This window comes from Oncorhynchus masou, chromosome 22 (genome assembly GCF_036934945.1).
Source record: "Oncorhynchus masou masou isolate Uvic2021 chromosome 22, UVic_Omas_1.1, whole genome shotgun sequence".
NCBI classification, from domain to species: Eukaryota; Metazoa; Chordata; class Actinopteri; order Salmoniformes; family Salmonidae; genus Oncorhynchus; species Oncorhynchus masou.
Window position 1 is genome coordinate 18211534 of NC_088233.1, and position 120996 is coordinate 18332529.

The window sequence follows — 120996 nt, forward strand, 5'->3', positions numbered from 1 at the left end:
GACCAAATCGATATCTTCTCCTTCCGCCATTGTGGGTTGAAAAAACAGCTTAGTAGTACGCAAATTAATTCGTTGATCAATTTCAGTTTCCTAGTTCTGAGACCTGTCCATATAGGACCTGCCTCTCAATATTGGTAATCCAATCAAAAGACGTGCACGCACTACGCCTGCAAGCTGGCTCCTGTGTAACACTGGAGCCAGCCAGCAGGCGTACAATAGCCAACTCTAAAGCTGATTGGTTGACACTAAATTTTAATTTCCATTCACTTTAAGCTACAAGCCACCCGCACTGTTGATTCTGAAGGCCTGAGGGCAGATTTTAGACCCCTGGCAACACATGATGGCTGAATATGATTGGATAAAAGATCTAACATAAAGACCAGCCCTCCAAATCTCAACCTGGGGTTGGAAGCTGTGCAACCAAGAGGAACGCTATGAAATGAAGAGTGTAACTCTTACTCTAGGGAATAATTTAATACATATTTGTGGGAAAATAATATATTTAAAAAAAATTATATTCTGATGATGTTTAGGCCAGCAGAGAAGGCCTTGCTGGCCCTGACGGCCCACCACTGATATTAATGGTATATATTGTACAGTCGAATTTAGACGGTTTATGTCGAATTTGTGTTGTAATTTACATGTATTAAAATCTGTATATCAGTATTTTGTTTTGGGTTAAATGCTTACATTCCAAAGCTTTTACTCTTACACCCAATGACGTCTGCTCTATCCTATTATCTGTTGGGCCGACCCTGTGGTTATCTAAACTGCCAGTAAGAAGGTGTGACTCAAAGAGTAATGCCATGAAGTAATAGAAACCATCTGTTTCTCTGTCCTCTCTCTATATATTTTAACTGCTCTCCCTTTGATATTGCTCTCAATTCTCTTGTCTCTCTATTTGTCTCTCTTTCTCTAGCTCTCACGCCATCTATCTATCTCTGTTGTATAATTGTAGTCGTGGTGGCGGAGGTTTGGCTACCTGTCTCAAGCCAGCAGACAGATGTCAACCATGCAGTATGGATACCACTGGCAGCCTCCCATTTCTCTCCCTCCAGGTATTGACCTCTTCCTGGTTGCGGTGCATGAGCTAGGCCATGCTCTGGTTCTGGGGCACTCTGATGGCTCCCCTTTACCAGTACATGGACACAAAGATCTTCTCACTCCCAGAGGATGATAGGAATGGAATACAGAAGATATATGGTGAGGAGCCTGCCCTCAGGCCCCCACAGCCATCACACACACACGCATGGATAAACATGCACACACATGCTTATACTACCGTTTAAAAGTTTGAGGTAACTTAGAAATGTCATTGTTTTTAAAAGAAACACACTTTTTTGGTCCATTAAAATAACATAAAATTGATCGAAAATACAGTGTAGACATTGTTAGTGTTGTAAATAGCTATTGTAGCTGGAAATGTCAGATTTTTGATGGAATATCTACATAGGCGTACAGAGGCCTGTTATCAGCAACCATCACTCCTGTGTTCCAATGGCACGTTGTGTTAGCTAATCCAAGTTTATCATTTTAAAAGGCTAATTGATCATTAGAAAACCCTTTTGTAATTATGTTAGCACAGCTGAAAACTGTTGTCCTGATTAAAAGAAGCAATAAAACTGTCCTTCTTTAGACTAGTTGAGTTCAGCATTTGTGGGTTCGACTACAGGCTCAAAATGGCCAGAAACAAATAACTTTCTTCTGAAAGTCATTAGTCTATTCTTGTTCTGAGAATTGAAGGTTATTCCATGTGAGAAATTGCCAAGAAACTGAAGATCTCCCTTCACAGAACAGCGCAAATGGACTCATAACCAGAATAGAAAGAGTGGGAGGCCCCGGTGCACAACTGACCAAGAGGGCATGTACATTCGAGTGTCTAGTTTGAGAAACAGATTGGCAGCTATGTTTTTATTTGATTTTTTTAACCTTTATTTAACTAGGCAAGTAAGTTAAGAACAAATACTTATTTTCAATGGCGGCCTAGGAACAGTGGGATAACTGCCTGTTCAGGGGCCTAGGAACAGTAGGTTAACTGCCTGTTCAGGGGCAGAACGACAGATTTGTACCTTGTCAGCTCGGGGGTTAGTCCAACACGAAAAGAGATTTGGCCCTGAGTGTTGAAAGACCGAGAACTGAAGAAAATGGAGTTTCTTGTGAGTCATTCGTCCTTTGTACCACACGGTTTCATGATCCATTTTGTCACCGTCCTCTCCTGCAGATACTGGCGTTTTGATGAAGAGTTTCGCACCGGTGACAGCGACTACCCGAAACCTGTCTCCAGGTGGGGCAAGGTCCCATCCTCTGCTACCACCGAAATATACTCCTGGGCTACAATATCCGGACCCCTTCAACAGCCGGTATGGGGCATGGAACCCCGCAGATCCCCTACGACTGGAATACCGACATAATCTGCCCGAGGACTACATTTACATTTACATTTAAGTCATTTAGCAGACGCTCTACAGGCCCCTCAGGTGCGACGTCACCGCACGAAGAGGCAAAAACAGTCCTACCCCCCATCGCGACGTCCCCCAAAGGCTAATTTTCTAGCCCCTGCTATTTGCTTACTTGCTAACCCGGTCTGCTAACTGCTAGCTTGCCGGGCCCGGTCTGCTAACTGCTAGCCCTGGCTAACTGCTTGCTTGCTAACCCGGTCTGCTAAATGCTAGCCCCTGCTAACTGCTAGCATGCCCCGGTCTACTAACTGCTAGCTGCCGGCCCCGGCCTGCTAACTGCTAGCTTACCTGCCCGGTATGTAACTGCTAGCCCATGCTAACTGCTTGCTTGCTAACCCGGCCTGCTAACTGCTAGCTTGCCCCGGTCTACTAGCTGCTAGCTTGTTTAGCCCTGGCCTACTAACTGTTAGCTTGTTAGCATCTGCCTGCTAACTGTCTGAATCGCCATGTCCCCATCCAGCCCAACCACTCACTGAACAAATATGTTCACTTGGCTACGCATGCCTCTCTCTAATATCAATATGCCTTGTCCATTACTGTCCTGGTTAGTGATTACTGTCTTATTTCACTGTAGAGCCTCTAGCCCTGCTCAGTATGCCTTAACCAACCATGTTGTTCCACCTCCTACATAAGCGATGACATCACATACAAACTAAGCTTGATGCCCTCAATCTCACACAAATTATCAATGAACCTACCAGGTACAACCCCAAATCAGTAAACACGGGCACCCTCATAGATGTCATCCTAACTAATTCGCCCTCCAAATACACCTCTGCTGTTTTCAATCAAGATATCAGCGATCACTGCCTCATTGCCTGCATCCGTAATGGGTCTGCGACCAAACGACCACCCCTCATCACTGTCAAACGCTCCATGAAACACTTCTGCGAGCAGGCCTTTCTAATCGACCAGCCCGGGGTATCCTGGAATGACATTGACCTCATCCCGTCAGCAGAGGATGCCTGGCTATTCTTTAAAAGTGCCTTCCTCACCATCTTAAATACGCATGCCCCTCTCAAAAAATGTAGAACTAGGAATAGATACAGTCCTTGGTTCACTCCAGACCTGTCTGCCCTTGACCAGTACAAAAGCATCCTGTGGCGTTCTGCATTAGCATCGAATAGCCCCTGTGATATGCAACTTTTCAGGGAAGTTAGTAACAAATATACACAGGCAGTTAGAAAAGCTAAGGCAAGCTTTTTCAAACAGAAATTTGCATCCTGTAGTACTAACTCAAAAAAGTTCTGGGGCACTGTAAAGTCCATGGATAATAAGAGCACCTCCTCCCAGCTGCCCACTGCTCTGAGGCTAGGAAACACTGTCACCACCGATAAATCTACTATAATTGAGAATTTCAATAAGCATTTCTCTACGGCTGGCCATGCTTTCCATATGGCTACCCATACCCCGGTCAACTGCCCGGCAACCCACCATTTCTCCTTTACCCAAATCCAGATAGCTGATGTTCTGAAAGAGCTGCAAAATCTGGGCCCCTACAAATCAGCCGGGCTAGACAATCTGGACCCTCTCTTTCTAAAATGATCTGCCAAAATGGTTGCAACCCCTATTACAAGCCTGTTCAACCTCTCTTTCGTATCGTCTGAGATTCCCAAAGATTGGAAGGCTGAGCGGTCATCCCCCTCTTCAAAGGGGGTGACACTCTAGACCCAAACTGCTACAGACCTATATCTATCCTACCCTGACTTTCTAAGGTCTTCGAAAGCCAAGTTAACAAACAGATTACTGACCATTTAGAATCCCACCATACCTTCTCCGCTATGAAATCTGGTTTCAGAGCTGGTCATGGGTGCACCTCAGCCACGCTCAAGGTTCTAAACGACATCATAACCGCCATCGATAAGAGACATTACTGTGCAGCCGTATTCATCAACCTGGCCAAGGCTTTCGACTCTGTCAATCACAACATTATTGGCAGACTCGACAGCCTTGGTTTCTCAAATGATTGCCTCGCCTGGTTTACCAACTACTTCTCTGATAGAGTTCAGTGTGTCAAATCGGAGGGCCTGTTGTCCGGACCTTTGACAGTCTCTATGGGTGTGCCAAAGGGTTCAATTCTCGGGCCGACTCTCTTTTCTGTATACATCAATGATGTTTCTCTTGCTGCTGGTGATTCTCTGATCCACCTCTACGCAGACGACACCATTCTGTATACTTCTGGCCCCTCCTTGGATACTGTGTTAACTAACCTCCAGATGAGCTTCAATGCCATAAAACTCTCCTTCCATGGCCTCCAACTGCTCTTAAATGCAAGTAAAACTAAATGCATGCTATTCAATCGATCACTGCCCGCACCTGCTCGCCCGTTCAGCATCACTACTCTAGACGGCTGTCACTTAGAATACGTGGACAACTACAAATACCTGGGTGTCTGGTTAGACTGTAAACTCTCCTTCCAGACTCACATTAAGCATCTCCAATCCAAAATTAAATCTAGAATCGGCTTCCTATATCGCAAAAAAGCATCCTTCACTCATGTTGCCAAACATACCCTCGTAAAACTGACCATCCTACCGATCCTCGACTTCGGTGATGTCATCTATAAAATAGCCTCCGACACTCTACTCAACAAACTGGATGCAGTCTATCACAGTGCCATCCGTTTGGTCACCAAAGCCCCATACACTACCCACCATTGCGACCTGTACGCTCTCGTTGGTTGGCCCTCGCTTCATACTCGTCGCCAAACCCACTGGCTACAGGTTATCTACAAGTCTCTGCTAAGTAAAGCCCCGCCTTATCTCAGCTGTCACCATAGCAGCACCCACTCGTAGCGCGCGCTCCAGCAGGTATATTTCACTGGTCACCCCCAAAGCCAATTCCTCCTTTGGTCGTCTTTCCTTCCAGTTCTCTGCTGCCCATGACTGGAACGAATGGCAAAATCTCTGAAGCTGGAGACACATCTCCCTCACTAGCTTTAAGCACCAGCTGTTAGAGCAGCTTACAGATCACTGCACCTGTACATAGCCCATCTGTAAACAGCCCATCTATCTACCTACCTCATCCCCATACTGGTATTTATTTTGCTCATCCCAGTATCTCTACCTGCACATTCATCTTCTGCCGATCTACCATTCCAGTGTTTAATTGCTATTTTGTAATTACTTTGCCACCATGGCCTATTTATTTCCTTAACTTACCTAATTTGCATTCACTGTATATAGACTTTTTGTTTTCTTTTGTTCTGCTGTATTATTGACTATGTTTTGTTTATTCCATGTGTAACTCTGTGTTGTTGAATGTGTCGAATTGCTACGCTTTATCTTGGCCAGGTCGCAGTTGCAAATGGGAACTTGTTCTCAACTAGCCTACCTGGTTAAATAAAGGTGAAATAAATAAAGGAGCCTTCCTCAGCGATGATGGCGGTGAGTGAGTTGTTATAGGGGATAATGGCTGTAAAAAAAATGGAGGGAGGCTATAGATACTGAGCTGAGAGGGGAAAGAGTTTGGACACATGGAATGCCTGGCAAAGGTTGTCTAGCGCAGGTACCTCATAATTCCTCCTCTCCCACCCCAGCTAATGCTTTTCAAAGCTGTTTCCTATAGTGAATAAACAACTATGATGGTCAAATGTCTTCCAGATAAGTAGTTTTTCATTTTTCCATTTTCATCAAAAGGGATAGGTACTTGTGGAGGAGAATTAAAAATAGTCTCTAGTCCAAGTGAAGGCTTCTCCTTCACAGTACTGTAACTATTACTAATGGTGAACAGGACTAGCACAGGTCTGCAATGACAGTATCCTGTGAAGTGTGATGAACTTGTCAAGATTTGGAGCAGAAGATGCATACCCAAAGAAGGTTAACAGACTAATGACTCAAACTTGAAAAAAATGAACAAATAGCATTTCCACAGTAAATTCCCTCGGTGCTTTTCAACATTTGCATCAACAATATTTGTCTTCCCTACCCAGCTTACACATACTTCTACAAGGGCTCCAAGTACTGGAGGTTTGATAACCAGAAGATGAAGGATGACCCAGACTACCCCAGATCCATCCTTAAAGACTTTATGGGCTGTGATGGAGCCCCAGGCGTGGACCCAGATACAGATGACACAGTTACAGGCCGCAAGTGGCCAACAGTGGACCGGCCAAAACCACAACCACCAGTTGGCTCAGTCCCGGATGAGGTGGACAGAGAGACCAATTAGGATTACACCAACGATGTGGATTATGAACCTGATGCGAAGGACAAAGGGGTGGATGTGGTGGTGAGGATGGCTGAGAACGAGGCCAAGGTTATGACCCTGATCATAGTGACCGTGCCCCTGGTCCTGGTGCTGTTCATCCTACTATTGATCTATGCTATTATCAACACCCTGCAGAAGAAAGAGGCGCGCAGACTTTTGGTAAACTGCAAATGATCCCTGCAGGAGTGGGTTTGATCTGCTCCAGAAATGGATTCACACACACGCAAACACATACACAAACCATACATAGGCACATTCCATTTGAACACATATATACACACAAGCATTACATAAAATACAAGCACACAGTTTCCCTATCTTTCCTTCATGGTGCTTTAACCGATCTTGATTTAAGCCTGTTTATAACAGATAATATGCACTTTTAACGTCCCGTGTTTAGATTTTTGTTAGTTGCGGTTGTAGTTTAGCTACAGATTTCCGTGAATGTCCTTATAAAACAGAGTGGTGGTGCGTGAATGTCTAACAGTTGTGTGTGCTGTAAACACAAGACCACCGTCTCCCACTGTGTCTTTCTTCTAGGGGGGGTAGTACCCTAGCAGTGCTATAGCCTATGCAGACGAGTAGGCCTAGGCCATCTCCATTGGAAGACCATAAAAAATTGAGACGTTCTGCAATTGACTGGTGCAATTAGGTTGCTGATAGGCTGGGAAAGATGGGGTGACTTCATTTCTGTGCTTGGCCAATGAGGTTACTCGATGGAAGTTGGGGCGCTCCGAGGGAAATTAAAGTGTGTGACTGGGAGTAGGCTTATTGCTCAGATACAAATAAACAGGTGTTTTACATTCAGGTAATCACCTAGGTCTATGGTAATTACAGCTCCAGGACTTTCGATCTGTTGAGTATATAAGGCTCCGTTTTTTTTTTGTATTCTTCAGACAGGGCTATGTTACTATGACCTTCCAGTAATTCAAGTCAGTACAAAAATAAATATATATTTTGGAAACAGATTGCAAATAACCAATGGCGCTCAAATTCAACTTGAAGGTGTGTAGATACTGTTATGCTTGTATTGAAACGAAAGGACACGTTTAGAAACTACACTGTAGAAAATTAATTAAACCTGTTAAATGTCATGTAGGTTAATTGCTGTGGAATTTACCAGGTATTTGTGGTCCTCGTCATTTTCTGCTGTGACTGTGTCCTTGGTGAGAAACACATTTGTCTGATTTCTATAGCTTGCGAGTATTTACTTGATCATTTCATGAGTGGCCTCCATTGATGTCATGTTTTCTCTCAGGAATATGCACTGTCACACACTGCACTGACACAACCAAGTGTTTGCTATCCTCGACAAAAGCAACTGCAAATGTGCTGTTGGCTACTATGGAGACCTGTGTGACAAAGGTTTAAACATTTTGGTAGACCAGAATAACTACAATAGTTCTATTGGAATTTGTTCTAAAACTGTTTTAATTTATTTTAGTTGCTACCATCAATGTCATGTGTGGCAAAGACTACATTACTATCATGGTGAATGAGGACTTTTTCCAGTACTACAAAGTACCTATGGAATCTCTGCACTTGAAGAATGAGTCTTGTCGTGCCCAAAAGGAGGTTATGTCTAACGTCCCATACTACATTGTGCGGATATCAAAGGATCAGTACATTTCCTGTGGTGGTAAACCACTGGAGGTAAGTATGATTCATCCCACACTTCATATTATCCTTTGATAATCCTGTCTCAGAAAAGGCCTAATCTCAAAGCTCAACACACTGCTCTATAGTTGTCATGCGCCGATTTGAGGGCAGAGGTTTTTACCCTTGTTATCGCAGCAAGTCCAAGTGGTGACTTATTTATGAAGCTGGAAGTTTGTTTTTACTGGCATTGTGCTCTCTCTTTTTACAACAGAAAAACATCACTCACATTGCATACGCCTTAACTCTCATGTCGGCCCCTCAAGTCTATGGAAATATAATAAGAGACCCAATGATAAAAATTGAGTACACGTGTATCTACCCATACATCCGCACTGTCAGTTTGCCGTACCCCATCATCCCCTTCTCTAGGTAAGGCCCACTCTCTAAAAATTGACTTGATCACAACTTAATGTACTTAAAGTTTGTCTTGCTCTATTACTGGCACGACCTAACAAGTAGACTCACTTGAGATGCAATTTGTCACATTGCCTTATTATTTGATACTCGGGTTTCCTCTCCAGGAACAATTCTGGGCTCTAGTTTGAGCCTGTACAATAGGTCCAGGAGTTATTCTTGCTAGTCTGACATTACTGATGTTCCAGCTGTTGATGGTGTTAAGGGTAAATGTTATACTAATCTTGGTTATTATTTCTCAATTCTCTTCGTGAAAGCCACCACTGTCTTGTAACCCCCCATGGCTAGTTGTAGGTGGTTGGTTGGAATTTAGAAAATGCTGTTTATTTCACTTTTGCCATGTGACGCAATCTTGATTTCAATTATTCTCATTGATTGAGACAGGTGGGTGTCCACACAAGTGCTGCATGTCATGAGTGTGACTCAGAAATAAAGCTTTGTGTTGAATGACACTTGTCTGTCTCAATGGGAGAAGATTTGAAATGGGGAAGATGGTGGCATACACCGTTGTTGCATTACTTCCTTGAGGATAATGTATTGACTTTAACTGGGCATTTTCTAAATTCAAACAAACCACCTGCACCTAGCCGTGAACTTTTAGAAGACAGTTGTGGCTTTCAAGTGGGCCATTGAGGAATATTCACTTAGTGAGTGTTGGTAGAATATTTAGCTTACCCTTAATTTTTTACCTTTTTATTAATACTACCTAGGTAGCAACCGCCATCTGGGACAGCGAGTAATGTCGAACTAACCACTGATTTATAAGCAGGAGTTCTTCCGGTTCAGGTAATGTGGATATGACAAGCATTTCTCTCACAGTAATCCTGTGCTGTTTTGGTTCAGTGAGACTGTGATGCGGATGGGTGAGTTGGATGCCAAGGTGGAGATGGCCCTCTTCACAGATCACACCTACACAGAGGCGTTCCAAAGCTCACCGCTGATCCACCTCCGGGACAGGGTGTATGTGGAGATCAAGGTCGTGGAGCTGGAGGACGTCTTCCACTTGAGGGTGAATGAATGCTGGGCCACACAGTCCCCCAAACCCAACCAGTCAGACGGCTCCGTTCACACCCTGCTGCGCAATGGGTGAGTGGACAATCAACATTTATCCCCGGGAACATGTACGCCTACTTCTGCTCTTGAAACATGGCATGAAGAATTAATTTAGCATGCTGTGAGCAATTCAGTTGAGCTGAGGTCAATTTGGCATGTCCGACTAATTGTGGCAGATCAGTGTTAAATTTGATGAAGGTCTTGGATTTATTCAACCCAAGACACTCCCCCTCACAGGTGTGTGAATGACGAAACTGTCACCTTTCTCAATACGACAATGGGCGCCAATGGAGAGGCCTCAACCATCCGGTACAGCTTTGACATGTTCCGCTTTGTTGTGGAGCCTCATGACCTGTACCTGCACTGCACAGTGCGCTTGTGCTCCCTGGATGATGACGAACCCTGCATTCCTGTAAGTTCACTGGCCCTTGGTGCAGCGGGCTAAGGCACTGCATAGCGGTGCTAGCTGTGTCACTACAGATCCTGGTTCGATTCCAGGTTTTGTTGCCGCGAACGGGAGACCCATGAGGCGGCGCACAATTGGCCCAGTGTTGTCTGGGTTAGGGAGGGTTTGGCTGGCCGGGTTGTCCTTGTCCCATCGTGCTCTAGCGACTCCTGTGGCAGGCCAGGCGCAATGCACACTGACACGGTCGCCAGGTGTACGGTGTTTCCTTCGACACGTTGGTGCGGCTGACTTCCGGGTTAAGTAAGCATTGTCAAGAAGCAGTGCGGCTCGGCGGGGTTGTGTTTCGGAGGATGCACAGCTCTCGCCCTTCGCCTCTCCCCAGTCCGTACGGGAGTCGCAGCAATGGGACTAGACTGTAACTACCACTTGAATACAATGAAATTGGGATGACAAAAGGGGTTAAAAAGGCTCAAATATTATTTATATTCATGAAGAAAATGCATTTTCAGGTGGCATGGCATACAAGATTGTCTTTTATTAATGCTTTACTGCTACAGGAGTGCAAATCTATAACCAAGAGGGCTGCAGTGCGTGGAGACCCAACTCAAGGTCTACTGTCATATGGACCAATCAGGATTGACATACCAGACCGACCCCAATCTAGTAAGGATTTGTTTCGTTATCTACGCAAGATTAAAATATATTTTCTTGCCGGGCTCAAATGTTGCCCTTGCTCACTCTACTTGCCTGCATTTTTTTTTTGTATGATTGTGACGTAGACCAGAGGGCTATACTACAAAAGCTCAACATGGGTATATGTTTTTGGTTGAGTCATTCTTTCAATTTTCAAAATAAATGGTTATGTAAGACTGTTACCATTGATCCTGTTACTGTTATCATTGATCCTACATTGTAGTATACCCCTCTGGGCTCATGTTGCAGCTAGAGGCAGGGTGGTGTGAAGTGTTTTCAACAGTCTTGACTTTGTTCCAGATCTGCTGCTGCTGATGATTCCTGTGGCTGGCATCTGGGTCCTGGGCCTCTTCCTCCTCGCCCTAATCACCATCGCTAAGGCAGGAAACCGACGACTGTCACAGCTAGCAAACCGCTGAAATCCAACTTGAATAAAAATAATAATTTCTATGACAATTAAATGAGTCCCTCTCTGCAGAAATGTTGTGCCTTTGACATTTTATAAACATGACTTACCACAGAGCTCTGAGCATTCAGCCCTGTAGTTCAATGTGGCTGTGGGTTACAAACAAGTTCAAACATGAGTTACTGGTTTAAATCATGACTGGGCTCATCAAACACCAACTCCTATTATAGTGTAGTGATTCTTAGCTGTCAGCAGATGGCAGTAGGAGCCAACTGGGTGGTCGGTCTATAATTCATCCCCAGGGGGAGGGGAGTTTATTTTCAAGAAATTGCTTTGTCTAATAGACTTCTTCCCACAGTATGTAGGCTACATTAACTTTCCTCCCGATTTCTCTAGCAGAGTCACTGCTCTGTTTGTCTTCTCAGAAGGCAGTGAGTTTATTGGACTCAATGTAATCCAGGATCGCCTGCAAGAGGAATGCGGTGGTTTAACTCAAAGAAGAAATGCTGTTCTTACCTTTAGCTCATGTGGGCCATTAAGAACTGGGCATGAATGGAAAACTGACTCACGCCTTAAATAACCCATGATCACATATATTGGGATAATTTCTACCAGTTCTAACCCGAACTGTTTCGCAAACGATCCGATTTCAGCGCGCCACGACCCAATGCCCAGTGGTTGAACTGCGGAGAGAACTTGAACACAAACTGGATTTTGAACTCAACCAAAGAGTTTGACTATGCAGTCACATAGCAGATCACTTGACGGCAATTTTCAATCACATCTGAATGACAGTCCATTGCACGGGCGAACGAGGCTGCATAAAAATGGCATCTCTCTGGAGAAGCGCTTCTCCGAGGCTGTGGAAACAAATAATGGCCTTAATCGTCTTGCTCTTGCGCAACAGGCTTGTTACCAATGCGGACGAAGACCATTTCAACGCAGAGGTACAGTATGTTGTATACGTGTGTCCTTTAATGTCAAAATATGGACGTTTTTATGGTGCGTAAATATGTAGAATTGTGGCCAATGAACTTAGTTTCCTTTAACTGAAACGTTGCATGACCATCTCTTATCCTGGTCAGGTAATCTAAACTGATCTTGCATTTTATGTGATCTAATGACTTCTCATGCGCTGATTCATGGACATATTTGATGCACACATGTATGACCCTTGACCTTTCCAATAATGGATATTGGGCAACATTCCCACTTCATGCATGGCAGGCAGATTATTAAGACTAATCGTGTGTTGTGTAAAAGTTTGACCTCTAGGGTTAACCCCTATTTACATGCTTGTAAACCACAATGTGTTCCTCATCTACTGTACTGCTTATCCTGCAGGCATGTTGTGCAAGATATCCAGAATGAGCACCCTGAGTCACCATTTTGGTGGCCTGAAGCTGCTTTTATTTCTCTCTCTCTTGCCCTCTCTCTGTTTGTGTGTGTGTGTATGGGTCTATGTGTGCAGGCGTGCAGTGCATGCTTGTTTACAGAGAAAGTATGAGCTCTCTGGTTGTGCTCAGTGGGCCCATTTGTTTTTAAATTCCCCTGTCAAGGCTTTTGCAAGGCAAGCTCTCTATGCTGTATTGGCTGGGTCTCTTGTTTCCATTGGATTATCAGTGGTATATTAATATTGTACGCCAGACTTTACAGCCAGACACACGTCTGCTTGTGGCTATATTAATCAGTAGCGTGCCGTGGTTCTGGGGCCTGGGCCTTCAGTGAAGTCCTACACAGTCCCACCTGAATTAATCCACCTCTTATTACCATCATTATGATGCCATGGCTCTAGACACTATATATTTAGACAAACGCAGTATAACCAGGCGTTGCGTCACCTTGAAATTGACATTTTTATTCAGAGAATTGCAGGGGAAGAGTACAATACCTTTTCATTGTGCAGCTTCGTTGCCCTGCGCGCTTGTTCGTTGAGCTGTAGATCCACTCGGGTGTCCCCAAAAGTTTTCAAAAGCACCATTGCTTGTAAGTGCCCAGCCGTACTTTGGTGTCTCGTTGCTGCCTTGGTTAGACAACTCAGGTTTGCAAAGCCAGTGTGGCTCCAAACACTAAATCGATCACTTGCAAATAATAGGCATTCCCAGCAGTACAGTTTGCAGTGCTTCTCGGAGCCTGTGAGTCATTGATAGCACCCATAGTTGAAAGTGGCGAACGAACCCCTTTCCCGCCTGTGACAGGCTTTGTAGCGTCGGCATCTACCTCTCCTGACAATGTCCAACTTTTCTTGAAAAGTTTGTCTTGAGAAGGGCGTTATAATTATATCCTCGACCAAATCGATATCTTCTCCTTCCGCCATTGTGGGTTGAAAAAACAGCTTAGTAGTACGCAAATTAATTCGTTGATCAATTTCAGTTTCCTAGTTCTGAGACCTGTCCATATAGGACCTGCCTCTCAATATTGGTAATCCAATCAAAAGACGTGCACGCACTACGCCTGCAAGCTGGCTCCTGTGTAACACTGGAGCCAGCCAGCAGGCGTACAATAGCCAACTCTAAAGCTGATTGGTTGACACTAAATTTTAATTTCCATTCACTTTAAGCTACAAGCCACCCGCACTGTTGATTCTGAAGGCCTGAGGGCAGATTTTAGACCCCTGGCAACACATGATGGCTGAATATGATTGGATAAAAGATCTAACATAAAGACCAGCCCTCCAAATCTCAACCTGGGGTTGGAAGCTGTGCAACCAAGAGGAACGCTATGAAATGAAGAGTGTAACTCTTACTCTAGGGAATAATTTAATACATATTTGTGGGAAAATAATATATTTAAAAAAAATTATATTCTGATGATGTTTAGGCCAGCAGAGAAGGCCTTGCTGGCCCTGACGGCCCACCACTGATATTAATGGTATATATTGTACAGTCGAATTTAGACGGTTTATGTCGAATTTGTGTTGTAATTTACATGTATTAAAATCTGTATATCAGTATTTTGTTTTGGGTTAAATGCTTACATTCCAAAGCTTTTACTCTTACACCCAATGACGTCTGCTCTATCCTATTATCTGTTGGGCCGACCCTGTGGTTATCTAAACTGCCAGTAAGAAGGTGTGACTCAAAGAGTAATGCCATGAAGTAATAGAAACCATCTGTTTCTCTGTCCTCTCTCTATATATTTTAACTGCTCTCCCTTTGATATTGCTCTCAATTCTCTTGTCTCTCTATTTGTCTCTCTTTCTCTAGCTCTCACGCCATCTATCTATCTCTGTTGTATAATTGTAGTCGTGGTGGCGGAGGTTTGGCTACCTGTCTCAAGCCAGCAGACAGATGTCAACCATGCAGTATGGATACCACTGGCAGCCTCCCATTTCTCTCCCTCCAGGTATTGACCTCTTCCTGGTTGCGGTGCATGAGCTAGGCCATGCTCTGGTTCTGGGGCACTCTGATGGCTCCCCTTTACCAGTACATGGACACAAAGATCTTCTCACTCCCAGAGGATGATAGGAATGGAATACAGAAGATATATGGTGAGGAGCCTGCCCTCAGGCCCCCACAGCCATCACACACACACGCATGGATAAACATGCACACACATGCTTATACTACCGTTTAAAAGTTTGAGGTAACTTAGAAATGTCATTGTTTTTAAAAGAAACACACTTTTTTGGTCCATTAAAATAACATAAAATTGATCGAAAATACAGTGTAGACATTGTTAGTGTTGTAAATAGCTATTGTAGCTGGAAATGTCAGATTTTTGATGGAATATCTACATAGGCGTACAGAGGCCTGTTATCAGCAACCATCACTCCTGTGTTCCAATGGCACGTTGTGTTAGCTAATCCAAGTTTATCATTTTAAAAGGCTAATTGATCATTAGAAAACCCTTTTGTAATTATGTTAGCACAGCTGAAAACTGTTGTCCTGATTAAAAGAAGCAATAAAACTGTCCTTCTTTAGACTAGTTGAGTTCAGCATTTGTGGGTTCGACTACAGGCTCAAAATGGCCAGAAACAAATAACTTTCTTCTGAAAGTCATTAGTCTATTCTTGTTCTGAGAATTGAAGGTTATTCCATGTGAGAAATTGCCAAGAAACTGAAGATCTCCCTTCACAGAACAGCGCAAATGGACTCATAACCAGAATAGAAAGAGTGGGAGGCCCCGGTGCACAACTGACCAAGAGGGCATGTACATTCGAGTGTCTAGTTTGAGAAACAGATTGGCAGCTATGTTTTTATTTGATTTTTTTAACCTTTATTTAACTAGGCAAGTAAGTTAAGAACAAATACTTATTTTCAATGGCGGCCTAGGAACAGTGGGATAACTGCCTGTTCAGGGGCCTAGGAACAGTAGGTTAACTGCCTGTTCAGGGGCAGAACGACAGATTTGTACCTTGTCAGCTCGGGGTTAGTCCAACACGAAAAGAGATTTGGCCCTGAGTGTTGAAAGACCGAGAACTGAAGAAAATGGAGTTTCTTGTGAGTCATTCGTCCTTTGTACCACACGGTTTCATGATCCATTTTGTCACCGTCCTCTCCTGCAGATACTGGCGTTTTGATGAAGAGTTTCGCACCGGTGACAGCGACTACCCGAAACCTGTCTCCAGGTGGGGCAAGGTCCCATCCTCTGCTACCACCGAAATATACTCCTGGGCTACAATATCCGGACCCCTTCAACAGCCGGTATGGGGCATGGAACCCCGCAGATCCCCTACGACTGGAATACCGACATAATCTGCCCGAGGACTACATTTACATTTACATTTAAGTCATTTAGCAGACGCTCTACAGGCCCCTCAGGTGCGACGTCACCGCACGAAGAGGCAAAAACAGTCCTACCCCCATCGCGACGTCCCCCAAAGGCTAATTTTCTAGCCCCTGCTATTTGCTTACTTGCTAACCCGGTCTGCTAACTGCTAGCTTGCCGGGCCCGGTCTGCTAACTGCTAGCCCTGGCTAACTGCTTGCTTGCTAACCCGGTCTGCTAAATGCTAGCCCCTGCTAACTGCTAGCATGCCCCGGTCTACTAACTGCTAGCTGCCGGCCCCGGCCTGCTAACTGCTAGCTTACCTGCCCGGTATGTAACTGCTAGCCCATGCTAACTGCTTGCTTGCTAACCCGGCCTGCTAACTGCTAGCTTGCCCCGGTCTACTAGCTGCTAGCTTGTTTAGCCCTGGCCTACTAACTGTTAGCTTGTTAGCATCTGCCTGCTAACTGTCTGAATCGCCATGTCCCCATCCAGCCCAACCACTCACTGAACAAATATGTTCACTTGGCTACGCATGCCTCTCTCTAATATCAATATGCCTTGTCCATTACTGTCCTGGTTAGTGATTACTGTCTTATTTCACTGTAGAGCCTCTAGCCCTGCTCAGTATGCCTTAACCAACCATGTTGTTCCACCTCCTACATAAGCGATGACATCACATACAAACTAAGCTTGATGCCCTCAATCTCACACAAATTATCAATGAACCTACCAGGTACAACCCCAAATCAGTAAACACGGGCACCCTCATAGATGTCATCCTAACTAATTCTCCCTCCAAATACACCTCTGCTGTTTTCAATCAAGATATCAGCGATCACTGCCTCATTGCCTGCATCCGTAATGGGTCTGCGACCAAACGACCACCCCTCATCACTGTCAAACGCTCCATGAAACACTTCTGCGAGCAGGCCTTTCTAATCGACCAGCCCGGGGTATCCTGGAATGACATTGACCTCATCCCGTCAGCAGAGGATGCCTGGCTATTCTTTAAAAGTGCCTTCCTCACCATCTTAAATACGCATGCCCCTCTCAAAAAATGTAGAACTAGGAATAGATACAGTCCTTGGTTCACTCCAGACCTGTCTGCCCTTGACCAGTACAAAAGCATCCTGTGGCGTTCTGCATTAGCATCGAATAGCCCCTGTGATATGCAACTTTTCAGGGAAGTTAGTAACAAATATACACAGGCAGTTAGAAAAGCTAAGGCAAGCTTTTTCAAACAGAAATTTGCATCCTGTAGTACTAACTCAAAAAAGTTCTGGGGCACTGTAAAGTCCATGGATAATAAGAGCACCTCCTCCCAGCTGCCCACTGCTCTGAGGCTAGGAAACACTGTCACCACCGATAAATCTACTATAATTGAGAATTTCAATAAGCATTTCTCTACGGCTGGCCATGCTTTCCATATGGCTACCCATACCCCGGTCAACTGCCCGGCAACCCACCATTTCTCCTTTACCCAAATCCAGATAGCTGATGTTCTGAAAGAGCTGCAAAATCTGGGCCCCTACAAATCAGCCGGGCTAGACAATCTGGACCCTCTCTTTCTAAAATGATCTGCCAAAATGGTTGCAACCCCTATTACAAGCCTGTTCAACCTCTCTTTCGTATCGTCTGAGATTCCCAAAGATTGGAAGGCTGAGCGGTCATCCCCCTCTTCAAAGGGGGTGACACTCTAGACCCAAACTGCTACAGACCTATATCTATCCTACCCTGACTTTCTAAGGTCTTCGAAAGCCAAGTTAACAAACAGATTACTGACCATTTAGAATCCCACCATACCTTCTCCGCTATGAAATCTGGTTTCAGAGCTGGTCATGGGTGCACCTCAGCCACGCTCAAGGTTCTAAACGACATCATAACCGCCATCGATAAGAGACATTACTGTGCAGCCGTATTCATCAACCTGGCCAAGGCTTTCGACTCTGTCAATCACAACATTATTGGCAGACTCGACAGCCTTGGTTTCTCAAATGATTGCCTCGCCTGGTTTACCAACTACTTCTCTGATAGAGTTCAGTGTGTCAAATCGGAGGGCCTGTTGTCCGGACCTTTGACAGTCTCTATGGGTGTGCCAAAGGGTTCAATTCTCGGGCCGACTCTCTTTTCTGTATACATCAATGATGTTTCTCTTGCTGCTGGTGATTCTCTGATCCACCTCTACGCAGACGACACCATTCTGTATACTTCTGGCCCCTCCTTGGATACTGTGTTAACTAACCTCCAGATGAGCTTCAATGCCATAAAACTCTCCTTCCATGGCCTCCAACTGCTCTTAAATGCAAGTAAAACTAAATGCATGCTATTCAATCGATCACTGCCCGCACCTGCTCGCCCGTTCAGCATCACTACTCTAGACGGCTGTCACTTAGAATACGTGGACAACTACAAATACCTGGGTGTCTGGTTAGACTGTAAACTCTCCTTCCAGACTCACATTAAGCATCTCCAATCCAAAATTAAATCTAGAATCGGCTTCCTATATCGCAAAAAAGCATCCTTCACTCATGTTGCCAAACATACCCTCGTAAAACTGACCATCCTACCGATCCTCGACTTCGGTGATGTCATCTATAAAATAGCCTCCGACACTCTACTCAACAAACTGGATGCAGTCTATCACAGTGCCATCCGTTTGGTCACCAAAGCCCCATACACTACCCACCATTGCGACCTGTACGCTCTCGTTGGTTGGCCCTCGCTTCATACTCGTCGCCAAACCCACTGGCTACAGGTTATCTACAAGTCTCTGCTAAGTAAAGCCCCGCCTTATCTCAGCTGTCACCATAGCAGCACCCACTCGTAGCGCGCGCTCCAGCAGGTATATTTCACTGGTCACCCCCAAAGCCAATTCCTCCTTTGGTCGTCTTTCCTTCCAGTTCTCTGCTGCCCATGACTGGAACGAATGGCAAAAATCTCTGAAGCTGGAGACACATCTCCCTCACTAGCTTTAAGCACCAGCTGTTAGAGCAGCTTACAGATCACTGCACCTGTACATAGCCCATCTGTAAACAGCCCATCTATCTACCTACCTCATCCCCATACTGGTATTTATTTTGCTCATCCCAGTATCTCTACCTGCACATTCATCTTCTGCCGATCTACCATTCCAGTGTTTAATTGCTATTTTGTAATTACTTTGCCACCATGGCCTATTTATTTCCTTAACTTACCTAATTTGCATTCACTGTATATAGACTTTTTGTTTTCTTTTGTTCTGCTGTATTATTGACTATGTTTTGTTTATTCCATGTGTAACTCTGTGTTGTTGAATGTGTCGAATTGCTACGCTTTATCTTGGCCAGGTCGCAGTTGCAAATGGGAACTTGTTCTCAACTAGCCTACCTGGTTAAATAAAGGTGAAATAAATAAAGGAGCCTTCCTCAGCGATGATGGCGGTGAGTGAGTTGTTATAGGGGATAATGGCTGTAAAAAAAATGGAGGGAGGCTATAGATACTGAGCTGAGAGGGGAAAGAGTTTGGACACATGGAATGCCTGGCAAAGGTTGTCTAGCGCAGGTACCTCATAATTCCTCCTCTCCCACCCCAGCTAATGCTTTTCAAAGCTGTTTCCTATAGTGAATAAACAACTATGATGGTCAAATGTCTTCCAGATAAGTAGTTTTTCATTTTTCCATTTTCATCAAAAGGGATAGGTACTTGTGGAGGAGAATTAAAAATAGTCTCTAGTCCAAGTGAAGGCTTCTCCTTCACAGTACTGTAACTATTACTAATGGTGAACAGGACTAGCACAGGTCTGCAATGACAGTATCCTGTGAAGTGTGATGAACTTGTCAAGATTTGGAGCAGAAGATGCATACCCAAAGAAGGTTAACAGACTAATGACTCAAACTTGAAAAAAATGAACAAATAGCATTTCCACAGTAAATTCCCTCGGTGCTTTTCAACATTTGCATCAACAATATTTGTCTTCCCTACCCAGCTTACACATACTTCTACAAGGGCTCCAAGTACTGGAGGTTTGATAACCAGAAGATGAAGGATGACCCAGACTACCCCAGATCCATCCTTAAAGACTTTATGGGCTGTGATGGAGCCCCAGGCGTGGACCCAGATACAGATGACACAGTTACAGGCCGCAAGTGGCCAACAGTGGACCGGCCAAAACCACAACCACCAGTTGGCTCAGTCCCGGATGAGGTGGACAGAGAGACCAATTAGGATTACACCAACGATGTGGATTATGAACCTGATGCGAAGGACAAAGGGGTGGATGTGGTGGTGAGGATGGCTGAGAACGAGGCCAAGGTTATGACCCTGATCATAGTGACCGTGCCCCTGGTCCTGGTGCTGTTCATCCTACTATTGATCTATGCTATTATCAACACCCTGCAGAAGAAAGAGGCGCGCAGACTTTTGGTAAACTGCAAATGATCCCTGCAGGAGTGGGTTTGATCTGCTCCAGAAATGGATTCACACACACGCAAACACATACACAAACCATACATAGGCACATTCCATTTGAACACATATATACACACAAGCATTACATAAAATACAAGCACACAGTTTCCCTATCTTTCCTTCATGGTGCTTTAACCGATCTTGATTTAAGCCTGTTTATAACAGATAATATGCACTTTTAACGTCCCGTGTTTAGATTTTTGTTAGTTGCGGTTGTAGTTTAGCTACAGATTTCCGTGAATGTCCTTATAAAACAGAGTGGTGGTGCGTGAATGTCTAACAGTTGTGTGTGCTGTAAACACAAGACCACCGTCTCCCACTGTGTCTTTCTTCTAGGGGGGGTAGTACCCTAGCAGTGCTATAGCCTATGCAGACGAGTAGGCCTAGGCCATCTCCATTGGAAGACCATAAAAAATTGAGACGTTCTGCAATTGACTGGTGCAATTAGGTTGCTGATAGGCTGGGAAAGATGGGGTGACTTCATTTCTGTGCTTGGCCAATGAGGTTACTCGATGGAAGTTGGGGCGCTCCGAGGGAAATTAAAGTGTGTGACTGGGAGTAGGCTTATTGCTCAGATACAAATAAACAGGTGTTTTACATTCAGGTAATCACCTAGGTCTATGGTAATTACAGCTCCAGGACTTTCGATCTGTTGAGTATATAAGGCTCCGTTTTTTTTTGTATTCTTCAGACAGGGCTATGTTACTATGACCTTCCAGTAATTCAAGTCAGTACAAAAATAAATATATATTTTGGAAACAGATTGCAAATAACCAATGGCGCTCAAATTCAACTTGAAGGTGTGTAGATACTGTTATGCTTGTATTGAAACGAAAGGACACGTTTAGAAACTACACTGTAGAAAATTAATTAAACCTGTTAAATGTCATGTAGGTTAATTGCTGTGGAATTTACCAGGTATTTGTGGTCCTCGTCATTTTCTGCTGTGACTGTGTCCTTGGTGAGAAACACATTTGTCTGATTTCTATAGCTTGCGAGTATTTACTTGATCATTTCATGAGTGGCCTCCATTGATGTCATGTTTTCTCTCAGGAATATGCACTGTCACACACTGCACTGACACAACCAAGTGTTTGCTATCCCTCGACAAAAGCAACTGCAAATGTGCTGTTGGCTACTATGGAGACCTGTGTGACAAAGGTTTAAACATTTTGGTAGACCAGAATAACTACAATAGTTCTATTGGAATTTGTTCTAAAACTGTTTTAATTTATTTTAGTTGCTACCATCAATGTCATGTGTGGCAAAGACTACATTACTATCATGGTGAATGAGGACTTTTTCCAGTACTACAAAGTACCTATGGAATCTCTGCACTTGAAGAATGAGTCTTGTCGTGCCCAAAAGGAGGTTATGTCTAACGTCCCATACTACATTGTGCGGATATCAAAGGATCAGTACATTTCCTGTGGTGGTAAACCACTGGAGGTAAGTATGATTCATCCCACACTTCATATTATCCTTTGATAATCCTGTCTCAGAAAAGGCCTAATCTCAAAGCTCAACACACTGCTCTATAGTTGTCATGCGCCGATTTGAGGGCAGAGGTTTTTACCCTTGTTATCGCAGCAAGTCCAAGTGGTGACTTATTTATGAAGCTGGAAGTTTGTTTTTACTGGCATTGTGCTCTCTCTTTTTACAACAGAAAAACATCACTCACATTGCATACGCCTTAACTCTCATGTCGGCCCCTCAAGTCTATGGAAATATAATAAGAGACCCAATGATAAAAATTGAGTACACGTGTATCTACCCATACATCCGCACTGTCAGTTTGCCGTACCCCATCATCCCCTTCTCTAGGTAAGGCCCACTCTCTAAAAATTGACTTGATCACAACTTAATGTACTTAAAGTTTGTCTTGCTCTATTACTGGCACGACCTAACAAGTAGACTCACTTGAGATGCAATTTGTCACATTGCCTTATTATTTGATACTGGGTTTCCTCTCCAGGAACAATTCTGGGCTCTAGTTTGAGCCTGTACAATAGGTCCAGGAGTTATTCTTGCTAGTCTGACATTACTGATGTTCCAGCTGTTGATGGTGTTAAGGGTAAATGTTATACTAATCTTGGTTATTATTTCTCAATTCTCTTCGTGAAAGCCACCACTGTCTTGTAACCCCCATGGCTAGTTGTAGGTGGTTGGTTGGAATTTAGAAAATGCTGTTTATTTCACTTTTGCCATGTGACGCAATCTTGATTTCAATTATTCTCATTGATTGAGACAGGTGGGTGTCCACACAAGTGCTGCATGTCATGAGTGTGACTCAGAAATAAAGCTTTGTGTTGAATGACACTTGTCTGTCTCAATGGGAGAAGATTTGAAATGGGGAAGATGGTGGCATACACCGTTGTTGCATTACTTCCTTGAGGATAATGTATTGACTTTAACTGGGCATTTTCTAAATTCAAACAAACCACCTGCACCTAGCCGTGAACTTTTAGAAGACAGTTGTGGCTTTCAAGTGGGCCATTGAGGAATATTCACTTAGTGAGTGTTGGTAGAATATTTAGCTTACCCTTAATTTTTTACCTTTTTATTAATACTACCTAGGTAGCAACCGCCATCTGGGACAGCGAGTAATGTCGAACTAACCACTGATTTATAAGCAGGAGTTCTTCCGGTTCAGGTAATGTGGATATGACAAGCATTTCTCTCACAGTAATCCTGTGCTGTTTTGGTTCAGTGAGACTGTGATGCGGATGGGTGAGTTGGATGCCAAGGTGGAGATGGCCCTCTTCACAGATCACACCTACACAGAGGCGTTCCAAAGCTCACCGCTGATCCACCTCCGGGACAGGGTGTATGTGGAGATCAAGGTCGTGGAGCTGGAGGACGTCTTCCACTTGAGGGTGAATGAATGCTGGGCCACACAGTCCCCCAAACCCAACCAGTCAGACGGCTCCGTTCACACCCTGCTGCGCAATGGGTGAGTGGACAATCAACATTTATCCCCGGGAACATGTACGCCTACTTCTGCTCTTGAAACATGGCATGAAGAATTAATTTAGCATGCTGTGAGCAATTCAGTTGAGCTGAGGTCAATTTGGCATGTCCGACTAATTGTGGCAGATCAGTGTTAAATTTGATGAAGGTCTTGGATTTATTCAACCCAAGACACTCCCCTCACAGGTGTGTGAATGACGAAACTGTCACCTTTCTCAATACGACAATGGGCGCCAATGGAGAGGCCTCAACCATCCGGTACAGCTTTGACATGTTCCGCTTTGTTGTGGAGCCTCATGACCTGTACCTGCACTGCACAGTGCGCTTGTGCTCCCTGGATGATGACGAACCCTGCATTCCTGTAAGTTCACTGGCCCTTGGTGCAGCGGGCTAAGGCACTGCATAGCGGTGCTAGCTGTGTCACTACAGATCCTGGTTCGATTCCAGGTTTTGTTGCCGCGAACGGGAGACCCATGAGGCGGCGCACAATTGGCCCAGTGTTGTCTGGGTTAGGGGAGGGTTTGGCTGGCCGGGTTGTCCTTGTCCCATCGTGCTCTAGCGACTCCTGTGGCAGGCCAGGCGCAATGCACACTGACACGGTCGCCAGGTGTACGGTGTTTCCTTCGACACGTTGGTGCGGCTGACTTCCGGGTTAAGTAAGCATTGTCAAGAAGCAGTGCGGCTCGGCGGGGTTGTGTTTCGGAGGATGCACAGCTCTCGCCCTTCGCCTCTCCCCAGTCCGTACGGGAGTCGCAGCAATGGGACTAGACTGTAACTACCACTTGAATACAATGAAATTGGGATGACAAAAGGGGTTAAAAAGGCTCAAATATTATTTATATTCATGAAGAAAATGCATTTTCAGGTGGCATGGCATACAAGATTGTCTTTTATTAATGCTTTACTGCTACAGGAGTGCAAATCTATAACCAAGAGGGCTGCAGTGCGTGGAGACCCAACTCAAGGTCTACTGTCATATGGACCAATCAGGATTGACATACCAGACCGACCCCAATCTAGTAAGGATTTGTTTCGTTATCTACGCAAGATTAAAATATATTTTCTTGCCGGGCTCAAATGTTGCCCTTGCTCACTCTACTTGCCTGCATTTTTTTTTTGTATGATTGTGACGTAGACCAGAGGGCTATACTACAAAAGCTCAACATGGGTATATGTTTTTGGTTGAGTCATTCTTTCAATTTTCAAAATAAATGGTTATGTAAGACTGTTACCATTGATCCTGTTACTGTTATCATTGATCCTACATTGTAGTATACCCCTCTGGGCTCATGTTGCAGCTAGAGGCAGGGTGGTGTGAAGTGTTTTCAACAGTCTTGACTTTGTTCCAGATCTGCTGCTGCTGATGATTCCTGTGGCTGGCATCTGGGTCCTGGGCCTCTTCCTCCTCGCCCTAATCACCATCGCTAAGGCAGGAAACCGACGACTGTCACAGCTAGCAAACCGCTGAAATCCAACTTGAATAAAAATAATAATTTCTATGACAATTAAATGAGTCCCTCTCTGCAGAAATGTTGTGCCTTTGACATTTTATAAACATGACTTACCACAGAGCTCTGAGCATTCAGCCCTGTAGTTCAATGTGGCTGTGGGTTACAAACAAGTTCAAACATGAGTTACTGGTTTAAATCATGACTGGGCTCATCAAACACCAACTCCTATTATAGTGTAGTGATTCTTAGCTGTCAGCAGATGGCAGTAGGAGCCAACTGGGTGGTCGGTCTATAATTCATCCCCAGGGGGAGGGGAGTTTATTTTCAAGAAATTGCTTTGTCTAATAGACTTCTTCCCACAGTATGTAGGCTACATTAACTTTCCTCCCGATTTCTCTAGCAGAGTCACTGCTCTGTTTGTCTTCTCAGAAGGCAGTGAGTTTATTGGACTCAATGTAATCCAGGATCGCCTGCAAGAGGAATGCGGTGGTTTAACTCAAAGAAGAAATGCTGTTCTTACCTTTAGCTCATGTGGGCCATTAAGAACTGGGCATGAATGGAAAACTGACTCACGCCTTAAATAACCCATGATCACATATATTGGGATAATTTCTACCAGTTCTAACCCGAACTGTTTCGCAAACGATCCGATTTCAGCGCGCCACGACCCAATGCCCAGTGGTTGAACTGCGGAGAGACTTGAACACAAACTGGATTTTGAACTCAACCAAAGAGTTTGACTATGCAGTCACATAGCAGATCACTTGACGGCAATTTTCAATCACATCTGAATGACAGTCCATTGCACGGGCGAACGAGGCTGCATAAAAATGGCATCTCTCTGGAGAAGCGCTTCTCCGAGGCTGTGGAAACAAATAATGGCCTTAATCGTCTTGCTCTTGCGCAACAGGCTTGTTACCAATGCGGACGAAGACCATTTCAACGCAGAGGTACAGTATGTTGTATACGTGTGTCCTTTAATGTCAAAATATGGACGTTTTTATGGTGCGTAAATATGTAGAATTGTGGCCAATGAACTTAGTTTCCTTTAACTGAAACGTTGCATGACCATCTCTTATCCTGGTCAGGTAATCTAAACTGATCTTGCATTTTATGTGATCTAATGACTTCTCATGCGCTGATTCATGGACATATTTGATGCACACATGTATGACCCTTGACCTTTCCAATAATGGATATTGGGCAACATTCCCACTTCATGCATGGCAGGCAGATTATTAAGACTAATCGTGTGTTGTGTAAAAGTTTGACCTCTAGGGTTAACCCCTATTTACATGCTTGTAAACCACAATGTGTTCCTCATCTACTGTACTGCTTATCCTGCAGGCATGTTGTGCAAGATATCCAGAATGAGCACCCTGAGTCACCATTTTGGTGGCCTGAAGCTGCTTTTATTTCTCTCTCTCTTGCCCTCTCTCTGTTTGTGTGTGTGTGTATGGGTCTATGTGTGCAGGCGTGCAGTGCATGCTTGTTTACAGAGAAAGTATGAGCTCTCTGGTTGTGCTCAGTGGGCCCATTTGTTTTTAAATTCCCCTGTCAAGGCTTTTGCAAGGCAAGCTCTCTATGCTGTATTGGCTGGGTCTCTTGTTTCCATTGGATTATCAGTGGTATATTAATATTGTACGCCAGACTTTACAGCCAGACACACGTCTGCTTGTGGCTATATTAATCAGTAGCGTGCCGTGGTTCTGGGGCCTGGGCCTTCAGTGAAGTCCTACACAGTCCCACCTGAATTAATCCACCTCTTATTACCATCATTATGATGCCATGGCTCTAGACACTATATATTTAGACAAACGCAGTATAACCAGGCGTTGCGTCACCTTGAAATTGACATTTTTATTCAGAGAATTGCAGGGGAAGAGTACAATACCTTTTCATTGTGCAGCTTCGTTGCCCTGCGCGCTTGTTCGTTGAGCTGTAGATCCACTCGGGTGTCCCCAAAAGTTTTCAAAAGCACCATTGCTTGTAAGTGCCCAGCCGTACTTTGGTGTCTCGTTGCTGCCTTGGTTAGACAACTCAGGTTTGCAAAGCCAGTGTGGCTCCAAACACTAAATCGATCACTTGCAAATAATAGGCATTCCCAGCAGTACAGTTTGCAGTGCTTCTCGGAGCCTGTGAGTCATTGATAGCACCCATAGTTGAAAGTGGCGAACGAACCCCTTTCCCGCCTGTGACAGGCTTTGTAGCGTCGGCATCTACCTCTCCTGACAATGTCCAACTTTTCTTGAAAAGTTTGTCTTGAGAAGGGCGTTATAATTATATCCTCGACCAAATCGATATCTTCTCCTTCCGCCATTGTGGGTTGAAAAAACAGCTTAGTAGTACGCAAATTAATTCGTTGATCAATTTCAGTTTCCTAGTTCTGAGACCTGTCCATATAGGACCTGCCTCTCAATATTGGTAATCCAATCAAAAGACGTGCACGCACTACGCCTGCAAGCTGGCTCCTGTGTAACACTGGAGCCAGCCAGCAGGCGTACAATAGCCAACTCTAAAGCTGATTGGTTGACACTAAATTTTAATTTCCATTCACTTTAAGCTACAAGCCACCCGCACTGTTGATTCTGAAGGCCTGAGGGCAGATTTTAGACCCCTGGCAACACATGATGGCTGAATATGATTGGATAAAAGATCTAACATAAAGACCAGCCCTCCAAATCTCAACCTGGGGTTGGAAGCAGTGCAACCAAGAGGAACGCTATGAAATGAAGAGTGTAACTCTTACTCTAGGGAATAATTTAATACATATTTGTGGGAAAATAATATATTTAAAAAAAATTATATTCTGATGATGTTTAGGCCAGCAGAGAAGGCCTTGCTGGCCCTGACGGCCCACCACTGATATTAATGGTATATATTGTACAGTCGAATTTAGACGGTTTATGTCGAATTTGTGTTGTAATTTACATGTATTAAAATCTGTATATCAGTATTTTGTTTTGGGTTAAATGCTTACATTCCAAAGCTTTTACTCTTACACCCAATGACGTCTGCTCTATCCTATTATCTGTTGGGCCGACCCTGTGGTTATCTAAACTGCCAGTAAGAAGGTGTGACTCAAAGAGTAATGCCATGAAGTAATAGAAACCATCTGTTTCTCTGTCCTCTCTCTATATATTTTAACTGCTCTCCCTTTGATATTGCTCTCAATTCTCTTGTCTCTCTATTTGTCTCTCTTTCTCTAGCTCTCACGCCATCTATCTATCTCTGTTGTATAATTGTAGTCGTGGTGGCGGAGGTTTGGCTACCTGTCTCAAGCCAGCAGACAGATGTCAACCATGCAGTATGGATACCACTGGCAGCCTCCCATTTCTCTCCCTCCAGGTATTGACCTCTTCCTGGTTGCGGTGCATGAGCTAGGCCATGCTCTGGTTCTGGGGCACTCTGATGGCTCCCCTTTACCAGTACATGGACACAAAGATCTTCTCACTCCCAGAGGATGATAGGAATGGAATACAGAAGATATATGGTGAGGAGCCTGCCCTCAGGCCCCCACAGCCATCACACACACACGCACGGATAAACATGCACACACATGCTTATACTACCGTTTAAAAGTTTGAGGTAACTTAGAAATGTCATTGTTTTTAAAAGAAACACACTTTTTTGGTCCATTAAAATAACATAAAATTGATCGAAAATACAGTGTAGACATTGTTAGTGTTGTAAATAGCTATTGTAGCTGGAAATGTCAGATTTTTGATGGAATATCTACATAGGCGTACAGAGGCCTGTTATCAGCAACCATCACTCCTGTGTTCCAATGGCACGTTGTGTTAGCTAATCCAAGTTTATCATTTTAAAAGGCTAATTGATCATTAGAAAACCCTTTTGTAATTATGTTAGCACAGCTGAAAACTGTTGTCCTGATTAAAAGAAGCAATAAAACTGTCCTTCTTTAGACTAGTTGAGTTCAGCATTTGTGGGTTCGACTACAGGCTCAAAATGGCCAGAAACAAATAACTTTCTTCTGAAAGTCATTAGTCTATTCTTGTTCTGAGAATTGAAGGTTATTCCATGTGAGAAATTGCCAAGAAACTGAAGATCTCCCTTCACAGAACAGCGCAAATGGACTCATAACCAGAATAGAAAGAGTGGGAGGCCCCGGTGCACAACTGACCAAGAGGGCATGTACATTCGAGTGTCTAGTTTGAGAAACAGATTGGCAGCTATGTTTTTATTTGATTTTTTTAACCTTTATTTAACTAGGCAAGTAAGTTAAGAACAAATACTTATTTTCAATGGCGGCCTAGGAACAGTGGGATAACTGCCTGTTCAGGGGCCTAGGAACAGTGGGTTAACTGCCTGTTCAGGGGCAGAACGACAGATTTGTACCTTGTCAGCTCGGGGGTTAGTCCAACACGAAAAGAGATTTGGCCCTGAGTGTTGAAAGACCGAGAACTGAAGAAAATGGAGTTTCTTGTGAGTCATTCGTCCTTTGTACCACACGGTTTCATGATCCATCTTGTCACCGTCCTCTCCTGCAGATACTGGCGTTTTGATGAAGAGTTTCGCACCGGTGACAGCGACTACCCGAAACCTGTCTCCAGGTGGGGCAAGGTCCCATCCTCTGCTACCACCGAAATATACTCCTGGGCTACAATATCCGGACCCCTTCAACAGCCGGTATGGGGCATGGAACCCCGCAGATCCCCTACGACTGGAATACCGACATAATCTACCCGAGGACTACATTTACATTTACATTTAAGTCATTTAGCAGACGCTCTACAGGCCCCTCAGGTGCGACGTCACCGCACGAAGAGGCAAAAACAGTCCTACCCCCCATCGCGACGTCCCCCAAAGGCTAATTTTCTAGCCCCTGCTATTTGCTTACTTGCTAACCCGGTCTGCTAACTGCTAGCTTGCCGGGCCCGGTCTGCTAACTGCTAGCCCTGGCTAACTGCTTGCTTGCTAACCCGGTCTGCTAAATGCTAGCCCCTGCTAACTGCTAGCATGCCCCGGTCTACTAACTGCTAGCTGCCGGCCCCGGCCTGCTAACTGCTAGCTTACCTGCCCGGTATGTAACTGCTAGCCCATGCTAACTGCTTGCTTGCTAACCCGGCCTGCTAACTGCTAGCTTGCCCCGGTCTACTAGCTGCTAGCTTGTTTAGCCCTGGCCTACTAACTGTTAGCTTGTTAGCATCGGCCTGCTAACTGTCTGAATCGCCATGTCCCCATCCAGCCCAACCACTCACTGAACAAATATGTTCACTTGGCTACGCATGCCTCTCTCTAATATCAATATGCCTTGTCCATTACTGTCCTGGTTAGTGATTACTGTCTTATTTCACTGTAGAGCCTCTAGCCCTGCTCAGTATGCCTTAACCAACCATGTTGTTCCACCTCCTACATAAGCGATGACATCACATACAAACTAAGCTTGATGCCCTCAATCTCACACAAATTATCAATGAACCTACCAGGTACAACCCCAAATCAGTAAACACGGGCACCCTCATAGATGTCATCCTAACTAATTCGCCCTCCAAATACACCTCTGCTGTTTTCAATCAAGATATCAGCGATCACTGCCTCATTGCCTGCATCCGTAATGGGTCTGCGACCAAACGACCACCCCTCATCACTGTCAAACGCTCCATGAAACACTTCTGCGAGCAGGCCTTTCTAATCGACCAGCCCGGGGTATCCTGGAATGACATTGACCTCATCCCGTCAGCAGAGGATGCCTGGCTATTCTTTAAAAGTGCCTTCCTCACCATCTTAAATATGCATGCCCCTCTCAAAAAATGTAGAACTAGGAATAGATACAGTCCTTGGTTCACTCCAGACCTGTCTGCCCTTGACCAGTACAAAAGCATCCTGTGGCGTTCTGCATTAGCATCGAATAGCCCCTGTGATATGCAACTTTTCAGGGAAGTTAGTAACAAATATACACAGGCAGTTAGAAAAGCTAAGGCAAGCTTTTTCAAACAGAAATTTGCATCCTGTAGTACTAACTCAAAAAGTTCTGGGGCACTGTAAAGTCCATGGATAATAAGAGCACCTCCTCCCAGCTGCCCACTGCTCTGAGGCTAGGAAACACTGTCACCACCGATAAATCTACTATAATTGAGAATTTCAATAAGCATTTCTCTACGGCTGGCCATGCTTTCCATATGGCTACCCATACCCCGGTCAACTGCCCGGCAACCCACCATTTCTCCTTTACCCAAATCCAGATAGCTGATGTTCTGAAAGAGCTGCAAAATCTGGGCCCCTACAAATCAGCCGGGCTAGACAATCTGGACCCTCTCTTTCTAAAATGATCTGCCAAAATGGTTGCAACCCCTATTACAAGCCTGTTCAACCTCTCTTTCGTATCGTCTGAGATTCCCAAAGATTGGAAGGCTGAGCGGTCATCCCCCTCTTCAAAGGGGGTGACACTCTAGACCCAAACTGCTACAGACCTATATCTATCCTACCCTGACTTTCTAAGGTCTTCGAAAGCCAAGTTAACAAACAGATTACTGACCATTTAGAATCCCACCATACCTTCTCCGCTATGAAATCTGGTTTCAGAGCTGGTCATGGGTGCACCTCAGCCACGCTCAAGGTTCTAAACGACATCATAACCGCCATCGATAAGAGACATTACTGTGCAGCCGTATTCATCAACCTGGCCAAGGCTTTCGACTCTGTCAATCACAACATTATTGGCAGACTCGACAGCCTTGGTTTCTCAAATGATTGCCTCGCCTGGTTTACCAACTACTTCTCTGATAGAGTTCAGTGTGTCAAATCGGAGGGCCTGTTGTCCGGACCTTTGACAGTCTCTATGGGTGTGCCAAAGGGTTCAATTCTCGGGCCGACTCTCTTTTCTGTATACATCAATGATGTTTCTCTTGCTGCTGGTGATTCTCTGATCCACCTCTACGCAGACGACACCATTCTGTATACTTCTGGCCCCTCCTTGGATACTGTGTTAACTAACCTCCAGATGAGCTTCAATGCCATAAAACTCTCCTTCCATGGCCTCCAACTGCTCTTAAATGCAAGTAAAACTAAATGCATGCTATTCAATCGATCACTGCCCGCACCTGCTCGCCCGTTCAGCATCACTACTCTAGACGGCTGTCACTTAGAATACGTGGACAACTACAAATACCTGGGTGTCTGGTTAGACTGTAAACTCTCCTTCCAGACTCACATTAAGCATCTCCAATCCAAAATTAAATCTAGAATCGGCTTCCTATATCGCAAAAAGCATCCTTCACTCATGTTGCCAAACATACCCTCGTAAAACTGACCATCCTACCGATCCTCGACTTCGGTGATGTCATCTATAAAATAGCCTCCGACACTCTACTCAACAAACTGGATGCAGTCTATCACAGTGCCATCCGTTTGGTCACCAAAGCCCCATACACTACCCACCATTGCGACCTGTACGCTCTCGTTGGTTGGCCCTCGCTTCATACTCGTCGCCAAACCCACTGGCTACAGGTTATCTACAAGTCTCTGCTAAGTAAAGCCCCGCCTTATCTCAGCTGTCACCATAGCAGCACCCACTCGTAGCGCGCGCTCCAGCAGGTATATTTCACTGGTCACCCCCAAAGCCAATTCCTCCTTTGGTCGTCTTTCCTTCCAGTTCTCTGCTGCCCATGACTGGAACGAATGGCAAAAATCTCTGAAGCTGGAGACACATCTCCCTCACTAGCTTTAAGCACCAGCTGTTAGAGCAGCTTACAGATCACTGCACCTGTACATAGCCCATCTGTAAACAGCCCATCTATCTACCTACCTCATCCCCATACTGGTATTTATTTTGCTCATTTGCACCCCAGTATCTCTACCTGCACATTCATCTTCTGCCGATCTACCATTCCAGTGTTTAATTGCTATTTTGTAATTACTTTGCCACCATGGCCTATTTATTTCCTTAACTTACCTAATTTGCATTCACTGTATATAGACTTTTTGTTTTCTTTTGTTCTGCTGTATTATTGACTATGTTTTGTTTATTCCATGTGTAACTCTGTGTTGTTGAATGTGTCGAATTGCTACGCTTTATCTTGGCCAGGTCGCAGTTGCAAATGGGAACTTGTTCTCAACTAGCCTACCTGGTTAAATAAAGGTGAAATAAATAAAGGAGCCTTCCTCAGCGATGATGGCGGTGAGTGAGTTGTTATAGGGGATAATGGCTGTAAAAAAAATGGAGGAGGCTATAGATACTGAGCTGAGAGGGGAAAGAGTTTGGACACATGGAATGCCTGGCAAAGGTTGTCTAGCGCAGGTACCTCATAATTCCTCCTCTCCCACCCCAGCTAATGCTTTTCAAAGCTGTTTCCTATAGTGAATAAACAACTATGATGGTCAAATGTCTTCCAGATAAGTAGTTTTTCATTTTTCCATTTTCATCAAAAGGGATAGGTACTTGTGGAGGAGAATTAAAAATAGTCTCTAGTCCAAGTGAAGGCTTCTCCTTCACAGTACTGTAACTATTACTAATGGTGAACAGGACTAGCACAGGTCTGCAATGACAGTATCCTGTGAAGTGTGATGAACTTGTCAAGATTTGGAGCAGAAGATGCATACCCAAAGAAGGTTAACAGACTAATGACTCAAACTTGAAAAAAATGAACAAATAGCATTTCCACAGTAAATTCCCTCGGTGCTTTTCAACATTTGCATCAACAATATTTGTCTTCCCTACCCAGCTTACACATACTTCTACAAGGGCTCCAAGTACTGGAGGTTTGATAACCAGAAGATGAAGGATGACCCAGACTACCCCAGATCCATCCTTAAAGACTTTATGGGCTGTGATGGAGCCCCAGGCGTGGACCCAGATACAGATGACACAGTTACAGGCCGCAAGTGGCCAACAGTGGACCGGCCAAAACCACAACCACCAGTTGGCTCAGTCCCGGATGAGGTGGACAGAGAGACCAATTAGGATTACACCAACGATGTGGATTATGAACCTGATGCGAAGGACAAAGGGGTGGATGTGGTGGTGAGGATGGCTGAGAACGAGGCCAAGGTTATGACCCTGATCATAGTGACCGTGCCCCTGGTCCTGGTGCTGTTCATCCTACTATTGATCTATGCTATTATCAACACCCTGCAGAAGAAAGAGGCGCGCAGACTTTTGGTAAACTGCAAATGATCCCTGCAGGAGTGGGTTTGATCTGCTCCAGAAATGGATTCACACACACGCAAACACATACACAAACCATACATAGGCACATTCCATTTGAACACATATATACACACAAGCATTACATAAAATACAAGCACACAGTTTCCCTATCTTTCCTTCATGGTGCTTTAACCGATCTTGATTTAAGCCTGTTTATAACAGATAATATGCACTTTTAACGTCCCGTGTTTAGATTTTTGTTAGTTGCGGTTGTAGTTTAGCTACAGATTTCCGTGACTGTCCTTATAAAACAGAGTGGTGGTGCGTGAATGTCTAACAGTTGTGTGTGCTGTAAACACAAGACCACCGTCTCCCACTGTGTCTTTCTTCTAGGGGGGGTAGTACCCTAGCAGTGCTATAGCCTATGCAGACGAGTAGGCCTAGGCCATCTCCATTGGAAGACCATAAAAAATTGAGACGTTCTGCAATTGACTGGTGCAATTAGGTTGCTGATAGGCTGGGAAAGATGGGGTGACTTCATTTCTGTGCTTGGCCAATGAGGTTACTCGATGGAAGTTGGGGCGCTCCGAGGGAAATTAAAGTGTGTGACTGGGAGTAGGCTTATTGCTCAGATACAAATAAACAGGTGTTTTACATTCAGGTAATCACCTAGGTCTATGGTAATTACAGCTCCAGGACTTTCGATCTGTTGAGTATATAAGGCTCCGTTTTTTTTTGTATTCTTCAGACAGGGCTATGTTACTATGACCTTCCAGTAATTCAAGTCAGTACAAAAATAAATATATATTTTGGAAACAGATTGCAAATAACCAATGGCGCTCAAATTCAACTTGAAGGTGTGTAGATACTGTTATGCTTGTATTGAAACGAAAGGACACGTTTAGAAACTACACTGTAGAAAATTAATTAAACCTGTTAAATGTCATGTAGGTTAATTGCTGTGGAATTTACCAGGTATTTGTGGTCCTCGTCATTTTCTGCTGTGACTGTGTCCTTGGTGAGAAACACATTTGTCTGATTTCTATAGCTTGCGAGTATTTACTTGATCATTTCATGAGTGGCCTCCATTGATGTCATGTTTTCTCTCAGGAATATGCACTGTCACACACTGCACTGACACAACCAAGTGTTTGCTATCCCTCGACAAAAGCAACTGCAAATGTGCTGTTGGCTACTATGGAGACCTGTGTGACAAAGGTTTAAACATTTTGGTAGACCAGAATAACTACAATAGTTCTATTGGAATTTGTTCTAAAACTGTTTTAATTTATTTTAGTTGCTACCATCAATGTCATGTGTGGCAAAGACTACATTACTATCATGGTGAATGAGGACTTTTTCCAGTACTACAAAGTACCTATGGAATCTCTGCACTTGAAGAATGAGTCTTGTCGTGCCCAAAAGGAGGTTATGTCTAACGTCCCATACTACATTGTGCGGATATCAAAGGATCAGTACATTTCCTGTGGTGGTAAACCACTGGAGGTAAGTATGATTCATCCCACACTTCATATTATCCTTTGATAATCCTGTCTCAGAAAAGGCCTAATCTCAAAGCTCAACACACTGCTCTATAGTTGTCATGCGCCGATTTGAGGGCAGAGGTTTTTACCCTTGTTATCGCAGCAAGTCCAAGTGGTGACTTATTTATGAAGCTGGAAGTTTGTTTTTACTGGCATTGTGCTCTCTCTTTTTACAACAGAAAAACATCACTCACATTGCATACGCCTTAACTCTCATGTCGGCCCCTCAAGTCTATGGAAATATAATAAGAGACCCAATGATAAAAATTGAGTACACGTGTATCTACCCATACATCCGCACTGTCAGTTTGCCGTACCCCATCATCCCCTTCTCTAGGTAAGGCCCACTCTCTAAAAATTGACTTGATCACAACTTAATGTACTTAAAGTTTGTCTTGCTCTATTACTGGCACGACCTAACAAGTAGACTCACTTGAGATGCAATTTGTCACATTGCCTTATTATTTGATACTCGGGTTTCCTCTCCAGGAACAATTCTGGGCTCTAGTTTGAGCCTGTACAATAGGTCCAGGAGTTATTCTTGCTAGTCTGACATTACTGATGTTCCAGCTGTTGATGGTGTTAAGGGTAAATGTTATACTAATCTTGGTTATTATTTCTCAATTCTCTTCGTGAAAGCCACCACTGTCTTGTAACCCCCATGGCTAGTTGTAGGTGGTTGGTTGGAATTTAGAAAATGCTGTTTATTTCACTTTTGCCATGTGACGCAATCTTGATTTCAATTATTCTCATTGATTGAGACAGGTGGGTGTCCACACAAGTGCTGCATGTCATGAGTGTGACTCAGAAATAAAGCTTTGTGTTGAATGACACTTGTCTGTCTCAATGGGAGAAGATTTGAAATGGGGAAGATGGTGGCATACACCGTTGTTGCATTACTTCCTTGAGGATAATGTATTGACTTTAACTGGGCATTTTCTAAATTCAAACAAACCACCTGCACCTAGCCGTGAACTTTTAGAAGACAGTTGTGGCTTTCAAGTGGGCCATTGAGGAATATTCACTTAGTGAGTGTTGGTAGAATATTTAGCTTACCCTTAATTTTTTACCTTTTTATTAATACTACCTAGGTAGCAACCGCCATCTGGGACAGCGAGTAATGTCGAACTAACCACTGATTTATAAGCAGGAGTTCTTCCGGTTCAGGTAATGTGGATATGACAAGCATTTCTCTCACAGTAATCCTGTGCTGTTTTGGTTCAGTGAGACTGTGATGCGGATGGGTGAGTTGGATGCCAAGGTGGAGATGGCCCTCTTCACAGATCACACCTACACAGAGGCGTTCCAAAGCTCACCGCTGATCCACCTCCGGGACAGGGTGTATGTGGAGATCAAGGTCGTGGAGCTGGAGGACGTCTTCCACTTGAGGGTGAATGAATGCTGGGCCACACAGTCCCCCAAACCCAACCAGTCAGACGGCTCCGTTCACACCCTGCTGCGCAATGGGTGAGTGGACAATCAACATTTATCCCCGGGAACATGTACGCCTACTTCTGCTCTTGAAACATGGCATGAAGAATTAATTTAGCATGCTGTGAGCAATTCAGTTGAGCTGAGGTCAATTTGGCATGTCCGACTAATTGTGGCAGATCAGTGTTAAATTTGATGAAGGTCTTGGATTTATTCAACCCAAGACACTCCCCTCACAGGTGTGTGAATGACGAAACTGTCACCTTTCTCAATACGACAATGGGCGCCAATGGAGAGGCCTCAACCATCCGGTACAGCTTTGACATGTTCCGCTTTGTTGTGGAGCCTCATGACCTGTACCTGCACTGCACAGTGCGCTTGTGCTCCCTGGATGATGACGAACCCTGCATTCCTGTAAGTTCACTGGCCCTTGGTGCAGCGGGCTAAGGCACTGCATAGCGGTGCTAGCTGTGTCACTACAGATCCTGGTTCGATTCCAGGTTTTGTTGCCGCGAACGGGAGACCCATGAGGCGGCGCACAATTGGCCCAGTGTTGTCTGGGTTAGGGGAGGGTTTGGCTGGCCGGGTTGTCCTTGTCCCATCGTGCTCTAGCGACTCCTGTGGCAGGCCAGGCGCAATGCACACTGACACGGTCGCCAGGTGTACGGTGTTTCCTTCGACACGTTGGTGCGGCTGACTTCCGGGTTAAGTAAGCATTGTCAAGAAGCAGTGCGGCTCGGCGGGGTTGTGTTTCGGAGGATGCACAGCTCTCGCCCTTCGCCTCTCCCCAGTCCGTACGGGAGTCGCAGCAATGGGACTAGACTGTAACTACCACTTGAATACAATGAAATTGGGATGACAAAAGGGGTTAAAAAGGCTCAAATATTATTTATATTCATGAAGAAAATGCATTTTCAGGTGGCATGGCATACAAGATTGTCTTTTATTAATGCTTTACTGCTACAGGAGTGCAAATCTATAACCAAGAGGGCTGCAGTGCGTGGAGACCCAACTCAAGGTCTACTGTCATATGGACCAATCAGGATTGACATACCAGACCGACCCCAATCTAGTAAGGATTTGTTTCGTTATCTACGCAAGATTAAAATATATTTTCTTGCCGGGCTCAAATGTTGCCCTTGCTCACTCTACTTGCCTGCATTTTTTTTTTGTATGATTGTGACGTAGACCAGAGGGCTATACTACAAAAGCTCAACATGGGTATATGTTTTTGGTTGAGTCATTCTTTCAATTTTCAAAATAAATGGTTATGTAAGACTGTTACCATTGATCCTGTTACTGTTATCATTGATCCTACATTGTAGTATACCCCTCTGGGCTCATGTTGCAGCTAGAGGCAGGGTGGTGTGAAGTGTTTTCAACAGTCTTGACTTTGTTCCAGATCTGCTGCTGCTGATGATTCCTGTGGCTGGCATCTGGGTCCTGGGCCTCTTCCTCCTCGCCCTAATCACCATCGCTAAGGCAGGAAACCGACGACTGTCACAGCTAGCAAACCGCTGAAATCCAACTTGAATAAAAATAATAATTTCTATGACAATTAAATGAGTCCCTCTCTGCAGAAATGTTGTGCCTTTGACATTTTATAAACATGACTTACCACAGAGCTCTGAGCATTCAGCCCTGTAGTTCAATGTGGCTGTGGGTTACAAACAAGTTCAAACATGAGTTACTGGTTTAAATCATGACTGGGCTCATCAAACACCAACTCCTATTATAGTGTAGTGATTCTTAGCTGTCAGCAGATGGCAGTAGGAGCCAACTGGGTGGTCGGTCTATAATTCATCCCCAGGGGGAGGGGAGTTTATTTTCAAGAAATTGCTTTGTCTAATAGACTTCTTCCCACAGTATGTAGGCTACATTAACTTTCCTCCCGATTTCTCTAGCAGAGTCACTGCTCTGTTTGTCTTCTCAGAAGGCAGTGAGTTTATTGGACTCAATGTAATCCAGGATCGCCTGCAAGAGGAATGCGGTGGTTTAACTCAAATCTAACAGACCTTCTGGATAATTGGAAGTAACTTGTAAGACAATTGTATTTTGAGGGTATCCTCCACAATTACCTTCTTAGTATAGTACGGCTGTACCTTTTTTCTCTACTCGTCCCTCATCGTGCAGGAAAGCTATTGACTGAAGGGGAAGTAGGTAACAATATGCCAGAAGAAATGCTGTTCTTACCTTTAGCTCATGTGGGCCATTAAGAACTGGGCATGAATGGAAAACTGACTCACGCCTTAAATAACCCATGATCACATATATTGGGATAATTTCTACCAGTTCTAACCCGAACTGTTTCGCAAACGATCCGATTTCAGCGCGCCACGACCCAATGCCCAGTGGTTGAACTGCGGAGAGAACTTGAACACAAACTGGATTTTGAACTCAACCAAAGAGTTTGACTATGCAGTCACATAGCAGATCACTTGACGGCAATTTTCAATCACATCTGAATGACAGTCCATTGCACGGGCGAACGAGGCTGCATAAAAATGGCATCTCTCTGGAGAAGCGCTTCTCCGAGGCTGTGGAAACAAATAATGGCCTTAATCGTCTTGCTCTTGCGCAACAGGCTTGTTACCAATGCGGACGAAGACCATTTCAACGCAGAGGTACAGTATGTTGTATACGTGTGTCCTTTAATGTCAAAATATGGACGTTTTTATGGTGCGTAAATATGTAGAATTGTGGCCATCGCCTTATGAACTTAGTTTCCTTTAACTGAAACGTTGCATGACATGATCATATATAAAGTGAAATAAACAATTAACAGTAAACATTACACATACAGAAGTTTCAAAACAAAGACATTACAAATGTCATATTATATATATATATACAGTGTTTTAACAATGTACAAATGGTTAAAGGACACAAGATAAAATAAATAAGCATAAATATGGGTTGTATTTACAATGGTGTGTGTTCTCCACTGGTTGCCCTTTTCTCTGGCAACAGGTCACAAATCTTGCTGCTCTGATGGCACACTGGAATTTCACCCAGCAGATATGGGAGTTCATCAAAATTGGATTTGTTTTCGAATTCTTTGTGGATCTGTGTAATCTGAGGGAAATATGTCTCTCTAATATGGTCATACATTGGGCAGGAGGTTAGAAAGTGCAGCTTAGTTTCCACCTCATTTTGTGGGCAGTGAGCACATAGCCTGTCTTCTCTTGAGAGCCATGTCTGCCTACGGCGGCCTTTCTCAATAGCAAGGCTATGCTCACTGAGTCTGTACATAGTCAAAGCTTTCCTTAATTTTGGGTGAGTCACAGTGGTCATGTATTCTGCCTCTGTGTAGGGCCAAATAGCATTCTAGTTTGCTCTGTTTTTTTATTAATTCTTTCCAATGTGTCAAGTAATTATCTTTTTGTTTTCTCATGATTTGGTTGGGTCAAATTGTGCTGCTGTCCTGGGGTGTGTTTGTGTTTGTGAACAGAGCCCCAGGACCAGCTTGCTTGGGGGACTCTTCTCCAGGTTCATCTCTCTGTAGGTGATGGCTTTGTTATGGAAGGTTTGGGAATCGCTTCCTTTTAGGTGGTTATAGAATTTAACGGCTCTTTTCTGGATTTTGATAATTAGTGGGTATCGGCCTAATTCTGCTCTGCATGCATTATTTGGTGTTCCACGTTGTCCACGGAGGATATTTTTGCAGAAATCTGCGTGCAGAGTCTGAATTTGGTGTTTGTCCCATTTTGTGAAGTCTTGGTTGGTGAGTGGACCCCAGACCTCACAACTATAAAGGGCAATGGGCTCTATGACTGATTTAAGTATTTTTAGCCAAATCCTAATTGGTATGTTGAAATTTATGTTCCTTTTGATGGCATAGAATGCCTTTCTTGCCTTGTTTCTCAGATCGTTCACAGCTTTGTGGAAGTTACCTGTGGCGCTGATGTTTAGGCCAAGGTATGTATAGTTTTTTGTGTGCTCTAGAGCAACAGTGTCTAGATGGAATTTGTGGTCCTGGTGACTGGACCTTTTTTGGAACACCATTATTTTGGTCTTACTGAAATTTACTGTCAGGGCCCAGGTCTGACAGAATCTTCTAGTTCCGACAATGCAGTAATAACCAACGAGTAATCTAGCTAACAATTCCAAAACTACTACCTTATACACATAAGTGTAAAGGGATAAAGAATATGTACATAAAGATATATGAATGAGTGATGGTACAGAGCGGCATAGGCAAGATGCAGTAGATGGTATCGAGTACAGTATATACATATGAGATGAGTATGTAAACAAAGTGGCATAGTTTAAAGTGGCTAGTGATACATGTATTACATAAAGATGCAGTAGATGATATAGAGTACAGTATATACGTATACATATGAGATAAATAATGTAGGGTATGTAAACATTATATTTAGTAGCATTGTTTAAAGTGGCTAGTGATATATTTTACATAAATTCCCATCAATTCCCATTATAAAAGTGTCTGGAGTTGAGTCAGTGTGTTGGCAGCAGCCACTCAATGTTAGTGGTGGCTGTTTAACAGTCTGATGGCCTTGAGATAGAAGCTGGATTCCAGTTTGCAAAGAGTCAATAATAATATAATAAAGTTTGTTCAGAGCCATCGATGTGTCGGCTTGGGGGGAATATATACGGCTGTAATTATAATCGAAGAGAATTCCCTTGGTAGATAATGCGGTCGACATTTGATTGTGAGGAATTCTAAATCAGGTGAACAGAAGGACTTGAGTTCCTGTATGTTGTTGTGACCACACCACGTCTCGTTAACCATAAAGCATACGCCCCCGCCCCTCTTCTTACCAGAAAGATGTTTGTTTCTGTCGGCGCGATGCGTGGAGAAACCAGCTGGCTGCACCGACTCCGATAGCGTCTCTCCAGTGAGCCATGTTTCCGTGAAGCAAAGAACGTTACAGTTCCTGATGTCCCTCTGGAATACTACCCTTGCTCGGATTTCATCAACCTTGTCAAGAGACTGGATATTGGCGAGTAGTATGCTAGGGTGTGGCGCACGATGTGCCCGTCTCCGGAGCCTGACCAGAAGACCGCTTCGTTTGCCTCTTTTACGACGTCGTTGTTTTGGGTCGCAGGCTGGGATCCATTCCGTTATCCTGGGTGGAAGGCAGAACACAGGATCCACTCCGGGAAAGTCATATTCTTGGTCGTACTGATGGTGAGTTGACACTGCTCTTATATTCAGTAGTTCTTCTCGACTGTATGTAATGAAACCTAAGATGACCTGAGGTACCAATGTAAGAAATAACAAGTAAAAAAAAACTGCATAGTTTCCTAGGAACGTGAAGCGAGGCGGCCATCTCTGTCAGCGCCGGAAGTCTATCTATCTCTGTTGTATAATTGTAGTCGTGGTTGCGGAGGTTTGGCTACCTGTCTCAAGCCAGCAGACAGATGTCAACCATGCAGTCCTCTCAAATTCTGCCCAATGCCGTCAGTGACATGCAGCGCTTCTATGGCCTAGAGGTCACTGGAGAGATGGACCCTGTCGCACTGAAGTATGGATGCCACTGGCAGCCTCAGTTATACTGTACAGACTGATAGAAACTAAATAGAAAATGATGTCAAGATAATGTAAGGTCATGATTACATTATAGAGCTATTCTGAGAAAAGTTGCACCTCCTGGTCTAGCACTGTGGAACCACTCTAGCCTTAAAATAACAATGTATCTGATCCTATATATCTATGTGGTTATCTGGGCTCTATTCAATTGTGTTTTTCACTCCCCATTTAGGGCCATGAGAAGGCCTCGCTGTGGAGTCCCAGACAAATCTGTTGAGCAGGCTGAGAATGGTGTGAGGTGGAAACGCTATGCTCTCACTGGCCAGAAGTGGGACAAGAACCTTCTGACTTACAGGTGTGTGGTAGGCCTATGTATGCTGGGGGATTCTAAGAAAACCATGTTGGGAATCTCTAACAGATATCCCCCTGACTGGCGTGCAAAGCGTCAGTATAAACAACACTGCAAAGAGACCTGAATTCCCATATGTGTATAGACCACTGAAAACATACGTAATTTGTAATGACCCTCTGTATATACACTACCAGTGAAAAATATATTTTCTATTTGAGATTCTTCAAAGTAGCCACCCTTTGCCTTGATGACAGCTTTGCACACTCTTGGCATTCTCTCAACCAGCTTCACCTGGAATACTTTTCCAAGGAGTTCTCACATATGCTGAGCACATATTGGCTGCTTTCCCTTCACTCTGCGGTCCGACTCATCCCAAACCATCTCAATTTGGTTGAGGTCAGGGGATTGCGGAGGCCAGGTCATGTGATGCAGCACTCTATCACTCTCCTTCTTGGTAAAATACACAGCCTGGAGGTGTGGTGGGTCATTGTCCTGTTGTAAAACAAATTATAGTCCCACTAAGCCCAAACCAGATGGGATGGCGTATCGCTGCAGAATGCTGTGGTAGCCATGTTTGTTAAGTGTGTCTTGAATTCTAAATAAATCCTAGACAGTCTCGCCTTTAAAGCACCCCCACACCATAACACCTCCTCCTCCATGCTTTAGGGTGGAAAATACACATGCGGAGATCATCCATTCACCCACACCACGTCTCACAAAGACACGGCTGTTGGAAACAAAAATCTCCAATTTGGACTCCAAACCAAAGGTCACATTTCTACTGGTCTAATGTCCATTGCTCGTGTTTCTTGGCCCAAGCACATTTCGTCTTATTATTGGTGTCCTTTAGTAGTGGTATCTTGGCAGCAATTCAACCATGAATAACTGATTAACACAGTCTCCTCTGCACAGTTGATGTTGAGATGTGTCTGTTACTTGAACTCTGAAGCATTTATTTGGGCAGCAATTTCTGAGGCTGGTTACCAACTCTTTGTGTGCCACTTTTCTCATTCAGAGGCCAAATACTTTTTATACAACACCCAGAGTGCAATTGTTGTATTGTGCAATTGACAGATGAAGACCAATAGTTAAAGGTTTTTCCTCAGCAAAGACACTATCACATGTAAAAAACAATGGTCGTATATACTTCAGGTTTGTGGTCAATTTTGTATCAACAGTGTTCTGTCATTTATTGTTTGTGTTTTGTATTGGTTGGCTGTTGGAGAGGAAGGTATACTTAAAATTGTAGATGTACAATAAAAAAAAATATTCCAGTTTTTAAAATTTGTTCATTTGTAATGTGCTCTCTGTCAGTTAGCAGAGTTAAATGATGCATGCAGGACATATAAAGATTTTGCAATAAAACATGGTATAAGGCAAACCAGTCTTTGCATGCAATATTGGGTGAAAATGCTATTAGGAGTAGGCAGACTATAGTGCATTTAATGTATTTATATATACAGTTGAAGTCGGAAGTTTATATACACTTAGTTTGGAGTCATTAACCACTCCATTAACCACTCCTCGTTTTTCAACCACTCCACAAATTTCTTGTTAACAAACTATAGTTTTGGCAAGTCGGTTAGGGCATCTACTTTGTACATGACACAAGGGATTTTTCCAACAATTGTTCACTGTATCACAATTCCATTGGGTCAGAAATTAACATACACCAAGTTGACTGCGCCTTTAAACAGCTTGGAAAATTCCAGAAAATGATATCATGGCTTTAGAAGCTTCTGATAGGTTAATTGACATAATTTGAGTCAATTGGAGGTGTACCTGTGAATGTATTTCAAGGCCTACCTTCAAACTCAGTGCCTCTTTGGGATAAAAACATTGTGGGGAAATCAGCCAAGACCTCAGAAAAACAATTGTAGACCTCCACAAGTCTGGTTCATCCTTGGGAGCAATTTCCAAACGCCTGAAGGTATCACGTTCATCTGTACAAACAATAGTAGGCAAGTATAAACACCATGGGACCACGCAGCCATCATACCGCTCAGGAAGGAGACGCGTTCTGTCTCCTAGAGATGAACGTACTTTGGTGCGAAAAGTGCAAATCAATCCCAGAACAACAGTAAATGACCTTGTCAAGATGCTGGAGGAAACAGGTAAAAAAGTATCTATATCCACAGTAAAACGAGTCCTATATTGACAACCTGAAAGGCCGCTCAGCAAGGAAGAAGCCACTGCTCCAAAACCGCCATGTCGTGTTTTTGGCATCATTAAACTGAAGACTGTTATTTTATCAAATCAATTCTCTGTAACTATTATTACGTGATTAACCTCTCTTTGGTAGGGGGCAGTATTTTGACCTCTGGATGAAAAGCGTTCCCAAAAAAATGCCTACCTGTGGATTGTGTGCCCAATAACAAGGCATAACCTACAATCGGGAACGCACAGACAAATCAGGCCTTTCGCAGTATTTACAATACAATCGCGGGAAAACACAGGTTGGAAAGCAAATGGCCCCTGATGAAAAGAGAGGAGTCGAATACATATATTTGCTTCACTTCCAAATATAATATTGCGAAAAAGAGGCTTTTGGCACAAGCACATCGGTCATCACCAGCTAGTGAGCTGTGCATCATTGGGTGAGTCAATGACACTGGAAACATTTTTAGGACTATAATTTCCTCATATTGTACAATATGTGCGTCTCCACACACCTAGGTCAAGGTTATTGTTGGATTCATGACCAGGTCGTTTTATTGATCTCAGATTACCCGTGTCAAAGTAGCCCGATAATTTGTGCTGTATTAAAAATGATTCTGCCAGTCTCCAGTCGTGTAAAATAACTGCATAATTGCATGAAGTGGCCTCTTGAGTGGCACAGCGGTCTATGTCACTACAGACCCTGGTTCAATCACAGGCTGTGTCGCAGCCGGCTGCGAGCGATAGACCCATGAGGCAGCACACAATTGGCCCAGCGTCGTTCGGGTGATGGAAGGGTTTGGCCGGACGGGTTATCCTTGTCCATCTCGCTCTAGCGACTCCTGTTGCGGGATGGGCACAATGCACGCTGACACGGTCGCCAGGTGTACGGTGTTTCCTCCGACACATTGGTGCGGCTGGCTTCCAGGTTAAGTGAGCATTGTGTCAAGAAGCAGGGCGGGGTCGTGTTTCAGAGATCACACAGCTCTCAACCTTCGCCTCTCCCGAGTCCGTATGGGAGTTGCAGCGATGGGACAAGACTGTAACTGCCAATTGGATATCATCAAAAAATTGGGGAGAAAAAGGAGGTAACATCTATCTATATATATGTATATATATATATATATAGTGCCTTGCGAAAGTATTCGGCCCCCTTGAACTTTGCAACCTTTTGCCACATTTCAGGCTTCAAACATAAAGATATAAAACTGTATTTTTTTATGAAGAATCAACAACAAGTGGGACACAATCATGAAATGGAACAACATTTATTGGATATTTCAAACTTTTTTAACAAATCAAAAACTGAAAAATTGGGCGTGCAAAATTATTCAGCTCTCTCCAGAAGTTCAGTGAGGATCTCTGAATGATCCAATGTTGACATAAATGACTAATGATGATAAATACAATCTACCTGTGTGTAATCAAGTCTCCATATAAATGCACCTGCACTGTGATAGTCTCAGAGGTCAGTTAAAAGCGCAGAGAGCATCATGAAGAACAAGGAACACACCAGGCAGGTCCGAGATACTGTTGTGAAGAAGTTTAAAGCTTTCCCAAGCTTTAAACATCCCAAAGAGCACTGTGCAAGCGATAATATTGAAATAGGAGTATCGGACCACTGCAAATCTACCAAGACCTGGCCGTCCCTCTAAACTTTCAGCTCATACAAGGAGAAGACTGATCAGAGATGCAGCCAAGAGGCCCATGATCACTCTGGATGAACTGCAGAGATCTCTACAGCTGAGGTGGGAGACTCTGTCCATAGGACAACAATCAGTCGTATATTGCACAAATCTGGCCTTTATGGAAGAGTGGCAAGAAGAAAGCCATTTCTTAAAGATATCCATAAAAAGTGTCGTTTAAAGTTTGCCACAAGCCACCTGGGAGACACACCAAACATGTGGAAGAAGGTGCTCTGGTCAGATGAAACCAAAATTGAACTTTTTGGCAACAATGCAAAACGTTATGTTTGGCGTAAAAGCAACACAGCTCATCACCCTGACCACAGCATCCCCACTGTCAAACATGGTGGTGGCAGAATCATGGTTTGGGCCTGCTTTTCTTCAGCAGGGACAGGGAAGATGGTTAAAATTGATGGGAAGATGGATGGAGCCAAATACAGGACCATTCTGGAAGAACCTGATGGAGTCTGCAAAAAACCTGAGACTGGGACGGAGATTTGTCTTCCAACAAGACAATGATCCAAAACATAAAGCAAAATCTACAATGGAATGGTTCAAAAATAAACATATCCAGGTGTTAGAATGGCCAAGTCAAAGTCCAGACCTGAATCCAATCGAGAATCTGTGGAAAGATGCTCTCCATCCAACCTCACTGAGCTCGAGGTGTTTTGCAAGGAGGAACGGGAAAAAAATTCAGTCTCTCAATGTGCAAAACTGATAGAGACGTACCCCAAGCGACTTACAGCTGTAATCGCAGCAAAAGGTGGCGCTACAAAGTATTAACTTAAGGGGGCTGAATAATTTTGCACGCCCAATCTTTCAGTTTTTGATTTGTTGAAAAAGTTTGAAATATCCAATAAATGTCGTTCCACTTCATGATTGTGTCCCACTTGTTGTTGATTCTTCACAAAAAAATACAGTTTTATATCTTTATGTTTGAAGCCTGAAATGTGGCAAAAGGTCGCAAAGTTCAAGGGGGCCGAATACTTTCGCAAGGCACTGTAATTGCATGAAGTGGCTTTATAAAAGGACACATTTTTCCCGGGATCCTAGGCTACTAAAAATGTTCCCAATGTGTGGAACTTCGGTAAGTACCTCAACTTCTATATGCCACCAAGCAAATGCAATGATATGCATGCAAGGCTTAATTATAAAGGGGATTTAAAAAAATGTTTTTATTTTTTTCTAGGTGCTGCACAACTCCCCAGGTTACCTCCCTCTCAAGCTTACTTTTTGTTCCAGCACTTCCTGATTTTACAAATGAAGCACTGGTCATATACTAAATAATATGTGTTAAATTAGTTTGAATTTAGGATGGGCCATTATCCTGCACCTGTTGGAACAGGGGCACGGTAAAAAAAAAGACATGAATACCAAATGGAGGACACTTTTCCCACGGCTCATTTTCATGCCAGCCAGGTAGGCTACTCCGGTTGTAAGCAAAGCAATGCACTTGATATATGTAAAATTGGTAAATAAATATTATAAGCCCATAGAAATCTGACTGGATCCTCCTCTTTTTAATAGAGACCATCAAAACTCAGTTTTCTCATACAATTCCATAGCATAGCCTATAGAAATATTGCTCAACAGGAACACTTATTTTATTTCATGCATCAACCACCTATGAGGAGCTGGCTCTCACTGCGCAACAGGTGATCCTATTCCGCTCAAACTCTAAATGCCAGATTTCTCATGAAGTGTTTGATTTTCAATTGCATTTGCTTTGATGTCAGAGTGATTAGAGCTTTAGTACTGGCCATTAGCGACTGCCGGTGTGGCGGTAATATGGTCACCGTAACAGCCCTAGTTCCAGCCAATGAGGTTCAGCCCCTCGCCATTTGAGTGAAAGCTAGAAAGGCCACACAGAGCAGAACGAGTGCGAGAGAGCAATGACGTGGTGTATATATGGTGTATATACAAACGTATGTGGACACCCCTTCGAATTAGTGGAGTCGGCTATTTCAGTCACGTATAAAATCGAGCACAAAGCCATGCAATCTCCTTAGACAAACATTTGCAGTAGAATGGCCTTCCTGAAGAGCTCAGTGTCTTTCAACGTGGCACTGTCATAGGATGCCACCTTTCCAACAAGTCAGTTTGTCAAATTTCTGCCTTACTAGAACCAGGCCTAATCGCCTAACAGCAGTGCCCGACCCCACTAATGCTCTTGTGATTGAATGGAAGCAAATCCCTGCAGCAATGTTCCACATCTAGTGGAAAGCCTTCCCAGAAAAGTGGAGACTGATATAGCAGCAAAGTGGGGACCAACTCCATATTAATGCCCATGATTTTGGAATGAGATGTTAGACGGGCAGATGTTCACATACTTTTGGTAATGTAGTGTATCTGCACATATGTGACATAGTATGCAATTTTCCAGGACCACTTTTGGCTTGTGAGCGCTACTTTCAGAATTACTCGCTAAAAAGTATACAAAAGTAGTGGATAATCTCTTTAATGCCAGAGTGAATCAGGATTTGCTTCGATCTCACAAATTACCAAGCTCAGGCGCGCCAGCCACTTTCTCTTTCCGTACTTTACAGATCACATATGGACTTTCTCTCACTCTCTCTCTCTCTTGCTCTCTGCTGTCCTTTTACTCTCTCTCTCTCTCTCTCTTGCTCTCTTCTGTCCTTTTACTCTCTTGCTCTCTGCTGTCCTCTCTCTCGCCCGCTCTCTCTCTCAGGAGTCCCTTTCTGGCATGCTTATTTTTCCCATATTTAATGGAACTGGCTAACGGTAACCTGTCTCCACTACATGTTATCCAATCAGATGCAAGGACAGTAATTGCACCACAATGTTCGTTCTTCCATTCTGGTCATGACCCAGAGGTTGTGTCATAGCCTTATTCCTCATGGCCTATCCTTTCTTTATCTCTTTATGGGATCTCCTGCCTTTTAGCTGCTCAGTCCTATACAACTCCACGTAGGGACAGAGCCATAGAAAAGAGTTTTTCATTTTCTCCACTTGTGGATACTCTGCAAGTTTGCACATTGTTTTTCTAGCACCACACATGCACAGCTGATTCCACTAACCCATGGGCTTCATGATTAGTTGAGTAGTTGAATCAGATTTGCCTATGTGTGGATAGAAAAATAAATGTGCAAACTTGGAGGTACTCGAGGACCGGAGTTATAGAGGATCTAATAGACCCTACAAAAGGCCGCTGCAGACAGGGACTATTAATTGACTTCTGCAGATGATATAAACCATCCACAGATGTTTTTTCTAAAGTATTTTTATTCACCTCGGAACCGGAATCCCCCAACAGAAGCTAGCCAGCTCACTAGCTACTAGTCAGCTAACCACTGTTAGCGGCCATCAGCTAACCTTTAGCTCGGAAAGCTCTCGCCAGTTTGTACAACGCAACTCAAACCAGAGCATACCGGACCTATTTTCTCTCCATATCCCCAGATTCCTACCGCAAGCGCGGGGCCTTTTCACCTGGATCATCGCAGCTAGCTAGCTGCTATCCAACTGACTACTCCTGGCTAATAATCTGTCCCGAAGCAAGCACCAATTAGCCTGGAGCTAGTCCATGCTATGCCCATGCTCCCAGCTAGCTGAAGAGGCCCATCAGCCACTCCTGGGCTACAATACCTGGACCCCTTCTACTGCCAGTACGGGGCACGGAACCCTACCGATCCTTCACGACTGGATTACGACGTAATCTGCTCAACTGGCCCCTAAATCGCAACGTCCCCTGAATGCCAATCTGCTAGCCTGCTAGCCGCAGCCCGCTAACTGTGTAGAGCATATTGGACTGTTAGCTGAATAGATACATCGGACAATTTCAGGAACAGATATAGCCCTTGGTTCTCTCCAGACCTGACTGCCCTTGACCAGCACAAAAACATCCTTTGGTGTTCTGCATTAGTATCGAATAGCCTCCGTGATATGCAACTTTTCAGGGAAGTTAGGAACTAATATACACAGGCAGTTAGGAAAGCTATCTTTTTCAAGCAGGAATAAATCCACTATAATTGAGAATTTCAATAAGCATTTTCCTACAGCTGGACATTCTTTCCACCTGGCTACCCCTACCCCGATCAACAGTCCTCCACCCCCCACAGCAACTCGCCCAAGCTTCCCCCATTTCTCCTTCAACTAAATCCAGAAAATCTGGACCCCTACAAATCAGCCGTGCTAGACAATCTGGACCCTCTCTTTCTAAAATGATCTGCCAAAATTGTTGCAACCCCTGTTACTAGTCTGTTCAACCTCTCTTTTGTATCATCTGAGATTCCCTGTTGATGGAATTTATATGAATGACTAGAATAATCCACCCTTAACCCTGAAGCAACCCTGAAGCAAGATTCAGTGCCGATCTTGGCTGGGGCCACAGAGTACTTCCCAGCATCTCCCTATCTTGAGGGAGGATGGGGAGTAAGTCTCCCGGAATCCCCTAATCTTTGTCGGATGGGTAGCAGGATATTGTGCGCTAATGTTAGTGTGAATGTGTGTGTATGTTAGTGTGAATGTGTGTGTATGTTAGTGTGAATGTGTGTCTGAATGTGTGTGCGTGAGAAGCCAGTATAAAATTAATTGTTTTGTACAATAGAGGAGCTCGCTCTCGTAAATACATTTTCTGACTGTCGTAGCTGGGCCTCCATCTGATACATACCAACCAGTTTAGGCATAGTTAATTGAATTGGGTTTATGAATATTGAGAACATTTTCTCTTAACAATTGGTCCTTCGAGCCGGATCTCAATACCTGCCTCTGTCGTCCCAAGGAACTGCTGAAAACCGTGCACGGGCGGATCCAGGATCCATAAGACAAAGACCTGACCTCTGAATTGAGGGTTTATTTCAGGCCAGTAGTGAACTGGTACACGACAGAGGGGGTGACGAGATCCAACCTACATTGCTTTTCCCAGTCTACGAGAAGGTCAGTATATCTTTATTCACGAATTTGGGGAATTGACACTCGGGCTACATTCAGAAATATGTTTGATTGTTTTTGTGTAGTTTAAGTGTTGATTTAAAAAATCCCACATGGCATTCTTACCTGGTGACCTATTTTTTAGAATTTTGTGTCAAGAACCCTGATATAGGTAGTATTCTAGGCAATTGGAAAATAGGAATTGGGTGTAGAGCCACCTAGGCAGCAGGAGAAGGGGGTCCGTAACAACCCAAGGTATCTGTAGCCACTACCAATAAACTATCTAATGTTGAGACCTAACCACTAAATTGGTCAAGATACATTCGCCGGTCTAACATACTAAGATCTAACAGCAATTGATCTGGAGTATATTAGCAGAAAGGTGAGAGTCAGAGCTACGCACATCTAGGTCTGATCATCCAACGAAGAAGGGAAGCCTAATATAGCGGAGGGAGATACGAGATATTAACGTCAAAAGAACAAGCAACAACAGAAAAATAGGCTGCTGACTAGGGATTTACGATCCCTGGAAAATAGCTTATAGTTGAATACGGCTGAGACCTAATGTCCGATCGACACCTCTATAGATAGTTTCAAGAAAGGAATTTAGCAACATAGGTGCAAAATAGGTCTGACTATTCCACGAAAGGAGAGACCCACATAGATTAAGAGATTAAAGAGACCACACACATAGTCAGGCAGGAGAGCAATTGGATATAATTAAAGAGTACATACATAGATCATAGAAATATATACACATAGATTGTGAGAATGAGACAGATACATAAGGCATGTGGAGACAAGGCAGATAAACAACAGGCCGAAGGGCTAGACATAGAGAGGGTCAAAGGCAAGAACAGAGAGAAAAAGGTCAGGCGCCTACAGCCAGACCCAGAGGAGGAAAAGAAAGAAGCAGATCACCTCGAGATAATTGTAGATAAGCATAAAGGAGGCTTTAAGGAAAAGGAAGAAAGAACAGACAGGAGCAGAATGTTTCATCGCCACTCTTGGGGAAAGAGCAGGAAAGATTTTAAACATAAGGGGACATACAGGGAATAAGAGAGAGGCTGAGACAACGAGAGAGAGAGAGAGAGAGAGAGAGTAAGGAGAATCCTCGTTGGGGAAACGCTTGGACCTTTAAATTAGGGCTATTTTCTGGGAATTGTCTCGGGTAGTATGCGACGGAGTTTGCGACTACAGACAATTGTAATAATAGGGTTGTTTGCGGGGAGGCGTCGTCATTCCAATAGTGATGGTGGTCCAGCGGTAAAATTCTTGCCTACAACGCGGGAGACTCGGGTTTGTATCTCAGCCTATGCATCGATAGACTAAAATTAATTCTGATTGTAATTCAAATATTGATATGTTTTGCCGGGAGAGATACGGTTGTTAGTGTTTGTTTAAGATATAAGCTGAATGTTTTAATAGCTTGTTTATGTTAAATTGAAGGACTAATTCATTCTAAATAATAGCGAGGCGATTTCGATGTAATACGGTGTCTGTTGCCTAAATGGTCCGCTGGAATAACGTATTGAGAATGGAGTCGTATTTAAACGGCTGAATCATAGAAGAGACAGTTACCTAAATCTAATGAATTATTTTGGATTGACTGACATACGTTATAAATTTAGCGAAGTACATGGTACTTTTAAATATTGGAGTAGAGAAAGTTTGGTTTTACTCTTACGATAGAATTTAAGCAGAACTCAGTTTGAGTAGGGGGTATATTTTTGCCTAGAGGCAGGAATAAGAGAGTTGGTTGCAGTGTTGCCAACTAATTTTCAGGGTAAGTTGCTGGAGGCAGGTTGATTTGTTGCTAAATGATGTTGTGATATCATTGCGCGATAACGTGAAACTGCGTCATTACGTAGAATACACAATAACGTTACTCAAATTGATTTGACAGTTGTTCAGGTTCAGACTCCCACTCTTTTCTGTACTTCTGGCAGTACAATTTTGATTGAGAGATGTTGATTGAAGTTGTAAGTTCTGTTCAAGATCAAACCTTCGTGACCAACTATATTCATTGGGTTTGGCTTGTCGAACCCGTACTACTGCTGCTGCAGTCAGCCAACAATGATTTTCAATTCTCTGAAATTGCTGCTGCCTGGGCACGGGCTGAGTGCCTGCTGCTGACGTCACTCACAATGCACTTTTGCAGCCAGGCAATGATGTTGTGACTGAGGGTGTGACAGGGATAATTGTTTGTGCCATTTAGAGAGAAATGCGTGCATTATAGCTTTGAGTCACTTTTCAAAAGTTGCTAAATGTTCCAAATACATTTTTAAAAGTGGCTAAATTTGTCAGGGTAGTCTGAGAATATGCTAAATCTAGTGCGCGCTGGGCTATATTTGGCTGTAAGGGATTCAGGTCTGAATAGTTGAATCGTAAAAGTTTTGTGATAGTTTTGATTTTTGGTTTGATCGTTTAGGTAACACCAGTGAAATTGAACAGGAAGTTAAGGTATACTAACATTATAATCTGTTTCCATTATGTGGAACCGTGACAGGTCCGCAAAGTGGATTGCAGGTTGAAGTAATTTTATTTTAAAGTAGATAAGACACTTGACAGAGAATTGTTACAGGATGGCCATGACCGAACGCCCGGGGAGAATTGGACATGTAGAGAATGAAAGAGGCGCTCTTACAAGATAATGGCAGACATAAGGATAATTTACTAATCTTACCTAAGTCATTGTTTAGATATGCGGCAATGTTGATACATGGGGAGAGCCATGTATCAAAGGGGGGATAGGTAGGATAAGGACACAAAAATATTACAAATGAAAAAATATATAGCGTTCCCAACTTACTTGGCGGACACGATTATGGTAACTGAAATATTAGGTCAAGATATTATCCCTTAGAGTTGGTTTACTAGGATCTATTTCTTTAAATAATGGATGGCAGTTTAGCTAATCGGGTAGCACAAATAGAAGGCCAGAGTTAGGGACCAGAACAAGTAGACATAGAAGTTGAAGATATACTACCAGAACACATGAGAAGACTTTTCATTAACCAAACCCGTATGTCCAAGGTTTTATGCTCTACAGGAGAACCACAGAAGGAGATTGCACACCAGATTGGGCCAGGAGACTGGGTCTGGGTCCAATCACTAAAGAAAAAGGACTGGAAGCAGCCACGGTGGGAGGGGCCATACCACGTACTCCCACTGACAGCCTTCGCGGTGAGAATAGCTGAAAGAGCTACCTGGGGTCATATTGCACATAGCAAGAGGGTAAGACACAGTGACACTGTCAAACAATCACAGCGTTAGGAGAAGAACCGAATACCAATAGGGTTCAGAGGTTACCTCTCTAACGAAGATTCCCTGACCCCGCCCTATCCTCCCTGTGTGCGTTCATAGAACTGAAAGTATGGGCTGGCCTTCAGCTAATGAGATGTTCTCCAGGAAAGGGTGGGGCTTTACAGGAGTGCTGATTTGTCTGAGCTGTCTTATTGTGGGAGCCATATTCCTAATATACCATGACCCATCCGAGAATACAGAAGGTGGTAACTTGACCCATAGTTTAGATGATGAGGATTTTGTATTAACCAAGCATAAAAGATCACTTGATCTGAATAAACAGGAAGTGAGAGTGGAGATCGGGAAGGATGTCTCAGTGGAGTTCTATGTAGACCAAATGGGGTCTCTGACCCCTTGGCAGTCTAGAACTATGAGTCATTATGGAAGGTATCTGTGCAGGTCCCCGTGTAGTTCATGGAAACAGGTCATAGCCCACACAGAGAGAGAGGGCTATATAAATCCACTTTCCCAGTATGGAAGGAGGTGGAGTATAGTGAAGGTGAGGGTTTTTGACTGCAATCCGGAGCGAGAGAAGTATTGCTTAAAGGTACAAATTACCGTTAAAAACGTAAGGAAGGAGGATATAGGGCTATGGTATGTTGGGTTTGACCAGGTTTCGATTGACATTATAGTACCATTCCTGGTAGAAGAGGTTAGGGCAGGTGATAGTTCTATAGCCAGCCAGACTACAAGCAGAGCCCCTGACAAAACAGATACTGACCGTGGAGTCGTCCAGAGCCAAGGGCCGGTACGGATAGTTCAGACGAAAGATCTCAAGGAAGTGATTGAGGTGGAAACTGGTTATGGGGATTCTAACCTATGGTTAGAATGGATTCAGTATACAGCCAGATCAGTAGCGAAAGAAGAATGTTATGCCTGCGCCACAGCAAAACCTCAGTTGACAACCATTCCCTTTCCATTTGATGGAATTGATACGCCCAGGGGAATAGCCTGTATGGTAAAACTGTTCATGAAGGCAGGGAAGCCAGATAATGACAGTTGCATTGATCTGCATTATCTGTATTCCCATGTGCCCATTACATCCAGACTTCCCCCTTTCACAGTTACAGGAGGACATTATTATTGTATGGCTCGATACATCACACACGGATGGGACGTGGGGGAAGTAAGAAAATGTAATAGGACAGAGAATGTTACAACTGACAAGACAATGAGGAACCTGACTGGGTGGATGAGTTCCGATGACTTTAGTAAGATAAAAAGGCCTTGAGCGGATGTTTGGTGGTTGTGTGGAGGTATGAAGCTGTGGCCTAACCTGCCAACAAATTGGACCGGTATTTGCACACTAGTGCAGTTAGGCATGCCCTTCACCCTTATCTGACGCAAAGACCTAGTGCCAGGTAGAAGAGTAAGAAGGAGTGCTCCGTCAGGATCTTTTGACCCTCGAGTTTACATTGATAGCATTGGAGTTCAAAGGGGGTTGCCTGATGAGTTCTAAGCTAGGAATCAGATATGGGCTGGCTTGAAATCAAGCATCTTCTGGTGGTCAACTCTCAATAAAAATGTAGTTTGGATTAATTATATCTACTACAACCAACAGTGCTTCATCAACTACATTAGAGACGCCATAAAAGGTTTGGCAGAACAAACCGCAGCGACTAGTTTCATGGTGTGGCAAAATAGGATAGCATTGGATATGTTACTGGCTGAAAAGGGTAGTGTGTGTGTGTGACATTCGGAGCAGAATGTTGTACTTTCATCTCGATAACAAAGCTCCAGACGGATCAGTGACCAAGGCCCTGGCTGGTTTAACCACATTAACTCACGAATTGGCAGAGAACTCTGGGGTGGTTAATGCTCTAACAAATTGGTTTGATAGTGTGTTTGGGAAATTGAAAGATTTCATAATCGCTGTGTTATGGGCAACTTTCACTTGTATGAGTGTTTTGGTTCTGTGTGGATGTTTGTTCCCCTGTGTGAGAGGTTTGATTACCAGGACTCTGGAGAGGTCAATGACGCAACAGATGGTGAGGTACGGACTGATTCCGAGCTCCGGCCAGTGTGATGACGAATACGGGCCTCCAGGCCTAGGCGATGACTCCGTTTCTTTTAACTACGATGAGCCCATGTTGGATGAGACTGTTTTTGAGGGTTAACTTCTTCGATATAGGGGGTCGCTCTTTTAATTTTTGGATGAAAAACGTTCCTGTTTTAAACAAGATATTTTGTCACGAAAAGATGCTCGACGATGCATATAATTGACAGCTTTGGAAAGAAAACACTCTGACGTTTCCAAAACTGCAAAGATATTGTCTGTGAGTGCCACAGAACTGATGTTACAGAAAAAACCCAGATAAAAATACAATCAGGAAGTGCCGCATTTTTTGACTCCTTATATGGCTGTGGAGGAGCTAGGAGTCAGCTTACCTTTTCCACGTTTTCCCCAAGGTGTCTGCAGCATTGTGACGTATTTGTAGGCATATCATTGGAAGATTGACCCTAAGAGACTACATTTACCAGTTGGTCGCTTGGTGTCCTCCGTCGCAATTATTGCGTTATCTCCAGCTGCAGTATTTTTCTGTTTTCTTCGGATGAGAAGCCAGTTGCCACCACTGATAGATTATCGAATAGATATGTGAAAAACACCTTGAGGATTGATTCTAAACAACGTTTGCCATGTTTCTGTCTATTATGGAGCTAATTTGGAAAAAAGTTTGGCGTTGTAAGTGACTGCATTTTCGTTTTTTTTTTCTTAGCCAAACGTGATGAACAAAACGGAGCTATTTCTCTTACACAAATAATCTTTTTGGAAAAACTGAACATTTGCTATCTGAGAGTCTCGTCATTGAAAACATCCGAAGTTCTTCAAAGGTAAATGATTTTAATTGAATGCTTTTCTTGTTTTTGTGAAAATGTTGCCTGCTGAATGCTAGGCTTAATGCTATGCTAGGCTATCAATACTCTTACACAAATGCTTGTGTAGCTTTGGTTAAAGCATATTTTGAAAATCTGAGATGACAGTGTTGTTAACAAAAGGCTAAGCTTGTGTTTCAATATATTTATTTCATTTCATTTGCGATTTTCATGAATAGGAAACGTTGCGTTATGGTAATGAGCTTGAGGCTATGATTACGCTCCCGGATACGGGATTGCTCGACGCTAGAGGTTAAGACTGTTTTTTATGAAGATTGTAATAAAAATCCTAACAGGAAGCGTTATGATTAGATAGGCCTTTAACCGTCATTGATGAATATCGAATGTACATACATGTATTGGTTTGAATTATTCTTGGATACCATTTATATTTCCATATAGTAAATGAGGTATCAGTGTGTATTAGTCATTAAGGGTGGATGTGTTGATGGAATTTATATGAATGACTAGAATAATCCACCATGAACCCTGAAGCTGTATAATCGCGTGAGTATGAAATTGATTAGAATTATGTATAACCATAGTCTGTACAATATGTCTATAAACCTTATTTGAATAACCTTATTTGACTGTCTGAGCAAGATTCAGTGCCGACCTTGGCTGGGGCCACATAGTACTTCCCAGCGTCTCCCTATCTTGAGGGAGGATGGGGAGTAAGTCTCCCGGAATCCCCCAATCTTTGTCGGCTGGGTAGAAGGACATTGTGCACTAATGTTAGTGTGAATGTGTGTGCGTGAGAAGCCAGTATAAAATTAATTGTTTTGTACAATAGAGGAGCGCGCTTTCGTAAATACATTTTCTGACTATCGTAGCTGGGCCTCCCGTCTGATTCATTCCAACCAGTTTCTCACAAATTCTTGGTTTCAGGCTGAGTAGTTAATTGAATTGGGTTTATGAATATTGAGAAGATATTCTCTTAACATTCCCAAAGATTGGGGGTGACACTCTAGACCCAAACTGCTACAGACCTATATCTATCCTACCCGGCCTTTCTAAGGTATTCGAAAGCCAAGTTAACAGATTACCGACCATTTCGAATCCAACCATACCTTCTCCACTATGCAATCTGGTTTCAGAGTTGGTCAGGTCAGGGGTGCACCTCAACCAAGGTCAAGGTCCTAAACGAAATCATAACCACCATCGATAAGAGACATTACTGTGCAGCCGTATTCATCGACCTGGCCAAGGCTTTCGACCTGGCCAAGGCTTTCGACTCTGTCAATCACCACATTCTTATCGGCAGACTCAACAGCCTTGGTCTCAAATTATTGCCTCACCTGGTTCACCAACTACTTCTCTGATAGAGTTCAGTTTGTCAAATCGGAGGGCCTGTGGTCCGTACCTCTGGCAGTCTCTATGGGGGTGCCACAGGGCTCAATTCTCGGGCCGACTCTCTTCTCTGTATACATTAATGATGTCGCTCTTGCTGCTGGTGATTCTCTGATCCACCTCTACGCAGACAACACCATTCTTTATACCTCTGGCCCTTCTTTGGACACTGTGTTAACTGACCTCCAGACGAGCTTCAATGCCATACAACTCTCCTTCCGTGGCATCCAACAGCTCTTAAATGCAAGTAAAACTAAACGTATGCTCTTCAACCGATTGCTGCCCAAACCCGCATCCAGCATCACTACTCTGGATAGTTCTGACTTAGAATATTGGACAACTACAAATACCTGGGTGTCTGGTTAGACTGTAAACTCTCCTTCCATACTCACATTAAGCATCTCGAATCCAAAATTCAATCTAGTAACGGCTTCCTATTTCGCAACAAAGCATACTTCACTTATATTGCCAAACATACCCTCGTAAAAATGACCATCCTACCGATCCTCGACTTCGGCAATGTCATTTACAAAATACCCTTCAACACCCTACTCAGCGAATTGGATGCAGTCTATCACAGTGCCATCCGTTTTGTAACCAAAGCCCCATATAATACCCACCACCGCGACCTGTATGGTCTCGTTGGATGGCCCACTCTTCATACTCGTCGCCAAACCCACTGGCTCCAGGTCATCTACAAGTCTCTGCTAGTTAAATTCCCACCTTATCTCAGCTCACTGGTCGCTATAGCAACACCCACCTGTAGCACGCGCTCCAGCAGGTATCTCTCAATGGTCACCCCCAAAGCCAATTCTTCCTTTGGCCCCCTTTCCTACCAGTTCTCTGCCGCTAATGACTGGAACGAACTGCAAAGATCTCTGAAGCTGGAGACTCATATCTCCCTCACTAGCTTTAAGCACCAGCTGTCAGTGCAGCTCACTAATCACTGCACCTGTACATAGCCCATCTGTAAAAAGCCCATCCAACTACCTCATCTCCATACGGTATTTATTTATTTATCTTGCTCCTTTGCACCCCATAATCTCAACTTGCACATCTAACTTTCCAGTGTTTAATTGCTATATTGTAATTAATTTGCCATCATGGCCTATTTATTGCCTTACCTCCCTTATTCTACCTCATTTGCACGTACTGTATATAGACTTTTTCTACTGTATTATTGACTGTATGTTTGTTTATTCCATGTGTAACTCAGTTGTTGTATGTGTCGAACTGCTTTGCTTTATCTTGGTCAGGTTGCAGTTGCAAATGAGAACTTGTTCTCAACTAGCCTACCTGGTTAAATAAAGGTGAAATGAAATGCATTTTTAAAAATTAGTTTGACACCCCTGTCTTGGATGTTCTAGATTGTTCTGGGTTTAACCTGGCTGCTCAATCCCCTGTTCTGCTGATGCTGAAGGTTCCCTCGTGATGCACCTGTGACTTGTCGTGTCTGGTTTATCATTAAATGTGAAGACTTATTCATATCAAATCAGTTCTCTAGGTTTAATTATTATGTAATTAAATGAATCATGTAAACATTAAGTAACGAGGAAATCGGGGCACCATGAGCAAATGTTTAGAGTTACAGTTATATTTTCCCGACTATAACTCTTCAGATATTTTAATATTTTTTTAAATTACAGTCTTCCATTAATGATTATTAATTGTTACCTTCGTTAGTCTCATTCCAAACGCTGTAAAATTCTTGGTTATCTGCGCGAACCCTAGTTTCCATAATGAATCAGCAATATACAAATTGGCTTAATTATTTACAAACTAATCACAGAAATACATAACAAACAGTAGATATTGGTTACAAACAATGATAGAAAAGTCCCAAGTGGGCTAAACCGATATGACGGCATGGTAGAAAAAGGAAAGGGGAGGGGACTGAGAAAGCGGGAAAGACTAAATGGATTCACTACACACAGTCTATAATTATATATAATTCATTGTAATCCTTTGCACATGAATGGACGCTCATTCGAGAATAATTGCATTGTACAGTATATACAGTTGAAGTCGGAAGTTTACATACACCTTAACCAAATACATTTACACTCAATTATTATTTGGTAGTATTGCCTTTTAAATTGTTTAACTTGGGTCAAACTTTTCAGATAGTCTTCCACAAGCTTCCCACAATATGTTGGGTGAATTTTGGCCCATTTCTCCTGACAGAGCTGGTGTAACTGAGTCAGGTTTGTAGGCCTCCTTTCTAGCACACGCTTTTTCAGTTCTGCCTACAAATTTTCTATTGGATTGAGGTCAGGGCTTTGTGATGGCCACTCCAAGATTGCTGTGTTGTCCTACCTTGACTGTGTTGTCCTTAAGCCATTTTGCCACAACTTTGGAATTATGCTTGGGGTCAAAGTCCATTTGGAAGCCTCATTTGCGACCAAGCTTTAACTTCCTGACTGATGTCTTGAGATGTTACTTCCACATAATTTCCCTCATCATGTTGCTATCTATTTTGTGATGTGCACCAGTCCCTCCTGCAGCAAAGCACCCCCACAACATGATGCTGCCACCCCCGTGCTTCATGGTTGGGTGGTGTTCTTCGGCTTGCAAGCCTCCCCCTTTTTCCTCCAAACATAACGATGGTCATTATGGCCAACCAGTTCTATTTTTGTTTCATCAGACCAGTTGCAAACCGTAGTCTGGCTTTTTTATGGCGGTTTTTGAGCAGTGGCTTTCTTGCTGAGCGGCCTTTCAGGTTATGTCGAAATAGGGCGCGTTTTACTGTGGATATAGATACTTTTGTACCTGTTTCCTCCAGCATCTTGACAAGGTCCTTTGCTGTTGTTCTGGGATTGATTTGAACTTTTCGCACCAAAGTACATTCATCTCTAGGAGACAGAACGCGTCTCCTTCCTGAGCGGTTTGACGGCTGCGTGGTCCCATGGTGTTTATACTTGCGTACTATTGTTTGTACAGATGAACCTTCAGGCATTTGGAAATTGCTCTCAAGGATGAACCAGACTTGTGGAGGTCTACAATTGTTTTGCTGAGGTCTTGGCTGATTTCGTTTGATTTTCCAATGATGTCAAGCAAAGAGGCACTGAGTTTGAAGGTAGGCCTTGAAATACATCCACAGGTACACCTCCAATTGACTCAAATTATGTCAATTAGCCTATCAGAAGCTTCTAAAACCATGACATATTTTTCTGGAATTTTCTAAGCATTCTGAAGTAGAAATATTGTTTAGTTCTATCATTTTGGGAATCAGGAGTTTTGAACTAAGAGAAGCTCTTTGTTCTGGTAGACTCTCTCCCTCTACTGCATGGCAGTTTATACCAGGTATTTACAGGGGCGGAGCCAGAGGGGTGTCCGGGGTGGCACTAGATAACCCTGACATCTGATTAGCCACTCCGGGAGCCACCCCAAAATTTCATTCGGTATTGGAAGTTTAATGCTGATTGACATCACATTTCAGCTCTTGTTGAAAGAAGCATTTACTTTCAAATCGAGAACGAGGAAGATAGAATATTAACGTTGGTTGCGAGATACAGAACAATGTGAAGAACATATAGAAGAAGAAAATATCATATTTCCACAGCTCCACAAGCTCTTTTCGCAATTGGCGAAAGCATCATATTTAAAGTAAGTTTTAAGGTTTAGCATTGAGTTTAGGTTTCCAGTGTAAGTTAACGTTAGACCTTTGGCTCCATTAACAGACAGTTAATCAGATAAGAGAGATCGGTTCCCAATTTAGCCTAACATTGTTTACATCTGTGCTAGTAATACACACATACACACACACACAGTGTCGCAAGTAACAATATACGAATGTTTAGCTTATGTGGGTAACTAGTAGGCTACAGCTGTCAGTGTTCGGCAAGTTAATATTCAGCAATTTGAAATCCATTAATTCAGTTAGATTTTCGTACTTGAACTCAAAACAAACGATTGTTATTATCAATCTGTTAACGTTACTCCAAAGACTACTACAATTTGCAGATGGCTTGTTTGCTATCATAAAGGTGTAAGAAATGATAGCTAAGTTAGTTACTGCAGAGTAGGGCCAGCCATGATCTAACTAGTAACTTAAGCTGGTAGTTGATTTTAAGGTACAGTTATGATAATGGAGATTTGTGATTGAGATTGGACTAAATTGTGGGTAATTGCATGCTTAGATGTAAACATAGACTGTCTTATGTTTTAATTGACCCTATGCAAAAATGAAAAGAAAGGGAGAGATATCAGACTTATTTTTAAAGAAGCATCACCACCGGACCCCAGAGCATCTCCCTACCTGAGGCTAGTCAGAGTCAGTGTGGTCAGACTTCACAAGGACCCAGTCTACCACCACCAAGTCAGAACATCTACCAGGCAGTCAGTCACAAGCACAGATAAGAATTTAAGTTTAGCTTCAGCTTGTAATAGAGGATTTTGTCAGATTAAGCCTCACTTTAAAATGTTTGTTGTTGATTCATGTGTGTTCTTGTTTTGATGGCTGTGGCGTTTTCATTTTGATTATACACTAATGATTCCTGTGTTATTTTAATGTAGTAGATGTATCAAAGGATGACACCGAGACCTCTGACTCTGAGCAAGACGGTGAGCCAGAGCTGCCAATGGTAGGCCTATAAGGTATAAACTACACATTTTAGTTAGCAGCTGTTAGTATCTAATCTTGTGGATCCCTTAATTATACATTTCCATAGAGATATGACACATTATTTAATGTGTATTTCAGACATTTCAAGATCCAGAGAAGAGGGTCCTGTACAGCCGTGTTTAAAAACATTTCCCAGAACTCAGCATGGTAAAAGGAAAAGGGTTTTCAACAGCTCCTGATGATCTAAGGACAATTCATGGCTTGAATATTCTGTAAGTCAAGATTCGACTTAATGTTTCGCCAGTAGGCACTTTTCTCTGCCCAATACACCTGAATCTACCTTCACATCACAGTCAGGTTTTTGTAACTGGAAAAAGGCTCTGTTTAAAGATTCTAGGTTTAAGCTCCATTCGAAGGCAGAGCATCATATCAATGCTATGTATGCTTGGAATCAGCATTAAATGGCTATTGACAGAAACTCATCAATGTTAGATGTCATAAATGAGGACCAGAAAAAGAAAGTGGAGGTAAACTGTACTTACATTAAAACAATTGCAGATGTACTCCTATTAACTGCAACTCAAAATAAAGCATAGAGAGGTCATTGAGAGACTGACTCTTTGATGACTCACAACCAGGGTCATTTTTTGACAATCTTCCTCTCATAGAGAAAATGATGAATGCATGGGGCCTTCTTTCTCAGATTTGCATGTCATAGGGCTTTTGGTTACCTTTTGTAAAGTGCTTGGTGATGCCAAATGTCTTTCTGACACGCTCCAATCAAGCTCTCTTAACCTAGCAAGGTCTGTGGATCTAGTAGGTGCCCTTACAGACACATTACAGGAAGGGCTGTGGATCTAGTAGGTGCCCTTACTGACACATTACAGGACTACAGAAGTGAGAGTTACTTTTGAGAACTATGGAAAGAGGTTGAAGAGATTGCAGAGCACTGCAAAATAAGTGTACAAACAGTGTGTAAAAGACAGTCTAAAACAAGCTTAAGATTTCACGACTCGTTGAGGATGAGCACTGTAGAACAGAAAATAGTGACCAAAGTGATGGTGAGAGCTTCCAAAGAGCTATCCTTTATCAGGTGCTTGACAGTCTCACAGCTGAGCTGCAGAGGTGTTTTTCAAAGAAATGCGAGATAATGCAAGGGGTCCAGTCTCTTAAAACCCAAAGAGCACAACATTCTTGAATGAGGAGCCTCTGTATGCCTTTGCTCAGAACTTTGAGTCCGATTTAGAGGACCGCAAACATGATGTTCATCAAACCAAGGGGCTTCTTCATAGGAGAGAGAGAAAAGTGAAAGGGACAGACTATCTACTCTCCCTGACTTTGTTGTATTTCTAGAACCTTATAAAGAGGTCTTCCATGAGCTATTTCGACTTTGTAAGATTTCTGTTGTTACACCAATCAGCAGTGCTTCCTGCGAGAGAAGCTTCTCAGCTTTAAAACGGATTAAAACCCACCTTAGGACAACAATGGTTGATAACAGGTTAAGTCAAGGAGGGCATGCTCCCTCAACATGGATGAGTTTGAAACATTTAGCCAGTTCTCACCAGATCTGCAGAATTATGCTGTTCTAAATCTACCTAGGATAATTTGGCACTTAAGCTGTCCCTCTGGTCATGATTAAACCTGCACTGTGTACTAACGTTTCTTTGCTATTAGTTAACATAATATATATGAGAATAAATATCATAGTCTTTGTACTATTGATGGGTACCAAAATATTTTTTATTTTTCAAGTCCATTTCTGCTTGATACCTTGTATGTCAAATTGCATTGTTTATTTTTTGTAAATTAGTTTTTGTAAATAGACTATGCAATTTATGTAACATACATGCTATCTTATCTCCTTGGTGCTTGAGCTTTATTTTCTGAAAATATTTTGGATGTTCAACACTTATAGACCCAGATTATATATTAATGAAAACAGAGTGACCCAATCTCTCCTGTGTGTGTGAGAGAGAAAGAAATTGAGCTGCAGTTCCGAGGTAGAGACACTGACTTCATAGTATGTTAAAGAATTCTAGTGAAGTAACCCTTTTGGACCACACTATCTGCCTCATTGAAGAACTCCGGGTTAAGTTAGTTATCACTTCTACCTCTAATCAGCAATCATAGGATTCATTCATGCTCCTTAGATGCCAGGTTAGGGTTACACACTCATTTTCTGTCATGCTCTATGGACCCCCTGAAGTAGCCTTGGCCACCCCATGTATAAAACTCTAGTTCCAGCATTGGGTATTTATGACCTGGGGGGGGGCATGATATACACCCTTAAAGGGCCACGTCGTGACAGACTCATTCCATGGTAATCTTCCTGGAAACACAGTATTAAACTCAGGGACCAATGGCCTTTCATTTGCCTAAGGCAAACCTAGTGTAATGTCGTGTTGAGTGCAAGTCCCGTTCCTGGCAATGGTCCCGTCCCTGACTGTCCCTGACAGACATGCATCACAAGTAATGATCCCCTGGCGTGTGATACAGGGATAAGTACAGGGATCGCTGATTCTCAGATTCAGTAATTAGCTTAAGGACTTCCTACCACTGGGTACTGCAAGGTCACCTTTTTTTGGCCTTTCGGTGACCACACACCACAACAACAGTTACGTCAACAAGTGCTGCTGTCTGTTGCTATGCACATTTAACAATAATGAGAATAAACAGATATACTAGCAACAATTTGAAAGACAGTTCTAGACAATTCTACTTTACATACTGTAATAGCAACAGTGTTAGCTAACTGCCAAGAAAATCTTTCAGGAAGTGTGCCGCTCCTTTACGGGGGCACACAAACACATACAAAGACAGAAATTACGGGGTAAAAGGTTGGAGCACCGGTATTTTAAGAGAGGGTGAGAAAGTATAGAATACGTTTGATTGTGATTTTGTTTTATTGTTTAGTGTGTCATTTGTACTATATCTTGCTATCTATGATTTTACATACAGTATTTTGTCATAAGTACCTGCCAAATGACTCCACTCACAGTGACCCTTCATTCCTCAGTGAGCCCTGATTTTATTCATGCAACTCAAACAACTACATTTATTTAAACAGCTTAAATTTCTACAGAGAATCTTGTCAGTTTGTGCCTGAGGCTTTGGGGTTCATGTACGGCCTGAGGTTTTTATTGCTAATCTCAGCAAAGTAGTGCCGTCCTTCAGGTCCATAATCCCTTTAGCAGCGCCTCTCCTCATCCTAATCCAGACAGAACACTGCTGTCCATCCTGGGCTCCCTCAGGTATGCAGCTGCACCACCGCTGAACATACAGGTAAGATGTATTCATACTAACTCTTCACCTAATATTTCTGAATGGATTTACTAATGGGTTTATTTTCACATTTTCTGCTGAGATGTCAGTGTTGTGGTGTGCTGATCTTGTAAACTGAAATTGTGATGCTTATGTGTAAATATTTTACAGGTATATGTTATTATTTAAGAGTAGTTATAGTGGTGTTGTGCAAATTTATAATACTTGCAATAGTTGAGAAAATGCAAGTTTGGAATAGTTCATTTTGATTATGTTTGCGAGGTTGTTGGTTAGAGAAATTTGTACAGACCACTGCTAGCACTATTGTCAGCAGGATAAAATCCTCTGCTTTTGCATAGCATGTTTAGGCTGCACCAGCGGAGCGTGTTTTTGTGACTTTATAGTATTGTAATTTACTGGTGCCTGCTTCAATGCAAAGAAATCAAAGCTATGATTGAGCTATGATCCTCAGATTAGGCCAAAAATCAGGTGGCAATGGATAATCTTTCAAGATTGAGAAATTTAGTTAGCCTGGGATTAAATGGCCAGCATGCACAGGTTCTCTACGGGGATACTAGTGTAGCAGAGTGTAGGTTTTGTAGGTGCAACATTAATTCACTTGACCTGTACATGGGATGACATGTTATAGAATAAATTGTTGTTGAATTGAATTATATTCGTTATAATATATGGTTGTTTTAGAGAAAAACAAAAGGCAGAAGAAACACACCGGGATAATGATGTTTTCTGCATGTTCTCTCACTGTTGATTTAAATATGTTTTCTTGCTCTTGTTCCCATCTTCTGTTCTGTGTTAACTTGCTTGTCCTCTAAAGCAGCTTATTAGTGGTGTGGTGTTGAACGTTATGCCCTGCAACATGCTATTCTATTTAAACATCTCTTTAACTGTCAAAGTCAGGTTTTGCCTAACAAGGTGGCTGACGCTTCATTGATCTTGATTTCCGTAAAAATATTAAAGTAGCTGTGCTGTATTGATCACAGGCTCAAGCACGGGCAACTATTATCTTGAAGCAGCATGTGAAGAGTGTTTATTGACAACATAATTGCTGCCAGCAAGAGCCAAAGTCAAAGCTCCCCACAAGATCTGACATGACATTGTAAATCAGGGGTCGGCAACAGGCGAGTTTTTAGTAATATACACTATACACATCGACAGGGCTGCAGTGGAGCAGGTTGAGAGCTTCAAGTTCCTTGGTGTCCACATCATCAACATACTAACATGGTCCAAGCACACCATGACAGTCGTGAAAAGGGCACGACAAAACCTATTCCTCCTCAGGAGACTGAAAAGATTTAGCATGGGTCCTCAGATCCTCAAAAGGTTCTACAGCTGCACCATTGAGAGCATCCTGACTGGTTGCATTACTGCCTGGTATGGCAACTGCTCTGCCTCCGACCGTAAGGCACTACAGAGGGTATAGCGAACGGCCGAGTACATCACTGGGGCCAAGCTTCCTGCCATCCAGAACCTCTATACCAGGTGGTGTCAGAGGAAGGCCCTAAAAATTGTCAAACACTCCAGCCACCCTAGTCATAGACTGTTCTCTCTGCTACCACACAGCAAGCAGTACCGGAGTGCGAGGTCTAGGTCCAAGAGGGTTCTAAACAGCTCTTACTCCCAAACCATAAGACTCCTGAACATCTAGTCAAATGGCTGCCCAGGCTATTTGCATTGCCCCCCTCCCCTCTCCACACATTGTTTGAGTCAATTGGAGGTGTACATGTGGATGTATTTCAAGGCTTACCTTCAAACTCAGTACCTATTGCTTGACATCATGGGAAAATCAAAAGAAAACAGCCAAGACCACAGAAAAATAAATTGTGTACTTCCACAAGTCTGGTTCATCCTTGGGAGCAATTTCCAAACGCCTGAAGGTACCACATTCATCTATGCAAACAATAGTAGGCAAGTATAAACACCATGGGACCACGCAGCCGTCAAACCGCTCAGGAAGGAGACTCGTTCTGTCTCCTAGAGATGAATGTACTTTGGTGCGAAAAGTGCAAGTCAATCCCAGAACAACAGCAAGGGACATTGTGAAGATGCTGGAGGAACTGAAAAAGTGTGTGTGAGAAAGGAGGCCTACAAACCTGATTCAGTTACACCAGCTCTGTCAGGAGGAATGGGACAAAATTCACCCAACTTATTGTGGGAAGCTTGTGGAATGCTACCCAAAACATTTGACCCAAGTTAAACAATTTAAAGGCAATCCTACCAAATACTAATTGAGTGTATGTAAACTTCTGACCCACTGGGAATGTGATGAAAGAAATAAAAGCTGAAATAAATCTTTCTCTCTACTATTATTCTGACATTTCACATTCTAAAAATAAAGTGGTGATCCTAACTGATTAATTAACTAACTAATTTTTACTTGGATTAAATGTCAGGAATTGTGAAAAACTGAGTTTAAATGTATTTGGCTAAGGTGTATGTAAACTTCCGACTTCAACTGTATGTGATCGTGACTATTATAATCATTATGGTCTCTGGATTGACTAGATTAACCTTCAATAGTTTTATGTTCCATTATAGCTTATCTGACATTCTGACTTTGTCTGACCTCAAGGTACCATAGTAACAAATCTGGTTTATTCATATTATGGAATGCTCACCTCGGCAGGTGTTACTGAGCTGTTGTCCTGGTCTTTGCCTTTGTCTCAGGATGTTTCACTGGGTGGTGAAGGTGGTTCCTCAGCCCCCTGACGCCCCTGGTTCTCTGGGAGAGGAGACAGCCAATCCCGCATCAGTAAGACCACACTAATTATGCCTGCTCACAGATCAACTCACATGTATATCTGAAAAACTCTCATGATATTACCAAAGATATGTTTTTTCTTTAGGACTTTTGTCCTTTTCACATTACCTGATTGTCTCTCTTAATCTTTCTCTCCCAAAGAGAAACGTGTCTAAAGATGAAGTGAAAGAAGGTAATGCTCCTGTTCTACAAACGTTGTATCGTAGCTTTGTAACACCATGAAAGAACTGTGAATAAGTATGTTTTATAATTGCTTATGCAATTTGTTGATCCTCTTCTTCACTTCTGTTTTATGTAAATGCTCCTCAACAGTCAAGGCACAACCAGCCAAACAGAAGGAAGATGATATTTCTGAGGACAACAGGTATGTGTGTTAAATTGGACCTGTGAGCTGGTTGGTCTGCTTGCATACAGTGTTCAACCAATGATGATGATGAAAGTGATGATTTTATTGATGTAATTTCTCTCTCTCTCAGTATTCAGAGTGGAGTGATGACCTGGCTCTCCAATGGATTCACAAGTGCTCTTCCTCAACCAGCAGGCACACCTAACCTCAGCAGATCCAACTCTGTATCCAGGGTGAGTGGCAGACAACACTACCTGTATCAACCAGCCTGTGATTTCATCAGTGGAATGTTTTTTGTTGCTGTATAAAGGGTTAATGTATGACTCTTTCATTCTCTCCCTCCACTTTCTGCTTCAATCCATCAGTCACTGCAGGAGGATGAAAGGTATGAAGGGAGGACTTTATCAAAGTGTTGAATTGGTTTATTCTGTATAATTTTTTTCTTGAAGTAATATACAAGGTATGTTGAAATGTGGAAATATATAAAACAAAAAGAAAGACGTTTGATAGTTCTATAAATTGACAGAAGAGTCCTCTTTCCAACAGGAATGGGATGATTAAGTGGATTGCAGATGGACTGAGCAAAGTAGTACCCCAGCCAGATGAAAAGTACAGAGAGGATATTCGAGAGGAGGAGGATGAAACAGAGGTGAGGTGACACCATCATGTCATGGTAGCTTTGTTTTCAGGAGAGCACGTGGTGCTCAATGAGTTAAAAGACTTTGTTCTTAAAAAGAGATTATAAAAATAGTATAATAACTTTAAAAGTGTTCCAGTTGCATTAAAACATGATTACTACATTAATGCTACATTAAACCCTTACCTCCCCATGATAACTGAATATTCTAACTTAAAATCCTTTTGTAAAATAATTATGCTCCCTGCTTGATGAATAACTGGAGATGGTCTATAATGTTAGAACAGGCTTTTGAATAACTAACTTAATCATAGAAAATTGTTCACAGGGCTTTCAGAGATCTACAAATGAGAGAGGTTTATAAACAAATAGTCTGTGATAATATCAAGGGTGTTAAGACACTATAGATTTCATCTCATCATTATCTCATCAGTAACATTTAATGATTTTTTATAGTATGCCAACTGTTAGTTTTAAAAGCATTGAACCCCTTAAAAAGCATTGAGTGGTTATGGCTTACCAGTCTCTCCCCAGGTCCGCCTACTGTAGTTTGAATTGTATTCTAGTTCAGCTTTTGGAAATCAGCAGGGTGGTGCTGATTAGACAAAAAAAGTCCAGTTAAAGAAAGTCCAGTTGTCTAACAAGAATTCCATTGTGCTGGAGTTTCATTTTCTAATACCGGTAATTCATCTTTCCCCTTTATGTTCCTCTATCTGCTTAAAACGCATGAGGAGTATATCGCAGAGCCATGTGTAAGTACAGCTAGGTAATGGGCTGTGTCTGGGCCGGACACCCACCCACCCCCTTAGTGGTCTGAGTAGTCTTACAAACACCTACAATAAATCCAGAATAGTATTTGCTCTAAAGCTTCACATTTCATCAACCACTTATTTTAATGAAAGGATAGAAATCAAGGACAAATTATATCAATGATTGATGAAATGTACTCTTTATCTTACAGACGTGCACTACACAGAGTATACCAAACATTAGAAACCGCCACTAATCTCTCTGACATCAATGCAAATCTCATCAAACACTTCATGAGAGCCCATGAGCTCAAATTGTGCAACATTTCTATAGGCTATGCAATCGCGTGAGAAAACATAGTTTTGATGGCCTCTATTAAAAAGAGTAGGACTAACCTGTACCCCCGCACATTGACTTGGTGCCGGTGCTTTTGGCTAGACCTACTATATTTATTTCTCAACTTTCCTAATATTAACTTCTTGATGCACCCATCCCGTTAGCGGGATCATTTTCGTCAACATCCGCTGAATTGCAGAGCGCCAAATTTAAATTAAATTACTAAAAATATTTAATATTCATGAAATCAAAAGTGCAATATAGCAAAACACAGCTTAGCTTGTTGTTAATCCACCTGGCATATCAGATTTCAAAAAAGCTTTTTGGCGAAAGCATACCAAGCGTTTATGTAACGACATCTCTCTCAGCAGACAAAACATTACAAACAGCTAGCAGCAAAGTAGATTGGTCACGAAAGTCAGAATAGCAATAAAATGAATCGCTTCCCTTTGATGATCTTCGGATGTTTGCACTCATGAGACTCCCAGTTACACAATAAATGTTCCTTTTATTCCATAAAGATTATTTTTATATCCAAAATACCTCCATTTGGTTGGCACGTTATGTTCAGAAATCCACAGGCTCAAGCGGTCAACACGGGGCAGATGAAAATTCCAAATAATATCCGCAAAGTTCGTAGAAACATGTCAAATGTTTTTTATAATCAATCCTCAGGTTGTTTAACAATATATAATCCATAATATTTCAACCGGACCTTAGCTTTTTCAATAGGATTGAGAGAGAAAATGTCTGCTCCACTCTGTTGGCGCATGCAAAATGCTGCTGGCACCCAGCCATCCACTGATGCGATGTGATCTTTCTCGCTCATTGTTCTCAATAAAAGTCTGAAACTATGGCTAAAGACTGTTCAGATCATATGGAAGCCATAGGAAAAGGAATCTGGTTGATATCCCTTTAAATGGAGGGAAGGCATGCAGTGGAGCAGGGAGCTTTCAAAATAAGAGGCACTTCCCATTTGGATTTTCCTCAGGTTTTCGCCTGCAATATCTGTCTAAAGTGTAGGCCATACTAAATGGATTTATTACACTTTTTAAAATGTTGATGTTCCAAAAGTCTGCATTGGTGGCTTGTAGGCTATGTGTGGAAGCCAGGAGATGCCAAACATCTTTATGCTAATTAACGGCCAATTACTGTGAGACCGACAGATACTTGCTTGACAATCACCGGCTGACAAAATTTCATGACCGCCACAGCCCTAGTTGCACCCCATCCTTTCGCCATCAGAACAGCCTCAATTCTACGGGGCATGGACTCTACAAGGTGTCGAAAGCATTTCATGTTGACTCCAATGCTTCCCCCAGTTGTCAAGTTGGCTGGATGTCCTTTCGGCGGTGGACCATTTTTTTATACACACGGGAAACTGTTGAGCGTGAAAACCCAGCAGCGTTGCAGTTCTTGACACAAACCGGTGCGCCTGGCACCTACTACCATACCCTGTTCAAAGACACTTAAATCTTTTGTCTTGCCCCTTCACCCTCTGAATGGCACACATACACATTCAATGTCTCAATTGTCTCAAGGCTTAAAATCCTTCTTTAACCTGTCGCCTCCCCTTTCATCTACACTAGCGAGTGAAATGGCTTTAAAGCTTAACAAGTGACATCAATAAGGGATCATAGCTTTCACCTGGATTGATCTGGTTAGTCATATCATGGAAATAACAGGTGTTCTCAATGTTTTGTATACTCAATGTACATTTGATGATTTGGGTTTGAATTTTTTTCTGAACTTTAACAGCATTGCTTTGACAGATTTAGATACGGTTCAAATTGTAATTTGTTTTACAATTTATATAAATAGATTCATAATTCCTTTAAAACTGCACCCTTTCATAACCAAATAGCCCATTTAAAAATAAATGTATAATTGGACAGCAGATGAGCATTTTAAACTATTGTAATGTAATAACATAAAATGATCAAAACAACTATATGGTAAATATTTAATATACCCATTGTAAAATACAAAAGTTTGTGATGCTGAGTTATTCACATTATGTTGCTGTAAATCAAATGCTGACTTCTCTTTTTCAGGTTTATAACATGAAAGATGTGCCGGGTATGTGTTTAAATTTGTCACACAGCAATCCCATTTGTGTGTACCGGTACCTTACAAATGTTATAACTGCTTTGACTCACTATTGATGTGGTCACTGATTGGTCTAGTTTCTTTCTAGACGCAGAGCCCCTCCCACATATACCTGTGGTGGAGATGTTTTCAGAATATGAGGAAGAGGATCAGATACCACAGTTCCCCCCCAAGTGAGTCACACAGAGACATGCCTCCCCCCACTGTACAGCCCCCTCCCACTCCTCTGCCACCTGAACAGACACATATACACAGCCAAATTCAACTTCAGTAACTTCACTTTCACCCCATCATGCTGACAAAATGTATCATAATCCTAATCCCCCCCCTCTCTCTACACCTTGGCTTCTACCCCTCATCTCTTTATTCCTCTCTGTCTGTTTTCTTCCCATCTGTCTTGCATTGCAGTGTGGTTAACTGGATTAAGAATGCTATTCCTCAGCCTGTGATGCTCCCTGCAGGCTACATAGGGGCCCTAAGTAAGGCCCAACAGGCCCAGGGTAAGAGGTCATCTCTTGACAAAGGTAGAAGCAGAGTTTAAACGTTTGAGGCCAGTTACCTCAACATAGATTAAGCCTAGTCCTGGAGTATGAAACCTACTCAATGGAGGATTTCAATTGAAATAACTTGTTAGTCAAATCAAAAGCAAATCCAATTGTATTAGTCACATGCGCCGAATACACAGGCTTACTTAAGAGCCCCTAACCGACAGTGCAGTTTCAGAAAATATGAATAAGAGATAATAGTAACAAGTAATTAAAGAGCAGCAGTAAAAAATATATTAATATATACAGTGTGCCGGTACAGAGTCAATGTACGGGGGCACCGGTTAGTTGAGGTAGCATGTAGGTAGAGTTAATTAAAGTGACTATGCATTGATGACAACAGAGAGTGGCAGTGGTGTGTGTGTGTGTGTGTGGGGGGGGGGGGTGTAATAGCTGTTAAGAAGCCTCTTGGACCTAGATTTCATGCTCCGGTACTGCTTTCCGTGTGGTAGCAGAAAGAACAGTCTATGACTAGGGTGGCTAGAGTCTTTGACTCTTTTTAGGGCCTTCCTCTGACACCGCCTGGTATATTTGTCCTGGATGGCAGAAAGCTTGGCCCCAGTGATGTACTTGGCCGTTCGCACTAACCTCTGTAGTGTCTTGCGGTCGGAGGCCAAACAGTTGCCATACCAGGCAGTAATGCAACCAGTCAGGATGCTCTCGATGGTGCAGCTGTAGAACCTTTTGAGGATCTGAGGACCCATGCCAAATAGGTTTTGTCGTGCCCACTTCACGACTGTCATGGTGTGCTTAGACCATGTTAGTTTGTTGGTGATGTGGACACCAAGGAACTTGAAGCTCTCAACCTGCTCCACTGCAGCCCCGTCGATGAGAATGGGGGCGTGCTCGGTCCTCTTTTTCCTGTAGTCCACAATCATCTCCTTTGTCTTGATCACATTGAGGAAGAGATTGTTGTCCTGGCACCACACAGCCAGGTCTTTGACCTGCTCCCTATAGGCTGTCTCGTCGTTGTTGGTGATCAGGCCTACCACTGTTGTCATCGGCAAATGCAATGATGGTGTTGGAGTCGTGCCTGGCCGTGCAGTCATGAGTGAAGAGGGAGTACAGGAGGGGGCTGAGCACGCACCCCTGAGGGGCCCCTGTGTTAAGGATCAGCTTGGCGGATGTGTTACCTACCCTTACCACCTGGGGGCGGCCCGTCAGGAAGTCCAGGATCCAGTTGCAGAGGGAGGTGTTTAGTCCCATGGTCCTTAGCTTAGTGATGAGCTTTGAGGGCACTTGAACGCTGAGCTGTAGTCAATGAATAGCATTCTCACATAGGGGTTCATTTTATCCAGGTGGGAAAGGGAAATGTGGAGTGCAATAGAGACTGCATCATCTGTGGATCTATTGGGGCGGTATGCAAGTTGGAGTGGGTCTAGGGTTTCTGGGATGATGCTGTTGATGTGAGCCATGACCAGCCTTTCAAAGCACATCATGGCTACAGACGTGAGTGCTACGGGTCGGTAGTCATTTACGCAGGTTACCTTAGTGTTCTTGGGCACAGGCACTATGATGGTCTGCTTAAAATGTTGGTATTACAGACTCGGACAGGGAGAGGTTGAAAATGTCAGTGAAGACACTTGCTAATTGGTCAGCGCATGCTCGTAGTACACATCCTGGTAATCCATCTGGCCCTGCGGCCTTGTGAATGTTGACCTGTCTAAAGGTCTTACTCACATCGGCTGCGGAGAGCGTGATCACACAATCTTCCGGTACAGTTAGTGCTCTCATGCATGTTTCAGTGTTATTTGCCTCAAAGCGAGCATAGAAGTAGTTTAGCTTGTCCGGTAGGCTTGTGTCCCTGGGCAGCTCTCGGCTGTGCTTCATTTGTAGTCTGTAATGGTTTGCAGGCCCTGTCCCGGATTTGTCTTAATCTGTGTCCAAGAAACCTGCACCCAATAATACAAATCTACTAGCTATGCATGTATGCTAATGTTGTACACCTGTCTTCTCATTTTCTCTCAGTTCTCTCACCATCTCCGGAGTCCCTCAAAGGAGATGAGGACTCACAGAACTCGAAGTAAATTTAACCCACAGACAGCACTATGCTACAGCCGTTAGAATGTAGGCTCAGCTGTATGTCTGTATGTTTCTGTGTTCCCTTTGGCCCGTTAGTAAGGTGTTTCTCTGTGTCCCACAGTGTCGTGGGCTGGTTCGTGACGGGTCTCGGCCTCAAGTTGCCACAGCCTGTTACGAGATCCAGAGATGATGTTGAAGTTCTGCCGAATGGTACTTGACATTTATTTTTGTTTGTTTTTCACATTTTCTCTTCCTCTTACCTTCAAACCGAGGCCTCATTCTCAGTTCAAAATACAAGCAGATCTAAAATCACACAATGGACTCACTACAGAGTCAGTTAGACATAGTTAGACCTGTCAGCAATTTTGACAAATTCAGGTTAATTGATATGTTATGCCATGCAGTAAGTGTAGGCTTGGGACCTACTATTTCTCTTTTATTTTGTACTATTTCTTATATATTCCATAAAGTGTTAGTCACAGAAGAGACTGTAACCCTCTCCTTCTGTTGGTCCGGTTTAGAGACACCCTAACTCAGTCCATCTCCTCCTTCTGTTTCAGGGGGGGTGGGAGCGCTGAGAGCCCCTTAAACAAAAGGAGAAAGAAGACTGAGGAACCGTGAGAGAGACTGAGACTGAGAGCAAAGAGATAGAGGCAGAAAAACAGACTTACCGACATAGATGATTGTCGACATTTATACAGCTCCACTGAGCAACCTGGCAGCTGTGAGACATCGCTTAAAAAATATGTTTAATTTACCTTACTCTTTATGGAATGCAGATATTTTTGTTTGATTTTAATTGTGTTTAGTCAATGTATTAAAATGAACTGTTTGTCAATTAATGTCAGTTGTTCAACTCTTGTCGATATGTAGCAAGAAATGGGTCTTGTCTTCATTGTAGTAATATTTGAAGTAATTTGGATGCATTAAGAGATTAAATATATTAGAAAATACATACAGACACATAGAGCTATGAGGCAACATTGTGACTCATAGTTTTTGTACATTGAATATACCATATTAAACTACTTTTTTGAAGGTAAAGATTATTGCTGCCCTGAAAAGCTAACACAAAAACCACTTAATCATATTGTACATGCTTTCCCTCGTGACCTATTCTTATCGCCTTGAACTATGAATGTGGCCTAAAGTTGGAATGAAATCCACAAAAGAGGATTTGACAAACAGAGTCAAGGGAGTCAAGTTATTACAAATAAGTTGATAAATGATGACATCATGCCTAAAAAGTATCCCTGACATTATAATAACGTGTTGTGAAATATTATAAAAATAATAAAGATGGCCTCCCGGGTGGCGCAGTGGTCTAGGGCACTGCATTGCAGTGCTAGCTGTGCCACCAGAGACTCTGGGTTTGCGCCCAGGCTCTGTCGCAGCCGGCCCAGCGTCGTCCGGGTTGGGAAGGGTTTGGCCGGTAGGGATATCCTTGTCTCATCGCGCACCAGCGACTCCTGTGGCAGGCCTGGCGGAGGACGCATGGCTTTCGACCTTCGTCTCTCCCGAACCCATACGGGAGTTGTAGCAATGAGACAAGATAGTAACTACTAACAATTGGATACCACGAAAAATTGGGGAGAAAAGGGGGTAAAAAAGTTAAAAAATAAATAATAATAATAAAGATATCATCTGAAATATTTTGTCATGTTAAGAGATGATGATATTAAATTCTTACAAACTTTTTGTATATAGTATTCATTTAAGCATGAAAAATAAAATAAGAGAATGTCATATTTTAATTGTTGATTTCAAAGATTTTCCTCTCAAATCAAATGCTACACATCAAACACAATTGATTGTTCACATTGCCATGTTGACTCTGGGTGTCTTATCAGTTGTAACAGTCCAGACACAGACAGTGATGTATTGTATGACTGCTTGTCCCAAAGTCTCTAAAAGACCCAAAGCAGTGGACCTGGTTTTGCAGGAAGTAATAGAAGCAGACATGAAGGATCTGGAGGTGCCAACACAGATGACAATACCAACAGAGATGGCTCTGGCACAGCCGACACAGCAAAAACAGCCATTGAAACCAGATGAGCCTGAACAGAATCTTCCAAATGTGCCAGAGTCAACAACCCCATCGCTGGAGGTTGCTGAGACCCCGACAGGCAGGTGGACACCCTTCATAGAGAGCATTAAGAGAGAGGCTGAAGGCATAGCTATGGCTACCATGGAGGAACGGTAAGCAAGGAGTCAGACAAGATCAAATATCTCAAAGTAATTTATGTAGAATATCACCGCAGTCTACACACAGTCACTATTTTACAAATTGTCTGGTTATGGTGATCCAACAGAAGTTGCATATCTTCTCATTGGCTTAACCAGACTTTTTTCCCCTTCAGTCTAAAGGAGTAAGTTAAATGAGAAATAAAGTTGGCTAAATAAAGTTAGCTTAATATGACATACTAGTAATATCCCAGCAATGTGCACATCTCTGCAGGATGACCCAGGGCTGCGTGGATTTGGTGCGAATGGCGGAGGAGGTGGCCAGACACAGCTGAGACGGCCATCAGGCAGATGCAAGGTGCCCAATCAATCAAACTGTCCATTCAAAGCCAGGAAGCCATTCTGGAGGAAGAAAAAGACTCAGAGTAAGTTTTCACTCAGGCTTAACATCCTCATAGTCCCCTGCCTACTCCAGAACAAAATGCATAGGCTATCTCCAACCACCTGCCCTACACTTGTATAGCATTTTAAATGTAACATTTATTGGGGTCATGGTTTAAGAGACAACTGGCCATAAACGTGTGAAGTCCCTCCCCTTCTACACATGCCTGTACATGTGTGGGAGGGGAGGTAAGGCTGTCTCATCCCTGTCATGCCCTGAACAGGATACACATCAAATCAAGTTTGAAGTTCATTTGTCACGTGCGCCGAATACAACAGGTGTAAACCTTACAGTGTGCTTACTTACAGGCTCTAACCAATAGTTCGAAAAGGTAGGTGTGTGTGTGTGTGTGGCTAGGTAAAGAAATAAAACAACAGTAAAAAGACATTTGAAAATAAGAGTAACAAGGCTATATACAGACACCGGTTAGTCAGGCTTATTGAGCTAGTATGAGCATGTAGATATGGTTAAAGTGACCATGCATATATGAACAGAGAGTAGCAGTAGTGTGAAAAGAGGGGTTGGCGGGTGGTGGGACACAATGCAAATAGTCTGGGTAGCCATTTGATTATCTGTTCAGGAGTCTTATGGCTTGGGGGTAAAAACTGTCGAAGCCTTTTTGTCCTAGACTTGGCACTCCGGTACCGCTTGCCATGCGGTAATAGAGAGAACAGTGACAATTTTTAGGGACTTCCTCTGACACCGCCTGGTGTAGAGGTCCTGGATGGCAGGCAGCTTTGCCCCAGTGATGTACTGGGCCGTACGCACTACCCTCTGAAGTGCCTTGCGGTCGGAGGTCGAGCAATTGCCGTACCAGGCAGTGATGCAACCAGTCAGGATGCTCTCGATGTTGCAGCTGTAGAACCTTTTGAGGATCTCAGGACCCATGCCAAGTCTTTTTAGTTTCCTGAGGGGGAATAGACTTTGTCGTGCCCTCTTCACGACCCGGTGACATGTTCCGGGCTAGCTAGCGTCGCCAAGGACATCGTCGAGAAGTGTGATTGGTGTGATTGGGGATTTCTATTGGAGAAATCTATCTTTACTATCTATCTTTACTGTACTGTCTTTGATTTTATCCTCATGAGCATAGCTACGGGAAGTAAGGGTGCTGCAGCACCCCCTGATAAATCACCCCCAAAAAATATAATAATATACAAATATATTTTTGGGGGGTGTATGTTTTTTGCCAAATTAGTGCACTGGGCCTTTATTACTCCTGTATGAGCAGAGAAAAACGCTTTTCAGCAGCTCAGGCTGCGTCAAGATGTCCACTATCATCCCCTGCCAAAGAAAAGGGAAGTAACTGAATTGAATGACTACTGACCCATAGCACTAACTTCCGTCATCATGAAGTGCTTTGAAATGCTATTCAAAGACATCACTTCCTCCCTTCCCTACACACTCAACCCTCCAATTCGCCTACCGCTCTCTAAGCTCACCACAAAGCTTACAGCCCTGGGACTGAACTCCTCACTATGCAACTGGGTCCTGGACTTCCTGACGGGCTGCCCCCAGGGGGTGAAGGTAGGCAACATTACATTTACATTTACATTTAAGTCATTTAGCAGACGCTCTTATCCAGAGCGACTTACAAATTGGTGAATTCACCTTCTGACATCCAGTGGAACAGCCACTTTACAATAGTGCATCTAAATCATTAAGGGGGGGTGGTGAGAAGGATTACTTATCCTATCCTAGGTATTCCTTGAAGAGGTGGGGTTTCAGGTGTCTCCGGAAGGTGGTGATTGACTCCGCTGTCCTGGCGTCGTGAGGGAGTTTGTTCCACCATTGGGGGCCAGAGCAGCGAACAGTTTTGACTGGGCTGAGCGGGAACTGTACTTCCTCAATGGTAGGGAGGCGAGCAGGCCAGAGGTGGATGAATGCAGTGCCCTTGCTTGGGTGTAGGGCCTGATCAGAGCCTGGAGGTACTGCGGTGCCGTTCCCCTCACAGCTCCGTAGGCAAGCACCATGGTCTTGTAGCGGATGCGAGCTTCAACTGGAAGCCAGTGGAGAGAGCGGAGGAGCGGGGTGACGTGAGAGAACTTGGGAAGGTTGAACACCAGACGGGCTGCGGCGTTCTGGATGAGTTGTAGGGGTTTAATGGCACAGGCAGGGAGCCCAGCCAACAGCGAGTTGCAGTAATCCAGACGGGAGATGACAAGTGCCTGGATTAGGACCTGCGCCGCTTCCTGTGTGAGGCAGGGTCGTACTCTGCGGATGTTGTAGAGCATGAACCTACAGGAACGGGCCACCGCCATGATGTTGGTTGAGAACGACAGGGTGTTGTCCAGGATCACGCCAAGGTTCTTAGCGCTCTGGGAGGAGGACACAATGGAGTTGTCAACCGTGATGGCGAGATCATGGAACGGGCAGTCCTTCCCCGGGAGGAAGAGCAGCTCCGTCTTGCCGAGGTTCAGCTTGAGGTGGTGATCCGTCATCCACACTGATATGTCTGCCAGACATGCAGAGATGCGATTCGCCACCTGGTCATCAGAAGGGGAAAGGAGAAGATTAATTGTGTGTCGTCTGCATAGCAATGATAGGAGAGACCATGTGAGGTTATGACAGAGCCAAGTGACTTGGTGTATAGCGAGAATAGGAGAGGGCCTAGAACAGAGCCCTGGGGGACACCAGTGGTGAGAGCGCGTGGCGAGGAGACAGATTCTCGCCACGCCACCTGGTAGGAGCGACCTGTCAGGTAGGACGCAATCCAAGCGTGGGCCGCGCCGGAGATGCCCAACTCGGAGAGGGTGGAGAGGAGGATCTGATGGTTCACAGTATCGAAGGCAGCCGATAGGTCTAGAAGGATGAGAGCAGAGGAGAGAGAGTTAGCTTTAGCAGTGCGGAGCGCCTCCGTGATGCAGAGAAGAGCAGTCTCAGTTGAATGACTAGTCTTGAAACCTGACTGATTTGGATCAAGAAGGTCATTCTGAGAGAGATAGCGGGAGAGCTGGCCAAGGACGGCACGTTCAAGAGTTTTGGAGAGAAAAGAAAGAAGGGATACTGGTCTGTAGTTGTTGACATCGGAGGGATCGAGTGTAGGTTTTTTCAGAAGGGGTGCAACTCTCGCTCTCTTGAAGACGGAAGGGACGTAGCCAGCGGTCAGGGATGAGTTGATGAGCGAGGTGAGGTAAGGGAGAAGGTCCCCGGAAATGGTCTGGAGAAGAGAGGAGGGGATAGGGTCGAGCGGGCAGGTTGTTGGGCGGCCGGCCGTCACAAGAAGCGAGATTTCGTCTGGAGAGAGAGGGGAGAAAGAGGTCAGAGCACAGGGTAGGGCAGTGTGAGCAGAACCAGCGGTGTCGTTTGACTTAGCAAACGAGGATCGGATGTCGTCGACCTTCTTTTCAAAATGGTTGACGAAGTCATCTGCAGAGAGGGAGGAGGGGGGAGGGGGAGGAGGATTCAGGAGGGAGGAGAAGGTGGCAAAGAGCTTCCTAGGGTTAGAGGCAGATGCTTGGAATTTAGAGTGGTAGAAAGTGGCTTTAGCAGCAGAGACAGAGGAGGAAAATGTAGAGAGGAGGGAGTGAAAGGATGCCAGGTCCGCAGGGAGGCGAGTTTTCCTCCATTTCCGCTCGGCTGCCCGGAGCTCTGTTCTGTGAGCTCGCAATGAGTCATCGAGCCACGGAGCGGGAGGGGAGGACCGAGCCGGCCTGGAGGATAGGGGACATAGAGAGTCAAAGGATGCAGAAAGGGAAGAGAGGAGGGTTGAGGAGGCAGAATCAGGAGAAAGGTTGGAGAAGGTATGAGCAGAGGGAAGAGATGATAGGATGGAAGAGGAAAGAGTAGCGGGGGAGAGAGAGCCTCCACACTGATCCTCAACATGGGGGCTCCACAAGGGTGCGTCCTCAGTCGGCTCATGTATACCCATGACTGTGCGGCCTCACATAGTTCCAACTACATCATCAAGTTCCCTGACGACACGACAGTAGTAGGCCTGATACAATGGCACCAGAGGGGATCGCTGCCATTTTACGGGCTGCTAACCAACTGTGCTATTTTGTATTTTTTTTTTGCATTGTTTGTAACTTACTTTGTAAATAATATTGCTGCTACCATCTCTTATGACCAAAAAGAGCTTCTGGATATCAGAACAGCGATTACACTCCTCAAACTGGCAACGATTTTTTCTTTAATGAGTCCGAAACGAAGGATATACTGCTTCTCCAAGACCATGCCCAAATCTCCGTCATTCATGTGAAGAAAATACAGAAATACAGGGGGCAGAGATCGGGGTGCCTTGTGAGAATATGTTGGCGAGTGGGCAACCTGCCTCTGCCATCCGTTCTACTGGAAAATAAATTGGTTGATTTCCGCTCAAGACTATCCTACCAATGGGACATTAACTGTAATATCTTATGTTTTGACGACTCTGATAATATTCAGCTGGCTGGGTTTTCTGTACATTGGCAGAACAGTACAGCTACGTCTGGTAACAAGAGGGGTGCACTCAACGAGCTGTATAAGGCCATAAGCAAACAAGAAAATGCTCATCCAGAAGCAGCGCTCCTAGTGGCAGAGGACTTTAATGCAGGCAAACTTAAATCCGTTTTAAGTACCGATGCCTCCTGTATATAGCCTCGGTATTGTTATTTTATTTATTTATTCATTCATTTTTTAACTTGAGTTTATTAGGTAAATATTTTCTTAACTTGATTTCTTGAACTGCATTGTTGGTTAAGGGCTTGTAGGTAAGTATTTGGAGCATGTGACAAATAACATTTGATTTGATTACCAAAAACAATGAGACAGCCTACATTCCTATGAGGTAGGAATGCTAACGTTGTGGTGTCAGGTAAACAACCTCTCCCTCAAAGTCAGCAAAACAAAGGAGCTGATTGTGGACTTCAGGAGGAATCAGGCTGGGCACGCCCCATCCTCATCAACATGGCCGATGTAGAGATGGTCAAAAACTTCAAGGTCCTTGGCGTACACATTTCCGAGGAGCTGAAATGGTTCAATCGCAAGGACACAGATGTGAAGGCACGACAGTGACTCTTTAACCACTGGAGGCTGAAGAAATGTGGCCTGCCCCCTTTGCCCCCTCCCCGACAGACATCCTTCTGAATAGCCACCACTACTCCTAACCCCCCACGCACCCACCTCTTCCTGCTGCTCCCCCATGGACATTTAAATTCCCCCTCCTCAACGTACAATTATCCCGCCTACACCCTAATGGACATTTATATGTATCATTGTCACAGTTGTAAATATGTATATATTATCATAGTTGTTTTATTGTTTCATTCACACCTACACTGTTGGAGCTCGGAGCTTTAAGTATTTCACTGTACACTGCAACTTCATCAACGAACCTGTGCATGTGACAAAATACACATCTAATCAAAACATTTGACGTAATCATAACCATGACATCGCTTCCCCTGGCAACCGCTGGTCCCCTCTCGACGGTTGCGTAGTAACTGAGCGTGTTTCCTGTTTTTCGCATCGACACGGGTGAAGGGTGGCTAATGTTTGGGCTCGAGCGAATCCATTGAGAGGAGGACGATTCTCTCTCTATGTCAAAACTTTAAAACACAGCAAAACGTTCGTTGACTTGACAACAGATTCGTTCATGTCGCAAAGATGAGTCTTGGGAGGTAAAATATTACCGAATGCACTCGAAATCTCTTGAGTGTTCAAGTGAGTAGCCTCAAGCCTGCCTTGTCCATATTGCAAGCGAATTGTTTTTGACCATGCGTAGTCTATCAGATGTAACACTTTGAATACACCCGCTGCTAACTGTTTACTGGCAACAAACTAAATGTCTGAAAAATATATTTTGTTTATGTTTAACTTTACACTTATTTATTCTATTGAATTTTCTTGATTGGCTACTAAACTGGTAGCTAGGTTGATTAGATAATGCACGGTATTAGTAAGATTGGCAAGTGACATGTTGTTCTACCTATGCAGTACTGTCAGGCGGTTATAGGGGGGAGGCATTGGGAGCAATATTTTGCTGTGACCATTGTTCTAAATTAAAAAATGTCATTGGAAGCACTGGTGCTCCCAACTTTAAAAAGTTAGGAGCATCACATGAAATGTAGGAGGATCTGAAAATACGATTTCATTTTTTGTTGTTGATTGAGGAGTACACCACATCAGTCACTGGCTTCATCAATAAATGCATCGATGACGTCGTCCCCACAGTGACTGTACGTACATATCACAACTAGAAGTCATGGATTACAGGCAGCATCCGCACTGAACTAAAGGGTAGAGCTGCCGCTTTGAAGGAGCGGAACTCTAACCCGGAAGCTTATAAGAAATCCCACTCTGCCATCTGACGAATCATCAAACAGGCAAAGCGTCAATACAGGACTAAAATTGAATCATACTACACTGCATTACACTGTGCACTGTCTCTTTAAAAAGTATTGCAATGACAACATGCAAGAGATCTGTCATTCATGCTGTGTTCACATCCTAGTCAGAACTAGGAACTCGGAAATGTCTGACTTGCTAACTGGTTAAAATCAGCATGTGTATAGAGCCCCACAGTGGAGGCGTCATAATATCCATAAAACCCAGCAGTCAAACCGAATTGGTTCCAATAGTTTTTCCACCATTCATTTTCGTCATAGGGGATTAAATAAGGGCTGTGTTTCGTGTAGGCTGAACCTGTTGTGACGTTTTGATAACCAATCAATATATTCGGCTCAATTTACACCCAGATTCATTTTTGGGGGGTAAATACAGGCGAATATATTGAAAGTCACGTTGTCCTAGAGAGATTTACACGGTTATCACAACGTCATGCCAGGGTAAGCCTACTGTACACAGCTCTTATTTTAAGTGTTTCTAAAATCCCCTATGAGAAAAATGGTGGTAAACGATTGGAACCACTTCCCTGTTTGACCGCTAGGTTATATGGGTAATATGACTCGTACTCTATAACTACAACCAGTTAGCAAGTCTGAAATGTCTTGAGTTTCTTAGTTCCGACTAGGATGTGAACGCAGCATCATGCATTGCTATGAATCAAATCAAAATCAAATCAAATCAAATTTATTTATATAGCCCTTCGTACATCAGCTTATATCTCAAAGTGCTGTACAGAAACCCAGCCTAAAACCCCAAACAGCAAGCAATGCAGGTGTAGAAGCACGGTGGTTAGGAAAAACTCCCTAGAAAGGCCAAAACCTAGGAAGAAACCTAGAGAGGAACCAGGCTATGTGGGGTGGCCAGTCCTCTTCTGGCTGTGCCGGGTAGAGATTATAACAGAACATGGACAAGATGTTCAAATGTTCATAAATGACCAGCATGGTCGAATAATAATAAGGCAGAACAGTTGAAACTGGAGCAGCAGCACGGCCAGGTGGACTGGGGACAGCAAGGAGTCATCATGTCAGGTAGTCCTGGGGCATGGTCCTAGGGCTCAGGTCCTCCGAGAGAGAGAAAGAAAGAGAATTAGAGAGAGCATATGTGGGGTGGCCAGTCCTCTTCCGGCTGTGCCGGGTGGAGATTATAACAGAACATGGCCAAGATGTTCAAATGTTCATAAATGACCAGCATGGTCGAATAATAATAAGGCAGAACAGTTGAAACTGGAGCAGCAGCACGGCCAGGTGGACTGGGGACAGCAAGGAGTCATCATGTCAGGTATGGTCCTAGGGCTCAGGAGAAGGAGAGAATTAGAGAATGCGCACTTAGATTCACACAGGACACCGAATTGGACAGGAGAAGTACTCCAGATATAACAAACTGACCCCAGCCCCCGACACATAAACTACTGCAGCATAAATACTGGAGGCTGAGACAGGAGGGGTCAGGAGACACTGTGGCACCATCCGAGGACACCCCCGGACAGGGCCAAACAGGAAGGATATAACCCCACCCACTTTGCCAAAGCACAGCCCCCACACCACTAGAGGGATATCTTCAACCACCAACTTACCATCCTGAGACAAAGCTGAGTATAGCCCACAAAGATCTCCGCCATGGCACAACCCAAGAGATAGGTAGGAGCAAGCCCATGTAATGCTTTGTAGGTTAGCAGTAAAACCTTGAAATCAGCCCTTGCTTTGACAGGAAGCCAGTGTAGGGAGGCTAGCACTGGAGTAATATGATCAAATTTTTTGGTTCTAGTCAGGATTCTAGCAGCCGTATTTAGCACTAACTGAAGTTTATTTAGTGCTTTATCCGGGTAGCCGGAAAGTAGAGCATTGCAGTAGTCTAACCTAGAAGTGACAAAAGCATGGATTAATTTTTCTGCATCATTTTTGGACAAAAAGTTTCTGATTTTTGCAATGTTACGTAGATGGAAAAAAGCTGTCCTTGCAACAGACTTGATATATTCGTCAAAAGAGAGATCAGGGTCCAGAGTAACGCCGAGGTCCTTCACAGTTTTATTTGAGACGACTGTACAACCATTAAGATTAATTGTCAGATTCAACAGAAGATCTCTTTGTTTCTTGGGACCTAGAACAAGCATCTCTGTTTTGTCCGAGTTTAAAAGTAGAAAGTTTGCAGCCATCCACTTCCTTATGTCTGAAACACATGCTTCTAGCAAGGGCAATTTTGGGGCTTCACCATGTTTCATTGAAATGTACAGCTGTGTGTCATCTGCATAGCAGTGAAAGTTAACATTATGTTTTCGAATAACATCCCCAAGAGGTAAAATATATAGTGAAAACAATAGTGGTCCTAAAACGGAACCTTGAGGAACACCGAAATTTACAGTTGATTTGTCAGAGGACAAACCATTCATAGAGACAAACTGATATCTTTCCGACAGATAAGATCTAAACCAGGCCAGAACTTGTCCGTGTAGACCAATTTGGGTTTCCAATCACTCCAAAAGAATGTGGTGATCGATGGTATCAAAAGCAGCACTAAGGTCTAGGAGCACGAGGACAGATGCAGAGCCTCGGTCCGATGCCATTAAAATGTAATTTACCACCTTCACAAGTGCCGTCTCAGTGCTATGATGGGGTCTAAAGCCAGACTGAAGCATTTCGTATACATTGTTTGTCTTCAGGAAGGCAGTGAGTTGCTGCGCAACAGCCTTTTCTAACATTTTTGAGAGGAATGGAAGATTCGATATAGGCCGATAGTTTTTTATATTTTCTGGGTCAAGGTTTGGCTTTCAAGAGAGGCTTTATTACTGCCACTTTTAGTGAGTTTGGTACACATCCGGTGGATAGAGAGCCGTTTATTATGTTCAACATAGGAGGGCCAAGCACAGGAAGCAGCTCTTTCAGTAGTTTAGTTGGAATAGGGTCCAGTATGCAGCTTGAAGGTTTAGAGGCCATGATTATTTTCATCATTGTGTCAAGAGATATAGTACTAAAACACTTGAGCGTCTCTCTTGATCCTAGGTCCTGGCAGAGTTGTGCAGACTCAGGACAACTGAGCTTTGAAGGAATACACAGATTTAAGGAGGAGTCTGTAATTTGCTTTCTAATAATCATCATTTTTTCCTCAAAGAAGTTCATGAATTTATCACTGCTAAAGTGAAAGTCATCCTCTCTTGGGGAATGCTGCTTTTTAGTTAGTTTTGCGACAGTATCAAAAAGGAATTTCGGATTGTTCTTATTTTCCTCAATTAAGTTAAAAAAATAGGATGATCGAGCAAGCAGTAAGGGCTCTTCGGTACTATGAGTATTGATCTAATTTCTATGCCCCAAATGTTTGGATATACTGGTAAAGTTAACAGGTTGTTAGCTAGCTATGAGGTAACATGACTGCCATGTTGTGGGTTGTTCTAAAACTAATCAATCTGTTCGTCACTAGTTACCACAGTCTCATATGACTAAACCTTGCCCATTTATTTTCATAAAAATCGGATTTTAACCTAACTTTAACCGTAACCTTAACCACACTGTTAACCTTACGCCTAACCTTAAAGCTGCAATATGTAACTTTTTGGGTGACTCGACCAAATTCACATAGAAATGTGAGTTATAGATATGTCATTTTCACTGAAAGAAAATCAAAGTTATTTCTATTGTGGCAGACCAAGGGGTTGGGTCAAAACGTTTACACAGATCAGACACGGACAGAGTAGGATTAGCTCATTTCAAAGGTGTTTATTAAAATAATAATCTAAAAGAAATAGTCTCCCCCAAGAGACCCTCTCCGGGATACCGTCCTTGGTGCTCCGGGTCTTGCTGTGTCCTGTGGGGATTAAAACGAAACTCCCTCCTGTTACCTCTGGTACCGTCCCCAACTATACATCAGTCCTTTCCTCCCCCAGTCTCTCCCCTGTGTGCTGCCCTTCTGGCAGCTTTATGGGACTTGTATAGCTGGTAAGGAATCAGCCCTTGATTACTCAACAATCCCCAATCAGCCCCAATTAGTCCTGTCCGGAGATCCGTCGAGACCTGGCACGTCCAGCAGATGGAACCATCGTCTCGTGATGTGTACTCTTGTCTGCCATCAGGCCTCGACGAGTCTCCCCCTGGTGGCTGACCTGCTGTACGCCACATAATGCTTCCCATGCTTAAGTTCCGTTTTTGCGTCCTTCCCTTTCGGTTTTGTATACCAGCTTCAAACATCTGAAAGTACAATATTTTTTTATTATGGACAATATATTTTACAATGGTTTAGATGGTACAATGATTCTCTACACATACTTGCTTGTTTTGTCATATAAACTGAAATTAGGCAAACTACTACAATTTCAGCGACCAGGAAAAGACCAAAAAGCTAATTTTTGTTTTCATGAATTTTTATGATATAGACCATTTTTATTTTGTGGCTGTGGTAACTTATAGCAACCCGGCGATCCGCTATAGGAAGATAAAAAATGTTCTGTAGGAAATATATAGGTCAGATCTTTTGACCTGGTTGGGCTAGAAGAAATCCGTTTTCACTCTAATAATGGGGAAACCATGACGCTATATCGAATCACTTTTTTCCCCATGCTGTATCATTTTTATTTGTTCATATCACTGTATGCACATTTCTTTGATGTGGCCCCTAACTGCACCTGTACTATACAGTAGGTGCCAGGTGTGTCCTGCTGAGGAGGACCCAGTGGAGGCAGCAGAGAGTACCCCTCAGACAGAGCCCAGAGAGGCTGCATCACCCGACATTGAACCAGAACCCCAGGAGGAGCCAGAGCCCCAGAGGGCCTCTCCATCCCCTCGTTCAAGCCCAGAGCCAGAGCGATTCAAGACAGTAGAGCCTGAACCTAAACCAAAGGCCCAGGACGCCAAAGAAGCACCTGAACCGGTGACCCAACAACCACAGAAAGCAGAGGACTGCAACAAACCTAACACCACTACCAAGGTAATGTCAAAGCCATGGTTTTCATCATAACGCATATGGAAAAGAATCATAAAATTAAAATAATAACCTTGTATAGCAGAAGTAGATTATTTATACAAAAATCAAGTAAGAATCAGGTTAGATACAAATAATGATTTGTACATGTATCTTCTATATCAACATTGAAATGGTGTATGTTTGGCTTTGTATGACAAACACAATCAAATACATGAGTGGCCATTTTCCTACATGGACATTGTATGACATGTGACAAAATACATGAGTATGAGTCATCTATGACTATTATAAAACAAAAACATGACAATTACCGTAAGAAAAATACAAAATTAATGCTGGGCTCCTACTGGACAGTTGATATACTGTATCTACAGCTATGCCTTTGGGCAACTACCCAGGATTTTAACCAAGCCCAGCTTATCTTTGATATTTGTCACTGATTACTACCAATGTGCTATCGTGAGAATGATTGTTGAGCGATCTCAACTTAATACCTAAATAGAGTCACTGCTGCTATCAAAAATATATTCTTCTTCCTTCTCCAGTCTTCCTCCTGTCCTCCCTCTCCTCCTCTTCCTGTCCTCCCCACTTCCACCTCTTCTCCTCTTTCTGCTTTCCCCCTTCCTGCTCCTCGCGGCAGACTTTGCTTCTTTGTTCAATAAGTGTGACTTTGCGTGCGTTAATGGCGTCAGACAGTTATATGCAAGTGCTTTGAAATGTGTATGACTCATGTATGAGACCGTAGAAGGCTTAGCTTACATGTCTCTTGTATGTTTTGGGGGCGGCAGGTAGCCTAGCGGTTAAGAGCATTGGGCCAGTAACTGAAAGGTCGCTGGTTCGAATCCCCAAGGTGGGAAAATCTTATATAGTACATGTAACATTTCTGTTATTTCTAAATGTTACCCACCCACATACAGTTAAAGTCAGAAGTTTACATACACTTAGTTTGGAATCATTAAAACTCGTTTTTCAACCACTTCACAAATTTCTTGTTAACAAACTATAGTTTTGGCAAGACGGTTAGGACATCTACTTTGTGCATGACACAAGTCATTTTTCCAATAATTGTTTACAGACAGATTATTTCACTTATAATTCACTCTATCACAAATCCATTGGGTAAGACGTTTACATACACTAAGTTGACTGCCTTTAAACAGCTTGGGAAATTCCAGAAAATTATGCAATGGCTTTAGAAGCTTCTGGCCTACCTTCAAACTCAGTGCCTCTTTGCTTGACATCATGGGAAAATCAAACGAAATCAGCCAAGACCTCAGAAAAACAATTATAGACCTCCACAAGTCTGGTTCATCCTTAGGAGCAATTTCCTAGGTACCACGTTCATATGTAGAAACAATAGTATGCAAGTATAAACACCATGGGACCACACAGCCGTCATACCGCTCAGGAAGGAGACGCGCTCTGTCTCCTAGAGATGAACGTACTTCGGTACGTAAAGCAAAGGAACTTGTGAAGATGCTGGAGGAAACTGGTACGAAAGTATCTATATCCACAGTAAAAACGGGTCCTATATCGACATAACCTGAAAGGCCGCTCAGCAAGGAAGAATCCACTGCTCCAAAACCGCCATAAAAAAGCCAGACTACGGTTTGCAACTGCACATGGGGACAAAGATTGTACTTTTTGGAGAAATGTTCGCTGGTCTGATGAAACAGAAATAGAACTGTTTGACCAGAATGACCATCGTTATGTTTGGAGGAAAAATGGGAAAGGCTTGCAAGCTGAAGAATACCATCCCAACCGGGAAGCACGGGGGTGGCAGCATCATGTTGTGGGGGTGCTTTGTGGTAGGAGGGACTGGTGCACTTCACAAAATAGATGGCATCATAAGAATGGAAAATTCTGTGTATATATTGAAGCAACATCTAAAGACATCAGTCAGGAAGTTAAAGCTTGGTCGCAAATGGGTTTTCCAAATGGACAATGACCCCAAGCATACTTCCAAAGTTGTGGCAAAATAGCTTAAGGACAACAAAGTCAAGGTAATGGAGTGGCCATCACAAAGCCCTGACCTCAATCCCATAGACAATTTGTGGGCAGAACTGAAAAGCGTGTGCAAGCAAGGAGGCCTACAAACCCGACGCAGTTACACCAGCTCTGTCAGGAGCAATTATTGTGGGAAGCTTGTGGAAGGCTACCCAAAACATTTGACCCAAGTTAAACAATTTAAAGGCAATGATACCAAATACTAATTGAGTGTATGTAAACTTCTGACCCACTGGGAATGTAATGAAAGAAATAAAAGCTGAAATAAATAATTCTCTCCTATTCTGACATTTCACATTCTTAAAATAAAGTGGTGATCCTAACTGACCTAAGACAGGGAATTTTTTACTAGGATTAAATATCAGGAATTGTGAAAAACGGAGTTTAAATTTATTTGGCTAAGGTGTATGTAAACTTCCAACTTCAACTGTAAGTCAGATATTACAAGAATATTCTATGAATGTTCTATTTGTATTTGCTGCCAAATTGTGTTAGCGAAGAACCCAGCTTTTCCATATGGGAAGACTCAACATTTATCTGTCTCTCTTGAGGCTTGTGCAGCTGTGGTAACTACCTGTCACTAAATGCTATTCCCTGCTGTTGTTCTGTCACTCATGGCTCTTCCTGTTCCTCTGCTGCTTCTATGACTCTGCAGGAGGAGTGGAAGACTGTAGAGGAGGGCGACTGTGGTATTAAGTATTTGCTCATTATAATACAACTGTTTTTATGTTTGAAAGGAGAATATTATAACGACATTTGAATGCATATCTTCTATCTTGGTTTGTAAGTCCCATGATGGACCTGGCCAATCTTTTCTCTTCGGAGAATGCAGTGACCACAACGTGTGTGTGCCTGAATTTTGCTTGGGTGTGTGCATTCATGCTTTCTCACAGTGCTATCTGGTGACAGACAATGTGACTGAAGAAGCTCACGTCAGAGTGTTCATTTGGATGAGTGTTGTCTTGTGCTGCCTGACTGACGGTGCTGTGCTCTCCTCCCAGTCCCTTCCAGCTGCGATGCAGTAAAGAGCTGTCTCATGCATATCCCTCACGCGCCTGTGTGCCTCAACAGCTTCAATAACTTGCTGAAAGAGTCATTACCTCTCCTAAACTTCCCCCATGCCCCAGCTCCCCACCAACCTCTCCCAGTTCACCTCCCAGGTCACCCAGCTAATGCCCTCTCTCCCCCCAGAACTCTCCCAAGAGTTCTTCCAGTACTCTCGTCCATTCACCCAAATGTCCCAGCGTGTCTCCCAACTGCCCCAACAGATCTCTCAACTGCCCCAACAGATCTCTCAACTGCCCCAACAGATGTCCCAACTGCCCCACCAGCTCCAAGTTTAAATACCTCTGCAGTTACCTGGTCTACCCACCAACCTACTCCAGCAGTTATCCAGCTTACCCCAAATCCTGGCCAATCTTCCCAGCCAGATATACAACTTACCTCAGCGAGTGGGACAGTCCTACACCAACGTTCAGAACCGCCTGAACAACCTTAAGCCTCAGGATGCCTAAGCAGCAGCAGCAAAACCGGGACCTGGAGTTGGACCGCCTGGTCCGCCAGGTCCCTCTCCAACACCACCCTCCGACTCGCAGCCCCTCACTGTCCTCCCCCAACAGTACCCTAGAGCTGCCCAACGTGCCCTCCTACCCCCGCCTGCCACCCATTAGCCTGTCCAGGCAGCTGTCAGGGCTTTTCAACCCCACCTTCCACATCGAGGACGACCCCACGTCCGCTCTACCCTCAGGTGATTCAGCAGCAGCCCACACAGACGTCCTGCTCTGTTCAGTGCTGTGCTGTGTTGCTGTCCTGTGCTGTGATACTTTGCTATGATGCTGTGCTGTGTTTTGCTGGGCTTGTGTTGCAGTCAGTTGTTCTTTGTTGTTGTTTCTGTCTGTGACATGTCTGTTTTGTATGTACTGTAGCATGTTTCTCAGAAAACCTAGAAGCTTAGGATCTTGTGGTTTCAGGAAGCTCTTGCTTTATATGGTCTGTTTGTTCTCTGTATGTTTGTTTGTTATATAATAGTTTCAGCTGTCTGTTTTGTGATAGGCAAGCCTTCAAGTGGCACTTGAAGCGCTGACAAAAATTGAAGAGAGAGTACATTTGTCATTTTGCAGACACTTATCCAGAGCAATTAGAGTTAAGTGCCTTGCTCCAGGGTACATCAACAGATTTTTCACCTAGTCAGCTTGGGGATTCGAACCAGCGGTTACTGGCCCAACGCTCTTAACCGTTTGGCTACCTGCCGCCCAGAGTATTTGACACTTAGTGTCCTATTTTGTGTTGACACTTAGAGCGTTGAAGCGTCTAGTACAGTGGTATTCAAACATTTTCAATGAGGGCCCCATTTTTTCCCCAATAATTTCTCGCGACCCCACCCCATAGCAAATCTAATGTCACAGCCTTAAAATCTGTAAATTTGGATTTTTACATCAACAAATAACCTTAAATTCATTGCATTTTAATCTCTTATCTAAATGAAAGGAAACCAATAACCCATACAATAATCTGTATTTTTGTTGTCCACCCCCCACCCCATTTTTTTAAATATTTTTAAAGGTTTTGTCAACCCCACTGCAGTTCACTAGGGGTCAAGTCCCCAACTTTGAATACCACTGGTCTAGTATATGTGTGTAGAGTACCACAGTACATAAGCCTTATTACTAGCTGTGTTCCACTGGAGAACAGCTGAGTCACTCAATGTGTTCCTGTTGCTTCCCCAGTGAGCTCCAGGCTCAGTGTGCACCCAGCTGTCAGTGTGGAGGATGTGGATTCCGGCGGAGAGGGAGGAGGGGGCGGAGGGGAGCACCACCGCCACCACATTCCCCAAATCCTTACCCTACAGGACCCCAACTTCAAGACCCTGACCGTACCCGGAGTGTCCAAAACCAGCCGTCAGAGGTGAGCGCATACTCCCAAATGAAATTGCCTCCACATAAAGATATTGTCCAAATTTCTTTCCCAACCTCTGATATCCTCTAAATTGGTGTTTTCTTTTTTCCTTCTATATTGCTTTGGTCAACAGTAAAGTTGCTGAAAAAGAGTAAGAATGGAGAACGTCTACAAAATACAGTGCATCTTAGTTTATAGACTGTATTTCTATTTTATTTTGTTGATTGAAAGCCCCCCCCCCCCACACCCCAACCTCTTTAGACAGTGTTTAGTGTCCCTTTACTTGTCCATCTGTCTGTCTCTCAATAGCATGTTCATCTATGTTTGTAGTCTTTTGTTCTGCTCTGTTTTATTGTGTTGTGTTGCTGTGCTGTTCTATCTTGTGCTGTTTTCTGTTGTTATGTGTCTGTTCTGTAGTCTGATACTGCTGCGAGTCATGTCAATAGTAAGTGCAATAAATGTCATCTGGTTGTGTGTTCAGTCTGTGACTAATTGTATGAATGCTGTTAGTGATTGTTGTTGTCATTGTGATTCTCTACCTCTCCCATCTCATTCTGTTTCTCACACACACACACATACTTCCCTGCCCCTGTTGATGGAACCATGGACTGACCTAGTGAGAAGAAACCCAAGAATATCTGGACCAATATGTAAGATGTGTAATCATTGTCACATCAAGGATCCATCCAACCATCAACATTCATCCCATCATCAGAAATTCACCTGTCAAGTGTGCTCCCTCTCTGGCCTCTATGTGACCAGGCTGCTCGTCACGGCGCACACCTGTCACCAGCGTTTACGCGCATAATGACACTCACCTGGACTCCATCACTTCCTTGATTACCTGTCCTTTATATGTCACTCCCTTTGGTTTCTTCCCCAGTCATCATTGTTTCTGTTTCATGTCTGTGTGCTGTTTGTGTTTCTTGTTTTGTTCATTTATTAATGAAATGCATTCATTCCCTGAACTTGCTTCCCGACTCTCAGCGTACATTGTTACATCACCCTTACTGCATCCTCACTCCTTCACCCCTTTCTAACCTGTGTGGTTCTCTGTAAAAATGTATACTGCTTGAAAAAGCTGATGCTCAAGATTGTTCAGGGCCTCATTCAGTGTACATGAGATTTGTGTTGAATGTTCAGACAACATAATTTCACCATGTTCCACATACTGTATTCCCTATACTGCCATTCTCTTCCTGTGTAAACTGTAATGCCCCGTGGTAAGGCCAAGACTGCAGGGAGCACTCTAATAACAGAGCAGGGTCCAAATGATAGCAGCCTTAGTTTTTCCATCTGTCTGTGTATCAGGCACTGCTACAGTTTTATTCCCTGCCTCCCCTCCACAGAAAGAAGGTGTACTCTCAGAGTGAGGAGGATGAAGAGGAGATGGAGATCGCAGTGAGGGCATGGCCTAGCCAGTCCAGCATCCTCAGTGGAGACGATGGGTGAATATGGATACCTCCACATCACAACTGTTAGCTAGCTACATATGTCTACTGCACAAAATGTGTTAGTCGTTGGGTATCGACAATGTGGTCAGAATAGCCTTTCTCATACTATCAGTGAATGTCTTGAGAAAGGTCATATTGACTGAAATTCAGGCACAATAAAGGTGCAGAGATAAAAATGTGTGTACGGGAGACATTTTCACTGTGCTTTTATTCACATCAACACAAGTGTTGTTATATTCACTTCAAAATAACATTGATGTGTGGTTTCAGGGAAACTGTTTGGTGTGTGTGTGTGTGTGTTAATTACCTATGGATGTTTTGTGTTTGAAGGCTAAAGGAGCGCCCTGCGTCTTCCGCTAGCCAGGCCAGCTACGTGGTGAACGAGCGCCTACAGGAGCTGGTCAAGATGTTTAAGGAGAGGACAGAAAGGGCCAAAGAGAAACTCATAGACCCAGATCACTCTGATGATGACAGTCCAACTGCCTGTGAGTAACACATGACCAGACCTGAGTGTAACTGTTATGTGCTCAATGTCCAATGTACATATGCCACAAATACAGTTACAAACACACATGGCTTACAGACAATGGGCCTGATTTTGACAGTGCTAGCAACAAGGGAACAAAAAAAAGAAGAAATACTAATACTCCCAATACTTGTAGTTAAATGTTCTTAAAAACCTGACAGGCAGCAGTAATCTGCACACTGTTAGAATGCAACACAGTAGATACAATTCAGTCCCTTGTGTATCAGTTGTCTTGAATTACGAAGCAACCTCATTCGTTCCATGACTAAGAAAGACACCTGTTGTGAAGGGTTACAGTTAGGTGCAAGAACTTGAAGTACCCAGGAAGCTAACCACTCAATATTTTGTCCCTTCGCTATTTTGGCATCTAATACGTCACCCTTCCTAGAAGAGGGGGTGACCTTGACAATTTATTGTTAAAACGAGAGGCCGCCTGGATCTTTAATTTAAAGACCCTTGCTCCCTTCGGTCTCGGCGTAGACTTTGATCTGAAGCCATTCTTGTGATTGTGTTTTTGCTATCCATTGTAAATAATGTTTGTAGGCCTATGTAGCCAAATGGTATCTATAATCTTATGTTAACCATTCATGCTTTTTTATATGTTCTATTTATATTTCTAAATCAACCAATAAAATCAAGCAACAGCCAGCCATGATTACAGACACCTGTGTGTGTTCCTTTCAAACTATACTGAACAAAAATATAAACAACATACAACAATTTGAATGAGTTACAGTTCACATAAGGAAATAAGTCAAATAAATTATTTAGGCCCTAATCTATGGATTTCACATGACTGAGAAGGGGTGCAGCCATGGGTGGGCCCGGAGGGCATAGGCCCACCCACTGGGGAGCCAGGCCCAGCCAATCAGAATTTGTTTTTCTCCACAAAAGGGCTTTATTACAGACAGAAATACTCATCAGTTTCATCAGCTATCCGTGTGGCTGGTCACAGACAATCTTGCAGGTGAAGAAGCCGGATGTGAAGGTCCTGGGCTGGCGTGGCTGCGCGTGATCTGCGGTTGTGAGACTGGTTGGCCGTATGGTCAAACTCTCTAAAACGACATTGGAGGCGGCTTATGGTAGATAAATTAACATAAAATTATCTGGCAACAACTCTAGTGGACATTCCTGCAGTCAGCATGCCAATTGCACGTTCCCTTAACTTGAGACATCTGTGGCATTGTGTTGTGACAAAACTGTCTTTTATTGTCCCCACCACAAGGTGTACCTGTGTAATGATCATGCTGTTTAATCAGCTTCTTGATATGCCACACCTGTCAAGTGGATGGATTATCATGGCAAAGGAGAAATGCTCACTAACAGGGATGTCAACAAATTTGTGCCCAAAATTTGATAGAAATAAGCTTTTTGTGTGTATGGAACATATTTTATTTCAGCTCATGAAACATGGGACTAACACTTTACATGTTGCGTTTATATTTTTGTTCAGTATATATAAACTAGTGACCCGCAATGTTTGTCAATGTACACTGAAAACAGCTTGGCTGTCGAAGTTTTGGTTATAAAATTATTGCATCTGAGCTCCTAGAGTGTGAGGCTCTCCTTTTTCTTTTTCAAGTGAAGGGTTACAGTACCTTTTATTGCCAGGTGCAAACGCAAAGCCAAACATATCAAAACTCAGACCGTCCGCTCACATACAGGTGAGCTGCATCAGCACAGCTGTGGCCAACGACCTCTTTAACCCGACCTTTCACCTCTGACCCATGACTCTCCTCTGCTCTTTCACCTGCAGCCCCTGCGAGAGCTCCAACACCACCTCCTGCGCCTCCAGAGGAGCCGAAGGAGGAGGAGATAGAGGAGCAGCAACCCAAGCCTACATTATGCTGCAAGGTGATGCCTCCTCGCTGGATCAGAGCTCTGCTGCACTACCGCTTCCCCGCTAGCATCGACCCCTTCACCAGTGAGCTCCCCCTCCTCCTAGCATTCACTATCTCCTCCTCCTTTAACCCTCCTCTCTTCCTCCTGCTTTCCTCCTCCTATTCTTGTATTAATCCCTTCTCCTTCTCTATTACTTTTACTACTCCAATTTTGTCATCTCCTTATGGTTGTCACTAGTTACCACACCCACAGTCAAAATTGGCTACATTGTAAAAATTCCTGAAAACAGACATTTGCTTTTTGGTTTTAATTTAAGGTTAAGAATAGACAAGGTTAGCAGTGTGGTTAAGGTTAGGTTTTTTTAAATCAAATTTTAAGAAGAGAAATTGTAGAAATAGGCAGGCTGTGGTAACTAGTCACAACCTCCTGCTTTGATCTGAACGTTAGTTTGGCTACGTTAGTGACCTAATTGGTTGATCTTTGTCATACCTGCTCTTTCTTTTGCTTTATGGGGATGATGCATCTCTCTCTCTAGATCTGGTCTATGTGCTGTGGCTGTTTTTCGTCACCTTGGCATGGAACTGGAACATGTGGCTTATCCCGGTGCGCTGGGCCTTCCCCTACCAGACCCCCAGTAACATCTACCTGTGGCTACTCACTGACTATCTGTGTGACCTCATCTACATCCTGGACATCCTGGTCTTCCAGCCCCGCCTGCAGTTTGTCCGCAGTGGAGACATAGTGGTGAGATTGAGACTATAATTGTGAAATGTCCCTATTTTGGCATTCTAATGAGACTATGTTGCCAGATGAGGGGTTACATCTCAAATAGATTTTCCAGATACACACACAGAAATACATGTGTCAAAATCATTGATGTATGTGTTTTTTGTTTGTTCTCATTGCAGTTTGACAAAAAGGACATGAGAGTGAATTACATGAAAACCTTCCGGTTCAAGGTAAGGTTTCACTTGAAAATGATTTTGCAGTGTTCACTACTGAATGACTACTCTGTGGCCTTCGAGTTAGAATGTATGCCCTGAGATTGGAAGGTTGTGAGTTCAATCACTGGCTGAGTCATACCAAAGACTGTAAATATGGGATCTGATGAGTCTCCGCTTGGCACTCAGCATTAAGGAGATAGTTTTGGGGTAAGGCCCTGTGATAGCGTCCTGCCCAGGGTGTGTACTTGTACATGAAGCTGCCTCGCGCTACAGAAACAGGGCCTACCTTTCCGGCTTGTGCAAGGCTATATACTTACTACTGAATAGCTTTGAGAAAGATCATGTTTTTTAGCCATGTGATGATGTCAGTTTATTTACAGACCATGTCTCTGACTGTTTCTCTGCGTTACAGATGGATGTCATCAGTCTTGTTCCACTGGAGTTGTTCTATTTTAAAACTGGGATCAACCCACTCCTCCGCTTCCCACGACTACTAAAGGTAAAGCTTACCTGCCACCTGTGTGGTCTACCTGGGTTGACTGTGATGTAGAGCTGAGATTAACCAAAAATTATCTGCACTGATCACTTATCGCAGGCATTTTGCCGATATCGTTCATTACAATAAGTAGCCTATACTAGAAAGTTTGAAATGAAATAAGTTCACTAATAAGGGTGATTTGTTAATCTGACAATTGATGGCTACTGTGAAACATACCATCATGTTATTCAGACTGTTAGTCAGACAGCAATTAAAATGTAATCTTTCCTGCATTCTCCAGATAATGTCTTTCTTTGAGTTCAACGACCGTCTTGAGGGCATCCTTACCAAAGCCTACGTTTACAGGTGAGCACAATCAACTTGTTAAATTTTTAGCACAGTATTTTATCTGCATCATCATGCTCAGGTCATAATGAATAGGATTATATGGGCAGGGGGACCTGATCCTAGATAGGCACTCCTGTTCTGATACTCAGGCCCTGGTCTTTCTTAGGGACATGAGGGGCAGCTCAGTATGCAAAAGCCACTCTCTCTCTCCTTCTGTCTGGTTTGATCAGAGTGATCCGGACCACCACCTACCTGCTGTACTGCCTGCACTGTAATGCCTGTCTGTACTACTGGGGCTCTGCGTATGAAGGTCTGGGCTCCACGCAGTGGGTCTATGACGGACAGGGCAACAGGTGTGAGGATTCACCTTCAATAAACTTGTATTCATCATAATCATACCTTCACACTATCATTGAATTGTCCCTGCAATCATGTTTTTCAGTTACATCCGCTGCTACTACTTTGCTGTGAAGACCCTAATCACCATTGGTGGACTGCCGGACCCCACAACGCTCTTTGAAATCATCTTTCAGCTCATAAACTACTTTGTTGGAGTGTTTGCCTTTTCCATCATGATTGGACAGGTTGGTTACCACATTACCAATAGCTTTGTATAATGTAAAATATGATCATGTGTTTAAGGATGAAATATCTAGATTTGTTGATTGATAAAACTACTACTTGTTATCTAGCTCTGAATCATTAACTGAACATCTGTTCTATTATAAGCTAATTATAGTGTTGGCTGTTGTGATTAGTGTCAACTCCTGATTGGCCAATGACCGTTTCTTTCAGATGAGAGATGTGGTTGGTGCAGCCACAGCAGGACAGACGTACTACAGAGCATGCATGGACAACACTGTCAAATACATGGCCTCCTACCGTATCCCTAAAGACGTGCAGAACCGGGTTAAAACCTGGTACAACTACACCTGGCAGTCCCAGGGCATGCTGGGTAGGCACATGTCACTTTGTGCTGTGTTGTTTTGTTGCATTGTGCTGCATTGCCTTGTGTTGTGTTGTGTTTACTCTCTATTTGTGTCTGTCTCTATACAGATGAACAGGAGCTTCTGGTTCAGCTCCCAGACAAGATGAGGCTGGACATCGCTGTGGATGTCAACTATGACATTGTCAGTAAAGTGTCTCTCTTCCAGGTGCGTAAGTCTTAGGGCCTCTTCAGGCTGTCTCAGAACACAGAAGATTTGACGAGCTCTATCTCTCTGTAGTTCTCACTCAGCCCTACTTCTCCCTCTCAGGGTTGCGATAGACAGATGATCTTTGACATGCTGAAGAGACTGAGGTCTGTTGTTTACCTCCCAGGGGACTATGTCTGCAAAAAGGTAAAGGTTAAAGCCGCCTATCTAGCTTGTTTGTGTCCGCGTGCGCGAGCGTGCTTCTCTATTTGAATGTATTTAATGTGTAGTTAGTATGCACTCTGCGTCATCTTTGTGTAAGGTAAACTGTTAAGAGCAGGAGATGTCTGACTGTCGCTCTGTGTTTCAGGGTGAAGTTGGGCGGGAAATGTACATCATCAAAGCCGGAGAGGTGCAGGTGGTGGGCGGGCCAGACGGGAAGACTGTGTTTGTCACACTGAGGGCGGGGTCCGTGTTTGGGGAAATCAGGTGAGCATGATGTCAGGTCTGACGTATGCTCTTTGTTTCACTGAAGCAAGCACACATATTTTCTTCCGGAAATGTACTTTTTCTAGTTGGATTTCTTCTCTTTGGGTTGAAAGCTTGCTGGCAGTTGGTGGAGGGAACAGGAGAACAGCAAACGTGGTGGCTCATGGCTTCGCCAACCTGTTCATCCTGGACAAGAAGGACCTCAATGAGATTCTAGTGCATTACCCCGAGTCCCAGAAGCTGCTCCGCAAGAAGGCCAGGTTAGACGGGAATAAAGACTACTATTCAGTTCACCATTTTTCGTGTATAAGAATTTGTGATTGTTTGTTGTTTCCGGAATCAGGAAGATGCTCACGAAAGATAAGAAGCCTCCGAAGGAGCCGGCCCAGGTGATCCCTCCTCGAACGGTCACGCCCAAGCTATTCAAAGCTGCTCTGGATGTGGCGCATCAGAAAACAGGCCTCAAAGGGACCCTGGCCAAGATTAAGGAGAAGATCAACAAATCCAGCGTTTCTCTACAGGTATGGCATTTGCTGTAAAAAAAATAATAATAATTAAAACACCCACATTATCTACACACACACTTGTATGCTCTGAATGAGCTAACCTCCCAGTTTCCCCACAGCCCTCCATGTCCTCCTCCCTGCCTCCCTTGTCCCCAGTCTCTCCAGTCTCCAGTCTGGACCCAGAGCGCAAGGCTGACGCCACGTCACCAACCTTAGACAGCTCCACGCTGCTCTGCCCCGTCTCCCATTGTCACGGAGATGAGACACTCTCCAAGGAGCAGGGCCAAGTGGAGGGAGAAGTTGCAGGAGAGGGTGGGAAGAAGAAAGAAAAGAGAAAGGAATGAGTTGTCTCCAAAAGCTTTAAAAGCTGTCTTCATGTGGAGAAAGGGATGCACTTTTTTGTCCCTCTGTACTCTACTGCAGAGAGGGAGACCAGAGAGAGAAGAGCCATGGTTCCTAAAGATCATCCAATTATGTCTCAGGAGTCAGACTGTTTCTGTTCCTTTATACCCATAGACTCTTCTTTTAGCTAACCCTTTGATACTCAGTACACTGAGTTTACCAAATTTGGAACACCTTCCTAATATTGAGTTGAACCGCCCCCTTTCACCCTCAGAACAGACTCAATTTCTCATGGCATGGACTCTACAAGGTGTCGAAAGCATTCCACAGGGATACTGGCCACTGTTGACTCCAATGCTTCCCACAGTTGTGTCAAGTTGGCTGGATGTCTTTTGGGTGGTGGACGATTCTTGATACACACAGGAAACTGTTGTGTGAAACCCAGTGTTGTGCAGTTCTTGACACAAACCGGTGCGCTCAGCACCTACTACCATATCCCGTTCAAAGGCACTTAAATATGTTGACTTGCCGATTCACAATCTGAAAGGCACACATACACAATCCATTTCTCAATTGTCTCAAGGCTTAAAAATCCTTTAACCTGTTGCCTCCTCTTCATCTACACTGATTGAAGTGGATTTAATAAGGGATCATAGCTTTCACCTGGATTCACCTGGTCAGTTTATGTAATGCAAAGAGCAGGTGTTCTTAATGTTGTTGTGTATACTCAGTGTATAGGGCCTAGGTGACCTAATTCCACAGGGATGGAGAAACGGGTGCTTAAACTGATGTCTTTGATATTGCAGTATATGTTTGTGTTTACAATCCCAGAGGTAAATGTACCAATCAGCAATAATTGACACAGACATCATCTCATCAGGGGTATGACAAGGTGGTCACCCAGGGTACAGCTGTGTGTGTGGGGGAGGTCCTCTCCAAGTCTTCTGTTCTGTCTGTTTTCGGGAAAAACAAATGCCTTCTAAACCCTATTTTTTGTTCATTTTATTCCTTTTTTTAAATGTATTCATTCAGTGAGCGGGGGGTGTGAATGGGAAATACTATAAAAATGTTGGAATCTGAGGAAAGATTTTGAAATGTTTACGTTTTGTAAAGATGACCAGTTATTTATAGTTTTGTTCAATGGAATGTTATTATTGCCTTATTTATCATGGCCCTTGATAGTGTTTCTGGGGTGAATGGGTCAATGATGTATATATTTTTCATTTTTCACAATTTTTACAATTTTTATAACAGTCAGCTTGTCAATGTACATATTGTTTTGTATGCAGAAAGGTAGAAGTGCAGCTAATAATTTAATCAAGACTGGTAAACTGTCAATCATGAGTTCACCATGCCAGACAATCAAAGATTTACTTTTAGTCGGCAGCTATACCTATGACAGTTTAGTCGGCAGCTATATAACAAATGACAGTTACAACAGCTTTTGACACTGATGGGTATGTTTAAAATAATACGTATGTTTAAAATGACTGTTTATTAAAAAAAATACTAACTTGACAGATCAGAAGACGACTCATGTCCACAATTTATACATGAACAGTACATGTTTTTAAGTTAAGAGGTTTTCTTATCTGTTGGATATACTTTTTAATCATACTGTTTAACCAAATGCTGTTTTCAAAATTTTGTAAATAGGAAAATACTTAAACCCCTGAATGTAGTTTTTCAGGAAGCAATGCAAGGTGTAACATAATTGTATAGATCCTAAATTCACCAATGGAATACATAGGGTCTATAAACCAGCTACCGAAACTGCCAGACAATGTGTAGCTTGTATGTGAATATTGTTATGTTGGTTGTTGATTACCTTCTTTGTGTATATAGTGTAGGTGACAAAAGTTGTCATGCAACAGATGCTGAGAAAAAAACTTTTGTGATACACCTGCTTTTAATAGATGGGTTAGCTAACGATGTTCACGCTTCAATGGGGCAGAAGTCCATGAGTTGTTGTGATTCTGGATCGCCAGGTAGCTACCAACAATGACAAACTGCCATGTGGGGTATGGCGAGTGACCTGTTTCATCTTGTTCTTGATGTCTTGTTTTGGCTGATTTCATGTCAATGCTAATATGGCTCAAATTCACTACCTAGCTAACCAACAACAGTTATCAAATGCTCATTGTGCAAAGATATTTATGATTTCAATAAACATTGGAGACCATATAGTTTACATTGTCAACAATTTAAGCCAACCGCGTCTGTTTTGCCTCACAGTTGCGCAGGAGTTGATTTTGTTTAAGTGATAATGCCCGAGAAGCCGGCGTTTGGAGGATATATTGGCACGGTGTTGTTAGGCCCGAGATAAAGTTGAGGGCTGACAAACCGTGCCAATATATCCTCAGAACACCGGCTTCGAGGGATTAACACTTTGGATTGTTTACTAATTTCTACATTGTAGAATAATAGTGAAGACATCAAACCTATGAAATAACACGTGGAATCATATAGTAACCAAATATATTTGAGATTCTTCAAATAGCCACCCTTTGCCTTGACAGCTTTGCACACTTGGCATTCTCTCAACCAGCTTCACCTGGAATGTTTTTTCCAACCGTCTTGACGGAGTTCCCACATATGCTGAGCACTTGTTGGCTGGTTTTCCTTCACTCTGCGGTCTGACTCATCCCAAACCATCTCAATTTGGTTGAGGTCGGGGAATTGTGGATGCTAGCTTTCCAAATGTTTAAAATAAAAATATGCTGGAAAGGGTGGGATCTTTTTGTATTGGTAAAAAATAATGAGAGAAATGTTGGTGGAAACACTTGATATGATTTAAAAAATATAATAATATAAGACATCCTCTCACTGTCAACTGCGTTTATTTTCAGCAAACTTAACATGTGTAAATATTTGTATGAACATAAGATTCAACAACTGGGACATAAACTGAATAAGTTCCACAGACATGTGACTAACAGGGGGGGGGTCAAAATCAAAACTAACAGTCAGTATCTGGTGTTGCCACCAGCTACAGTAAGTACTGCAGTGCATCTCCTCATCATGGACTGCACGAGATTTGCCCGTTCTTCCTGTGAGATATTACCCCACTCTTCCACCAAGGCACCTGCAAGTTCCTGGACATTACTGGGGGGAATGGCTCTGGCTCTAACCCTCCGAATCAACAGGTCCCAGACGTGCTCAATGGGATTGAGATCTGGGCTCTTAGCTGGCCATGGCAGAACACTGACATTTCTGTCTTACAGGAAATCACGCACAGAACGAGCAATATGGCTGGTGGCATTGTCATGCTGGAATATCTGCTGGGAAAGTAGGCATATTGTTTGTATATGGATTTTAGAATATTCGCGAGAAAATCTGTCGCCAGTTGGATGGAAACCTAGCTATTGGCATACTGTGCTAATGAATATGCAAACAAGAGTAACAGAGCAATGTACAATACAGCAAAATGAGGAATTTGTGGTAAATGCATGGGGGGGCTCCTTCTTTGGGATTGGGTTGGTGGATCGCCTCCTACTTTTAATGTGCATACACCGCCACCTACTGTACTGGAGTGTGAGGCCAGTCATGGCCTACCTACAGTCGTGGCAAAAAGTTGAGAATGAAACAAATATTAATTTCCACAAAGTTTGCTGCTTCAGTGTCTTTAGATATTTTTGTCAGATGTTACTATGGAATACTAAATTATAATTACAAGCATTTCATAAGTGTCAAAGGCTTTTATTGACAATGACATAAAGTTGATGCAAAGAGTCAATATTTGCAGTGTTGACTCTTCTTTTTCAAGACCTCTGCAATCCGCCCTGGTGTCAATTAACTTCTGGGCCACATCCTGACTTATAGCAGCCCATTCTTGCATAATCAATGCTTGGAGATTGTCAGAATTTGTGAGTTTTTGTTTGTCCACCCGCCTCTTGAGGATTGACCACAAGTTCTCAATGGGATTAAGGTCTGGGGAGTTTCCTGGCCATGGACCCAAAATATCGATGTTTTGTTCCCCGAGCCACTGAGTTATCACTTTTGCTGGAAAAGGCATTATTCGTCACCAAACTGTTCCTGGATGGTTGGGAGAAGTAGCTCTCGGAGGATGTGTTGGTACCATTCTTTTTCATGGCTGTGTTCTTAGGCAAAATTGTGAGTGAGCCCACTCCCTTGGCTGAGAAGCAACCCCGCACATGAATGGTCTCAGGATGCTTTACTGTTGGCATGACACCGGACTGATTATAGCGCTCACCTTGTCTTCTCCGGACAAGCTTTTTTCCGTATGCCCCAAACAATCTGAAAGGGGATTCATCAGAGAAAATGACTTTACCCCCATCCTCAGCAGTCCAATCCCTGTACCTTTTGCAGAATATCAGTCTGTCCCTGATGTTTTTCTTGGAGAGAAGTGGCTTCTTTGCTGCCCTTCTTGACACCAGGCCATCCTCCAATAGTCTTCACCTCCCTGTGTGTGCAGATGCACTCACACCTGCCTGCTGCCATTCCTGAGCATGCTCTATACTGGTGGTGCCCCGATCCCGCAGCTGAATCAACTTTAGGAGACTGTCCTGGCGCTTGCTGGACTTTCTTGGGCACCCTGAAGCCTTCTTCACAACAATTGAACCGCTCTCCTTGAAATTCTTGATGATCCGATAAATGGTTGATTTAGGTGCAATCTTACTGGCAGCAATATCCTTGCCTGTGAAGCCCTTTTTGTGCAAAGCAATGATGACGGCACGTGTTTCCTTGCAGATAACTATGATTGACAGAGGAAGAACAATGATTCTAAGCACCACCCTCCTTTTGAAGCTTCCAGTCTGTTAATCAAACTCAATTAGTATGACAGAGTGATCTCCAATCTTGTCCTCGTCAACACTCACACCTGTGTTAACGAGAGAATCACTGACATGATGTCAGCTGGTCCTTTTGTGGCAGGGCTGAAATGCAGTGGAAATGTTTTTTGGGGGATTCAGTTCATTTGCATGGCAAAGAGGAACTTTGCAATTAATTGCAATTCATCTGATCACTCTTCATAACATTCTGGAGTATATGCAAATTGCCATCATACATACTGAGGCAGCAGACTTTGTGAAAATTAATATTTGTGTCATTATCAACTTTTGTGCACGACTATAGATTAAATTTACTTCATTAGTCCTGTTCCTCTAAGAATGTGAAAGAGCCTCAGACACCACTTCCCAACCCCCACTACACCACCCAAACCCCAACCTCGTCTCTAACCCTTTCACACAATCAAATCAATATCAAATCAAACTTTGTCACATGCGCCAAATACAACAAGTGTAGACTTTAACGTGAAATGCTTACTTACAAGCCCTTAACCAACAGTGCAGTTCAAGAAGTGTTAAGAAAATATTTAAAATAAAAAGTAATAATAAAAAATAACACAATAAGAATAACGAGGCTATATACAGGGGGCACCGGTACTGAGTCAGTGTTTGGGGGTACAGGTTAGTTGAGGTCATTTGTACATGTAGGTGGGGGTGAAGTGACTGTGCATAAATAATTAACAGCGAGTTGCAGAAGTGTACAAAAGGGAGGGGTAAATGTAAATTGTCGGGTGTCGATTTTATGAACTGTTCAGCAGTATTATGGCTTGGGGGTAGAAGCTGTTGAGGAACCTTTTAGTCCTAGACTTGACGCTGTCAGAAACTCCAGTCACCCAAGTTATAGACTGTTTTCTCTGCTACCGCACAGCAAGCTGTAGAATCCTGCAAAATCTTACCACCACTCCCATCCTCTCCAATCCCATTAACAACGCCATCATCTCCACAAACAAGTCTCCCCTATCCGACCTGCCTATCTTCACACTACTTAACACTGCAGCCCAATCATAGCAGATCACCACTCTGAGTGGTTTCACCTCCTCCACCCATCTCAAACCTATCACCATGGCCATCAACTCGACCCATACACTGACACAATCAGTTAACTGCTTACATACTCAAACATTGAAATCTGGGATATACACCCCTGCCCCTACCCTACCACTGACTGGATCCTTTGAACCATCTACATATATTCTTAAAAATGAGTAAATAGATGATATATCTCTCCACACTCCGTCTCTCGTCCTCAACCCATTCTCTCAATTCAAATCTTATTGGTCACACACATGGTTAGCAGATGTTAATGTGAGTGTAGCGAAATGCTGGTGCTTCTAGTTTTGACCGTGCAGTAATATCTAACAAGTAATCTAACATTTTCACAACAACTTCCTTATACACACAAGTGTAAAGGAATGAATATGTACATATAAATATATGGATTAGCGATGGCCGTGCGGCATAGGCAAGATGCAGTAGATGGTATAGAATACAATATATGCATGTGAGATGAGTAATGTAGGGTATGTAAACATTATATAAAGTGGCATTGTTTAAAGCGACTAATGATACATTTATTACATCCAATTTTTCATTATTAAAGTGGCTAGAGATGAGTCAGTATGTTGGCAGCAGCCACTCAATGGCTGTTTAACAGTCTGATGGTCTTGAGATAAAAGCTGTTTTTCTGTCTCCCAGTCCCAGCTTTGATGCACCTGTACTGACCTCGCCTTCTGGATGATAGATGGGTGAACAGGCAGTGGCTCGGGTGGTTGTTGTCCTTGATGATATTTTTGGCCTGTGACATTGGGTGCTGTAGGTGTCCAGGAGGGCAGGTAGTTTGCCCCCAGTGATGCGTTGTGCAGACCTCACTACCCTCTGGAGAGCCTTACGGTTGTGGGCGGAGCAGTTGCCGTACCAGGCGGTGATACAGCCCAACAGGATGCTCTCGATTGTGCATCTGTAAAAGTTTGTGAGTGTTTTCGGTGACAAGCCAAATTTCTTCAGCCTCCTGCCCTCAATCATGTCCACATCTACATTTGGTTTCAGAAACAGCCGGCCCTATCTCTCTCTCCTCCAGTCCACTCCATTATACCACCTTCTGCCTGATTGTCCACCAGTACTCCCTCTGCTTACCCCCCTTTCGCCATGACTGCAGGATGTCCTTCTGAACTCCCTTTCAACCTCACCCAGTAAACAAGTTTGTCCCGCCTTATCCTCAATGGCAGTTCCCCACTATCCACCTGCAATGCCTCAACAGGCATTGTCCTGAAGGCACCCACAAACAGGGGCCGCCATCTTTATGCACCTCCCATATTTGGCTGGTTTGGATTTCTATGGTTGCAATTTTCACACCATTCTGGACCTTTGAAGGTTTATGACATAGCCCCTCTAGTAGTTTAATAGGATCTCTATGGAGGACATGTATTTCGGTCACTTGACTATCTTGTCAATGCAATAGATAATATTTGATGTGAGTCTTTAAATGTTGCAAAGAAAATAAAATAATAAAGCAGTGAACAACTACGTCACCCAGAGAGCCCCTCGGTTTTAGTGTGACATCAGAGGGTTCGTTTTGATCTGCTGTACATTGCAAAGTAAAGAGGGTGATGACATCTTCGTGCTCTAAATTTAATGACTATTGTCATCACCTTCCGGAGACACCTGAAACCCCACCTCTTCAAGGAATACCTAGGATAGGATAAGTAATCCTTCTCACCCCCCCTTAATGATTTAGATGCACTATTGTAAAGTGGCTGTTCCACTGGATGTCAGAAGGTGAATTCACCAATTTGTAAGTCGCTCTGGATAAGAGCGTCTGCTAAATGACTTAAATGTAAATGTAAGTGTAAACAATATTTGAAATGCATCAACGGAGGTCATCTTGATGTTGTAGCTATAAAGGACTAAACTCAATCGTGTAATCCAAGGATATGATTTGGGATCAGTGAAATAACCTTGGAAACGCCTGAGTTACCTCGAGGTAAGACTAATAGGCTAGTAACCTACTTCATTGCTAAAATTGCAATTTTATAACTCAGTTAATGTCGGTCCTTCTTTGGACACTGTGACAACAAACCTCCAGACGAGCTTCAATACCATACAACACTCCTTCCGTGGCCTCGAACTGCTCTAAAATACAAGTAAAACTAATTACATGGTCTTGAACCGATCGCTGCCCCCACCTGCCCGCCCGTCTAGCGTCACTACTCTGGATGGTTCTGACTTAGAATATGTGGACAACTACAAATACCTAGGTATCTTGTTAGACTGTAAACTCTAGGTCCAGACTCACATTAAGCATCTCCAATCCAAAATTACATCTAGAATCGGCTTCCTATTTTGCAACAAAGCATCCTTCACTCATGTTGCCAAACATACCCTCAAAACGGACTATCCTACCGATCCTTGACTTCGACGATGTAATTTATAAAATAGCCTCCAACACTCAGCAAATTAGATGTAGTCTGTCACAGTGCCATCCGTTTTGTAACCAAAGCCCCATATACTACCCACCACTGCGACCTGTATGCTTTCATTGGCTGGCCCTCGCTTCATATTCATCGCCAAACCCACTGGCTCCAGGTCATCTATAAGTCTATGCTAGGTAAAGCCCGCCTTATATCAGCTCACTGGTCACCATAGCAGCACCCACCTGTAGCACACGCTCCAGCAGGTATATTTCACTGGTCATCTCCAAAGCCAACACATACTTTGGCAGCCTTTCCTTCCAGTTCTCTGCTGCCAATGACTGGAACAAATTGCAAAAATCATTGAAGCTGGAGTCTTATATCTCCCTCACTAACTTTAAGCATCTGCAGCTGTCAGAGCAGCTTACAGATCATTGCACCCGTACACAGCCCATCTGTAAATAGCTCACCCAACTACCTCATCCCCATATTGTTGTTTATTTTTTTGCTCCTTTGCACCCCAGTATCTCTACTTGCACATTAATCTTCTACACATCTATCACTCCAGTGTTTAATTGCTAAATTGTAATTATTTTGCCACTATGGCCTGTTTATTGCCTTACATCCCTAATCTTACTACATTTGCACACACTGTATATAGATTTTTCTATTATGTTATTGACTGTATGTTTGTTTATCCCATGTGTCACTGTGTTTGTGTCGCACTGCTTTGCTTTATCTCGGCCAGGTCGCAGTTGTAAATGAGAACTTGTTCTCAACTGGCCTATCTGGTTAAATAAAAAGTCAGTTTCAATGATGTGGTTGTCAATGCTTTGGGTGTCTCGACAACTCGATATGTGTTATCATGTAGCATATGTTGATAAAAAGGTTTTTAACTTTCCATACATGTTTCCCCATGCAAGAAGTGGTCAGAAAGTGACTTTTTAGACCTGAATGCCAAAACATTCAGTAGGTAAAGTAGCCCTTCACCATGACTCTGTTCCATTACATTACACGAGTCGTTGGACAAAGGCATATTCTGTATGGGGGACTTTTGTTAAGAACCCTACGCTCGGGCTGAACATTATAATGTATAGCTTGCGGTATGGTTTTGAAAGCATATGAACCTTATCTTTCACATTAGCAAGAAATAATAATAAAACGAAAATGTTTAAATAATACACACCTTTTTATAAGTTTGGGTTTAGGATTCACCACACCGCCATATTTCCATGTTTCAGCGTTTGTTTAGGGAAAACTGAGTTACCTGTGCTAAAATAGTTAGCTATCTGCTTTGCTGAACACCTGTGTCTTATCAGAAGATGGAGGCCACAAACACGTTGTGCCTGAAAAATACTGTTGGTTGCAACTGTTAAAACTGGATATAACAGTGTATTTTGCATTTGTGAAATTGACATGTTTATTGTGAAGTTGATGGATTTAGAGTCGGAAGTTTACATACACCTTACCCAATTACATTTAAACTCAGTTTTTCACAATTCCTGACATATAATCCTAGTAAAAATTCCGTCTTAGGTCAGTTAGGATCACCACTTTATTTTAAGTCTGTGAAACGTCAGAATAATATTAGAGAGGGGTTTATTTCAGCTTTTATTTCTTTCATCACATTCAGAAGTTTACATGCACTCAATTAGTATTTGGTAGCATTGCCTTTAAATTGTTGAACTTGTGTCAAACGTTTCAGGTTGCCTTCCACAAGTTCCCCACAAAAAGTTGGGTGAATTTTGGCCCATTCCACATGACAGAGCTGGTGTAACGGAGTCAGGTTTGTTGGCCTCCTTGCTCGCACACGCTTGTTCAGTTCTGCCCACAAACTTTCTATAGGATTGAGGTCAGGGCTTTGTGATGGCCAATACAATACCTTGACTTTGTTGTCCTTAAGCCATTTTGCCACAACTTTGGAAGCATGCTTGGGGTCATTGTTTATTTGGAAGACCCATTTGCGACCAAGCTTTAACTTCCTGACTGATGTCTTGAGATGTGGCTTCAATATATCCATATAACTTTCAGCCTCATGATGCCATCTATTTTGTGAAGTGCACCAGTCCCTCCTGCAGCAAAGCATCACCACAACATGATACTGCCACCCAAGGGCTTCACGGTTGGGATGGTGTTCTTCAGCTTGCAAGCCTCCCCCTTTTTCCTCCAAACATAACAATGGTCATTATGGCCAAGCAGTTCTATTTTTGTTTCATCAGACCAGAGGATATTTCTCAAACTCCCCATGTGCAGTTGCAAACTGTAGTCTGGCTTTTTTATGGTGGTTTTTGAGCAGTGGCTTCTTCCTTGCTGAGCAGCCTTTCAGGTTATGTCAATATAGGACTCGTTTTTACTGTGGATATAGATACTTTTTTACCTGTTTATTCCAGCATCTTCACAAGGTCCTTTGCAGTTGTTCTGGGATTGATTTGCACTTTTCGCACGAAAGTACATTCATCTCTAGGAGACAGAACGCGTCTCCTTCCTGAGCGGTATGATGGCTGCGTGGTCCCATGATGTTTATACTTGCGTACTATTGTTTGTACAGTCTCAAAGTCAACAGTGAAGAGGCGACTCGGGGATGCTGGGCTTCTAGGCAGAGTTCCTCTGTCCAGTGTTCTTTTGTCCATCTTAATATTGGCCAGTCTGAGATATGGCTTTTTCTTTGCAACCCTGCCTAGAAGGCCAACATCCCGGTGTCGCCTCTTCACTGTTGACATTGACACTGGTGTTTTGTGGGTACCTGGGTGTCAGTTGGGGGAGGGGGGTTCACGGTGTTGAAGGCAGTGGATTTTTCTATGAGGATGAGAAAGAGATATTCAGCTTTGGCATTGAGGAGAGCCTCGGTGGCACATCAACATCAGTTGTGTGACCAGTCTTGAAGCCTGACTGATTTGGGTCAAGAAGATCGTTCTGAGAGAGATAGCAAAAGACTTGGTCAGAGGCCGCATGATCAAGTGTTTTGGAAAGAAAAGGGAATCTGGTCTGTAGGTTGACGTCAGAGGAGTAGAGTGTTGGTTTCCATTTCTCTCCCCAATTCGTAGTTATGATCTTGTCTCATTGCAGCAACTCCCCAACGGGCTTCTGAGGTCTTGGCTGATTTCATTTCGTTTGATATTCCCATGATGTCAAGCAAAGAGGCACTGAGTTTGAAGGTAGGCCTTGAAATATATCCAGAGGTACACCTCTAATTGACTCAAATTATGTCAAATGGCCTATCAGAAGCTTCTAAAGCCATAACATACTTATTGTATGTAAACTTCTGACCCACTGGAATTGTGATACAGTGAATTGTAAGTGAAATAATCTCTCTGCAAACAATTGTTGGAAAAGACAAAACTATAGTTTGTTAACAAGAAATTTGTGGAGTGGTTGAAAACTAGTTTTAATAACTCCAACCAAAGTGTATGTAAACTTCCGACTACAACTGTATGTTTCTAGAATCATACCTCAATTGAGAATCTATTCACATTTAGATGGAGTATTTGGCTGTTTTGTCTTTGAACAGAACATGTAAGGTCCTTTGACTAAGGAATAACGTTAGGCTCCTTTAGTCCATTATTGAACTAGTGATAAAGGTGCTCAAAGTTGACCCATTTTGCATAAACTACCATACCATGAGACATCCATGTCTTCATCACTGGAAAAGATGAACGGTTTATCATTTAAAAGCTTAGTGTTGTTAAACTATTTATTGAAAAAACATTGAATAAAGCCATTTATTTATCAGCATTTGTAGGTTCGGTTCCAGGCTCTTTTGACCAGAAACAAATAACTTTCTTCTCAAACTCGTCAGTGTATATTGTTCTGAGAAATGAAGGCAATTCCATGTGAGAAATTTACAAGAAACTGAAGATCTCGTACAACACTGTGTACTGCTTCCTTCCCAGAACAGCACAAACTGTCCCTAACCAGAATAGAAAGTGGGAGGCCCCAGTGCACATCTGAGCAAGAGGACAAGTACATTAGCGTCTAGTTTGAGAAACAGACACCTCACAAGTCCTCAACTGGCAGCTTCATTAAATAGTACCCGCAAAACACCAGTCACAACGTCAACAGTGAAGAGGCAACTCCGGGATGCTGGCCTTCTCGGCAGAGTTCCTCTGTACAGTGTCTGTGTTCTTTTTTCCATCTTAATCTTTTCTTTTTATTGGCGAGAGGCAAAGGTCGAGACATGCATCCTGCGAAACATGACCCGCTGCTTCTTAAAAACTTCTTAGGGCTGCAATCCCGTTAACAGGATCGATATGACAACAGCCAGTGAAAGTGCAGGGCGCTAAATTCAAAACAACAGAAATCTCATAATTAAAATTCCTCAAGCATACATCTTATATCATATATAGTATCTTATACCATATTAAATATACTCTTGTTGTGAATCCCACCAAAGTGTCCGATTTCAAATAGGCTTTACAGCGAAAGCACCACAAACGATTATGTTAGGTCAGCGCCAAGCCACAGAAAAACACAGCCATTTTTTTCAGCCAAAGAGAGGAGTCACAAAAAGCACAAATAGTGATAAAATTAACCTGTTGAAACTCTAGGGGCGCAATTTCATTTTTGGATGAAAAACGTTCCCGTTTTAAACAAGATATTTTGTCACAAAAAGATGCTCGACTATGCATATAATTGATAGCTTTCGAAAGAAAACACTCTGACGTGTCCAGAACTGCAAAGATATTTTCTGTGCGTGCCCTAGAACGTGAGCTTCAGGCAAAACCAAGATGAGACGGCATCCAGGAAATGAGCAGGATTTTTGAGGCTCTGTTTTCCATTGTCTCCTTATATGGCTGTGAATGCGAGAGGAGTAAGTCTGCCCTTTCTGTCGTTTACCCAAGGTGTCTGCAGCATTGTGACGTATTTGTAGGCATATCATTGGAAGATTGACCATAAGAGACCACATTTACCAGGTGTCCGCCCGGTGTCCTGCGCCGAAATTGGTGTGCAAATGTCAGCTGCAAGTATTTTTCCACAGAATTCAGAGGAGAATGCAGGCTTCCACGAACGATATATCAATGAAGAGATATGTGAAAAAACACCTTGAGGATTGATTCCAAACAACGTTTGCCATGTTTCGGTCGATATTATGGAGTTAATTCGGAAAAAGTTTGACGTTGTAGGTGACTGAATTTTCGGTTCGTTTCGGTAGCCAAATGTGATGTACAAAACGGAACGATTTCTCCTACACACAGACGCTTTCAGGAAAAACTGCGCATTTGGTATGTAACTGAGAGTCTCCTCATTGAAAACATCCGAAGCTCTTCAAAGGTAAATGATTTTATTTATTTGGTTATCTGGTTTTTGTGAAAATGTTGCGTGCTAAATGCTACTCAAAATGCTAAGCTAGCTTAGCATACTCTTACACAAATTAGTCAATTGCTATGGTTCAAAAGCATATTTTGAAAATCTGAGATGACAGTGTTGTTAAGAAAAGGCTAAGATTGAGAGCAGGCGCATTATTTTCATTTTATTTGCGATTTTCAGAAATCGCTAACGTTGCATTATGCTAATGAGCCTGAGGCTTTAGTCACGATCCCGGATCCGGGATGGGGAGATTCAAGAGGTTAATCACTAACCTTTGATGATCTTCATCAGATGACACTCATAGGACTTAATGTTACACAATATATGTATGTTTTGTTCAGTAAATTTCATATTTATATAAAAAGATCTCAGTATACATTGGGTGCGTTATGTTCAGTAGTTCAAAAACATCTGGTCAATTTGCAGAGAGCCACATCAATTTACAGGAATACTCATCATAAATGTTGATGAAAATACAAGTGTTATACATGGAATTAAAGATATACTTCTCCCTAACTTGTTCACGCTACAGGTGCCCCTAGGGGAACCACGCCCCCCCCCCCCCCACTCAACTCAAACCGTGGCACACAGAATGCAAAAATATTCTTAGAAATATTTAACCTCCACACATTAACAAGTCCAATAGCTCAAATGAAAGATAAACACCTTGTTCATCTACCCAGCGAGTCAGATTTCTAAAATGTTTTACGGCGAAAGCATAGCACATATGTATATCAAACCACCACAAAGACACAGAAGATATGTAGCCATTTTGTCAAACAAAAGATGCAATCACAAACGCAGGATTAAAAGAAAAATAATTCACTAACCTTTTGAAAATCTTCATCAGATGACAGTAATAGGACATGTTACACAGTACATTTATGTTTTTTTCAATAATATGCAATTTATATCCATAAATCTCTGTTTACATTGAGCCATGTTCAAAAAATGCTACAGAAATGTACGGAAATGTACAGAGAAATTATAGATAACTCCGCCAGATAACGCCAGATAACAGCAATACACAACTTTGACTAAATATACAAAAATTCTAATTGTTCGCCTAATTTCAGCTCATGTGACAAAACAAGCAATGCATAGTGTAGAGAATCATTGTACAATCTAAACTACTGTGAAATATATTTTCAATAAGCAAAAATATTGGAATTTCAGCTGTTTGAAGCTGGTGTACAAAACTGAAAGTAAAAGATGCAAATACTAAATGTAAGAATGGGAAGCATAGAAATAGAGTACATAGAACAGATACGGCTTCTTAGATTTGCTTTCAATGAAAATGACAGATCTATTACTCACATTACTCTATGTCTAGTTATATATTGCAGCTTTAAAGTAGATGTAGAAGTAGCTAGCAAAAAGACAGTACTAGACAACAGCAGATAAAGACAAAAATTATACTTATCACTCCTGGAGATATCAGCAGTCCTCTAGCTACAGAATGTGTCTCAACTGATAGCGGGCACAAAACAAAAACCTGACGTGAAATAGGGTCTAAACTACAACATATGTTTACACATTTTAGATATTTGACATTACATGCTCAACAAAAATTGCATTTTGCTAAACATTTGTTTCCAGAAATGATAACATATAGTTTGACAATCCTGTTTGTAAGCTTTTAAATGATCGATCTCAGCTGTTTATCTTTTATAGTGATGAAGACATGGATATCTCATGGTATGGTATGCAAAATGGGTAAACTTTGAACACTTTTATCTCTTGAATGTCTTGCACTCCTGCAATGGGTAAATATGTATGGAAGGTTTCATTCAAATCAAAAGGGGTGCTGTCAAAAAGTGATTACATTCAAATGGATTTATCCTATGATAAAACTGTTGTAAAAGACCTGATGTCCAACCCTGATTAACTTCCTGTCCAGATCATCACCTACATTATGAGTTTCCTCAAAGCGTCAGACAGAAAGGAAGCCTCTCTGGTCTGCAGGAGCTTGTATGATGCCAGCCAAGACCTCCAATTTCAGGTACAACTCTATTCCACAATTCTCCTTAGTGAGATTAACTTCACCAATCTCACAAGTGGGCTAAGCCTAACTCTGACTCCACTTTCCAGAGGAATCTCACCTTCAAGTTCCCAGCCTCTATCTCCTCCCTGAATCTGATCCGGGGCCTCAGTAGGCGTTCCAGCTGCAGCCTGGACACCAGCAACCTGGATGGCTCCAGTATGTCCCGGGCTGTGTTGCAGGAGATAGAGCTTCACCTTGGCCCTTGGCTGGAGAGCCTGGTCCTGCCTGGGAGCAGCGTGACCGAGTCTTCCCTCCTGGCCCTGCTACCCCACCTGACAACCCTGCGCAGGCTGGACCTCAGTGGCCTAGACATGTCTCGAGTCTTTCTGTCAAGAGAGGAACACCGCCAGCAGGTCAGACCCTGGCAGTTGGACACGATGATGATGATTATTCTAATTTTTTTGTTTTGTTTTTTACACATGCCAGTTTTTAAATTAGTATGTCCTTTTCCTTTTCCTAGGTTCAGGTAGCTTTAGCAGGTCTTAAGAAACTGGATCTCTCTGACCTGCGCTACCTATCAGACCTCACCTTTAACTGGCTAACAGGCTGCACTCCCAGACGACGCCGTATCGCCTGGCTGGATGCCACATCGCCTTTGAGTTTGACCCGTACCATGGCTACCCTGTGGGGCCTGACTCCTCTGCCCTGCTCTCCCTACGGAACCTCAGCAGGCTGCTGCAGGAGGGGCCTCCACAGTGCGCTGGCTGGACCTGAGCAGAACCAGCATCACCCCAGAGTCGCTGCGCTCTGTGGCCCTGGTGGAGGGCCTGTCTCCACCTGGAGACAGGGGCTGTAGAGAGCTGACGGACTACTCTGTGGAGGTGATCTGTAAGCACCAGCCTGGCCTTCAGATCCTGGACCTCAGCGCCTGCACAGAGCTCACCAGCCGGGCTGTACTAGCTGTGGCCCTGGGCCTGAAGGGCCTCCGGCTCCTCTCTCTGTCCGGGGACTGGAGGGTGACTGATAAAGGCCTGGCTGACTTGATGGTGCTGCCGGAGCTGAGGACCCTGGATCTCTCTGAGTGCCTGCATGTCAGTGGGGCCGAGATAGTGAAAGGGCTCTCTTCCCCGGAGCCCAGGGCACGGCTGGAGACCCTCAGCCTCAAGAGCTGCACCTATATCAGGGTCAGTGTGTGTGCTGTTCTCTCTCTTTCAGGATTTCTCTTTTATAGAATGAAATGTTTATTAGGACATTATCCCTCATGCTCCTTTGTCTCCCCTCTCTCTCAGGACCTGGCTGTGTTCTCTCTGGGTCAGCTGCTGGGCTCCAGTTTGAGGGAGCTGGACTTCACCTTCTACATCTACCTCACAGACCTGAGTGTGGGTGCTATCGCCATCTACCTTCCCGGGCTTGTGGTTTTGCAACTGGGCTGGTGCAAATAAATTCATGAAAAATCCTACAATGTGATTTTCTGGATTTTTTTCTCATTTTGTCTGTCATAGTTGAAGTGTACCTATGATGAAAATTACAGGCCTCTTTCATCTTTTTAAGTGTGAGAACTTGCACAATTGGTGGCTGACAAAATACGTTATTTGCCCCACTGTATATATACAGACTATGGTTCAGGCTAGGAGTTTTTCCTGATGAGGCAGGATTAACTATTGGCCCTAGTTTTAGGTTATTATCAATGCCAATAGTTTTTCCTGGTCAGGTTAGGAAAAACTCCATAGTGATTGAGTGGTTAATGACCATTGAATGGAGAACCCTAGTTAACCGGGCCTTTGTTGTTGTGAGCATGTGCTGTTATCCAGACCTCCAGCGCCTCTCTCTCTCCATGCTGCCTGAGATCAGTGATGACAGCTTGGCGTCGGTGGCCTACCACTGCCGCAGCCTTACCAGCCTGGAATTCAGCCACTGCCCCCGCATTAGTGACCAGGGTATCGCCCGTGCCGCCCCTTACCTCGCCAGGCTGCAGCACCTCTACCTGTCCTGCTGCAATGCACCCACAGATAGGTGAGACACACACCAACATACACAAAGACAGAATGTGAAACTATGCCAGTACTATGAAACAGTGAAGCATTGTTGAAGTTGAGTAACTAGAACTAGACTGTGATAAATAAATGATGTTATCTGTATATCAGTGTGTGACAGCAGTAAACTTATGCTCCCACAGGTCTCTATCCATGCTCGTCCAACACTGTAAGAGATTGCGGACACTGGACATCTCCATGTGTAAATACATCTCCCTA

The 120996-nt window shown here is 43.3% G+C and overlaps 5 protein-coding genes, 1 long non-coding RNA gene and 1 pseudogene across 11 annotated transcripts; all 7 read left to right on the top strand.

The window, feature by feature from the left end:
* The first annotated feature begins 8067 nt into the window (after positions 1 to 8067).
* On the top strand, positions 8068 to 16103 carry LOC135509118 (uromodulin-like). Of its 3 annotated transcripts, none has more exons than XM_064929478.1 (8): positions 8068 to 8321; positions 8539 to 8696; positions 9585 to 9827; positions 10032 to 10206; positions 10758 to 10863; positions 11194 to 12246; positions 14506 to 14789; positions 15807 to 16103. In XM_064929478.1, exons 1-6 carry the CDS (start codon positions 8130 to 8132, stop codon positions 11310 to 11312), a joined length of 993 nt encoding a protein of 330 aa, XP_064785550.1. In that variant the 5' UTR covers positions 8068 to 8129; the 3' UTR covers positions 11313 to 12246; positions 14506 to 14789; positions 15807 to 16103. The 3 variants fall into 3 exon arrangements, with proteins under 3 accessions (XP_064785550.1, XP_064785551.1, XP_064785549.1); XM_064929479.1 differs by having other exon boundaries at positions 14506 to 14644; XM_064929477.1 differs by having other exon boundaries at positions 14645 to 14789.
* A 3407-nt stretch (positions 16104 to 19510) lies between these two features.
* On the top strand, positions 19511 to 25570 carry LOC135509119 (uromodulin-like). The gene is made up of 6 exons (XM_064929480.1): positions 19511 to 21906; positions 22124 to 22281; positions 23168 to 23410; positions 23614 to 23788; positions 24341 to 24446; positions 24777 to 25570. Exons 1-6 carry the CDS (start codon positions 21715 to 21717, stop codon positions 24893 to 24895), a joined length of 993 nt encoding a protein of 330 aa, XP_064785552.1. The 5' UTR covers positions 19511 to 21714; the 3' UTR covers positions 24896 to 25570.
* Positions 25571 to 25581: 11 nt separating this feature from the next.
* Positions 25582 to 29586, top strand: LOC135509122 (uncharacterized). Of its 2 annotated transcripts, none has more exons than XR_010450895.1 (3): positions 25582 to 25828; positions 28088 to 28371; positions 29390 to 29586. It is a non-coding gene; the product is annotated as an uncharacterized LOC135509122 (long non-coding RNA). The 2 variants fall into 2 exon arrangements; XR_010450896.1 differs by having other exon boundaries at positions 28227 to 28371.
* Positions 29587 to 30872: 1286 nt separating this feature from the next.
* Positions 30873 to 38756, top strand: LOC135509123 (uromodulin-like). 2 transcript variants are annotated; one of them, XM_064929483.1, is made up of 7 exons: positions 30873 to 33018; positions 33563 to 35493; positions 35711 to 35868; positions 36756 to 36998; positions 37202 to 37376; positions 37929 to 38034; positions 38365 to 38756. In XM_064929483.1, exons 2-7 carry the CDS (start codon positions 35302 to 35304, stop codon positions 38481 to 38483), a joined length of 993 nt encoding a protein of 330 aa, XP_064785555.1. In that variant the 5' UTR covers positions 30873 to 33018; positions 33563 to 35301; the 3' UTR covers positions 38484 to 38756. The 2 variants fall into 2 exon arrangements, with proteins under 2 accessions (XP_064785555.1, XP_064785554.1); XM_064929482.1 differs by lacking the exon at positions 30873 to 33018 and having other exon boundaries at positions 33069 to 35493.
* An 8-nt stretch (positions 38757 to 38764) lies between these two features.
* LOC135508789 (cyclic nucleotide-gated cation channel beta-1-like) lies at positions 38765 to 105444 on the top strand. The gene is made up of 36 exons (XM_064929008.1): positions 38765 to 39586; positions 41751 to 42117; positions 42692 to 42814; positions 51392 to 51546; positions 54577 to 57678; positions 63586 to 63666; positions 63773 to 69665; positions 69816 to 69846; positions 69987 to 70038; positions 70151 to 70253; positions 70386 to 70405; positions 70567 to 70669; positions 73798 to 73822; positions 73941 to 74025; positions 74261 to 74352; positions 76366 to 76420; positions 76541 to 76629; positions 78324 to 78618; positions 95021 to 95188; positions 95797 to 95829; positions 96529 to 96627; positions 96964 to 97118; positions 98916 to 99083; positions 99537 to 99745; positions 99910 to 99960; positions 100358 to 100444; positions 100725 to 100789; positions 101002 to 101124; positions 101214 to 101355; positions 101567 to 101726; positions 101828 to 101925; positions 102028 to 102111; positions 102275 to 102393; positions 102507 to 102653; positions 102737 to 102914; positions 103019 to 105444. Exons 7-36 carry the CDS (start codon positions 69519 to 69521, stop codon positions 103241 to 103243), a joined length of 3408 nt encoding a protein of 1135 aa, XP_064785080.1. The 5' UTR covers positions 38765 to 39586; positions 41751 to 42117; positions 42692 to 42814; positions 51392 to 51546; positions 54577 to 57678; positions 63586 to 63666; positions 63773 to 69518; the 3' UTR covers positions 103244 to 105444.
* On the top strand, positions 78393 to 95089 carry LOC135509124 (protein TsetseEP-like). 2 transcript variants are annotated; one of them, XM_064929486.1, is made up of 4 exons: positions 78393 to 78618; positions 78878 to 79028; positions 89992 to 90280; positions 95011 to 95089. In XM_064929486.1, the coding sequence occupies exons 2-4, from the start codon at positions 78955 to 78957 to the stop codon at positions 95011 to 95013; spliced, it is 366 nt and encodes a 121-aa protein (XP_064785558.1). In that variant the 5' UTR covers positions 78393 to 78618; positions 78878 to 78954; the 3' UTR covers positions 95014 to 95089. The 2 variants fall into 2 exon arrangements, with proteins under 2 accessions (XP_064785558.1, XP_064785557.1); XM_064929485.1 differs by lacking the exon at positions 95011 to 95089 and adding an exon at positions 92940 to 93780.
* Positions 105445 to 118648: 13204 nt separating the features above from the next.
* LOC135508790 (F-box/LRR-repeat protein 14-like) lies at positions 118649 to 120186 on the top strand (annotated as a pseudogene).
* Positions 120187 to 120996: the final 810 nt, after the last annotated feature.

Coding starts and splice junctions, on each gene's coding strand:
- LOC135508789 (XM_064929008.1), top strand. CDS start 69,519: ATGGAATGCTCACCTCGGCAGGTGTTACTGAGCTGTTGTCCTGGTCTT. Junction 101,356..101,566: donor TTTCCATCATGATTGGACAG/GTTGGTTACCAC, acceptor CGTTTCTTTCAG/ATGAGAGATGTGGTTGGTGC. Junction 102,394..102,506: donor TCCGTGTTTGGGGAAATCAG/GTGAGCATGATG, acceptor TTGGGTTGAAAG/CTTGCTGGCAGTTGGTGGAG.
- LOC135509124 (XM_064929485.1), top strand. CDS start 78,955: ATGCAAGGTGCCCAATCAATCAAACTGTCCATTCAAAGCCAGGAAGCC. Junction 79,029..89,991: donor GAGGAAGAAAAAGACTCAGA/GTAAGTTTTCAC, acceptor TGTACTATACAG/TAGGTGCCAGGTGTGTCCTG. Junction 90,281..92,939: donor AACCTAACACCACTACCAAG/GTAATGTCAAAG, acceptor ATGACTCTGCAG/GAGGAGTGGAAGACTGTAGA.
- LOC135509123 (XM_064929483.1), top strand. CDS start 35,302: ATGTGTGGCAAAGACTACATTACTATCATGGTGAATGAGGACTTTTTC. Junction 35,494..35,710: donor GTGGTGGTAAACCACTGGAG/GTAAGTATGATT, acceptor TTTTTACAACAG/AAAAACATCACTCACATTGC. Junction 37,377..37,928: donor ATGACGAACCCTGCATTCCT/GTAAGTTCACTG, acceptor TTACTGCTACAG/GAGTGCAAATCTATAACCAA.
- LOC135509118 (XM_064929478.1), top strand. CDS start 8,130: ATGTGTGGCAAAGACTACATTACTATCATGGTGAATGAGGACTTTTTC. Junction 8,322..8,538: donor GTGGTGGTAAACCACTGGAG/GTAAGTATGATT, acceptor TTTTTACAACAG/AAAAACATCACTCACATTGC. Junction 10,864..11,193: donor ACCAGACCGACCCCAATCTA/GTAAGGATTTGT, acceptor ACTTTGTTCCAG/ATCTGCTGCTGCTGATGATT.
- LOC135509119 (XM_064929480.1), top strand. CDS start 21,715: ATGTGTGGCAAAGACTACATTACTATCATGGTGAATGAGGACTTTTTC. Junction 22,282..23,167: donor CCCATCATCCCCTTCTCTAG/GTAAGGCCCACT, acceptor GTTTTGGTTCAG/TGAGACTGTGATGCGGATGG. Junction 23,789..24,340: donor ATGACGAACCCTGCATTCCT/GTAAGTTCACTG, acceptor TTACTGCTACAG/GAGTGCAAATCTATAACCAA.